The following is a 143,474-nucleotide window of genomic DNA, read 5'->3' as shown; positions in this document are numbered from 1 at the left end:
ATAGTTTAACACATGACTTCCTCCAGTCACTTGCATCACAATTAGCTTTGCCTTCTGTCTTTTTTAGGTGATCCTGACTTCAATTAGCAAACAGTCAGAACAAACTGCATCAGACTACGCCATTTGTAATAAAAAATTATAGATGCTAAGAAATTGGCTTTTTATCTTTTTATTTCAATAAAAAAAGATTATCTATTCTCAGAAGACCGGCAAGCCGAACCTTTTACCTATTTAAAGCCCAGGGAATTATGTACCAATGATCAGAGCACATAAAATTTTCAACCCCTATTGAAGTTAATATAAAAGCTTCAAATCCATTCTTAATTTGGTCACCAATTAGAACAGATTGCACTATACAGAGGCTCAATTTGCCAGCAAAAGATTTTATATAATCCTTCAAGCTGAAGTATAGGCATAATTTTGTTAAGAGCCCAAAAAAATCCATATGAAACTGAGGCTAATTATCTTCTATTACAGAGTTAAAGAGGGTGGTAGAGCAAACTAAAGAAATGCTAGATAGGGCTAAGAACTAAGAAATGTGCCTTGGAAGTAAATGCCAAGCCACCAAGCAAACAACTCGCTCTCAACTAAATCATCCAAAAAAGTTTCACTACTTATTTGTTACTTAAGAATCAAGCAGGTGATGTTCTGAAGGCTTATGGATGGCAATCAAGGACACACTGAATAGAGCAAACAGTGCAAATTGACTTTGATAAAACATTCACATGCAGAAAGCTCCTGCCTTTACAGCATTGCATCTGCCAGGACACATCCTTTAGACATTGGTCAGACCATCTAGTCAACTAACAGCCAACGTATGAAAACACAGACACTTTGAGACATCACCTCATTTATCTGTCAAACCCAAACTCATTCTTCTCGAGGCCAACAGAGCCTTGTACAACTGCAGCAACTTCATGATCCAGAAGGATTTAGAGTAATATCAAAGACTCATTCTTAATTCATGTGCAGTATCGGTACAACTTCAACATATTAAGCCAATACCTACCTGTCAAAACTATATGATGGGATGGGAATTAAGTGTGATGAAACAGCTACCATATACCCAGCTTCACTAATCTTTGCGTACACATACTTCTTCAATGGAAGAGACAGAGTTCTGTGGTATTAAAAAATTTTCAATTGCCTTTTGTTGTCATACTAAAGCTAATATCCAAAAATTTGCCTGACGGTCGCTTAAAATCCATGTATAACTTAGATGCGCACGAACACATACAGCTTCACCAATCACGTTTGCCGTTGTAATTCAAAAAAAAAACATTGTTCCCAAATGAAAAGCCGACCAAATCCTATGTAGTTAACGCTAAATAACTTAGGCTCAGTCGATTTAACCCATAACTTGAATCCAAAAGAATGAATTAGCCCATCCAAGGTATGAATTTGGCATTAAGCTCAACCAATTAGCATCAAGTCCCAAACATCAAAGCATATTACACAGCTAAAACCTAAATTAGTAAAACTTCAAACCAGATATTGTATCTGAAAATTTTGAAACTAAAAACACATCCACAGACAACATCAATAAGCAAATCGCACAAAGTAATATTCCATATTTCCTTAACCGAAATATATAAACCACAACGCTGCAAAATACAAAATCACGTTAAACCCCATTAAATTACGGACAAGAAAAGAAACAATACTAAAAACAATACTACATTAAAAACAATAATACAGACAAGAAATACTACATTAAAAACAATACTACAGAAAAGAAATACTACATTGAAAACCACATTAAAAACAATACTACAGACAAGAAAAGAAATCCTGAATTAACCCATTAAATTCCTAATAATAATTGTTAAAAAAGGAAATACAAGAATAGGGAAAAGGGTTTGACCTTTCCATCAATGACAACCCAACAATCCTCGCTGGTATTATGCTGAGCAGCTTCTTGCATTGTGTATAGCTTTGATAATTTTGCCATCTTTCCTTGCTTTTACTAATTTTCTTTTCCACAAAAATCAAATCTTTTTAACTACAGTAACAGTAATTTGTAGCTTTTCGTCAATATCTCCCCTCTCCCTTGAGTTCCCTCAAGTCTTGAGAGGGACGGTTTCGGCTGCTGTAGCTGCTGGTTGAATTTTGGGACAAGAAAGCTAGCACCAGAGTATCTTTTTCGTGGGAAAGGGGTCGTGAATGTGATGCTCTGGCGAGCCGGTTCAGCCGGAGTCTCGCTTCAAATAGATAACGATTGCAAAGCACGTTGTCATTCAGTTAAACGCTGCCTGGCGGCAGCGCTTTCTAACTATGCATAAAAGTCGTCCAAAATGGGGAAAATGGCCAATTTAATCCTCAAACTTTTTTACTTAAATCAATTTCATCTTTCATTTTTTATTTAGATGTTTTTAGTCCTTCAACTTAAAATTAGTAGCCAATTTCATCCTTTTGCAGCGGTACCACTTTTTGACACAAAAATCACCACCAAATTAAGGACAATATAGGAACTACAAGTTAAAGATCAAAACAAAAAATCAGAAAATGCTAGGGGGTAAAGCTGAAAACAGTTCATCTTTTTCAATGAGTAGATGCATCTCTGATTCTTCTTCTTCGGCTAGCTCTTGCCAAACTTCCAAAGAAATATGTCTTTCTTTTTCCTTTAAAACCTTCATCAACATTGTTTTTGTACATCATCATATGTCTTGTAATTTTAGCCTACAATTAAGACTTACTAACATATAAAATTTTCGTGATAAACCCAAGAAAAGTATTCAAATTAGCAAATGGATTAGCTATTTTCTAAGCATTCCCTTGTTGATAGTTACCTCATCATCGTCGCATCAGAGTTTGGGAAATAGCTTCCTTAAATCATCATTTTAAATTGCAAACTTTTTCTTCGACTTCTTTACATCCTTATCCATCCCTCTTGCTGCATAGTCCCACGTAGACAATTGAACTCCGATGCTAGCAGTGGATTTTGTTGGGGAAACGAGTCTTGATGAATGGGCTTGTATTGGGGTTCCAAAAAATAAATGAATTAGCAACTTTGAGTTGGGCTTTGGAGATTTGGTTTTGAAATTCCACTGGTTGCAGTTTCGTGGGGTTTCGTCACCAGCCAGAGGTGGAGAAAAAGAATAATTTGGTTTACTGCACCTTTTGTTTTACTCCCCAAACTAATGGAGAATTGGTTTTCTCACCAATGTAACAGAAAATATTTTGTATTCATTGTTTTAAAAATGATCCCTATTTTGTAATTCCTATATTGCCCTTGACTTGATGGTGATTTTTGTGCCGGAAAAAGTTTTACTAGTGGCGCCACTGCAAAAGGATGAAATTGGCTACTAATTTTAAGTTAAAGGACTAAAATTAACTAAATAAAATATGAAGGATGAAATCGCCTTAAGTTAAAAGGATAAAGGACTAAATTGGCCATTTGCCCAAAAATATTTAGAAACTTATGCCTAATAAGAAAATTATACTAATATTAGGTAGAGCTGGTTTTATAGATCACAAACTTACGCCTAATTAGAAAAATTTTCAGGTTTGTATATACTTTAAGTAATTGTACATTTGAATTATCAGCTCACTTATTCCTCATTACAGCTAAAATGCGATAGGGGATGAATAAAGAAGACTATTACAGGTAAAATGCGATAGGAGAAAAAAGGATTCAATATTTCCCAAGAGTCGAAGCACCAGAAGGGTTGCACATGAGGGTTACGAAGTACCAATAGAACCTCCATTTTTTTTTTGTTTGGTTGGGAAATCAATAGTAGCTCCTATGGGTTTGGGTTTGGGTAATGATTATTAGTCTGTGTACGTAATTCCAGCTCGATAGTATGAATAAACTAGTATTGAATTGGAAGCAAATGATTTTGTCAATTCCTTTGAGGATTTCTACATTCCGCAATTCTTGTTCATTTCATGGGTAATCTCATTTTGTCAAATTTCATTGAATTTGGTTTCTTAGCTACTGTGTCAATGCTCTGACTAGACAGTTTAACAACACTCCTGCTTGTAGTAGCTAATGATGTCTGAGTTATAAAAATTAAACATAATGGATCGAGATTCTCTCTCTCTCTCTTTTTTTTTTTTTTTAACTTCTCTGATTTGTGAAACAGAGATCTAATTTTGAAATTTTGTAAAATAATAGTTAGAATGTAAATAACCAAAATTTCTAAAATATGAATATGTTTAATGTTTAGTTTTTAGAAATTTTCAGCCTCACAACCTTTTATACTCAACCATTGTTTAAAAACTGAAGCAACTATTAAACCAAATCCTTTCCCCAATATTCTTTTTTTTTCGGGAGAACACATATTAATGTTCAAAAAATGCACATGAAAGAACATCTAGCGGAGGCAAATACTGAGACGGATCAAATTCTCTCTGCCAAGAACATCTAGCACTGGACATCACCAGGTTGTCGCGCCGGACTTGTTCTGACTTTTGTTTGGATTGATCAATCTTCAAAGATTTCCACCGGCATAACATTTCTGATCTCTAAGTAGCTACTATATATATATATAGATAGACACACACAACCATACAAAGAATATGTTTACGTAGAAAATACTGCATGGTTTTCTTTGTGGTTTCACTGTTTCTATTGTATTGTTGCTCATTAAATGATTTCCCCGTATCAAAAAAGTTAAAAAAAAAAAAGGAATTGATTGCCTGCACTCGTAAACAAAGATAAATCGTTTTCTTCAACGTATTATACGATCAACTGGGGTACTTTTCCTGCCGTCTTCTGAAGCATTAAGACAAAAATTATCTTTGGTTTTATGTTGGATCCTGTTAATTGTTAAATACTTACAAAGGGCCATTCTTAATGGATAAAGACCGCACATAATTCGAAACTTTGAAATAATTGAAGTGGTTCGTCAAAATGCATGGTAGCCTCCTGCTCACTTGTGTCTTTGCACGTCCGTGCATGGTATATATCTCTATTATGTCATGATTCTTGAATTCATTCAAGCAAAATATTGCACTTATTTTATTTATCTAAATGCATTTTTTACAAAGCTCAGAAAAGTTAATCATGTCCAATTCACATAGACAGCCAACGACCATGGACCATTGTAGAAATGACATGCCCGACCATGGGCTGATCATTTAATGAGAGCAGACATATATATATAGCCAGTCCCAAACACCCTTTTCGTGTTTTGTCTCTTTCTCCTATAATTCAGGCAAGTTTAGTTTCTTATCACCAAGCCCTGGATGTAATCACCTAAATAGACGGAATTCCAAAAATTTCTTCCGATATAACATGATTAAGCATATCAATGGGTAAAATTCGAACATGTCAATGACAGTCTCGTGCAAACACAAACTTCTTCATGAAGAGCATATTAACTCGATCTCTATTTTTCGTAAGTAGTGTCCAAAATCGTTGATGTATGGTCCATGCCACGTAGCTAACTTCGAGACAACTAAGGGCAAACTTCGAGCTAGAACTACTGGATTAGCATTAATAGTAAGTTTCCCTGGGGATTTTATTCCTATGCTTGATGGCTAAACAGAATCGCCGTCCACACGTGCACTGAAACCAGAGTTTGCTACTTGCCTTAGGCAAAACCTGGACTCTCTTGCTTAAACCGCATTTGCCTATCTTAAATAAGGCCTGAACCGTAGCGCCTGATTCAACTTTGCCCTAGACTCTTGTCGTGTAGTATAACAATCGGCCACGGAGCGGGGAGGTATTCCCATATACCATGAAAGCTTATTTTGAGCTATTCATTGACCAAAGTTTCCTCGGGTCATTAGAGTTGGAGTTTGAGTACTCGCAGCTAAATAATTGAAGACCCTTAGGATTAGGGTATGCCCCTCACCCAGAGCTAACAATTGGTCTTTCCTTAATCACTAGGTGTCAATTCCTTGCAACCCACGTTATTATACATATATCATTTAATGAAGGCAGACACATATATATAGCCCAGTTCTAGACACATTTTTCGTGTTTCGCCTCTTTCTCCTACAACTCGGGCAAATTTAAGTTTCTTGTCACCAAGTATCGGATGTAATCACCTAAATAGGTAAAATTCCAAAAGCTTCTTCCGATATAACATGACTAAGCATGTCAATGGACAGAATCTAGGTTGAATTCCTTTGATCCAAATTCAAACTCATTAAATTTAGTTGGATTCAGACCCAGACTCTTAAGGATTTGAAAAAATAAGTTCAAATTCAGACTCTCTAGGATTTGAATATCCAATAGGTACCCACTATACTTTTCTATATACACAAAAGTAGAAATATATTAACAATATATAGATTTCAAAAAAATATAAATACCATCCTATTTTTATTTTTAAATAATAAAATTAATATTCAAGAAGTTGAATACAATATTATGAACTCAAAAAATAACTATTATCGACTGTCTTGAATATATTTTTAAAACTTCAACTGTATCTACATCCAATTTTTCATTTATTTGCTTTTATTTTTTCTCTTTTTCTGAAAAAAGTTTGTACTAATTATAATGACAACTAGAATCAGGTAGAAAAAAGAAAACAATCATGAAGTCTTATGGTTTTAGATCCAATGACCATAGAATATTAAAATATTTTATAATATATATATAATTTAATTATATATACATGGATCTGGATAGGGTCTGGTGTGGGTTTAGATTTGAATATAAATCATAAAAAAATAGACCCTACCCAGACTCATAACTCTTTTACAAGATCTGGGTCTAGATATGGTTTGAATTTGAGAAATTAATTTCAAACCCTATCCAAGTACATTGAGTTTGGGTTGAATCTGGACAAGATCCGATCTATTAACATGTCAAGATTTGATCATGGCTCGCACAGGATTTGAGAAAAAGAAATTAAAAAGGCGTAAGCGGAATTTTATAGCGAAAAAGTTTACATGCAACAACCATCCAATAAATAAAAGTTACTCATGGAATGTTTATCATGATTAATTGTGTAAATTTATTCTTCGGATTAAAATTAAAATTATCCAATATGTATGAATTAAAATTTTAGGTGGTATTAATGCGGAATATATAATTGAATTAAAAGTGTTACTCCCTCCGTCCCAATAAGTTTGTCACTTTTGGGGAATTGTGTTTTTTATCAACAGTGGTCAAAGAGTGAAGGAATTGTGTTTGCTTTCCGTTTCTATCCTTCATTTATTGGTGGGAAAATATGTAACTTTAAAACCATTTGAATATTTGAAGGTACATATGGGGCCAATATATTATCTTTTGTGCCTAAATCAAAGAGAAAGTGGGACCCACAACATTATTTAAAGATTTCTTGTGCAAGTGCATGAAGGGTAAAAATTGGAATGTGTTACAAAATTATTAGCCAAATTTGGTAAGATGACATAATTTTGGGACAGACCAAAAAGGAAAGTATGACAGTTTTAATGGGACGGAGGGAGTATTTAATTGTAAGGAAAATCGTTCAAAATGTCTCTCACATTTTGCAAAATAATTTTTTTATCCCTTACTTTTAAAAGTGTAATTTTATGTCATTTATAATTTTTTTTTATCAGAAGGCAACAATTAGTCTAACCTACTCCTACTCTACCTTACACTAGGGGGGAGAGATCCAACGGGGCTAGAAAATCGACGAGAATTGAACTATCATTGAACCAGATGAGTGCACTACGGACCCATATAGATTTAGAAAAAATCACATAGTGGTACATTGATGAAATGTAACGTTTGAACCCTTGGCCTCCCATCTTACCAAGACTTAGAGTCTTTGGTGGTGGCCAACGGCTCTGGTTACGTCATTTACAAATTCATATCGATCAAATTTAATTCCTATTTAAGTTTTCGACTAGTTTTTGGCCAAAATTCATCATGTCTTGCACATGATTATTTTTAATGGGACAAATTGTCAAATCACATTTCACATAATCCGATCCATTGTCCCTCATAATTCACCAAATAAATTTTTTTGTCTCTCATATTTCAAAAATGAATTTTTTTATCCCTCATTGATTATGTGTACCAATAGTTTTTTGTTTAAACCCATGTATATGTCTATTTGATTTATTCTGAATAGTATAAATAATATGTACTATATCTCTATTTGATTTCACCAATAACTATAATTAGTTTGTTCAAGTGAAATCAAATAAAAATATATTACATGTTATTCGTATTGTTCAGGTGAAATCAAATGACATATATATGGATTTTCAAAAACAAAAAAAAATCTATTCATACACATGATCAATGAGGAATAAAAAATTTATTTTGTAAAATTGAGGGACTATGGATTGGATTATGTGAAGTGTGATTTGATAATTTTGTCTCTAAAAAATGATCATACGCAAGGAACATCGTGGATTCTAGTAAAAAAACTAGTCGAAAATCTAGGTAAGGACCAAATTTAACTTATGTAAATTTATAAAGAATGTAAAATTACACTTTTAAAAGTAAGGGATGAAAAAAGCTATTTTACAAAATATGAGGGACATTTTAAACAATTTTTCCTTAATTGTATTAGAATTTATGGATTAAAAAAGAAACATGTGATCTAACAATCAATAATAATGCTAGGGAGGAATAATGGCAATGAAAGAACAAACAAGACACATAGCCAAAAGATAGAATATATATGTAGGGTAAATCTTTTATAAATTCAAATTCAAATGATGTGACATTCATCCCACCCCGCTAGTGTATACACTGACAGTATAGGAAAGATTAATCCATATAGGATAAATCTTTTATACACTGACAGTGTATATACTAGCGGGTCTAGATACATGCCACATATACAAAATTTGATGTGTAAATTCAAATTCAGATGATGTGGCATGTATCTAGACCCGTTAGTGTATACACTGTCAGTGTATAAAAGATTTATCCATATAGGAGATAGAATAAATCTTTTATACACTGACAGTGTATACACTAGCGGGTCTAGATACATGCCACATATATAAAATTTGATGTGTAAATTCAAATTCAGATGATGTGACATTCATCCCACCCCACTAGTGTATACACTGACAGTATAGAAAAGATTAATCCATATAGAGGAAATCTTTTATACACTGACAGTGTATACACTAGGAAGTCTAGATACATGCCACATAAACAAAGTTTGATGTGTAAATTCAAATTCAGATGATTAGCATTCATCCCACCCCGCTAATGTATACATTGATAGTATAGGAAAAATTAATCCATATAGGGTAAATCTTTTTTATACTAACAGTGTATACACTAGCGAATCAAATACATGCCATATATACAAAATTTGATGTGTAAATTCAAATTCAGATGATGTGGCATGTATCTAGACCCGCTAGTGTATACACTGTCAGTGTATAAAAAATTTATCCATATAGGAGATAGAATAAATCTTTTATACACTGACAGTGTATACACTAGCGAGTCTAGATACATGCCACATATATAAAATTTGATGTGTAAATTCAAATTCAGATGATGTGACATTCATCCCACCCCACTAGTGTATACACTGACAGTATAGGAAAGATTAATCCATATAGAGGAAATCTTTTATACACTGACAGTGTATACACTAGGGAGTCTAGATACATGCCACATAAACAAAATTTGATGTGTAAATTCAAATTCAGATGATTAGCATTCATCCCACCCCGCTAATGTATACATTGATAGTATAGGAAAGATTAATCCATATAGGGTAAATCTTTTTTATACTAACAGTGTATACACTAGCGAATCAAATACATGCCACATATACAAAATTTGATGTGTAAATTCAAATTCAGATAATGTGAAATTCATCCCACCCCGTTAGTGTATACACTGACAGTATAAGAAAGATGTGTAATATGTGTTTGCTATCTGGTGTGGTGATACTATAAGAGTGCACAATAGTGGGTCTAACATTATCGTTTCCATGAAAGGGTGAATTTCTTCTGCAAATTGTTGCAATTCAAGGGACCGTTGATAACTTTAAAGCATTAATTAATATGGATTTACTTTCCTTCATAAGTTTGCTGCGGAATGCTGTATGCGTGTGGGGCACCAAATAGAAACAAAAAAAAGCTTGTAATATTAGGAAAAATAATTACAAGTGATTCTTTTCTTTTAATAGAGATCCTATGTGGCAATAAATAGATTAACAAATTGTTGCAATTTAAGGGATAGTTGATAATTTTAAAGCATTAATTAATATGGATTTACTTTCCTTATTCAGTTTGCCTGTTCAAAAACTCAAAACTACAAGGAGTTATATGTAATTTAGCGACTGTGCAATAGCACAAAGAAGATTATTTTCAATAGAAATATCTTCCATATAAATATCGGCAGAAGATTATAAGTATGATTAATTGGCATATTGGGTTCAAGTACAAGGTTAGCCTTAAATGCTTTGCCTTTTCTGCCAAGTGTTGCACAATGTTCGCCGCTTGTTCATCATGCGACATGTAATACTAGTCCTGGTCGTATGCATATAAATATGGTCGGCTAGTTATACTCTTTGCATTGTGTGTAGATCAGAAGTATTCTACTTTCAATGGAGGGTTTGATTCTTATTTCTTGGCTAGCTTTCGGGGTTCTTTGCATCTTCTTGTTTCTGTTGAATTGGAATTACATAAGATATTCGAAAAAAGGGTTGCCTCCTGGCACCATGGGGTGGCCATTTTTTGGTGAGACTCTAAAGTTCTTAGAGCTAGGACCAGAGTTCATGAAAAGGCAAAGAACAAGGTTGGTTCTTCAGCCTCATATTGCTAATTCTCTAGTCAATTGTTGCGATTATGATTCATATAATTAACAGTCATTATCTCTTATTTGTTCTCCAAAATCAGGCAAATAAGTACTACAAGCAGACTATGCATTAATTTTGACTAAGTTCAGGGAAAAAAGATGTGGCTGGAAAGTATAGCTTTGTAAATTTTCCCTTTCCTCTGTTTTCTGGTTCTTTGTTGATTGCCGTTTTTACTCTAATTACTTAAAAGGAAAGGCTAGAGTTAATAATCACCATCGCCAAAACTTATGTCGCATGCCCGCTGGCAGCCAGCTGAAATCATTCCAAGATATATGGTAACACCCTTTTAAGAAGTTGGTTTGTATGATCATATAGCAAATTTTTGTGGCTTTCTGAGTAAGAGCCTTGTATACTTGATTATTCTTTATGCATTTCATCCATTATTTCCGTTAGCAGAAAATGATCAGCTAAGTATGTGGTTTTGTCGGGTAAATTTTACGTGTTAGTGTCCCGGTGATGTTTATAATTTTGAACAACTAGTTCTCTCCCTTTATACAGTACAGTATTAAATATATTAGTATATGCTCTACCTTTTTAACATTTTTTCTTTCTTTTGCCCTTTAAATTAAATCCCGCAACATGGTCTATAGATTTTCACAGATTTTATATTTTGTCACCGCAGGTATGGAAACCTTTTCAAATCCCATATATTAGGATGCCCTACCGTTGTCTGCATGGATCCGGAGCTCAACAGGTATATTCTTTTGAATGAAGCAAAAGGGCTTGTGCCAGGATATCCACAATCCTCACTGGACATATTGGGGAAGCATAACATTGCTGCTGTGAGTGGATTCGCTCACAAGCAAATTAGAGGGTCAGCCATGCTTCTTATAGGCCCTTCAACAGTGAAAGAACAGCTACTACCTAAGATTGACAAATACATGAGACTATTCCTCCAAAATTGGGATGGAAAAGCCATTGATATTCAAGAAAAGTCCCAAGAGGTATGTGTTTTAAAGATGTTTCACAACAGTTTGAATCAATTGGAACTTGAAAAATTAGGAATCCCAAGTTATTTATTTATTGGTTAAAATTTTTGTTTATTTAGTCATCATCTGGGCGACTTTCATCAGTTAATGCAACATCTTTTCTTGCAGATGGCATTCTTCCTATCCTTCAATCAGATTTTCGAGGATGAATCAAGTGTAATTTATGAAGCTTTCAAGGCAGAATTTGACAAGTTTGTGGTAGGAACAATTTCTCTTCCTATCAACCTTCCGGGAACAAACTACTATAAAGGGCTTCAGGTATATAGCCCTGGCTATAATTTGTTTCTGTCAAAATGATTTACATTTCTGAAGAACAGTGTGGCTAATGTAACATGGCTGTGTGTTTCTACAGGCAAGGAAAAATATTATTAAGCTTTTAACAGAAGTAATAAAAAGTAGACGAGCAGCTTCCTCCACATTTCATCACGATGACATGCTAAATTCTCTGTTAGCAAACGAAGACTCGAGCTATAAGCTTAATGATGAGGAGATATATGATCAAATAATGACGATTCTGAATTCTGGATATGAAACTCTGTCAACTACATCCATGATGGCTGTCAAATATCTCCATGAACATCCCAAGGCTTTGGAGGAAATCAGGGTAAATAACCCATTAATTCAATTATAGTTTCAGGATAGTCGCATAATTTTTGTTCATTCCAGGAGGAGCATTTCATGGTTCGTCACAACAAGTCGCTTGAACAACCAATTGACTGGAATGACTATAAATCGATGAGGTTTACTCGTGCGGTAATTCAGTTAATCTCTTTGAAAGCTACATGGTGGAACTTATAATTAGTATATTTGGGTCAAAAGGGTTTGCAAAATAATTCTCTGTATACGTTGTCTTGTAGGTCATCTTTGAAACCCTGAGATTGGCTACCGTTGTCAATGGTGTTTTGAGGAAGGCCACCAAAGATATGGAGTTAAATGGTGCGATATAGAACAAAAAAGAAAACAAAACTAGAGATAACAGCATATGCTAAGAGTTGTCTAAGCGCCATTGCTGAAGTCAAGGCAGCAGAAATTACAATTTACAAATGATATGATGCTAGTTCCTCCTACATTTCCTATTTACTACTACCTTATTTTCAGGATTTCTCATTCCAAAAGGATGGAAAATTTACGTCTTTACAAGGGAAATCAACTACGACCCATACCTTTATCCGGAGCCATTCAAATTTAATCCATGGAGATGGTTGCAGGTTAGACACTAATAATCTTTCAGTTGGGCTCGTTATCTAATACTAATTATAACAAGTTACATTTATGTATAATGACATGATTTTTGGGTCCAATGCAGGATACGAGCTTGGAATCCCATAGTTATTTCTTCTTGTTCGGTGGAGGAAGTAGGCTTTGCCCTGGTAAAGAACTAGGGATAGTCACAATTTCGGTGTTCCTTCACTATTTTGTGACCCGGTACAGGTGAGATTAACTCATGAATATTTTGTTCTAGAAATAAAGGCCAAAAAATGATAATAATATAAAATGATGCATAATTGATGCCCTTCAACTTTAATTAAATTTGAATGCTTTTTTGTGATGATTGTTTTACAATTTTACAGGTGGGAAGAAATAGGAGAAAATAAGATTCGATATTTCCCAAGAGTTGAAGCACCAGAAGGGTTGCACATGAGGGTTATGAAGTACCAATAATACCTTTTTTTTTTTTTTTGGGAAAATCAATAGTACCTCTTTGGGTTGGATTAGTTAATGAATCGGCATAGTTTGGACTGTGATTTTCTACCAAAAAAAATTATATTTTTCATGAACATATTTTTTAAAATTTATTTTTACCTCGCATACATCAAATCGATACAATACATTTTTCTACAAAAAATTTTAAAAATAGCAATCCAAATAGGGCCACTGGGGTGTATGTATGATCCCAACTCAAAAGTATGAATAAACTAGCATTGAATTGGAAGCAAATGGTTTTGTCAATTCCTTTGAGACTCTACATTCTGCAATTCTTGTTCAGTTCATCAGTACTCTCAATTTGTCAAATTTCGTTGAAATTGGTTTCTTAGCTACTGTGGGTGCTGATTGAATTTTTGGTACTACAAGATTGAGGATCGTTTTTCATGGGAAAGGGCCTTGTCAATGCTCTGACTAGACAGTTTAACTACACTCCCGCTTGTAGTAGATAATAATGATTTGAAAGCTAGTTAAGAATGAATTAAAACACTGCCTGGCATGTGCTATTTGTTATTAGGGATTTTTTAATGAGTGCCTACAGGACACTCATTAATATGAATAAGAGACAATCTACTTAATTAATGCATTAATTATTTTACATTTTGAAACTCGTTTTTAATTTGTAAAACACGAATCGAATTTTTAAAATTTGTAAAATCGTAGTGTTGCATGAGTTGTTGTTTGGACTGAAATTTTTTGCATAATAATTTTTATATTTTTTATTACCGCATTTTTTAAACACTTTTTTATCTTACATACATCAAATCATTATGATATATTTTTCTATAGAAAATGGCAACCCAAACATGATAGTTTTTAGAAACTTTCAGCCTCAGAACTTTTTATGCTCCGGCTTTGTTTAAAAACTGAGGCAACTATTAAACCAAATCCTTTCGCCAGTATTCTTTTTTTCGAGAGAACACATTGTTCGAAAAATGCACATGAAAGGAAATACGGGAAAAGCCACGACCCATCCCCGCTGCTTCCTTTTTCAAACATAGACCAGTCATTAAAAATACGAAGCATGTATGGAAGCAGTTCAGCTGTTACAAATATAATATGCAAAGCAGAAAAATTAAAGCAAAATGAACTAAAACAAATTATTAATGCACAAATTCAACTTTCGAGTGCACAAGCTTAAATTTGTTAACCTTAATATCACTTTCTAATATCGCTTATTAGTCTTCTTAATATCACTTTCTAAAAAAATTATCAGCTAGGCCTAAGATTAACGAGTGACCCCAATAAATTAATCGAGCAGCTTACTATAATTTAGTACTAATTATGTTGCAATTATCTCTTCAAACCATATAAATTAATTGAAGAGCTTGGACATGCATATTGTGGAATTTATCGATATGATGAGGAAGTACCCATGTAAGTGGAGGGGCATCTGGCTAAGGCCTTAGATCATAGAGGTCCTAATTTAATCCCCTGCCCTACTTCTTAAATCCCCATCCTTTCTTGCTAAAAAATAAAAATAAAAATAAAAAAGTGGAGGGGACATCTTTACAGCCAAACTAAGCAAGGGTGGTGTATTTGCCAACTTATTTTTTAGTGTAATGTTCCAACTTGTTTATAAATGTGTAAGCTGTACTAAAAAGAATAAAACAAAATCTTTTTTTTTTCCCGATGTCTTCATGGCATTAATCACACTGAAGAATGAGTAAAAACGCTTTGCGGAAGGAGCGCTTTCTTACTATTAAAGAGAGACATTTAAAAACTGATGTCTGAGTTATCATAAGCTTTGTGCATCGGTATTTTTTTTTTTTTTTTTTTTTTCTATTTTGAACTTCTTTAACTTTTGAAACGCGGGTCGAATTTTAAAATTTTGTAAATAGTTTGATAGCATGAGTTTTTGGAAAGATATTAGAATCTAAAGTGACTAAAACACAGAGAATATGGATACGTTTAGTGTTTAGTTTTTGGAAATTTTCAACCTCACGACTTTTATGTTCAGATTTTGTCTAAAATGGAGGCAACTACTGAACCAAATCTTGCCCAATATTCTTTTTTCTTTTGTGTTTTTGTTGCTTTTGGTGCTATTGATTCGAAACTAATCATGGGTTAATACAATTTTTCAATTTAATTTTTTGAAAGAAAAAAGTGTAAATGCTTTCTAGGACATTTTTTGATAAGCAAAATTAAGAGCAGTGGTAGTAATTTTAATTATTTTTCTCTGACATACCCAAAAATCAGAAACAATCTTTATACCATAACATTTCCGAGAGCTTTAGTGCAATGTGCTTAGTAAAATCCCAACTTATCTGCATCCACTACAACACCAGTTAGTTTTTTCAAGGGAACACAGGCATGGCATGCATACATTTTTTTTGTAACCCATGAAGAAAAATGGAACTGATAACTTCATTCCTATTTTGACCTTGTTGTCTGCCTTCATTTCTTTACCATTGAAATAAATACAAAGCCCAGACAGTGGTATTAGCAATTCAAGGGTATCATGGCAAATTTAAAATTTTGAACACAATTAATCATTTTAATAAAATCAGAAAAATTGGAATGAATATAATGTGTATCAATTCCGATAATTGTAAAGATTTTTTTGCGCACTAAATCTATCAATATACATGAAGAGATGCAATGCATTTGCTCCGAGACACTAAAGCATAGGCTCTTATGTCTTTGTCTCAAAACAGAAAAGTTTGTTGTTATATCATCAGTTTATACAAAGGTAAATTACGCCATAAACTACATTGGAATGATTGATGTCTTATAGTAACTTTGACATGCTTATTTGCAGCTGACTAGGCTGGTGAACTCTGCAGCAACCGAAGTCAGTTCTTTTGAGAGAGAAAGCAAAACTCTCAAGTGGAGAGGTGACTGAATAAGAGAATAAAACTATATAGGTAGACAAAATGGCCTGTAGGCAGCATATTTTTTTCACAAGATTCAGTAGTCAGGATTGCAAATTGAAAGCCATCTACTTGCTCCAATAAAATCAGAATTCAATAATGTAATTCTTTTTGGAGCAATTAGTAAGAGACCAATAGTAAATAACCTAAGACAAGCACTCAAGCGCTAGCTGTTAATTACAGTCATCCTTGATAATGCTAATTAAGCCCCTACTATCGTCCAAAAGAAAAGGGTTCAGTTCAACGATGTAGTAATTCATAATATATAGACAGAGGCAACAGTTTGCCAAATTATGCAAGCAACGCGAAAGGAGTTAATTAGAGAAAGATAGTTGACAAATAACAACGGCAACAATCTAAAAGAGAGAGTTTTGCTGATGGAAATGGAAAATTGCTGTCCCCACCAAATGCTGCTGCTGCTGCTGCTACTGTTTTGTCTCTCTGGCACTATAGAGATAAACAATGTAGTATTAGCATTACAGAAAATAGTGTATCATAGAAAAGCAAAAGAAAAAAAAAATAAATCAAGAGCATATTTCCCTTGCTGTTGTCCAATGAATGAACCATGACTATAAAAAAGCAATGAAACTAAAATACCATCAAGTCTCAGGACATGCAAATGTTAGTAAAATTGAAATCAACCACCCAAGAATTCATGTGACAAACTTAATCCAACTAATCAACTATTTGCAAGTAACTGGTTGTGCGTTTCTTTTTCCCTCCAAAAAAAAAAATTGGTTGTGCCTGTATACTGTTAGGTTCAGTAAAGGGTTATGTCCCACATTGGTCCGAAAGATAGAGAAAGAGGGTTAATATGTAAGTAAGATCCGAAACCTAATGACTTAAGTTTTTGAGTCAAAATTGGATTCCTGACTTATATATTGGGCTCTTAGGTAGACTCTCTCGAGCGGTTTCCCCCTATCAAATTGGTATCAGAGTTTCAGATTATAAGACTGGATAACTCAAGGGCAAGTGAATTTTTCTCGGTATTGGACCGGTGAAAATTCTCTTCTTGATAGTGGATTGAAGTGCCAAAGTACTAAGGAGTTTGGTTAGTATTGGACCAGGTGCGCCATGGATTTGGCAGGGGTCCGGTTAGTGTTAGACCAAGGAGTCAAAGGTTGGCAGATGTCCAGAATAAAGTTTGGATGTTGAAGAAGAGTGGGGCCATATTTGAAAAAAAATTTGACATTAGGTGATAAAATAAGTTTGCGTTGAGTATTAAAATGGGCCCGAAAAAGGACTTGTAAATTTGGATTTAATGTGGAGGTTACTCATGAATGGTGAAATTTGTTAGGTTTGTGAGTAAAGGGTTATTTCCCACATTGGTTCCAGAGATAGAGAAAAAGCGGATAATATGTAAGTAAGGGTCCGAAATCTAATAGTTTAAACTTTTGGATCGCAATTGGATTCCTGAATTACATATTGGATTTTTTAATAGACTCTTTCGAGACGTTTCCCCCTATCATACACAATAGTAATTAGTTCGCCAATAATCAACATATCCCTTACCATAAATTAATCACAAGAGTAGCTTTACTACTATAAGTCAGACATTGCAAGATATAATCATATAAATATGTTGCAGCATGCTGGGACTGATCCACATCTATGCCATTTTCAAGCAATGGAAGATTTGCTGAACCAGATCATCCACATGCCAGAGAACTCATTGTTTATGATATGCCTACACTGGTATGCTATTAGAAAAAACAATGAAAGAACAAGTAACTCAGAGAATCTTCTAACAGATGATCCACCATTATACGTTGATGCAAAAATTCTGTGCAAACATAAATACGAGGATATTTGATAGCATTTTTCGATGTAGTTTCATTTTTTAAACTATCATCTATGCCAAGGATTAACAACTGACCCATAAAAATTAATTGAACAATTAGAGCAGTGATTAGTCACAACCAATTATGTTTGTATTCTGAAAATTACCGAATCCAAGGGTGAAGAAATATCCACGTAGTTAAAAGAGATTTTTTTCTTACTTGAAACTAAGAAATGTTGATTTTGACAAATATTAGATCCGGATGCAATTTTTTCACATTTATTGGCAATTAAAGGGAAAAAAATCTTTTCAACTTTCGACAGCATTAATCCAAAACCATGCATAAGTTTTGTTGTCTCAATAAATAAATATTTTCAAATCTAGGCTAATAAAGAATAAAAAATTAAAAATTGATTACATTTCAAGATACAAAATCAGCCCCAAGAGCACTTTAACAGATCTTTCACAAATCATACCTCAAACTGTCTAATCATCATTTGTTTTCCAATAATCTATAAAAAGAAATATAGATTTGCATCATTAAGCTTAAATACTCCAAGTTTAATCTATAAAGATTAAATCTTTTTGAATATATTATTATTAGGAGAAGGCACAAAAGTAGCATTATTGTCTTTTTCTTTTAGGGCTTCAAAAGCAGCCAGTGATTATGTCTTTTTTGAACCAATATTTGCTAAGTGATTGTTGATAAGTTCATCATCTTCACAGATTCACTCATCAACAATTTTCTCTTGTTCGATAAGATGTCCAAGTCCCTTCTCTCTCTTCCTATCAATATACCAGCAAATCTCTTCAGTTACTATGGTTCCACTTAACCCACCAAAAAGGATCATCAAGAAATCAACCTTTTTGTGCGCCATGGATTAGGCAGGGGTCCGGTTAGTGTTAGACCAAGGAGTCAAAGGTTGGCAGACATCCAGAATGCAGTTTGGATGTTGAAGAAGAGTGGGGCCATATTTGAAAAAAAATTTGACATTAGGTGATAAAATAAGTTTGCGTTGAGTATTAAAATGGGCCCGAAAAAGGACTTGTAAATTTGGATTTAATGTGGAGGTTACTCATGAATGGTGAAATTTGTTAGGTTTGTGAGTAAAGGGTTATTTCCCACATTGGTTCCAGAGATAGAGAAAAAGCGGTTAATATGTAAGTAAGGGTCCGAAATCTAATAGTTTAAACTTTTGGATCGCAATTGGATTCCTGAATTACATATTGGATTTTTTAATAGACTCTTTCGAGACGTTTCCCTCTATCATACACAATGGTAATTAGTTTGCCAATAATCAACATATCCCTTACCATAAATTAATCACAAGAGTAGCTTTACCACTATAAGTCAGACATTGCAAGATATAATCATATAAATATGTTGCAGCATGCTGGGACTGATCCACATCTATGCCATTTTCAAGCAATGGAAGATTTGCTGAACCAGATCATCCACATGCCAGAGAACTCATTGTTTATGATATGCCTACACTGGTATGCTATTAGAAAAAATAATGAAAGAACAAGTAACTCTGAGAATCTTCTAACAGATGATCCACCATTATACGTTGATGCAAAAATTCTGCGCAAACATAAATACGAGGATATTTGATAGCATTTTTGGATGTAGTTTCATTTTTTAAACTATCATCTATGCCAAGGATTAACAACTGACCCATAAAAATTAATTGAACAATTAGAGCAGTGATTAGTCACAACCAATTATGTTTGTATTCTGAAAATTACGGAATCCAAGGGTGAAGAAATATCCATGTAAATATAAAAGACTTTCTTCTTACCTGAAACTAAGAAATGTTGATTTTGTCAAATATTAGATCCAGATGCAATTTTTTCACATTTATTGGCAGTTAAAGGGAAAAAATCTTTTTAACTTTCAACAGCATTAATCCAAAACCATGCATAAGTTTTGTTGTCTCAATAAATAAACATTTTAAAATCTAGGCTAATAAACCAAAAAAAAATTAAAAATTGATTACATTTCAAGATACAACATCAGCCCCAAGAGCATTTTAAAAGATCATTCACAAATCATACCTCAAACTATCTAATCTTCATTTTTCTTCCAAAAATCTATAAAAAGAAATATAGATTTGCATCATTAACCTTAAATACTCTACGTTTAGTTTTTAAAGATTAAATTTTTTTGAATATATTATTATTAGGAGGAGGCACAAAGGTAGTATTATGGCCTTTTTCATTTAGGGTTTCAAAAGTAGCTAGTGATGATGCCTTTTTTGCCCCAATATTTGCAAAGTGATTGTTGATAAGTTCATCATCTTCACAGATACACTCATCAACAATTTCCACTTGTTCGATAAGATGTCCAAGTCCCTTCTCTCTCTTCCTATCAACATACCAGCAAATCTCTTCAGTTACTATGGTTCCACTTAACCCACAAAAAAGGATCATCAATAAATCAACCATGTTGTGCGCCATGGATTTGGCAGGGGTCCGGTTGATGTTAGACCACGAAGTCAAAGGTTGGCAGACGTCGAGAATGCAGTTTGGATGTTGTAAAAAAATTGGTCCATATTTGAAAAAAAATGTGACATTAGGTGATAAAATGAGTTTGCATTGAGTTTTAAAATGGGTCCGAAAAAGGACTTAAAAATTTGGATTTAATGTGGAGGTTATTCATGATGGGGGAGATTTGTTAGATTTGTGAGTAAAAGGTTATTTCCAACGTTGGTCCGAGAGATAGAGAAAAAACCGTTAATGTGTAATTAAGGGTATGAAACCTAATAGTTTAAACTTTTGGATCGGAATTGGATTCCTGAATTACATATTGGGTTTTTAGTTGACTCTTTCGAGACGTTTCCCCCTATCATACACAATAGTAATTAGTTCGCCAATAATCAACATATCCCTTACCATAAATTAATCACAAGAGTAGCTTTACTACTATAAGTCAGACATTGCAAGATATAATCATATAAATATGTTGCAGCATGCTGGGACTGATCCACATCTATGCCATTTTCAAGCAATGGAAGATTTGCTGAACCAGATCATCCACATGCCAGAGAACTCATTGTTTATGATATGCCTACACTGGTATGCTATTAGAAAAAACAATGAAAGAACAAGTAACTCAGAGAATCTTCTAACAGATGATCCACCATTATACGTTGATGCAAAAATTCTGTGCAAACATAAATACGAGGATATTTGATAGCATTTTTGGATGTAGTTTCATTTTTTAAACTATCATATATGCCAGGGATTAACAACTGACCCATCAAAACTAATTGAACAATTAGAGCAGTGATTATTCATAACCAATCATGTTCGTATTCTGAAAATCACCGAATCCAAGGGTGAAAAAATATCCATTTAATTAAAAGAGACTTTCTTCTTACCTAAAACTAAGAAATGTTGATTTTGCCAAATATTAAATTCAGATGCAATTTTTTCACATTTATTGGCAGTTAAAGGGGAAAAAATTCTTTTTAAGTTTTGACAGCATTAATCCAAAAGCATGCATAAGTTTTGTTGTCTCAATAAATAAACATTTTCAAATCTAGGCTAATAAACAAAAAAAAAATTAAAAATTGATTACATTTCAAGATACAACATCAGCCCCAAGAGCACTTTAACAGATCTTTCACAAATCATACATCAAACTGTCTAATCATCATTTTTCTTCCAATAATCTATGAAAAGAAATATAGATTTGCATCATTAACCCTAAATACTCTAAGTTTAATCTATAAAGATTAAATCTTTTAGAATATATTATTATTAAGAGGAGGCAGAAAAATAACATTATTGCCTTTTTCTTTTAGGGCTTCAGAAGCAGCCAATGATGATGCCCTTTTTGAACCAATAATTGCTAAGTGATTGTTGATAAGTTCATCATCTTCACGGATACACTCATCAACAATTTCCTCTTGTTCGATAAGATGTCCAAGTCCCTTCTCTCTCTTCCTATCAACATACCAGCAAATCTCTTTAGTTACTATGATTCCACTTAACCCACCAAAAAGGATCATCAAGAAATCAAGATTTTTGTGCGCCATGGATTAGGCAGGGGTCCGGTTGGTGTTAGACCAATGAGTCAAAGGTTGGCAGACGTCCAAAATGTAGTTTGGACGTTGCAAAAAAGTGGGACCATATTTGAGAAAAAATGTGACATTAAGTGATAAAATGAGTTTGCGTTGAGTTTTAAAATGGGTCCGAAAAAGGACTTGTAAATTTGGATTTAATGTGGAAGTCACTCATGAAGGGGGAGATTTGTTAGATTTGTGTGTAAAAGGTTATTTCCAACGTTGGACCGAGAGATAGAGAAAAAACGATTAATGTGTAGGTAAGGGTCCGAAACCTAATAGTTTAAACTTTTGGATCGCAATTGAATTCTTGAATTACATATTGGGTTTTTTAGTAGACTCTTTCGAGACGTTTCCCCCTATCATACACAATAGTAATTAGTTCGCCAATAATCAACATATCCCTTACCATAAATTAATCACAAGAGTAGCTTTACCACTATAAGTCAGACATTGGAAGATATAATCATATAAATATGTTGCAGCATGCTGGGACTGATCCACATATATGCCATTTTCAAGCAATGGAAGATTTGCTGAACCAGATCATCCACATGCCAGAGAACTCATTGTTTACGATATACCTATACTAGTTGCTACTAGAAAAAACAATGAAAAGAACAAGTAACTCTGAGAATCTTCTAACAGATTATCCACTATTATCCGTTGATGCAAAAATTCTGCGCAAACATAAATACGAGGATATTTGATAGCATTTTTGGATGTAGTTTCATTTTTTAAACTATCATCTATGCCAGGGATTAACAACTGACCCATCAAAACTAATTGAGCAATTAGAGCAATGATTAGTCACAACCAATTATATTCGTATTCTGAAAATTACCGAATCAAAGGGTGAAGAAATATCCATGTAGTTAAAAGAGACTTTCTTCTTACCTGAAACTAAGAAATGTTGATTTTGCTAAATATTATATCCGGATGCAATTTTTTCACATTTATTGGCAATTAAAGGGAAAAAAATCTTTTTAACTTTTGACAGCATTAATCCAAAAGCTAGCATAAGTTTTGTTGTTTCAATAAATAAACATTTTCAAATCTAGGCTAATAAACCAAAAAAAATTACAAATTGATTACATTTCAAGATACAACATCAGCCCCAAAAGCATTTTAAAAGATCATTTACAAATCATACCTCAAACTGTCTAATCATCATTTTTTTCCAAAAATCTATAAAAAGAAATATAGATTTGCATCATTAACCTTAAATACTCAAAGTTTAATCTATAATGATTAAATATTTTTGAATATATTAATATTAGGAGGAGACACAAAAGTAGCATTATGGCCTTTTTCTTTTAGGGCTTCAAAAGTAGCTAGTGATGATGCCCTTTTTGCGTCAATATTTGCTAAGTGATTGTTGATAAGTTCATCATCTTCATAGATACACTCATCAGCAATTTCCTCTTGTTCGATAAGATGTCCAAGTCCCTTCTCTCTCTTCCTGTCAACATACTAGTAAATCTCTTCAGTTACTATGGTTCCACTTAACCCATAAAAAAGGATCATCAAGAAATCAATCACGTTGTGCACCATGGATTTGACAGGGGTCCGGTTCGTGTTAGACCAAGGAGTCAAAGGTTGGCAGACGTTCAGAATGCAATTTGGATATTGTAAAAGAATGGTGCCATATTTAGGAAAAAATTTGACATTAGGTGATAAAATAAGTTTGCCTTGAGTATTAAAATGGGCCCGAAAAAGGACTTGTAAATTTGGGTTTATTGTTGAGGTTACTCATGAATGGTGAAATTTGTTAGATTTGTGAGTAAAGGGCTATTTCCCACATTGGTTCCAGAAATAGAGAAATAGCGGCTAATATATAAGTAAGAGTACGAAACTTAATAGTTTAAACTTTTGGATCGGAATTGGATTCTTGAATTACATATTGGATTTTTTAGTAGACTCTTGCGAGACGTTTCCCCCTATCATACACAATGATAATTCCTTTGCCAATAATCAACATCTCCCTAACCATAAATTAATTACAAGAGTAGCTTTACCACTATAAGTCAGACATTGCAAGATATAATCATATAAATATGTATGCAGCATGCTGGGACTGATCCACATTTATGCCATTTTCAAGCGATGGAAGATTTGCTGAACCAGATCTTTCACATGCCAGAGAACTCATTGTTTATGATATGCCTACACTGGTATGCTATTAGAAAAAACAATGAAAGAACAAGTAACTCTGAGAATCTTCTAACAGAAGATCCACCATTATACGTTGATGCAAAAATTTTGCGCAAACATAAATATGAGGATATTTGATAGCATTTATGGATGTAGTTTCATTTTTTAAACTATCATCTATGCCAAGGATTAACAACTGACCCATAAAAATTAATTGAACAATTAGAGCAGTGATTAGTCACAACCAATTATGTTTGTATTCTGAAAATTACCGAATCCAAGGGTGAAGAAATATCCATGTAGTTAAAAGAGATTTTCTTCTTACTTGAAACTAAGAAATGTTGATTTTGCCAAATATTATATCCGGATGCAATTTTTTCACATTTATTGGCAGTTAAAGGGGAAAAAAATCTTTTTAACTTTTGACAGCATTAATCCAAAATCATGCATAAGTTTTGTTGTCTCAATAAATAAATATTTTCAAATCTAGGCTAATAAACAATAAAAAATTAAAAATTGATTACATTTCAAGATACAACATCAGCCCCAAGAGCACTTTAACAGATCTTTCACAAATCATATCTCAGACTATCTAATCATCATTTTTCTTCCAATAATCTATAAAAAGAAATATAGATTTGCATCATTAACCTTAAATACTCTAAGTTTAATCTATAAAGATTAAATTTTTTTGAATATATTATTATTAGGAGGAGGCAGAAAAGTAACATTATTGTCTTTTTGTTTTAGGGCTTCAAAAGCAGCCAGTGATGATGCCCTTTTTGAACCAATTTTTGCTAAGTGGTTGTTGATAAGTTCATCATCCTCACAGATTCACTCATCAACAATTTCCTCTTGATCGATAAGATGTCCAAGTCCCTTCTCTCTCTTCCTATCAACATACCAGCAAATCTTTTCAGTTACTTTGGTTCCACTTAACCCACCAAAAAGGATCATCAAGAAATCAACCACGTTGTGCACCATAGATTTGGCAAGGGTCCGGTTGATTTTAAACTAAGGAGTCAAAGGTTGGCAGACGTCCAGAATGCAGTTTCGATGTTGTGAAAGAGTGGGGCCATATTTGAAAAAAAAATGTGACCTTAGGTGATGAAATGAGTTTGCGTTGAGTATTAAAATGGGTCCGAAAAGGCCTTGTAAATTTAGATCTAATGTAGAGGTTGCTCATGATGGGGGATATTTGTTAGATTTGTGAGTAAAAGGTTATTTGCAACGTTGGTCCGAGAGATAGATAAAAAATGGTTAATGTTTATGTAAGGGTCTGAAACCTAATAGTTTAAACATTTGGATCGGAATTGATTTGTTGAATTACATATTGGGTTTTTTAGTAGACTCTTTCGTGACGTTTCCCCTATTATACATAATGGTAATTCCATTGTCAATAATCAACATCTACCAAACCATAAATTAATCACAAGAGTAGCTTTACCACTATGAGTCAGACATTGCAAGATATAATCATATAAATATGTATACAGCATGCTGGGACTGATCCACATCTATACCATTTTCAAGCAATGGAAGATTTGCTAGACCAGATCATCTGTATGCCAGAGAACTCATTGTTTACGATATACCTATACTAGTATGCTACTAGAAAAAACAATGAAAAGAACAAGTAACTCTGAGAATCTTCTAACAGATGATCCATCATTATCCGTTGATGCAAAAATTCTGCGCAAACATAAATTTGACGACATTTGATAGCATTTTTTGATGTAGTTTCATTTTTTAAACTATCATCTATGCCAGGGATTAACAACTGACCCATCAAAACTAATTGAGTAATTAGAGCAATGATTAGTCACAACCAATTATGTTCGTATTCTGAAAATTACCGAATCCAAGGGTGAAGAAATATCCATGTAGTTAAAAGAGACTTTCTTCTTACCTGAAACTAAGAAATGTTGATTTTGCCAAATATTAGATCCGGATGCAATTTTTTCACATTTATTGGCAGTTAAAGGGAAAAAAATCTTTTTAACTTTTGACAGCATTAATCCAAAAGCATGCATAAGTTTTGTTGTCTCAATAAATAAACATTTTCAAATCTAGGCTAATAAACAAAAAAAAAAAGTAAAAATTGATTACATTTCAAGATACAACTTCAGCCCTAAGAGCATTTTAACAGATCTTTCACAAATCATACCTCAAACTTTCTAAACATCATTTTTCTTCAAAAAATTTATGAAAAAAAATATTGATTTGCATCATTAACCTTAAATACTCTAAGTTTAATCTATAAAGATTAAATCTTTTTGAATATATTATTTTTAGGAGGAGACACAAAAGTAGCGTTATGGCCTTTTTCTTTTAGGGCTTCAAAAGTAGCTAGTGATGATGCCCTTTTTGCGCCAATATTTGCTAAGTGATTGTTGATAAGTAAATCATTTTCACAGATTCACTCATCAACAATTTCCTCTTGTTCGATAAGATGTCCAAGTTCCTTCTCTCTCTTCCTATCAACATACCAGGAAATCTCTTCAGTTACTTTGGTTCCACTTAACCCACCAAAAAGGATCATCAATAAATCAACCACGTTGTGCGCCATGGATTTGGCAGGGTTCCGATTGGTTTTAGACTAAGGAGTCAAAGGTTGGCAGACGTCCAGAATGCAGTTTCGATGTTGTGAAAGAGTGGGGCCATATTTGGGAAAAAAATGTGACTTTAGGTGACGAAATGAATTTGCGTTGAGTATTAAAATAGGTCCGAAAAAGGCCTTGTAAATTTAGATCTAATGTAGAGGTTACTCGTGAATGGGAAAAGTTGCGTTATATCCCACATTGGTTCTAGAGATAGAGAAAAAGCGGTTAATATGTAAGTAAAAGTCCGAAACTTAATAGTTTAAACTTTTGGATCGGAATTGAATTCTTAAATTACATATTGGATTTTTTAATAGACTCTTTCGAGACGTTTTCCCCTATCATACACAATGCTAATTCCTTTGCCAATAATGAACATCTCCCTAACCATAAATTAATCACAAGAGTAGCTTTACCACTATGAGTCAGACATTGCAAGAAATAATCATATAAATATGTTTACAGCATGCTGGGACTGATCCACATCTATGTCATTTTCAAGCAATAGAAGATCTGCTGAACCCGATCATCCATATGCCAAAAAACTCATTATTTATGATATGCCTACACAGGTATGCTATTACAAAAAATAATGAAAGAACAAGTAACTCTGAGAATCTTCTAACAGATGATCCACCATTATCCGTTGTTGCAAAAATTCTGCGCAAACATAAATACAAGGATATTTGATAGCATTTTTTGATGTAGTTTCATTTTTTAAACTATCATCTATGCCGGGGATTAACAACTGACCCATCAAAACTAATTGAACAATTAGAGCAGCGATTATTCATAACCAATCATGTTCGTATTCTGAAAATCACCAAATCCAAGGGTGAAAAAATATCCATTTAGTTAAAAGAGACTTTCTTCTTACCTAAAACTAAGAAATGTTGACTTTGCCAAATATTAAATCCAGATGTAATTTTTTCACATTTATTGGCAGTTAAAGGGGAAAAAATTCTTTTTAAGTTTTGACAGCATTAATCCAAAAGCATGCATAAGTTTTGTTGTCTCAATAAATAAACATTTTCAAATCTAGGCTAATAAACAAAAAAAAAAAATTAAAAATTGATTACATTTCAAGATACAACATCAACCCCATGAGCACTTTAACAGATCTTTCACAAATCATACATCAAACTGTCTAATCATCATTTTTCTTCCAATAATCTATGAAAGAAATATAGATTTGCATCATTAACCTTAAATACTCTAAGTTTAATTTATAAAGATTAAATCTTTTTGAATATATTATTATTAGGAGGAAGCAGAAAAGTAACATTATTGCCTTTTTCTTTTAGGGCTTCCGAAGCAGCTAGTGATGATGCCCTTTTTGAACCAATATTTGCTAAGTGATTGTTGATAAGTTCATCATCTTCACAGATACACTTATCAACAATTTCCTCCTGTTCGATAAGATGTCCAAGTCCCTTCTCTCTCTTCCTATCAACATACCAGCAAATCTCTTCAGTTACTATGGTTCCAGTTAACCCACCAAAAAGGATCATAAAAAAATCAACCATTTTGTGCGCCATGGATTAGGCAGGGGTCCGGTTGGTGTTAGACCAATGAGTCAAAGGTTGGCAGACGTCCAGAATGCAGTTTGGATGATGTAAAAAAGTGGGACCATATTTGAGAAAAAATGTGACATTAGGTGATAAAATGAGTTTGCGTTGAGTTTTAAAATGGGTCCGAAAAAGGACTTGTAAATTTGGGTTTAATGTGGAGGTTACTCATGAAGGGGGAGATTTGTTAGGTTTGTGAGTAAAGGGTCATTTCCAACGTTGGTCTGATAGACAGAGAAAAAACGGTTAACGTGTAAGTAAGAGTCCGAAACCTAATAGTTTAAACTTTTGGATCGGAATTGGATTCCTGAATTACATATTGGGTTTTTTAGTAGACTATTTCGAGACGTTTCCCCCTATCATACACAAGGGTAATTAGTTTGCCAATAATCAACATATCCATTACCATAAATTAATTACAAGAGTAGCTTTACCACTATGAGTTAGACATTGCAAGATATAATCATATAAATATGTATGCAGCATGCTGGGACTGATCCACATCTATGCCATTTTCAAGCAATGGAAGATTTGCTGAACCAGATCATCCATATGCGAGAGAACTCATTGTTTATGATATACCTATACTAGTATGCTACTAGAAAGAACAATGAAAAGAACAAGTAACTCTGAGAATCTTCTAACAAATGATCCACCATTTTCCGTTGATGCAAAAATTCTGCGCAAACATAAATATGAGGACATTTGATACCATTTTTGGATGTAGTTTCATTTTTTAGACTATCTTCTATGCAGGGATTAGCAACTAATCCATCAAAACTAATTGAGCAATTAGAGCAATGATTAGTCACAACCAATTATGTTCGTATTCTGAAAATTACCGAATCCAAGGGTGAAGAAATATCCATGTAGTTAAAAGAGACTTTCTTCTTACCTGAAACTAAGAAATGTTGATTTAGCCAAATATTAGATCCGGATGCAATTTTTACATATTTATTGGCAGTTAAAGGGAAAAAAATCTTTTTAACTTTTGACAGCACTAATCCAAAAGCATGCATAAGTTTTGTTGTCTTCCTAAATAAACATTTTCAAATCTAGACTAATAAACCAAAAAAATTTGAAAATTGATTATATTTCAAGATACAACATCAGTCCCAAGAGCATTTTAACAGATCATTCACAAATCGTACTTCAAACTGTCTAATCATCATTTTTCTTCTAAAAATTTATAAAAAGAAATATAGATTTGCATCATTAACCTTAAATACTCTAAGTTTAATCTATAAATATTAAATCTTTTTGAATATATTATTATTAGGAGGAGACACAAAAGTAGCATTATGGCATTTTTCTTTTAGGGGTTCAAAAGTAGCTAGCGATGATGCCCTTTTTGCGCCAATATTTGCTAAGTGATTGTTGATAAGTTCATCATCTTCACAGATACACTCATCAGCAATTTCCTCTTGTTCGATAAGATGTCCAAGTCCCTTCTCTCTCTTCCTGTCAACATACTAGTAAATCTATTCAGTTACTATGGTTCCACTTCACCCACCAAAAAGGATCATCAAGAAATCAACCACGTTATGCACAACGGATTTGGCAGGGGTCCGGTTGCTTTTAGACCAAGGAGTTAAAGATTGACAGATATCCAGATTACAGTTTGGATGTTGTAAAAGAGAGGGCCATATTTAGGCAAAAATTTGACATTATGTGATAAAATGAGTTTACGTTGAGTATTAAAATGGGTCCGAAAAGGGACTTGCAAATTTGGGTTTGATGTAGAGGTTACTCATGAATGGAAAAATTTGTTAGATTTGTGAGTAAAGGGTTATTTTCCACATTTGTTTCAGAGATAGAGAAAAAGCGGTTAATATGTAAATAAGAGTCCGAAACTTAATAGTTTAAACTTTTGAATCGGAATTGGATTCCCGAATTACATATTGGATTTTTTAGCAGAATCTTTTGAGACATTTCCCCCTATCATATATAATGGTAATTCCTTGGCCAATAATCAACATCTCCCTAACCATAAATTAATTACAAGAGTAGCTTTACCACTATAAGTTTGACATTGCAAGATATAATCATATAAATATGTATGCAGCATGTTGGGACTGATCCACATCTATACTATTTTCAAGCAATGGAAGATTTGCTGAACCAGATCATCCATATGCCAGAGAACTCATTGTTTATGATATGCCTACACTGATATACTATTAGAAAAAACAATGAAAGAACAAGTAACTCTGAGAATCTTCTAACAGATGATCCACCATTATCTGTTGATGCAAAAATTCTGCGCAAACATAAATATGAGGATATTTGATAGCATTTTTGGATGTTGTTTCATTTTTTAAACTATCATCTATGCCAGGGATTAACAACTGACCCATCAAAACTAATTGAAAAATTAGAGCAGTGATTAGTCATAACCAATTATGTTCGTAATCTGAAAATTACCGAATCCAAGGGTGAAAAAATATCCATTTAGTTAAAAGAGATTTCTTCTTACCTGAAACTAAGAAATGTTGATTTTGCCAAATATTAGATCCGGATGCAATTTTTCCACATTTATTGGCAGTTAAAGGGGGAAAAAAACTTTTTAACTTTTGATAGCATTAATCCAAAAGCATGCATAAGTTTTGCTGTCTCAATAAATAAATATTTTCAAATCTAGGCTAATAAACAAAAAAAAATTAAAAATTGATTACATTTCGAGATACAACATCAGCCCCAAGAGCACTTTAACAGATCTTTCACAAATCATAACTCAAACTGTCTAATCATCATTTTTCTTCCAATAATCTATAAAAAGAAATATAGATTTGCATCATTAACCTTAAATACTCTAAGTTTAATCTATAAAGATTAAATCTTTTTGAATATATTATTATTAGGAGGAGGCAGAAAAGTAGCATTATTGCCTTTTTCTTTTAGGGCTTCATAAGCAGCCAATGATGATGCCTTTTTTGAACCAATATTTGCCAAGTGATTGTTGATAAGTTCATCATTTTCACAGATTCACTCATCAACAATTTACTCTTGTTCGATAAGATGTCCAAGTCCCTTCTCTCTCTTCCTATCAACATACCAGCAAATCTCTTCAGTTACGATGATTCCACTTAACCCACAAAAATGGTTCATCAAGAAATCAACCTTGTTGTGCGCCATGGATTTGGCAGGGGTCCAGTTGGTGTTAAACCACGAAATCAAAGGTTGGCAGACGTCGAGAATGCAGTTTAGATGTTGTAAAAAAGTGGGTCCATATTTGAGAAAAAATGTGACATTAGGTGATAAAATGAGTTTGCGTTGAATTTTAAAATGGGTCCGAAAAAAGACTTGTAAATTTGGGTTTAATGTGGAGGTTACTCATGAAGGAAAAAATTTGTTAAATTTGTGAGTAAAGAGTTATTTCCCACGTTGGTTCTAGAGATAGAGAAAAAGCGGCTAATATGTAAGTAAGAATCCGAAACTTAGTAGTTTAAACTTTTGGATCTGAATTGGATTCTTAAATTACATCTTACGTTTTTTAGTAGACTTTTTCCAGGCGTTTCCCCATATCATACACAATAATAATTCCTTTGCCAATAATCAACATCTCCCTAACCATAAATTAATCACAAGAGTAGCTTTACCACTATAAGTTAGACATTGCAAGATATAATCATATAAATATGTATGCAGCATACTGGGACTGATCCACATCTATGTCATTTTCAAGCAATGGAAGATTTGCTGAATCAGATCATCCATATGCCAGAGAACTTATTGTTTATGATATCCCTACACTGGTATGCTATTAGAAAAAATAATGAAAGAACAAGTAATTCTGAGAATCTTCTAATAGATGATCACCATTATTCGTTGATCCAAAAATTCTGCGCAAACATAAATACGAGGATATTTGATAGCATTTTTCGATGTAGTTTCATGTTTTAAACTATCATCTATGCCAAGGATTAACAACTGACCCATCAAAACTAATTGAAAAATTAGAGCAGTGATTAGTCATAACCAATTATGTTCGTAATCTGAAAATTACCGAATCCAAGGGTGAAAAAATATCCATTTAGTTAAAAGAGACTTCTTCTTACCTGAAACTAAGAAATGTTGATTTTGCCAAATATTAGATCCGGATGCAATTTTTCCACATTTATTGGCAGTTAAAGGGGGAAAAAAACTTTTTAACTTTTGACAGCATTAATCCAAAAGCATGCATAAGTTTTGCTGTCTCAATAAATAAATATTTTCAAATCTAGGCTAATAAACAAAAAAATTAAAAATTGATTACATTTCGAGATACAACATCAGCCCCAAGAGCACTTTAACAGATCTTTCACAAATCATACCTCAAACTGTCTAATCATCATTTTTCTTCCAATAATCTATAAAAAGAAATATAGATTTGCATCATTAACCTTAAATACTCTGAGTTTATTCTATAAAGTTTAAATCTTTTTGAATATATTATTATTAGGAGAAGGCACAAAAGTAGCATTATTGCCTTTTTCTTTCAGGACTTCAAAAGCAGCCAGTGATGATGCCCTTTTTGAACCAATATTTGCTATTTGATTGTTGATAAGTTCATCATTTTCACAGCTTCACTCATCAACAATGTCCTCTTGTTCGATAAGATGTCCAAGTCCCTTCTCTCTCTTCCTATCAACATACCAGCAAATCTCTCCAGTTACGATGGTTCCACTTAACCCACCAAAAAGGATCATCAAGAAATCAACCATGTTGTGCGCCATGGATTTGGCAGGGGTCCGGTTGGTGTTAGACCACAAAGTCAAAGGTTGGCAGACGTCCAGAATGCAGTTTTGATGTTGTAAAAAAGTGGGTCCATATTTGAGAAAAAATGTGACATTAGGTGATAAAATGAGTTTGCATTGAGTATTAAAATGGGTCCGAAAAAGGACTTGTAAATTTGGGTTAATTTAGAGGTTATTCATGAATGGAAAAATTTGTTAGGTTTGTGAGTAAAGAGTTATTTCCCACATTGGTTTTAGAAATAGAGAAAAAGCGGTTAATCTATAAGTAAGCGTTCGAAACCTAATAGTTTAAACTTTTGGATCGGAATTGGATTCTTGAATTACATATTGGATTTTTTAGTAGACTCTTACGATACGTTTCCCCCTATCATATACAATGGTAATTCCTTTGCCAATAATCAATATCTCCCTAACCATAAATTAATCACAAGAGTAGTTTTACCACTATAAGTCAGACATTGCAAGATATAATCATATAAATATGTATGCAGCATGCTGGGACTGATCCACATCTATGCCATTTTCAAGCGATGGAAGATTTGCTGAACCAGATCTTTCACATGCCAGAGAACTCATTGTTTATGATATGCCTACACTGGTATGCTATTAGAAAAAACAATGAAAGAACAAGTAACTCTGAGAATCTTCTAACAGATGATCCACCTTAATCCGTTGATGTAAAAATTATCCACAAACCTAAATATGAGGACATTTGATAGCATTTTTGGATATAGTTTCATTTTTTAAACTATCATCTATGTCAGGGATTAACAACTGACCTATCCAAACTAATTGAACAATTAGAGCAATGATTAGTCACAACCAATTATGTTCGTATTCTGAAAATTATCGAATCCAAGGATGAAGAAATATCCATGTAGTTGAAAGAGACTTTCTTCTTACCCGAAACTAAGAAATGTTGATTTTGCCAAATATTAGATCCGGATACGATTTTACGACATTTATTGGCAATTAAGGGGGAAAACATCTAACTTAACTTTTGACAACATTAATCCAAAAGCATGCATATGTTTTGTTGTCTCAATAAATAAACACTTTCAAATCTAGGCGAATAAAAAAAAGTAAAAATTTATTACATTTCAAGAAACAATCTCAACCCCAAGAGCACTTTAGCAGATCTATCACAAATCATATCTCAAATTGTCTAATCATCATTTTTCCTCCAAAAATCTATAAAAAGAAATATAGATTTGCATCATTAACCTTAAATACTCTAAATTTAATCTATAAAGATTAAATCTTTTTGAATATATTATTATCAGGAGGAGGCACAAAAGTAGCATTATGGCCTTTTTTTTTTTAAGGCTTCAAAAGCAGCCAGTGAAGATGCCCTTTTTGAGCCAATATTTGCTAAATTATTGTTGATAAGTTCATCATCTTCACAGATTCACTCATCAACAATTTCCTCTTGTTCGATAAGATGTTCAAGTCCCTTCTCTCTCTTCCTATCAACATACCAGCAAATCTCTTCAGTTACTATAGTTCCACTTAACCCACCAAATAGGATCATCAAGAAATCAACCCTGTTGTGCGTCATAGATTTGACAGGGGTCCGGTTGATTTTAGACCAAGGAATCAATGGCTAGCAGACGTCCAGAATGCAGTTTGGATGTTGAAAAAGAGTGGGTCCATATTTGGGAGAAAATATGACAATAGCTGATAAATTGAGTTTGCGTTGAGTATTAAAATAGGTCCGAAATAGGACTTGGAAATTTGGATTTAATGTGGAGGTTACTCATGAAGAGGAAAATTTGTTAGCTTTGTGCGTAAAGGGTTATTTTCCACATTGGTTCTAGAGAAAGAGAAAATGCGGTTAATATGTAAGTAAGGGTTCGAAACCTAATTGTTTAAACTTTTGGATCGCAATTGGATTCTTGAATTACATATTGGGTTTTTTAGTAGACTCTTTCGAGACGTTTCTCCCTATCATACACAATGGTAATTCCTTTGCCAATAATCAAAATCTCCCTAACCATAAATTAATCACAAGAGTAGCTTTACCACTATAAGTCAAACATTGCAAGATATAATCATATAAATATGTATGCAGCATGCTGGGACTGATCCACATCTATGCCATTTTCAAACAATGGAAGATTTGCTGAACCAGATCATCCATATGCCAGAGAACTCATTGTTTATGATATGCCTACACTAGTATGCTATTAGAAAAAACAATGAAAAGAACAAGTAACTCTGAGAATCTTCTAACAGATGATCCACCATTATCCGTTGATGCAAAAATTCTGCGCAAACATAAATATTAGGACATTTGATAGTATTTTTGGATGTAGTTTCATTTTTTAAACTATCATCTATGCCAGGGATTAACAACTGACCCATCAAAACTAATTGAGTAATTAGAACAATGATTAGTCACAACCAATTATGTTCGTATTCTGAAAATTACCGAATCAAAGGGTGAAGAAATATCCATGTAGTTAAAAGAGACTTTCTTCTTACCTGAAACTAAGAAATGTTGATTTTGCCAAATATTAGATCCGGATGCAATTTTTCAACATTTATTGGCAGTTAAAGGGGAAAAATTCTTTTTAGCTTTTGACAGCATTAATCCAAAAGCATGCATAAGTTTTGTTGTCTCAATAAATAAACACTTTCAAATCTAGGCTAATAAACAAAAAAAAAAAGTAAAAATTGATTACATTTCAAGGTACAACATCAGCCCCATGAGCACTTTAACAGATCTATCACAAATCATACCTCAAACTGTCTAATCATCATTTTTCTTCCAAAAATCTATAAAAAGAAATATAGATTTGCATCATTAACCTTAAATATTCTAAGTTTAATCTATAAAGATTAAATTTTTTTGAATATATTATTATCAGGAGGAGGCACAAAAGTAGCATTATGGCCTTTTTCTTTTAGGGTTTCAAAAGCAGCCAGTGATAATGCCTTTTTTGCACCAATATTTGCTAAGTGATTATTGATAAGTTCACCATCTTCACAGATTCACTTATCAACAATTTTCTCTTATTCGATAAGATGTCCAAGTCCATTTTCTCTCTTCCTATCAACATACCAGCAAATCTCTTCAGTTACTATGGTTCCACTTAACCCACCAAGAAGGATTATCAAGAAATCAACCATGTTGTTGTTGTTGCTGCTGCCATTCTTGTGGGCATTTCCCCTCTTAACTATTGAGGCCGTGGAGGAAAAGAATGTTCAGGAATGAGTTCTCATAATTGTGTGTATTATGCGTGAAGAGGAAATGAGGCTGACGGTGAGCTTTAATGGAAAAGTAGCAGACGGGATCCTCTTTCCATTATGTTTGTTTACTTTTATGTTCAATGCAAAACTACGTAATTCCACTTACTAACACTACTTATATGGCACATAATAAAACTTCAGACATTTGGCTGCCATACGCTTCTTCTTCTTCTTCTTTGTTTTTTTTTTCCAAAAACACTATTTAACTTAGGTTACTACAATCACAGTTTTCTATTTTTATCCCGATCCTTGTAAAAGTTGTCTCACCATCTGTTTGATATTATGTCTCTAAGAAATTCTCATAACTTGCCTTATTCTTTTCCATGAAGTTTTTTTTTTCTGAACATACTCATAAAGAAATGTTCAATCTCAAGACAAAATAAAGACAATTGATATATTATCAAATCTTATTTATAACTCATAATATAACAACTAGTTTGACGAGTTAGGTTGAATATGAACATTTGTTTAAGTGCTTATTATAAACAATAAAAAGAAAAATATTTAGGGGATAAGAAGCAATTGTATAGATGAACATTATTTTTTCTTACCATCGACAAAAGAAGTCGCAAATCTTCTTGACACTCAAGTCTCTTGCTTAATAATAACGTTCCCAAAATTGTTTGCTTTCACTTACACTAGAAAGAAAAATAATTATTTTGTTGAAGAACTTCCTTCATCTTCTAGGCTGAAAACGATAGCAACAGGTTTTGGGAATTGTAACGGTAGCAATAGAGTTTTGGAAATTGTAACTAAGTTGTGTAAATAGAGGAAACCAAAAAAAATGAAGAAGAAGCATAAAGCAGCCAAACGTTTATGTGCCACATCAACAGTATTAAGAAGTGGAACAATGTAGTTTTGCATTGGACAGGAAAGTGGATAGACATAATGGATAGAGGATCTGTCTGCTGTCCCGTTGCTAATTGAAGTAGTGAAAAGCAAAAAATTTGTTACATCGTTTGAACTTAGATCACAGAACAAATCACCAATCAAGGAACTTCCTATATTCTGTGATTCAGTTTGCTCTGTCATTGTTTCAAGAACTCAACAAGAAGAAATAATAAAATATTAAAATATGAGGAAATAATAAAAAGTTAAGATATGGAGAAACAAGTAAGAAGGATCATTGCTCTAATATCATGTCAAAAAGTGGCATTTTATTTTTTTGATTCTCGAGTGTCATGTACAATAGGGAATATATACAAAGGCAAATTACAGACTTCTAGTCTAACGTACTAGAATATATACAAAGGCAAATTACAGACTTTTAGCCTAACGTACTAGAATACTATGTTAATTCTATCTTTACCATACAACTAACTAGTTCTATCTTTGAATACAAAAACTAATTCTATCGTAATCATACAGCAGTTACAGGGGATAGCAAAACAATAGGAGAGACAAAGATAATAAAAGTAATATACACTAACAAGTTCCATTCATAAGAATGCAGAACACGATTAGCAATTTTTATATTTTACATATAACTATGTCATAAATCATCCGTTTCTTAAACAAAATAGTGCAACTGACGCACCAGCTATGCTGGTCACGACAATCTTAGATGTTGATCAACTAGCCACAAGCTGTAACAAAACTAAATTAATTACAATAAGTATTTCTACACTAAACTGAACTACAGTTAATAATTTTGTAAAAAATGAGGAAGGAGAAAGCAAAAAGAGGAAAGTGGAAGCATCAAATGTGTGACGCCCGAAAGAAGAAGAAAAGGAAAAAATTCTAGTGAACAGTGATTTTTGGAGAATCCGGCCGGACACCTGGCCGGATTGGCTTGAGGTTTTGAAAAAAATTGGATTTTGCCACTGCCTTGAATCCGGCCAGATTCTGGCCGGATTGTGACGTGGCACCTTAGCAGCCAGGTTTGACCGGCTGTTTTCCAACACTCTTATCTTGCTTTTGGCAGATATTTTCCCTCATTTCCTTCCTTGGCTTGGCCGGCTGTTTTGAGAGAGAAAACAAGAGAGACTTTTTCATTTTTTCTAGCTTCCAATCTTGATCAAATCTTGAGATTTCACCAATGATCTTGCAAAATACTCCATAGAAGTTGTTGTCTAAGGAAGTTGGAAGGAGTTGGTGGAGTGATTTTGGAAGGGCAAGCTCTAAGCTACCATTTTCTTGAGGTTTCAAGGTAATCTTTGCTAGAAATCCCTCTCTACTAGTAATACTAGCATATTTGTGATTTAGAGTTGTAAATAGGTAGCTTTATTAGAATATTTCAGGGGTTGAAGTAGTTCTATGATGAATTTCAATTTTATGATGAAATTTCTGCTCTCATGTGATGTTTTGAGGATTGTCCATGTTTTGATAGTTTTATTATGAGAAATATTCAAGGTTGATAGGCTAGTATATTTTGCCTAAAGAGATTCCAGCTTTTGTGCATCAATTTCAGTTCGAGGGTTTCCAATTTGGGGCTTAAATGTGATTAGTTTTGGAGCTATCAACTGGCTCAAATTAAAGGGGTATTGTGGCCTAATTAGATGTGTGGTATATCTTATGATTCGTATGTGTAATTGTGGTTATTTGCAAAGGTTAGTTAGAAGTGTAATTTCAGGTTTACCTTGTTTCTGGACTCAACTTGGACTGCAAAATTCTCCATGTTTTAGATTGAACCAGCTGTTGGACAAAACATGAAAGTTGTAGATATGTGAGTTATCTATCTACCTGAAAAATTTCAGATCGATTGGAGTACTGTATCTTGTAAAATGACCGAAATACCCCTAACTGCCCTTAAACCCTGTTTCACAGACAGTTTCCATTTTTCTCTAATATTTTGATTTTTGACCAGAAAATGTATGATTTGGCTTTGGAGGTCTTCATAAGAAATGTTGGTATATGTCTTAGCTTCGTAACGCCATAAGATTCGTTTCAATCGGATAAGTGTAGCTTCAATTGTGATTAAAATGGAAAAAGGTGATAGGAACTTGATGCTTTTAGAATTGCTTTTGTTTGCCATGATATTTGTAATCTAGGGCTTGGACTTGATCAAGGCAATGATCTATGATGGATGGATCATGAGCTGTGGTTGGTGAGTGATCCCCAAACTATTTCCAAAGTTACTTATGAACTGTTTCTTGCATTGTTTACTCGCTTGCATATCATGAGTGCTTGCATGTGGACCATGACATTTTGGCTCAAATGAGTACTTGGAATTCGTGTGCTAAGAACCAACGTCTCCACCACTATTTACCTGAAGCATTGATGGCTCCCTATTACTATTTGATTGTTCATTGATCTGTTTGAGTGTTGGAGTTCGAAGTACGAGAATTTCACTGGCTCACAAGAGCAATAAACTTTCATTTGATCACTGAGTCATGCCATCATCTAAATGCATTGCTGTGAAATGTACTTGATTCTTGATTTTTACTGGTCACTCGCTGAGCTTCTAGCTCATCCCAAAAATAATTTTCTCCCCACAGGGCTCGAGGCAAAAGGAAGTACTGGTGTTACGTTATTTGTGTGATTGGATGGAATATCTCTTGTACAGTTTGAATTTAGTTGTTCTTGTGTAATAGTTGGGATTGTTTGAATGTTTGGAATTGAACGAATGTATGTGTACATTCTACGTTTGGGAATTAGTATTTGCTTCGTTATGATATGTAAATTCATGGAGATTTTGATGTAATATTTGAGATGTGCATTGTAATTTAATTAAGGACTGTAGTGAGTGAGTGAGTCCTGGCGAGAGTTGGGCAGGCGGTCCGCCGAACCTTTGGTTCGCCTTAGGGGGAGGTGGGGCTGTCACAAAATGTGCTAAGACAATGCTAAGGTCATCTTTGTCCTAGATAAGTACTGCAAGCTCCATAGTCCATATTATACCATCCAAAGCAACTAGGTGGCATGGAATGTCATCTTGAGCATAATTCTACTACTACTCAAGAGTATTTTTGCTGACGGTGTAAATGGAGAGATGTAAACTAGATGAAGCTATGGGTGTCAAATTGGAGTTGAGGCTGACGGTGTCAAGTTAAGGAAGGATAAGTGGGTCAAGCGACAACAAGAGGAGTAGTGAATGGCGAAAATATAAGGATTTAGGGTTCCCTCGTAGTACCTCCTTTTTCATTTAAAGGTCAGTTAAAATGTTTTAAAAAAAATGGAAAAAACGGTTATAACCGATTTTGCATTGACAATTTAAAGCGGTTTTCTGACTGGGTTTGAAAGATATATTTGAACAAAAAAAAAAAAGAATTCTCACCGGTTTAACACAGTTTTTTATGGAGTTGACCAAGATTGAATTAGTAAGTTTTTTAAGGAAAATCAGACCGAATACCTAATTGGTTCTGGATTCAATGGTCGAACCTGCCAGAATTGAAAAAACTACTTGTTCCCTAAACTTTTCGTGCACTTCAAAAATAAAAATAATAAGGTTTTGAGAAAATAAAATATTTTAGATGAATATCCAGTCATTTCCACTTCTTTTACAAAACCATACCTTTTATTTATTGACATCCTATACATATATTAAAAGCACTTTGCAGCTGACTTTTAGGAAAACTTCATCTGACGTCTAGAGAGGTAAATATGCAAGAAGAAAAGTGTAATGCAAATGGTTAAGTACAAAGTACAACATGGTCATGCATGCTTCAATATGTTGTTACGATAGTGCCCTTTTAAATGTGGGTGTGGTAGATTGTTGGAAATTTGTCGGAAGAGAGTGTAATTAGTGCAAATAGAAAAATGTCATCAATTAAAATCAATGATTGGGACATGTTTGAGACGGTACTAATATGTGAGAACTATCAAGTATTATTATCTTATGGAACTTGCTCCATTGTCCATAAAGTTGCCATTTCAAAAGGTCAATTTCTAAGGTATTTCACGCTAATTAAGCATGTAGGAATTGTTAAGACACCTTTTGTTTTGCTTTCTTCCACTGTCTTCTTAGAAATTTGTTAATTGCTACCTCAATAACTCTTTCACCACACAGGTACTAACTTCACAGGTATTAAGAGTGTGAGGGATCTCCCCCTAGTTATAAGAAACAAAAAAAGGAAATCAGCTACTACTGCTTTTTTATGAGTTTATCTACTATTTGATGATTTCCTCTGTATTTCCTTACACATTAACAACCAAAAATAATGTAGAAATGCAATAATATATCGCTCTACAACTAAAAATTTCTAAATTTAGAAATGCAATTTAGAAGTACAACCAAAATTTTAGAAATGTTCAACTATGAATAAAATATCGATCGCTCTACTACTAACGCCAATTGATTTATTTATTTTTTCTTTTTTTGGGGACAATTGAACAGCCAACATAACAATAAAACATTCATCTCTGCAGCCGAGTGTCCCAAGATGGCAATGCAATTGAATTACATTCCTAGAGCCGCCAATTTTTTCATCATAATTGGTGGGAACTCAAATTATCAACACAACTAACTGGATCGAGAGCTACTCAAAAAATTCAAAATTCCCCACTCGGTAAGCTAGGAAATCATTTCAAAATTCAGTAAGCATCTAATCTCAAAGAGCCCCGCGGGATAGCTCGGCCGGTCGTGTAGTCCTTTTTTAAGGCATTGATCAGTGTTCGAGTTCCATGATTATCGTGCTCGGAGTGGATTGAGGCGTCCTCTCCCGGACCGCAGTGGATTCGGCCCAGATACCCCCATGTCATCAAAATAATAATAATAATAATAATCTCCAAGATCAAGACGCAGCAACGAGTTGACCACGCCATTTCCTTCCAATTCATTACTCTTTTATTCAACTCTCTAATTTATACAACACAGATATACCGTGACACAGTCGTGCATGTAAACGTTTTAAGAGCAGTGACACAAATTTGCCTCACCATTTATAGTTACTGGGGACATTTGTTTCGCAGTTTACCTTCAGCTAATTTCTCTGAAATTATTAAATCTATGAGAATTCACATTGGTTCAAGCTTTTTTTTTTTTTTTGAGAAAAATACTTTATAGGTAGAATAGATAGTGAGGCAAAAGCCAAATCAATGTAAAGTATCTAGTCTTTTGCATAATGTTGTAAAAAGAGTGAGAAAATATTCAATCTGGTGTTAGTTCCAAAATTTCATTTTACATTACGTATATTTTAACTTAGACTTCAATCTTCATATCCTTTGTGCGACTTAATTGAGAATAGATCTTCTCCAAAGCAAACAAGAATAGTGGAAAAAAAATAAACATGAAGAGTAAATAAGCATTGCCATAAAACGTGAACTTTTAATGAAAAGTATATTATCTCAAGGTACAAAAATCTTGCAGTAAATAAAGACAAGTTTTAACATTCTAGAAAAGAATAGATCGAGAGAACTTGATCTATCAAATAGTTCCTTTAGACCTTCCTTCCACATATGGGTCTTTAATGTCTTGCATATGAAGTGTTTAAAACTTCGAAGTTTACGAAGGGATGCAATGAAAGAAGCCATATATATATATATATATATACTCGTTTGGAGTGCATGCAACTTAATTCGGATCTAACCATTGGTTCAGGCGCAGAAGTAATATACAATAATTTCTAGTGCCTTAGAATCTGTCCTTTCTAGTTTATTTTTCCATTGCAGGATTAGAAGCAATAGGGTAAAGCCTGTCGGTGCACATTATTGCATGTGATGTGATTGCATGGGAATAATAATAGTTGAAGGGTTTATTGTAAAGATTAAGGGTCATACGTAGGTGTAGATTAGCTGCGAAGCAATGAACATACAAGTTTGGAAAGCCTTCGTGCAAGCCTCATTTTAGTCACTACCATTCAGTCTATTATTCGTGGAACGGAAATTTGCTTCTTCAAACCGCGTTGCTGTTAGTCCATTCATTCTAGTGTTGAAATATGCAATTGCAAGAAGACCCAACTATCTGTATTTTAGTTCAACTCTTTGCCTAACAAAACAAGTAAAGTAAAAAATCACCTTCGCCCATGACCAAAAGTTTATATACTTGGTCAATCAACTTTTGAATTCATCAGTACTAGCTAGTACCAGTTTTTAAGTTCTTTTTTATCTACCAAAGTTGTACTGTACATCATCATTGTTGCGTTGGCCAATGAACAACAGGTGGAATTACAGCTAACGTAGACTTCTTCTAATTGTCCTTTGCCGGCTACTAAGTTCTCACTCGCCCCACTTGGGCTGCTGTGATACATATGATATGATATTCATAAGATTAAAGTTATGGGTGCTAAGCATTTATAAAGCACTTAAAGTGTAGGCTGTACTCTTTATTTTTTTTTTTTTTTTTTTTTTGGTTGTACACTTCTGTTATACTATATGTTATTTGCTCCATGTTAGCTAGTCTGGCCAGAACTAATACCCGCCTACATTTGAATTTTGAGAAATTAAGCCCAGAAAAATGTTCAACTTAATTACTAATTAATTCCTAGATGTCATAACAAATTAAATTGTCTATAAATGACTAAGCTGTTAAAAATTGGACCCCCAAACAAATTTACAGTGGACACGGATACTGGAAATACTATGCATCACAAAAGAATTCTAGAAGCATATAATGTTTGGATTAATAGTAGAATGCTTTGTCAAAACAGATGGTTTAGGTTGTGTTTGGATTGCATTTTCGAGAATTTTTTATAAAAAAATTATTGTAGCGATTTGATGTATGTGAGAAAAAACGGTAATAGAAAAATGTGATTACGAAAAATGATGTAATTTTTCAGCGAAAAATGACTGTCCAAACAAGGCGGACTATTTAATAGTATTTGTTATTGCATACCACCGACTGAAACTTGCACGTACTTAGAGATGCGCCGAAATTAGCGGATATAACCCTTACCAGAAAATGACTAATAACAGTAATTTGCTAAGGAAAACTAGCTATCTAAAACAATTACATAGTAATACCTGACCCTACAACCAATGGCGCTTTGGACTTCGCTTTTTACGCTGTAATTATTTGCCAATAAAGAAAACTACACACCAAAAATAAAAATAAGTTTTTCTGAATTTCTATTCGAAAAAGAAAATGATACAAGACAACCTTAGGTTTTGTTTGGATTATTTTTTTTAGATTTTTTTGTAAAAAAATTATTCTAATAATTTGATATATTTGAAGTAAAAATGTGATTGAACAATATATCTACGGAAAACGTAACAATTTTTCTTTGCAATCCAAACACATCCATTAATGTTTTTTGACAAAACTATTTTTCAACAAATAATTTCTCTATTCAGCTTTTAAAAATAAAAAATGAAAATAAAAGAACTAGTACTGACCGTTTCTTCCCAACCCTCCTTGAAACACCCAATCAAGACGCGACACAATCTAATTCTGACCAATGACTACTTCTATTCCTATTCCCATTCTGGTCATAAATCAATCAATTTTTTCCCTAACGTTTTATTAACAGTCTATAAAAGAGACCAAGACCCTTATTTTTCTGACCTAGACCTGAAACGCTCCAAAATCCCTGCCTTCAAGTTCGAAGTTCTAATTCTATTCTTTCCCCCAGCGTCGATAGAGTTTAGAGCTACCAACAATGGCAGGAGTCAGCCCAACTCCATTGCTGAAAGATGAGCTTGATATAGTCATCCCAACAATCCGGAATTTGGATTTCTTGGAGATGTGGAGGCCATTTTTTCAGCCATACCATCTCATCATCGTTCAAGATGGAGACCCTTCAAAAACCATCAAGGTCCCAGAAGGCTTTGATTATGAGCTCTATAATAGGAATGATATCAACAGAATTCTGGGTCCTAAGGCCTCTTGCATCTCCTTTAAGGACTCTGCTTGTAGGTGCTTTGGGTACATGGTGTCTAAGAAGAAGTACATCTATACAATTGATGATGACTGCTTCGTAAGTCAATTTTCTTTTTGTACCTTTTTTCTGTATTTTGATGATTTTTACAAGTGCCCTTTTGTTGTTGCGGTGTAAAGATCGGAGCTTGATTTGTTTTGAGGCGTCAATTTTTTTTCTTTTTTGATTTAAAATCCCGCTGAATTTTCAGGATTTAGATGGGTGGAATAGCCTTTTTCTATACTTTTTTTAATTTAATTTTTTGTTTTTGGATCGTGGACAATTGAGATTTTGTATGCTGTATATTCAGATTGGTTTGTCAACAAAATTCAAGTTTGAATTTTTATGACGAATTTGCTATGATCTTGCTCATTGATAGGTTTTCGTGTTGTTTTTGTTGCAAATTTGAATTTTCCGTGCTTGCAAGTCAATTTTTAGGAAAATTAAAATGTAAGTTTCTGTGTGTGTCCGTGGTGTTTTATTTTCTGTGTCATCTTCGCTGATCCGCGTGACTTGTGTACGAAAGGATCCTGCAATTGAAAATGTTGCTTCTCCCTGCAAGTTAGAAAGAAGTTCAGAGATTCTGTTGTTTCCTGATTACAAGTATAAATTTGTGATCGATCTGCTTGATGCTATCTTCCTGCGGGAGAATGGTTTTTGCCGATATTTATTGCTAAAAACGGAACAGTTTTTTATGGATCTGCTATATGGATATTTTGTCCGCCAGATCTAATAAAGGACTTGGATATTTTCTAATTGTAATTTTGCTACTTAGATTCCTAAAGAAGAGTATAACCACCAGATAATTATTTTGAGCAGCTTTTGACGGTTGGGTGAGCGAATAACAAAGGCCCAGAGATCTAATCTGTGATTTGCTATCATATGGTCCCATTATGCAATGATGAAACTCCTTTTCAATGGCCTTGTCATAGGCCCTTCAAAAAGGCTCCTTTCAAGTTGGACTGCAAAATGTCATATTATGAGAATAGCAGTTTGTCAGTTTTCCTTCCTACCATGTTTAGTTTTTGAAGTTCTTGTCAGTTGCATCTATTAATTCGAGTTTTGCTTTTTGCTGTTGTTTTCCTGTTTTTTGAATGGAGAATGTTACACAATGTCATCATTGTTTCGGATATGATATCTTGAAAGTGAAATGCTTAGTTTCAAGTTGTGTTGGCCGATCATTTACCTTTTCAGCATTTACAGTTGTTGAAGCATGCCCGATCATTGTAATTTTCTAAAACCTTCTTCCATCACAATGAACAGGTTGCTAAAGACCCATCTGGCAAGGATATCAATGCCCTTGAGCAGCACATAAAAAATATTTTGAGTCCTGCTACTCCATATTTTTTCAATACTCTTTATGATCCATACAGAGATGGCGCAGACTTTGTGCGTGGCTACCCTTTCAGTCTTCGTGAGGGTGTTCCAACAGCTGTTTCTCATGGCCTTTGGCTTAATATTCCTGATTATGATGCACCCACACAGCTTGTTAAGCCACGTGAGAGGAATACCAGGTATGTGAATCATTTATGTGGCTCATGAAAAGCTTGCATCCAAACTTCTTGTTTCACGCCTAATGAGCGTTCACCTTTGCAGATATGTGGATGCAGTCATGACAATTCCGAAGGGTACTTTATTCCCCATGTGTGGTATGAATTTGGCATTCAATCGTGAGCTGATTGGACCTGCAATGTACTTTGGGCTCATGGGTGATGGCCAACCCATTGGTCGCTACGATGATATGTGGGCTGGCTGGTGTACTAAGGTACAAAGGAGCCCTGTACCTTAATTTATTTTGAGGATCATTTTTTTTTCCTTTCTTCTATTATAACACGCCATCCGAGTTGACATTTTGATATCAAGAGCTTATACAATTTTGGAAAGCTGGTCAGGAGATGTTTCATTCAGTTTTGATCAGATGTCACACATTCTGTTGCTACATTTAGGGATTAGAACTAAATTATTATCCAATGACACCTTTAATGCTCAGAGGAAGCATCATCTTCTTTGTTTAACCACTTGCTTTCTGAGTCCTATAGCTTGGACTAGCATGCATCTGGGTATTTACTTCCTGGGCACATTTGAACTATGTTGTTTCCTTTTGGACATCTTAAACCACCACGAAACTTAATGTGCACTACAATATTAAGCGGGGAGAATAGAATGAACTGTATTCTGATAGATATCTCTCGTGATCCTAGTTTTTGCTTTTGCTTGAACACAGTAACTTCAATAAATCAGCACCCTCAAAGTCATAATATTTGGACAAATTTTTTTTTTAGAAAATGTAATTGCCTTGTGATTGCTAGTGAAATTATCTTTGACATTCTTAATAAAGCATGACCGTAATAATGCATTGTCAAATTGCAGGTTATATGTGACCATCTGGGTCTGGGGATCAAGACTGGTCTGCCCTACATATGGCACAGCAAGGCAAGCAATCCTTTTGTTAATCTGAAGAAAGAGTACAAGGGTATCTACTGGCAGGAAGAGATAATCCCCTTTTTCCAGGCTGTCTCCCTGCCTAAGGAATGCACAACTGTCCAGCAGTGCTACACTGAACTTGCCAAGCAGGTCAAGGCTAAGCTTGCCAATGTCGACCCCTACTTCACCAAGTTGGCAGATGCCATGGTGACATGGATTGAAGCCTGGGATGAGCTCAACCCTTCAGGCGAAGCTCCAGCCAAGACATCCAATGTCAAAGCTAAATAATTTCCATTTAGCCAACCTACTAGTTACTTTAATATTTTTGTGGCCTTCTCTCTTTTAGTTGACTTTTAACGATGAGTTGGCCCCCATTTAGTTCCTTTCCCTCCTTTGATAGTTTGGAGTTTCAATTTCGTTGAGATTGTATTCAACATTGCGGAATGGTATACTTTATTTATAGCCCTCGCTTTCTTTCCGTAATTCATTATGTAACCTTTATTATTTATTAGTGGTAATATTCAAATTAAGGTTTCAGACGTTATTTATTACGTTAACCAACCGGCCTTTGTTTTCTTTCCATAGAATGAATCGTCAGTCTAGGCTGCAGTGAAATCGGTTGATTAGGAAAACGATTTGCATATTTGAAGTGACCTTTATAACGGCTTCTTCGATCATGTTCATTCTTTCGCTAATGAAAATATTTGATCTAATTTGCTCTTCCAAATAAAAACAAAAGGAGTTTGTTTAATTCCAAATGTGTCAAACCTGGCGCTTCTTTTCTATATTATTAATTTGTTACAGTGGACTATAAACATCGACAAGGTGCTTTTTAAGTCTGCTTGACTCACCTTTCCGTAAACAGTTGCTAAATGCCACCAGATTTTATTGCTAGATCATAAATCATACGATCTGGTCTTTTTCCGTGAAAAAGCTACCACTGGGTCTGACTTACCTTCATCGTGACTCTATGAATAACCTGTTCGTATTATAACAAGGAACAAGAACAAAAGAAAGAGCAAATCATCAATGGGAAACATGGTGGGACATTGGAGGATAAGAAGAAAAATTCTGAACTTCCAAATTTGCTACACTTATTTCATGTATACTTCTAGACTGAGTTCAGGCTTCAGACATCATAATTTCTGATTGATTTTGTTTCTAAGATGATAAAGATTAAATCTGGAGCAGGAAAGGTTAATGACTGGCTCTTCATTTTAAAGCTGCATCCGCCAATCGGCAGAAGCCCTTCACAGGTACACATATACTAGCAATTCACCTCCATCGCTTGCAACAGCCAAAGCTCCAGGTTTTGACATATCAGTTGCTATACATGACACTCCGCTACCTAAATGAAGAATTTAGAACATTTAGTGCATAATCAAACTGGGAATAGTAACCTAAATGAAGAATTAGCAAAGTTCTTTGTCAAACAAACACATAAAAACACGAGTTGAAACGGTTAGCAAGAAAAGATGGCAGGCATTAGACAAAAAGTCTGCCAATTTTGAGAAATATTTGTTACTCACAATGTGAGATTACCTTTGAACTGATGTAGATTACCAACTTTAATTCCTGTAGAAAGTTCCCACATGTAAACTAGCCCATCAGATCTACCAATAATTCCATGACCAAGTGATGCACCAGCTGCAACACCCCTGCAGGAAGGACTTCTGTTATTTAACCTCTAAAGCAAAAGCAAACAAAATATGAACTGCTCAAAAATAAAGCACAATGTGGATCAGAAGAAGGATTAGAAGTCCAAGTTCATATATTCTGGAGCTCACATGGATGCATCATTACTAGTATGACGGCACGAATCAAGCTTATGGTTTGCATGTTGCACTTTAGAAAGTTCAAACGTCAACTCTGCAGAGCTGCTTATTACGGACACTATCTTGTACCTTTCACCCTCAGTAAGTTTGCTTGCCCTTTGGCTGGTCAAATAGTGGAGCCCAAACTAGGAAAATGACTATACTATCCTGAACATAATCCAACTTAAAAAGACTTTCATGGCTTCATCAAATAAACCATTGCAGTCTTTGATCAAATTGCAAGGCTGTAATAATTAAGGAAACGTGTGAACTTTAGGTCAAGAAGTTGACTATTAAATTGCTGTTTCCACCAAATACCAGAAAAAGGTTGGCATGAGGCATATATTGACTCTGAAATTGATTCCTTCATTAGGCATTCCAGAATGGATATTCTTTAAAATCCGAGGAACTCAGTGTAATGTGCTACAAGTATTTTGATCCTACGGGAAAGTCAACACCATAAGAAATGGGGAACTTTAAATCCTTTATCCACTATTTGCAAAGCAAACAAGTAGCACTAACACAGAATAGTACTATAATATGTCTCTCTAATAGTATTCATCTAATTTATTTGGGTAGTACCTAAGATCCAATGCACTTCCCATCACCACTGTGTTTTTAACCAGGAGAGCAAGCTTCCAAGATCCAACTGAGTCCATCTGCCAATCACCTGATTTATAGCTAGGTTGGAAGTCAAGACATGACACAGTTGAGACAAGAAGCCAGATGGCCAGATCTTCAGCCTCTATTGGTCGGACCAGTTCGCTATCTTCTCCAGAGAACCACATTTCTGTTGCATTTAGAACCTCGTTGATAAGCTCTTCCTGGTTGTAGTAAGGGGGAACATTGCCTTTTCTTTGCCACTGAAAGAAGCTAATTGGAATGCATTTAGAGATTGTAGTGCTCGGACCAGAAAACTTCAATACGAGAATCTGTTTTTTAATATCCCTGCAAAAGTTGAAGTCTAATTAGAGTATCAATAAGGAGAAACTATGAACATTCTTATCAATGTGGCTATATCTTTTAGGCTTGTTTTAGCATTCAGCAGCCTAGCCAACTTTATTCTGAACACATTTAGTAATGACACAGAACTGGATCAAACAAGAACCAAAAATTTTGTTTCGCAATATTATTTACCATTCATTAGGTAAAATTAAATCAATGACAACATAGAGCTGGTTAATTACCATGTTTATTGCATCAACCAAAATATAAAAGGGACATTGAGATAGAACCAGTAAACTTCACAAAGGTCAGCAGAACTAACCTAGATGATAAAGTTTTTGCAGTTCCATGAATTGTTTGGTGAAACAGAATGAGAAGTTCATCCAACATAGAACTCTCTTAGCATGGCTTGTCATTTTAGAGACCAAGGACAAATATGCATGGTAACAGATTACTATAAAACATGTAAAAGTAAGCACATTTGATTGCATTTGTGATCAAAGCTAGCATACCATATGCTAAACTCGCCAAATCCGTTATGACCAATAATTAAAGAAGCAGATTTTGGAAGTTTCTTCAGTTCAACAGGAGAAGGCGGCCAGTTATCTGCCACAGGTAAATGACATTCCTCCAACTGCGAACTGCAAATAAAGAACCAGATTTAGTGATGCTTCAGACACTGCTGGAGCAAGCAATTATCCCAAACAATATTAGAGTAGAAACACAAAACCTTGGCAGCCGTAAGATGTGAGCCACTGAACAAGTAATGTAGCAAAGAAAGTTACAATACCACTCATGATTGTCGGAACATTTTGGCAGTTACTAATATTCGTTAACCAGAAAGTTCTCATTCACCAAATAATTAATCTTGTGTGAAGCTCAACTATTATGGAGTTGAAGCAAAATTGAAACGATGCCATGAACTTGCTAGTACACAGTATTCAGTTCTTCCTAATCCATAGACAATCCAATGAAGGAATAAAACCACATAATGCAGCACTTCATCAGTAATCTTTTAACCAGGCAGTATAAGGAAGAAGATGTTTTTGCCCATTAATACACTAAGACGTCAATCGAGGAGAATATCAATGTTTAAATATCCATGATGCCTTAATGAATAAGGAACATATAGACAAGAAGAAGAAAGGAAAAGTAACCCCTTCGAAGAATTTACCTCCATGTTGAGTCCATGACCCAAAGGCAGAGCTTCCCACTCTCTTCAGCAGCAACAAGATGATTAGGCTCACAAACTAGTATACAGCATACAGTTTGAGCAGTTTTAAGTTTGTTGATCACTGAGACATAGCCAACTCTTATATGCACAATTTTTACTGCATTCTTTTCAAAACAATCTGAAGTACATAACTGGCAAGGACAATGAATGTTACCCTCCCTGAGAGCACATAAAATCTACATTTTAGAACTACAAGAATTTCATAAACCATGGGTAAGTATATATGCAGGAAAAATAAAGTAGAAACCTGCAGCAGGGCACTTTTATGCTATTCAGTAGAACAAGAGATTGTCCATCTGGAGTGAAATGCAAACAAGAATTATCCACAGCAATCTGCTGAAAGAAAGCATGTCTATAATGTACAGCTAGCAACTCCAGCACTACTGCAGTAAAAGAAAGAAAGAGTTATAGGAAAGTTTATCTTACATTTCTCCCAAAGGCATCATCCAAGATAACTGATGCATGACCAACAAAAGAAGGGGATCCTGTCTTTTCTCCAGTAACTGGAGTACTGTAGACAAAGAGAATCTTGTCCTCTTGTGCAAGGGAGCCACAAAGCGCACATATATAGATTTCCTTCCCTACCATTCTCAATAGCACAGATAAAACTGGCATCGGGTGGATATAGCAGCCAACAAGCTTGAGAACCTCTTCCAGCTTGGCATTAAGGAGGGAAGTTGCATTATTATTCATTTTTGAACAATCTTTGGCTTCATGCTTTTGTGCCACATTATCAGAATTCACCCTCTGGATCAGCGAATTCGATGTGGGAATATCAAGATCAGCAAGTTCTTGGTCTAAAAATGACGTAGTTAAATCAAGAATGTCTGAAACACAAAAATATCATCTGAAGTCAGAAACAAGGATTTCTTGTCCGATAAGTCATCGTAAAAGGTTCTCCATCAGCACTTACAAAGCCTTTTAACAGTCATAGATCTAGGTTCTTCTTTCTCAACCCTAGTTCCAGTACCAATGATCAACTTTTTAGGGCTTTGGGTGTCAACTGCAAGAACTTCTAGGCAGGAGACCAATATTACAATCAGACATTGTTCTACATCATAAACACCACTAGCATCGTTTACATCCAATTTTAACAAAGAAATAGGGTACACTTTTGATTCAGCAGCTCAAATGAAGTTTCAGTTAAGGACAAGCTGCCTTGCTCGTGATATTGATTCTTTAGTGAACGTGAACATTTTTCTTTGGACGCACTAAATTAGTGTCATATTTCACTTGTGTATGTTGAAACAAGTGTACCATAAACAGTGATAAAAAAGGAGATTCTCTGCAGGCAATCTTTTATTAGTACCTTCACTATAATCAGGACAAGTCTTGGTGTCGTCCTTCATAGTCTGTTTTTGAATACACAAAGACTTCTCACTGAAGCTTGTGAAGGCATCATTTTTACTGGGAAATGTGGATCCTAAAGAAGCTTTAGATGTTGAGTCATTGCAGATATCAATCCCATGATTCAAAGCCAATTCTCTGTTGCAGTGAGGACTTGTTTTCCTATCTGCAGTCTCAAGAAGGCGCAGATTATCTATCAGAAGATCTCCACTTCCACTGTCATCGAAGCTATCAGGAACAACAGATTTCATACGACCATCATATTCTAGATTCCTAGAAGAAATTTGGTCCTCCTTATTCTGGTCCAATTCTGCAGTTTCTGGAAGCTCTCTGACTGCAAGTTTGACATAGAGAAAAAACAAGAAAAAAGGGGTCACAGTAGAAGAAAATGTTGTTACAGCACCTTTGCATAGAGTAGCAAAGGTACAAGGACAACTGAGGCATAACTAGCAACACTAGATCAGCTAAACTGTAACATTCAAGGGAGTTATACATCGATGCTTTACCAGGAATAGCTATTCTGTCAATCTTTTCATTTTCAGACGTGGTTACAATGGCAGACATTTCTGAAGGCTTAAGATTTTTCTTTTTCTTTCTTGAAAATGTGTTGAGCAGAGGAAGGGCTCGAGGAAGCAGGACTGTCATCATTGATTTGGCAATATCCTGACCAACTGAATCTAAATCACCTTTCCCGGAACTGACATTTGAATTAGATGTGCTAATCTCATCTTCTCGAAGTGACTCAGACTCTGTTGCTAAATCCTCAAGAATGGCCTTGTCAGTGGCAATTGCATTGTCCAACTTGGGGGAATATTTTGTCGGTACTTCTTTTTTAACTTGATGGGCAAAAGAATTAGACAAATCATCTGAGGAAACAACCATAACCATCCACAAATAAGTGGCAGATATTGACTGATGTCTCAGCAATCAAATTCTTGTTAGTAACAATGGATAATTAGTTAATGGTACCTGGCGGGTGATCTAATGTATTAGGCACACAAAGTTCAGCATCATGGATTGTTTTAGGACATATTCTCTCCCTTTCTTCATCTTCTCCTATGGAGCAATTAAACTGGAGTCCAGCTGAAACTTTTGATCTGTCAAGCTGGGACATTGTAAGGATAACACCAGGTAAGCTGACTGACAAACCAATTCCAGGACATCTGAGTTCACAAAAAGTTATGGAATAGCAAAACTTGAAATGATTCGTATTTTAATCATGTTTTTAATCTAACAGGTACAAAGCCACATGAAGTGAATAAAAACCAACAACTTCAAGACCATGGTGCAAGCAAAACTTCAATTGCATGAAGATGGCCTTTAGTAACATAAGCTGAATCTGCTTACATGTTCTTTGTCTTCAGGCAAGTTGCCCTCTTCTCCAATGGTTGTAGAAATTCCAGAGCTAATAGGCTTGCTTTGTTCAAGTGGAATGTGACCATCAACTTTCAGATCATCAGATAAATCAAAAGAATTCAACAGTCGATGATCTTGTACTGAAGCTACAAGTTCTTCCTCAATCACGGGGTCCAAGTTTGTTGATCTCTGGAAATCTCTTGCACTCTTGCTCAGATGATGTTCTTTCAAAGTAGGAATTATCAAGTGAAGCCTGTCACTACAATCCTCTTGACCCGTCAGCCCATTACTTGAAGCAACAACATCATGTTCCCCATTTTGAGGTCGAATTCTTTTAAGATCTGTCACACTCTGCGATGTAGCTTTGATCATTTTCTCTTTCCTGCTTCTCTTCCCCGTGACCTGTGGTTTTCCCAATAGCATATCATGATCCAAACTGAAATGAGTTAGCTGAATTGGAATTCTTGTCTCAGAAGCCTCAGAGCAAAATTCAGATGGAAGCAAATTTTGTTCTACAATGCCTCCAGCATTTGCCATTAATTCCCTCAGTAACCTTTGGACGGATGCATTCTTGAACCCAAAAAACTGCCAATTATACAGGGGACAATGGCACCAAATCAGGAATGAGCTTAGATCTTGGTAAAGTACTACTACTACAATACTCTGCAGGAAGTGTAAGAGATACTAAAAAGCTCATAATACTCAAGACTGCAACAGGATTAATTCCAACAACACACTACATTGTACATGTGAAGCAATGTAAATGCAAAAATAGGACAAGATAGACAAAAACACAGCACCTCCATGCCATCAATCTTGCATGAGAATCTCTTCCCATGCAAAAACTTTACACGAGAGCTTCTTTTTTTCTGAAAACTCTCCCATGCAATATCTGGAGTTTGACCGGAGCATGACAGTCCATCAGTAGAACCAATCTGCAAACAAAGGGTGGTTCCATTGTAGTTATGACAATAACATTCACAGAATGGACTGGGAAATGTAGCCTTAGATCAGCAGTGTTTAGCAAATCAACACACCTTAAATAGCGGCCCTTTGACACCTTCACAAATTTCCATCCTGTATTTGATCCCATTTTGTGTCCGAACAGCTTTAAATCCAACTGGATAAGGATAACGATCTTTACCCTGTAAAGAAAGACAAGTTATGCCGATTGTGGTGTTTCCCAAGCTGAAGTATACTTTTAGCAGGTTAATCTTTCCCATCTCTTTTTGTATTCCTTCGTACAATTGTTTCATTGTTCATATCTTACAGCGTTCATATGAACCTACTCATCACTAGTAAATCCGACTTGCTCCCCTTCTCTTTTCTATTCCCTATATTCTACACTCAGCAATTTTTAGTATGCAGGTGTGGTTTATGAGAAGTTCTGTTCTTCACTGATGATACATTTTGGTTTTAGCTGTATTCATCTCCTTTTATCCTTATAAAAAAGTTTGACAAATAACATTCATGTGAATCATCCAAAATTAATCCGAAAAAGTTCCTACTTTATAAGTAGGTCAAACCTTTGACAAACACAAATAGCAGCCAAACACATCTCCTGACCAAAAAAATGCAAGAAAACAAGACATGAAAATCCCAGGTTCAACAAGACCATCCAATTATCTTTCATAATACTTAATTAAACATGCGTGGTGACTATATGAAATGCACAATTGTAACCTGAACTTTCTGATCTCTTAGCTTCTTTTCTACATCGCTTCCATTACAGGTGTCCGTTCTCTAAAACGGTATATTTTTCCGATTTCATCACCATAATTCTCATACTGAAAAGCCCTAACTTGACTAAATTGTAGTATTCTGATAGTTAACCCAGGCTCGAATGACAAATGTATCCTTTGCATAATCTGTTCTTATGTTGAATAAAAGGAAAGAAAAGAAAAATAAAATATATGTTTTCGCCTCACATAATTCCATTACATTACATGAAAACTAAACAAATAGTCAAAACAAACAAATCGAGTTGCTAATTACTTCAATTATACCGTAATTATGCAAAGTCATCCACTTTCGACCAATCTATATCATCAATTTTCAAAATTAACAACCAAAAAAGAAAATTCACATTAATTCTAACTATAGATCAAGCATATCGCAACACGCAGAAAACCAGCTGAGCATAATATCAAACTGAAAAACGTCGAGAGAAAATATACAATAGTTAAAAATGGAATATCGAACCCTAGAGCAGCTCCAGTACTTCTTTTCCCAAGAACCACTATAAAGCTTGCCGATTGATATGATCTCCAGACCGTCCGATTTCTCCTCTCCGGCTTCTGACATTGTTGACGGCGTAATTGATCGTCGTCTATTCTATTCTACTTCTACTTCACTGTACTCAGTGTGTGTACTGTGAGAGATAGAAAGAGGAAGGGTGGGAGACCGGGGGAAGAGACGCAGCTGAAAATGAAGATGGCGGGAACGAAAATTCACGAGATATAAATATGCGCGGACGGGAATTTTAGTGGGTCCGATTGTATTTTATTGTTTTGAAAGAAAAACAAATAGGAAAAAGATGTTATAAAAATGAATCTAACAAAAGAGAGAAGACGCCGTTGCCGGGGATCGAACCCGGGTCTCCCGCGTGACAGGCGGGGATACTCACCACTATACTACAACGACTTGGTGATAAGAGTCTCAATATTTAATTTATTTAACATAAATATATTTTTTCTGTTTAAAATATTTTTTAAAAGGGACCCTTCTTTAAAGTTTTTTAATGGGATCCTGACTTTCTCTTTTTAATCTTTTTTAATGGCATCCTGATTTATTAAGTGTGAGATAATAAGAAAAGTGGACGTTATAGCCAATACATAAGGAACTTTAACAAGTTCAATAAAAAGTTGAATTGGAAAATCCTGATAATTCAAACTGAATGTCATTAGTTTTTAATTCCTTTGAAACGAATGTACCATTAAAGACCTCTAAAAGCCTGGCTTTTGCCCTTTGTTGTATGAAAAGCTACTAGAAGATGATCTATTCTGTTTTTCCGTGAATAAGCAAGCACTTAATATTCTAAAGCATGCGCCTCTATATACTTCTTGACGTTCATAAACAAAGGAAATAAGCTATTGGATATTCCATCATATTCCAATTTTGGGTGTTACACTAGACTTATTTTACACACAACTTCGCAAATCATTGATTCTTTGTTAACCATATCAAGCAAACAACATCAAGCTTTCATTTGATTTCTATTTTCAATTGTTACCTTCCGCTGCAACAATAGATTAAACACACGGCAACTAAAGAGCCCGTATTGGATCGTATATTGGAGATTTTTGTGAAATTTTTACAGAAAAATGACAGTGTAGTATTTTCTTGAATATACTTGAGTTGAAAAAGTTGTTCAGAATTAAGTTGAGAGAATATTTCTAAAAAATCTAAAAATATTTTTGTAGAAAAATAGCAATTCAAATAAGGCATAACATCACACACACACACACACACATAATATAAAATGATGATTATTTCGATTTTGGTAGGTTACTTAGTTGGGTATTCTAATCTTCTACTAAATAGACGATCTATCTTCTCGCCATGTGGCAAATTATATTGTAAGAAATTTTGTATTTTTTTTTAATTTTGTTCTTTTTTTTCGTAACAATTGATTTACAGCCCTTTTTATGGTTTTTTATTTATAGTTAATTTTAACAAATCTATACAGGACCTACCTTATATAAATTTGTATTAATTGTACTTTTTTTTTGTCAATCAACTTATGCCTTTCCTTTTCTAATAATTTTTTATCACATTCTCTATTCCTATTATTGGTTTGATTATCTATTGCTATTACTAAGATTTGGACAAAGAATGACCTTCACCTTCAAAGATTCATATATATATATACCAAATCCATTTAAATTGTATAAATAGTTATTCTTTCCTAAAATTTTCTATTAATTTTTATGCTCTTTCCATTCAAATTTGATTTAGGCCAAAGTAGTATCATGTAAATACAAGGTTGTAAAAGTTCTTCGAAATTCTTTGTCTTTTATTAGTTTTAATAATTTGAGAAAATAATAAGCTCATCATCTATTAGTTTGCTTTCTAAAGTTCGTTTTAGTAGTGAAAGAATCAAATATTTAGTTACACTTATTTCCTAACATATCTTCTTTGCTCATGAATTGTCTTGCCACCATTAAGCAGAATAAACACAACTATATTACGGGATAAGATTCAATTGATACTAATTATTAAGTTTTTTTTTTTAAAAAAAAATATCCTCCCACCCTTCTCCACACCTTTCCTACCCATAACTGCGAGACATAAGTTTTGACCCCGAAACCTAATAGCAAGAAAGAAAAAACTAATTATTAAGTTGTTATAAATTCGTTATTTTTAGTCTATTTAATTTCAACGTTTGTCTTATAATTAGCATGTTAAATTTTATAAAATAGCATTTTTAGTCCTTTTATAACACTTTTTGTTCAAAAAAAATAAAAATTCGAGATTATAAAAAGGTACCGTGCAAATGCACGTGTGAATAACTAGTTTATGGATATATTAGAACCACGTACGAATGCGATAGGAAGAAAGGAACAAATGAAACGCTCAACAATCAATTCATTACCAGACATTGCATCTACACAACTTCAAAGTATCTGAGAGATAGGGGCAGGGGAGACGCGTCCAATCAAAGTTTCTACATATGGATATGAAAGAGGGGATAGCTTAGATCAAATGATTATGTCCAAATCCGTATATAATCAAAGTCACCCTCGCCTGTGAATGTGTACGCGGTTTATTGCTTGTTGACATAGCAAACTTCGAGGTACAAAATGGGAATCTCGTGGCCATGGCTATGAATATTGTACCATAAAATTGTACCATATTTAATGTGAGGGTATTTTAGGAAAATAGCAATCTAAATTTACTTTTCCAATAAAGTTAACTACTTTTTCTTAAACTGTGTGAAAAAAGAAACATGACTATCAAAGTGGAACGGAGGGAGTATAATAATAGATGTAACTATATTCTTACATCGAATTGGTGTATATAAACAAAGTTTACATGTACGACAAAGTAATTCTAACTGCATCAGAATCATGTATAATGTACAATAATTGGACAACCTCATTAAAAACTCAATTGTAAAACGCTAATATTTGTAAGGTGAAAACAAGTAACAAACTAATGACTGGTCTGGCACGTATGGAAAAAAAAGAACCTAGGGAAAGTCGTTTATACCAGCAAAGAAAGTTGTGGAAATCAAAAGCAAAAATAGCTAGTTTCCATGTTTAGCAATCTAGAGGAATAGTCCCATCATCAGCTAAAGACAGAAAACAAACCCTACCTTACTGGCTTTCTCCCCTCCTTAAATTTCAGTCTGTGACTGTGACATGTGATTTCAGGTTCTTGTCTTTTTCAGTTTTCTTTCTTTTACATCCCACCCGTAAATTTCTAAGTGTAGTGTAAGCAGTAGATGACAGGAAGCTTCAAGCTTTGATTCTTTGTTGCTGTATACTTTTGCTTTACGTTCATCAACATTCTGAAGATATCTGTACCTTCCAGATTTGTATGTTGTCAAGGCATCTACCCAGGCAGGTAGTTGCTTTTCAATTCATATAACATCTATATATATATATAGATAAATTCTATTAAGGGATGAAGGCATGCATGCAAATGTAGGGCAGAATGTAGTTTTCAGGTGGCGTATTAATTTTAATCTTTTCTTATCAGGCAATTGATTAGGAATATGAACTCATCCACGGTCGTATCATTTGGGTTCGGTTTTGATATTTACTCAAATCTATGGAAAACAGGAAAAGTTGCAAAATAATTACATGCTTAAAAGTACTCTGTATCAGATCAGAAGATATGCGATGGCTAATTGGAAAGAGATGTTTGAAGCTGCAGGGATGCTTAGACGAATTTAGGGGTGTACCTGAACAATTATTACGAATTCTAGGTATTGTCTTCTCATGTATAACATCAGACTGCAAACTGCAGAGTGCAGACTGGATCAATTTGAGTTATGGCACTTCATTTTTTCTTTTCTTTTTATTGCTGAATGTCATAAAACTGGCTCCTTAATTTATTCGAAAACCTTGGAACTAGTAGCATTTGAAAACCTTGACTATTTGCCAAACGACACACTTTATTGCTGACAAAATTAAGTCATGCCCCTATGTGAGAGAACAGTTCGTTTTCTTGGAAACAGAAAAACGCTATAACATAAAATGTTTTTATCTTAAGGAATAATTTCAAAAATCTACCCTGAGGTTTCTAACAGTTTTAACTTGGCACCCTCAAATTTTGAAAAATCTCATTTGCCTCCCTTATTTTAAACATTTTTTTATTATTTACTACCCATTTTAAAATTTTCATTTTGAGAGGGTAGATATAATCTCATTTCAAATTTGCCCTTTTATTGTCTTACTTTTTATTATCAAAATAGTGAGTATATTAATAAACAAATGAAAAATAAAAACAAAGCTATGAAGGTTTATTCCGATTGGACAAAATATAGTGTATTTTTTCAAATACCAAGAGTTAATATTTGAAAAGCTTACTTGAAATTTTTGCAGGTTACAAATATAGTATTTTTCTTTATTGTAAAGTGTTTTGAGTTAATTTAAGAAGTTTTATATATAAATCATTTACATGTTTTTGAATTTTCTAATTTTTTCCCAAATAGATGGCTTGAAAAGTAAAACGATACAGTATGCTAAAAATTATATATATACTTATTTGTATTGTTTTTAAGCTGGTGTGCAAAAAGGTATTCTCGTAGTTGTGAAGTATTGCAAGTTATTTTTAAGAATATTGTAAATCATTCATAATTTTGAGTAATTTAAAATTTCTTGTTCGAACCAATAATACAAAAACTATTAAAGAGTTTTTTTTTCATCTTGTTATCAATTTTTATAAAAGAACTATATCGATCAATTTATAAAAATTGTGAGATAAATTTGGTGCGTTATGATAACTAAGAAATCACAAGAAAAGAGCAAATTTGAAATGAAATTGTACTCTTTCTTCTAAAATGATTTTTTTAATATTATATTTTGAAATGGGTTTCAAATGTTACAAAAAGTTTAAACTAGGAGAGTCAAGTGAAATTTTTTAAAATTTGAGAGCAACATGTGAGACTGTCAGAAACCTCAGGGGAGGTTTTTGAAAATTTCCTTATCTTAATCAATGCTATGACGTAAAGAAGGACCCCTATTTTTTGTTTTGTATGGATTTGTTCCATTACAATAGTTCAAGTACAAAACCCTAGTTTACATTGCATAATTGGAAAACTAGTGAGTGTACCATTGTTTCTCTCTATACAATATGTGAAATAGCCAAAGTTTCCTACGCCTGTACATTTTAATCACGAATAGCGAGGATATATAAGAAAACCAATATTACAGCGCGCGGAACACAAACTCAATAAATTGTTTTCGGATATATAAGAAAACCAATATTATAGCTGAACACAAACTCAGTAAATTGTTTTCTTACAAGACAAAGTACATAACGTTAATTGTTACTATACATTTTCGTAGTATTGTTTGCCTTTGGCACCAAAACCAAAGAAAATATTGCCTGGCGACTCAATCCCCCCCTTTTTTTTTAGCATGGTCGGAGTCATTCACATCAAGAAGAATGAAGACATGGTTTTTTGCTGTAACAAAAAAAGGGCAAGATATCACTAGAAATAATAGTATCTTTTTTCCCCCTTTGAGCAATCATTGCTTACTTATCTGACAGTAGAGAAGCACATTATGCAAAACGATACTTGAGTTGCCAAATCTTTGGAAATTAATTAAAGTGCATCCAGCAACTTCATCACTCCCATGTAGAAATTTGGAATCATGCAATACAAGTTTGATCATTTTAGTTAGAACCAGTCGGCAACGACTATTTCGCAAATGAATAATGCTGGAATTTCAAGTAATTAGTACGTTCTTTGAATCTCGTTAGACAACTTGTGGAAAATGCTGCCAAAGTTAGGAAAGAACCTTTTTAGTCAACTGATGACTTTTCTCTGTATGTTTAAACTGCTAGCAGGACATGAGATTATGATAGAAGAAGAAAATTTGATGAGCTATAATAAGAAGTGTTTTCTTTTATCCATCGATATTTCATTGGCATATAAATCATATATAGGAGCCACAAAAAAAAAAAGGGAGAAAGCTTTGCTATACCACTTAACATAAAATGAAAGCTTTAGAAAAAGTAAGTCATTGGAAGGGTGCATAATTGCGTATAATCCAAAGATAGATAGATACTTTTCAAACGCCAAAATTGGACTTAGCTTGTATGATGAAAATAACTAATACAACAAAGTCTTCATTTCGTACGTTTTACCATTGTAGATTACAGGTTTTTGGTTTTTTTTTTTTTTTTTTTTACCCGTAGATCTCGGAGGTAGAAACTCTTAGAAGAGTATTCACCAGCCATGCATTAAATTTGTCTGCTTCTGAGATTGTTGGTACAATATGACCAGTAATGTAGTAACCCTAAATTTTTTTGAAAGCTATAGTAATACTTGAGCCCTATATATCCAGCTATTCTAGACCTGAAACCCTAGATTCTACTTTCATCTTTAAAAAAAGAGACCCTCTTCATCAAACTTGATACTAGCTATGTCTTCTCATTCTTCCTCTTCATCTTCACTGAATTTGGAGGACAAAACCACCATGGATTTGGTCCAACAATCTGAGCATCTTTGCTATGTCCGGTGCAACTTCTGCAACACTGTTCTTGCGGTAAACTAAAGTTTCATGCAAGATTTGTACAGTTTTTCCCTCCCTTGATTATCATAGGAAACTAGTACAAACCTAGTCCAACTGTCCTAGGTAGATTTTGCTATAATCTCTATGTGTTTTGGCAACTGTTACATATATTATATCTGTCTCCATCAGTGTTATTACTTGTCCCTATCAAGTCATGAACAACAATTGTTTTCCAATCTATCAGCTTCTGAACTTCCATGGAAGGGTAGGAAATGGAATGTGAGGAAACTTCAATGATTGCAAATACTCCTATTTGATTGCATGTTATCTAGTAGTAGTATTCTCCACAAGCTTAGGTTGAAGTCGAACCCTATTTTCTTCAATAATTGCATGTGAGAAAACAGTTTTCTTCTTCTTTTGCCATAACTGCTGATCTAAAGCTCGTGAAACAGGAGTTGTTCTTGCTTATTCTTCCTCGAATCCGAGACTAAATACTTACATGATCCATGTACTTCTTACACACGGATCAAAAAGTTCTCTAATACCTAATAATATCATCTTTCTACCCTAGAACAGATATCATTTTTCTGAAATGAATAAGAGCTAAGTTTCAAATTCTAAAAGCCAAAACTGTTGAGTTTTTATCTCATTTTCCACTTTTTTGAGTATACAATACAGCAGGGTGTCTACGCTTTGAAAAATCTTGAGACACAATAACACTACCCCGGACAAAATATGCCGATAAATATGCAAAATAAGTAGTACTACTAACGTTCAAGCTTATTAGACTCCTCTTGAATATCACTAGGTTGGAATTCCATGCAAAAGGTTGTTAGATGCTGTGACAGTGAAATGCGGGCACTGTGGCAACCTCTCCTTTCTTAGCACCAGGCCTCCCCCTCCACTGCAAGGTCAATGTTTTGAACATCAGCCAACCATTCAGGTTATCTTCTAAACTGCTTCTTTAGTTTCTCTATCCCACAAATACAAAGCCTGATCACATACTAGTACTTTTGGCTTGTGGTCATCACATAGCTTCTCATTTTACCATAAGGGTTAGTGGATATATAGATTGCTAAGTGTATTAATTGCATATTTTGTAACAGACTTTCTTCAGTGATATGAAAAAAGGTCAATCTTCTTCATCATCCTCATCAACCTCCGGTGAACCATCATCCCCCAAAGCACCCTTTGTTGTGAAACGTAAGCCAAACTCTCGTTCATTTTTGTTTTAATCTTTTCTTTTTCCCGCATATAGAAAAAGCCTTGTGAATACCACAGTGTACATGTTGCAATTAGACACTACACCTTTCGTTACATGTATTTTGTTGTGTTGCAGCCCCTGAGAAGAAGCATAGGCTTCCATCTGCCTACAATAGGTTCATGAAGTGAGAACATTTCTTTTCATTTTCACTTCTAATACAGTTTGCATTTTCTACTGCATATTTCAAGGCTGATAATTCTATAACCTAAAAAATCTAGTAAACCATTTTTCTCTTTTGTGTGTGTGTGAAAGGGAGGAGATCCAACGTATTAAAGCTGCGAATCCAGAAATACCACATCGAGAGGCTTTCAGTGCAGCAGCAAAAAATGTAAGATTTTTGTTGTCTTTTTAAGATTTTCTACCCCCAAAAAATGGTAGATTTGATTGAAAATCTCACTGGTTGGAAAATAGTGGGCTAGGTACATTCCTACTGCACCAACCGGGTCCATTGCCGAGAGCAGCAATAGCAACCATGTAAGATTTCGTAGTGGAACAAAATTATGAACTGTACTTTTAATCTTGATTTTACCAGAATTGAGTTTTGGCTTGCGCGTACAGGCTTAGAAGTTGCAGCTGCGGCAATGGCATGGGATCTATTTGAAGATTGGATGATCGGAGGCCCGTCGAGGACTGGCCAACGGATGCAATGCAACAGGGGTGTTTAGCTTAAGTACTTTCTTTGTCAAAGTAATTTTCTGATTATGATGGTTTTGCTGGTTTACAATATGTTTATCAACTACTGCACTAGTGAAAACTCCTGAATGCTGCTGTAGTATTATTTCAAATTCTTGGTGCTGTGGAACAAGTACTGTTGCATGTAATTTAAGCCACCTATTTGGTATCCACTGCTCTTCCTTGAATTCTCTCTCAGTTTGAATTTATGATTTTCAAAAAGAAGAAGTGAACAAAGTATATCTGTTATATGCCAAAAGAGGGTTCGAGAGACTTATCAAGTAATCCAAGTTTTCTCGTGTGTGGAATACATCTTTCCTGCGTCCTTTATTCCCATTAGATGATCCTTTTTCTTGGGCGTTATTTGGCAAGTTTAGAATCTTACAGGTTTAAATCATAATTTCATTATAGTATTTCCGGTAACTTTTAAGGCTATTGATGATGAATTCCTCTTATATGACTAAGAAAATTCAATCAAATAAATATTATATAAAAGCTCGTAGTTTATTCAAGAACTACATAGTCATCGATCAATATTATGAGCAGATGTGTCAAAATGGGTGACTTGAGTGGGTTTGAATTGGTTAAAATAGGTAATGGGTATAAGTAAGCCAATTCATTTATACTCATTTAATTAGATGAGTATAAATGGATAAATCAAAAAATGAATTGGGTAACCCAATTATCCATTTATAACCCATTTATTTTAATTTTTTGTAAACTCATTTAAATTCATTTTTGCAAACTAAGTTATCAATTTATACCACCATTTGCATCCATCATTAGTTTTAAATATTTACTTATAATGCTCAATAAGCCTAATTATCAATTTTTTTCCATCCGTACTCTATGTTGCAAAATTACATACTATTTAATAATTGAACAATAAGAATATAAAAATTTGAACTAAATACTATAAAAGTTAACATAAAAATTTAATTCAAAAATTTTGAACCCCTAGCATTTTTTTCATGTGTAAATTTAAAATTTCATTTTGGAAAGGTAGGGAAAGAGGCTAAAACTTGTCATAAATTGGTAATGCTGAAAAATGAACAAGTTAACAAACTAAGAGAAAATAAAATGATAAGATAAAACAAACAAATAATAATAATAATAAAACAAAAGTAGTTAACATTATGACAAAATGAATAATTTGAAAAAAAATGGGTGGGGGAAGAGAGGAGGGTTGGAGGATAACAATTCTAAATGGGTTAATTATGTTTGATGAGTTACCTAATACTACCTATTATTGGGTAATCTATTTATACCCATATGCAAAAATTAAGATATTCATATCCATCTATTTATGGGCGGGTATGGATAAATTTAGTTAAATGGGTTTATTTGACACCTATAATTATGATGTATGGCGATATAATAAAACTACTAGTGTATGATATATGGTGATGCAAGTAATTTATTATGGCAATTGAATAGACCGTATAATGTACAAGTACATTTGTAAATTATGACAGAATTCCTTACTCAAAAATTACATGAAAAAAGCATTTAAAAAGAAATTAAAGAAAGATCAAATGAGTAATATTTTGCAACGACTTAGGGACTGTTTCGAAGTAAAATGTTTTTCTGCGAATGCAATTTTCCATTTCAAATATTTTGTTGTTGTTCATGATTTTTTGATGATGTTTGTTTAACCTTTAAAAGTACCTTAAAAATCATGCTTTTCCAAAACAACCAATGAACTGAAAAGCAATTTTCCTTGCAAGAATATGCTGCCAAAGTTGATTCAAAGATTTGAGCAATTACGAGGATTCAAACCAGTGAAGCAAAAATTAGCAATTCCTCTGTTCATCACCATGTAGATTATTGTCTGGTCTGCTCAAAATTGTAGGTATCTAATTGATGGAACATCATTTTCTCTCTCCTCCTCTCTCTTTTTTTTTTTTTTTATCAGCAACGATACATTTATATAACCTATTCTATCCTAATTTAGGGGAGAGGGGGAGCCTAAGGAGGCTGTGATAAGGGGCTAGTAGGTATACAGACCCAACTAGACCAAGGGAGTGCTCTGGCACAATCCTTAGATTTTTTTCGCTGCAGGTAAAGTTTGAACCCTCACCTACAGTCCAAGGAGGGACTTAAGCCCCTCTCTGGTAGCCACTGAGCCATTGGTCCAGTGGTTTTCTCTCTCCTCCTCTCCTCCCCAAGTCCCAACCAATTCTCCTCCACTATGATTCCTAATCTCCTTCAGCCCTCTCTCCACATGCAAGTGTGTGTATGGTGTGAAAGAGATAGACGTGGAATTACTGAGTAATCTTCTGCAGCCATGTAAGGCGTGTGAGAGAAAGAGATCGGTGGAGTTGGGTGGTGGGGCTGCCGGAGGAAAGGGTTATTTCTCTGATGAAAAAAATGGATGGATGTGCAGTTGGCGATCGTAGTTGGTTCTAATTCGCGTTGCAATATGGGAGAAAATTTACGGAGGGGGAAGGACAGGTTGCGTGGTCAGGGAGAGAGTATAAATGAAAGATTTCGAATTCATTCCACTTATACTATAATTTAAAAAAAAACAAAAAACAAAAAACTTGCCCTCTTGGCAGCAAAGACATTATTATACATTACCATTAACAACAAATTTGCAATGATGACAACATATTCAAGAACTACTATGAATTAATCCTAAAATCGCACATCCTATGAACTAAGCTGGACATACTTAAATGCACAGAAATTTTGAGACAGTTCAATGGTTTTTGAAGGCCATGAAAATTTGAGCTGAACTTGCCCCTTTGCTCCTTTTCCCCTATCTTGATATCCCCTATCACATTTTAATCATTTCTTTTAGCAACTAGGAAACTGGTAGAAGTTCAATATTCAGGTCATCACCTTCTCTTCTTCACAACCAAATGCAGAGACACACACATGCAGATCATCCACTACACATACATATTCACAGCTTGAGTAAGCAATACCCTTTACAAATTAGAAGAGCAGCAGAAAGTCTCGTTTTCCTCCTCCACTTGCAAAAAATTCCTCTGCTGCTCCACTCTTTTCAAATGTGTAGACAATTGTAGCAGATCAAGAGTCCCAACTTCAAGAGAAGGACTACAGTTGGCATGCCTATAATCTGATACTTGAAAAGTTCCTTCTCTCTGGACTCTGAAGGAAACAGGCATGCTGCCATCACGAACCCTTACCATTCCTTCCTCATCGATCGTCCCACATGAATAGCCACTACTTGCAGAGCCTTTTGCAGTATTAATTCCTAGATTCTTCGCAGAATTTTGCTTTGTTGACTCGTAAGCATGGTGTCTTACTCCATTTACTGGAGGTAGAGCCATAGAAATGCCTGCTGCACCACTAGATGTATTCTGTGATTGAGTTGACAGAAGAGAGAGAGCACTACTGGAGTCTCGGATCACAGACAATTCAACTGCTACTGCTGTATCAATACATGTTCCAGGAGACTGTTGTTTCTGGATGATGTGTGGATCTGCAATTGGTACACGACCAGACTGACCATTCATCAGGGCAACAGCTGACTGAGAGTTGTCAATTGGTAACTCTACATATTTGAAGTGCCTGCCATGATTATCTTTCTCGAATCTTTCCTGATAAAAGAAGCCAGCAGGAAATGTCTCTGGAGAAAGGAATGATGTTCTCTTAAGTAAAGTCATCTCCAAGAACTCAGAACCTGTCAAATGCAAAAATGATGTTCATTGAATGCCAGAAGTTCAGTTGACAATCAATTCAAATGGTACATAAAACTGCTTGACATGAAAGAGCTAAATAATTGACAAATATGACATAAATCCCGCTCAACTATAACACAAAAATTGAAGTCGTTCCTAGACAAAATTTTTCTCAGAAAACTTTAGGCACTTCCATTCTACTAGCATAGTTGTGATTTATACACTTTCCACTGTTCATTATATTAAGGTTAAAACCTTGCACCTAAACGCATGGAAAATGGGCATGGTGGAGAATATGTTGTCCTATCCCCTACTCTCTCTCACCCTCCATGTTCTGAGATACACTTACTGTTGAGAAAGGGAAACCTGGACCCCTTGCTTACAGAAACAGGACTAAGGAAAGGCATATTATTTACGAACATCATGGTGCTTTCTTACCTGTATGAAGATTTGACAAGCTACAGATAATCAAAAATCAACCTCTTTGATACCCCACCTCGCTTGCATTGCCCCCCCAACCCCGGGGTCTCCTCTATCTCAATGAAAATTATAAGCAGAAATCATTCTCCACATTACTCTTACAGACTTTTCTCATTTTTCAACACATGAGACCTTAAGTGTCACCAAGCATTAATGAATTTTTTCCCTAAAAGATGTCCTTGAGATATTCTTCTTAGAAACTCTCCAGATGGGGCATTGATACTTGGTATCAAAGATTCAGCATCCCAATGAGCTCTAAGTATCCAAACAGTGTTAATAATGCATAAATGTAGCCAATATAGTTTGGCAAAGAGAGAAAAGAACCAATTAATTTTTTAAGAAAATGATAGGAGTATGAAATGAACTTCCAATCATTAACATATCGGAGAGGAGAGAATAAATAAGATTCACTGTTACTCAAGAATTATCAGTGGATTACCTAAGTGAGCACCCAGTTGAGGCTTTCTTCTTCTTTCATTGTGGCCTGCCAGACGTTTCCGACAACTACGTTTACCATCATCAAATTCTGTAAGCAAATGGAACCTGGACAACCAAAAGGTTACTATGAGCCTAAGCAGCTATATAGCCAAAACTATACTCAACTACAATAAAAGCATACTAGCCATGAAACTGCCAATAGGTTAATCAACAAAGTAAGAATAAGAGCAATTTCTTCAATCTACATTAGCATGCCATATCTTTTTCAATCATGTATCTGCTATTATTTTTTGTCATTAAAGACTGAATTTTAGAACACGGGACAACAAAGTCAAATGTTTGGGGCAACTCTGACTACGCTGCATTTGCCCCATCATCAGGATGGTCAGAATGGAAGACGTGATCATCATAAACTACTAACTTAAAACCATATATTCACTAAAATCAATTGGAAATGCAACAGTTCTCTAGCTAATTATCTAATAATCCCAGAAATGAAAGGACAAGTATCAGGTTTAATGCAATTTAATTCATCAAGAATAGCAACAACATGAACAAGACAAAGGCCAGAGGCTTCAATGTTACCTACTGCATTGCTGACAGAATCTTTTTTCAATGCCATTTATAATAACTTTAGCAGTCTTTGTGTGAACATCGCATACTCGATGCCTTTTGTGGTAGTCCTTTGAGGAACTGAGGTCCTTGTTACAGCCATGCACTTGGCATACAGGAAACTGAGAATGCAAATTAGTGGTCCGAGCTCTTTTAGCTGGCAACGAATCTTCCACCAATGATGAATCCAAATTTTCTTTTGAACAAGATAAACTATCAGCTTCTCTGGAATATGTTTGTCTCTCCAACTTTGGATCAAATTTTGACTCTTTCTGAGTACGAGGCTCAGCAGCAGCCGCAGAAATTTTTGAAGCACATCCCTCCCAAAGGAATGGATCAAAATTAACCATAGAGGTAGATGCTATCACATTGGTAGAGTCATCATTAGTCTTATCAGTAGAAGATCCCAGACCAGGATTAGCAAAAAGCAATTTTTCTGTTCTATTTGAGAAGTCTGTCTCCAAAACTTCCATGTTGTCAACTGTTTCTCTATCAAAACTCGGCATGTTCTTATAAAAATCAGAAAGTGCTTTATGATCCCAATCCTTTACATGATTCTTATTCCTTGCAAGAAGATCAACCGGTAACCCAATATCTTCTGAAATAGGAGGACCCCTAGGTTCCAAATAATAGCTTAAAGACTCCATCTTGGTAATAGACCAAATGCCCTACACACCAAACCATATCAAATTTATCAACACACTAATAGAAAGCAAAGTCCAGCCTTGGTTTCTTAAGACCAAAATAAAAGGAAAAAAAAGCAAGATTTTTGCAACCACCCTTGAACACAGGCAAATTACACGACAAGAATTGAGTTTACCAAAGAGAACAGTATTAAACTCTGTTCGCAGTCCATAATCACAAACTAATATGCCCAGTAAACAATCTAAAATTCCAAATTTAGAGAACCTTTTTGCTCAATTAGCCTACTAAAAGAATCCCAGAACAAGTGAAACATTTTGCTCAATTAGATTACCGGAAATCGCAGGAGGAGCAGCAGAAATTACAAAACCATCCCACATAATCAACCACAAGTTCTTCCACTATTAGACATAGCCGTAACCAATCAATCAGCAGAAACTACAGAAAAATCAAGAATCAAGCAAGAAAAGGTGGGGAAAAACAAAAAGAAAGAAAGCCCAGTTGACAAAATTAGGTAAAACACAAGCAAAATTAATATCATAAAGATAGCAGCTTTAGTGATGGAGAATTTAAGTATTGTACCTCGTCGAGTAGCAGCAAAGATAGCAAGAAAATAGAAGAAAAATAATTGGGAAATGGATGATCAGAGCTGTATTCTACGGAGTAGTGCTGCTAGTATCGGGGTTTCCGGAAGAAACAGTAGCGATGGGAGTCAACTTCAGTAATCATTCCCACTGCCTTCCCCTTTTGGACGACAAAAGGAACATCAACTATCGATATCTCATTCCAAATTTCCAATACATATATTTTTTTTAATATATCACACTTTTTTTTGTTTTTCTTTTTTCTTGCAATAGTTAATGACTCAATGGGTGTGTTTGAATAAGTGGTTAAAAAATATTATTCAAAATAATATTATAATATTTTTTATGATGTGATGCATAATACGAGATAAGATTGAAACTTGATAGTGCAAAAACATGTGTATTATGTGTCTACGGTGCAAGCAATTTTTTTCTTATCAAATAAAACTTGTATCCAAACAAGCATTATGGTTGGCTGGTGCCAAAAAAAAAAAAAAATGTTAAGTAGATAGCATTTGGTTTGAGAGATCTGACATAGATTTTGAAATTCTCTCAAATTTCTTTTGTTGTTTGTATTTGAATTTGTAAATTATTAATTATTTTAGCATTTAAATATATTTTAATAATTGATGTATTACAAACCCAAATGCATATTAAGGAATTCAAATAAGTAGACGATTTAAGTGAATTTCAAATTTTTTTTGTCAAATTCCTCAATCAAAACGAAGTAAAGCCATAGAATTTAAGTGCTTTTCACATTTTTTAAAAGACAAAAGTTGATTGACATCATACAAATGTGTAAAATTTGTTGTCAACATTGAAAGATGTGGGGAGGGTAAAGAACAACTCTTCTAATTTGTTATTTTTATTTTTATCCTTTTTTTTTTTTTTTGGGTTTGTGTTGGTCTATTTGGTCCCCCTATATTGTGGGGAAATGAAGGATTTGGTAGTTGAAACTGCACATCATCTCTCTTTCAATTTCTTGATTCCCCTTTTTTGATTACTAAAGGTCTAAAGCGTGAAACTAGATGGTCAACGATCAACCACAATTAGGCATACTACTTTTTCATGTTTCTGAAGGAATTATGAACCATGCAATAGGCGAAAAAATGGCCCATTTTTAATCCTAAGAGACCAAGAGAAGGTGGCATTGGTGCAAATAAGCAATTGTTGTGAACTGAACCCTCCATTTACATTTGCATAACAAAAGACTAGTGGGCACTAAGCCGCTACCAAACCCAAGAAGTTTTTGTTTATGCAGGGTTAAGTGTAACAAATTGCTAGTAATTAGGTGTATCTAATCCTCAAACAACTCAAACTTAGTCGTCTATGAAGTTTTTTTTTTTTTTTGATGAATTCTAAGTTGAAATATTCCTTTCGTAAATTCTAAAATTCCTCCTCCTTCTCCTTCTCTTTCGTCTCCTTCTTCTTCTTCTTTTTTTCTTGTTTATGCAGGGTTAAGTGTAACAAATTGCTAAAACCTAGTAATTAGGTGTATCTAATCCCCAAACAACTCAAACTTACTTGTCTATGAAGTTTTTATTTTTTTTTCCTTTGATGAATTCTATGATGATTCTGAATCTAAGTTGATATATTCCTTTTGTAAATTCTAAAATTCATACTCCTCCTTCTCCTTCTTTTTCTTATTCTTCTTTGGGACCTACTAATTCAAAAGAACAATTTTGAACCAAAAAAAAAAATATAGATTTGAAACGCTGCTTCCGCAACACAGTTTAGTGCAAAAATCATGTATATTCTCTCATCTAAGAAGGCAACATTTTAAATAACTACTAAGAACACAAATAAATTGTAAGTTCTTCTTGAATATTTCTAGTTCCACCCTCCCCTTCTCCCTCTTCCTGGGGAACTTTGAATTAGCCTAAAGTTCATCTAAGTTACCCAAAACGATTACAAAATCCATGTTTATATTAATCAACATCATGGGCCAAAATATGGCGTTGGTCTCCATATGCTTACCTGTCAATATTATGGGCCAAAAAATGGTGGTCAAAACTTGTCATGTCCGTCCAACATGGCTGCCAGATCTGACCAACATGGACACTGATCATTTCAATCCACAACAGCCAGCCTCATGGACTTTGCAGCTAGACTTATCGCCCTCCAAAAAAAAAAGAAGAAGTTAAATTTCTAATTGCACAGAATTTAGCAATAGTTTAACTTAGCTGTCGGTGCCAGCCAGCCCAAACAATCTTAAATGTTCCTGGGGTTTTTTTTTTAAAAAAATTCTTTTATTTCTGGGTTGGGTTACATTTGTCTCTCGTGTCCGATGTGCGTGTGTGTGTGTGGAATTTTCTCTTTTGAACTTGAACTTGAAACACGCTTGGACCCTCCACCCACTCGGGTGGTTCCACAGCTGATTTGCATGCTCATCCCGCCCCCATTTTGGTGCCCCCCATCACTCAATTATTTTCATTATCAAGTCCTCCAACTCCAAGATTGCTACGGAAAAGGGCGCATCACTAGACTTTATTTGGTAACTTTCTTTGTCATGCCAATATGCTTATGTAGCCATATAAATGCCTTCTACAAGTATTGTTATACTCTTCATTTCCATTGTTACAAGTAGTTCTATTGTAGAACTTCTTAGGTTCAAATCTCTTCACGTGCAGTTAAATTCAAAATGTGTGCAATAATACATCCCTTTAGTCTAAGATGGGATCCTCTCCCTCTAATCCTCTTGGTCCAATTGAATCATCCCCTAATATAAGTTAGAGTAGGAGTAGGAGTAAAATATAATGATTGATTAAAAAAAAATTATACGATGTCAATGTATGTTATAGGGCTACAAACGAATCAAGTCGAGTCGAGTTTTGACATAATCGAGCCCAGCCTTAAATTATTTTTATTGAGCTCGAGCTCGACGAGCTGATAATTTAAAGCTCGAGCTCGAGCTCAATTAAAAAATAGAAAATAATTATTTTATTTTTTAAAAAATAAATAAAATAATATTTTTTCTTAATAAATAATAAAATATTAAGGATATATATGTAATTTTAATATTAAAATAAAAAATATAAATATATACTAAAATATATATATATATATATATATATATATACTCGAACTCGCGAGCCGAACTTAATATTTCGAGCTCGAGTTCGAGTTTGACTCAAGTCAGCTCGACCTCGATATTGATCGAGCTCGAGTCGAGCTTGACTCAAACCGTTCGCGAGCGGTTTGATTCATTTGTAGACCTAGTATGCTACAAAGAGGTTGGAAAAGATTCATGTCAAGACTCGAAGAGTGAAGATGTTGATAAAAGTAAGAGAATAGATCAGCATGTATGATAGAGAATTTCTTCTCATTGAGAACTTGTGATCATTATGTAGTTTTGCATCTAGTGCATCATACTCTCTTAAGCAGATACCACTCTTTACAATGAAAATAGAATGACATGGTTTAAATATTTGTGCCTTGGAATAGACCATCAAATGATGAATTTTTAGAAATCAGATGTGTATACAAATGTTCATAACTAGAAACTACCTGTCAATCTCACGCTTCATTGGTTGATCAATAAAGGTACAGAACTTGCCACCAAAAAAAAAAAAAAAACTGTCAATCTCATTCCAACCTTTGAAACATAGAAGTGTCCTTTGAAATCTGTCTGGGTACACATTAGTGTTTTAGATCCTCTTGACATTGATAATGATTACCTTAGATTTACCTTTTTGTTACCACCACAAATATACCTGTCATTAGATTTGGACCTCACTTAACAGTAAATTAACTCTAATTAATATTAGGATTAGGTACTTTGGCTCTAATGTTAAGCCACTCTAATTACGTAACACTTGCATTCTTTAGTTGTTTTGTTAGACTAAAGTATGTCTTAGTAAACCAAACACCTAATTATATATTTTGGATTTTCTCTGGATAAGCATAATCACTAAGGCTCTGTTTGGTAGGAAGTAAAGTATTTTCCTTAAGAAAAAATTTTCCACGGAAGTTCTTTTCCGGGAAATATTCATCTTTTTCAATGTTTTTTGATGTTTGGTTGAAATTTTTAACTGTATTCTTATTATCAAAATTCAACTCCTTCCGCCACCCATTTTTCTTTTCCACCACTGGAACCGATCTTCCTAGTTCCTATCAATAAACATAGTAGAACCACTCAAAATGAAAGAATCCAGGTCAAGCATAAGGACAATTCATTGACTCATAACTATTGGCGCCATAAAAGACATTACCAAGCTAGACATATCAAGACCATGAAATGGCTGGTGATTAAGGTCAATCAATAAAAGTGGAAGAGCAGGCATCAATATCTTCTCAAGTTGAAGAAATAGGCTCGATTCTTTTTCATATGATTATTGCTCTTATTGACTCATATATGAAATCTGGTTTAAAGATCATATACCAGTGATCAAAATCACACTCTCAAAGGCATTAAAATGAAGGCAAGTTTGAGCTAAAGATGCGTAATTTTGATTAAGAAAACATTGCAAAGAAAATTAAAATGATTGAAGAAAGACAATGAGAATTGATAATAATCCAAATCGTTAACAAATTCGTAGTGTCGGCGTCACCAACAAATTCGTCAGCATCAAAGGCGAACTCATCGATGTCAATGAGATCGGAGTGAGTAGGGTAAGGCCTTTTTTTATTATTATATATTTTGAACATGTTACAAGTTTTGAAAGTTTGACAGATACCTTTAGTAGGCGTGATGTGCGCATTTAGGAAAACAACTTCAGTAAGTTTGGAAAAGAAGTTGTTTTCCATAGGATGAGTAAAAATCTTTTACACAATAAAATATTTTCATTAACTTTTGTGCAACCAAACACGGGAAATTAGGAAAATATTTTCCTGAAAAGATTTTCACCCGAAACAAACGGACCCTAAAGATTAGAAGAGAAATAAAAATCAATTCCTCCGTACAATGGACCTTTCTCTTTTTGGACCACCACTCAAGGATACATGAGTCCCGGGCATGCTTAAACCCGACGAATTATTAAGAACGACAGAACAAGATGCAAGTCAATAATGCTAATGCAAAAAAGCCGTAATCATTTCCATCTCATGCTGCTGGATTATCTTTTGTATTCTTGAAGGATTTTCTCTGATGGGTTTGAAAGATTTCATACTTTAGTCCTTAAAACTCAACATTATACAGTTTAGTCATTAAAAATTAAGCAATATTTGGTGTTAGTTCTGGAATAGAATCCAACCTTATCCTTCAACAGGATCACATATTTAGTTGAATTTAAGCGTCAAAAAGGGGAAAGAAAAAAAAAGGCTAAATGTTCAAACCACTTTCAATATATATGCATTATAACCTTCAACCAAGCTAGGATCACGAGTAGGAAATAACAAAACTTAATCATACTTCTTTTCTCTTGATTTCTTTGGAAACGCACTTGAATGGTATGGCAGATATTATCCAAGCCAATCATGTTCAAGACTGAAAAACTCTGGGAATGCGCTCTTTTGGCTATGCAAGACTATAATCTAACTAGGGACGTTATGACTTTTAAGGGAAAGAATGGGGTCGAAATTTCTAGTTTGTTTGGATAGAGTATTGTTTGAAATATTATTTAGAATAATTAGTGTAATACTTTTTGTGATGTGATGGATGAGAGATAAAAAGGTGATTGAAAACATAAAAAGGTGGATTGACAAATATATTTATGATACAAGCGAAATATTGTTTGAAAAAATTTGATAGCCAAACAATTTTTGGCCCTTCAGACAAAGGCCAGTGAATTGCGGAGGCTTTGTTTTTGGCTGAAGAATAAGACCTCAGTATATATGTTGCAAAAGCAACATTATGTATGAAAAGTTTTCGAATTCATACTTGGCTGACTGCTAGTAGATGAATTCCTAAAAAATCAAGGGACTTGATAGGCAATTTCCACTTTCCTAGTACTAGTGACTACTGTTAATCAATCATATGATGGCATGCTAGATTTTATGCATTACATATTAGGTACACAGATCATGTGATAAATCTATTCTTTGCTTATGTCCAAAGTCAAAAGATAAAAAAGGATAGCTATCACATGGTGTGATGATTCTTTGTTCTTCCACTAGTGGAAGTGGAGCTGTGGAAGAGGATCTCTAGTAGTGCACGAGTACACACCAAGCTGAATAGCATTATAGTGGTGGAGGGCTACTATGTTGTTGTTTTTGCACTATATATGACTTTACTTGAAAACTAGTAGGGAAAAAAGTTGAGACCAACCAACATTCCAAACTGTACATACAGAAAAAAGTTGTGCAGAACATTCAAAGAACGTAAAAGGGAGAATCTTAAACCATATCTGGATCTCAACCCCCCCAAAAGAAGGGTTTAATTAATCTTCTCTTCATCACCAATTTCTAAGTTCAACATCGACAATAATGAAGTACTTGTGATGAATTAAGAGAGAGAAGTGGAGATAAAATTATCTTGCTGCTGCACTAGATATAGGTGCACATCTCTTGATGCTGTCCATATTTGTTGTCTCATAAACCGGTAAACCACTGGAATAGAAATCCAAATCATAATTTGGCAATTCGAATAGATCAGAACTTGAATCACTATCTGCACCATCATCAGCATCGTTGAACTTCATGAATCCCTTTTCCTCGGACAAGTACCGATCAGCCCAATTATTCGCTTCAATTTTCTGTGGATATCCCACGTTAGCATTCTTGAAACTCTGCAGATTGTGATCAACCAGCTTGTATTTATCATCCAACCAGGCATAGTCCATGCTGTACTGGGATTGTTTCTTTTCAGCATGAACACCATTTTGTACCGCAATATTATTGGACTTGACATGATTTCCTGGTTGTTTGGAGAAGGAGATAACTTGCTGATGATCTGAATAGCTTCTGAGATCCTTATACGTCTTTGTGGGAGTATGGGCATAAGGGGGAGGTGTTCTAAAACCTGAACTTGAAGTTGAATACAGAGACCTTGAATCGACTGAATTTGTCGCGCTTCCAAAATGGCTAATGCTGCTCCTCCTTTTCCTTCTCCAACCGGGGCTCTGATCATCTTGATCGTCCTTTTTAGATTGTGTAGTGGTGGTGGATTTGGATTTCTTCTTTCTCGAAGATGTTTGGCTGAAAAGCGAATTCAAGAAGTTAGCAAGTTTACCACCAGGGGAGCTTGGTTGCTTGTGTTTTTTTTCTTTGATCATCATTTGCTTTTCCATGACAGTAGTTTGTGAAGGGATTGAATTTGAATTCCTCATTGGCACGTCTAAGCTAAATCTTCCAGCCTTTGAAGCCTGCCTTTCCTGATGATGGTGATCTCTGACGCCCTTTTGTGCAAAAGTTGCACCATTTTCGTAGGCGTAAATTTCATTGGCAGCAGAGAAGTACTTGGCAGCCTCAAAGACATCAAGCTCGCCGGAATCATTTTTCCTGTGAACGGATTTCGTGAGCATCTTATCAGGGGCTGGATGTCCTACGATGGACATATCTCAAAACATATACTGCAAGTGAAATGGAAAGTTGTTTGAAATGCAAGGAAACAAATGTAAAGTGAGTTGTATACTTATAGGAAGAGATGTGTATAAGAAGCTTCAAAAGAGGGAGAATTGTGAGGTTTTAGGAAACAAGTAGGAAAGAAAGAAGGGATGCTGTAAGTGTTTGAAATGATGGAGAGTGGTGGTAGATAGGGTCGCTCGCTCTTATAGCAGCCCATAACAATTTGAAGTGTTTTACAATAATAAAGAATGATGGCAAATCATAAATATTTTTCTGGTAACAATTTTGATGTTGTGTTTTGAGGATAATTGAAGGGGGGGGGGGGGGGGGGGTCTTTTGTGCTTTGATTTTATCTAAAGGAAGTGGGGTCGGATGAAACAAGAACTCTTTATCCTTCTCACGCTTTGAAATTTAGAGGTCGGTGTTGTGCATTACATTATGGGGGGCAGAGAAGATATATCTTTCCTTGGATTCTCAAATTCTATGTTGGGCATCAGCTTTCGAGTGGTTTTAGCCACTCGATATGAAGATATATCTTTCCTTAACATGGATCGCAATGAAGACGATGGGAAAGGACTAGAGAGTAGGATTGATTCGGATCTGTCTAATTAAGAATATGTCAACAAGGTACCCTTGAACTTTAACATTTTTATAGGCTATATATATAGTAGTAATTCTGGGGTTTGTCGGGAAAAAAAAAAATTCTTGTTAATATAACAGCGCCAGCTAATTATACCTTCCAAACTAGTACTAAATAAACTGCTATCTATGCATGGTAAATTAAGTTGGTACTCAAGCATCAAATCCCAGATTGTCATGCCTCATGGAATTTTGGTTAATGCTCAGACATCGCTTCACTGAATAAAAAAAAAGGAAAAGGACTACGTGAAGATTTCTCCCAACTCCCTGGAATTCGAAAAAGGATTTTGTGACTAGTTAGCTTGGATCTTCAAATAGGACACGACTCTGTCTTTTGGTTTATTACGTGTATCGTTTATCTTGAAAGGACAGACTAATCATGCACTTAGGGAAATTAACGATTCAAAAAAAGACAAAAAGATTTTGGTGCTCCATTGACGAATTAGAAATTAGGAATTCGTATTAAAAACGATCTCAAGATTGGGTTTTCAAGGGAAAAAAAAATTGGTAATGGAAATTTTGGATGCTTTGGACTACTACTGAATAGGGCAAACGTTGCTATGGTCTACAACTTTATTAAATGTACTAATATTCTAGTCCTTTATTTGATGTTACACAATTTGGTCGCAGAAGTTAGGGTTCCAAACAAGTCGAACCGCTAGGGAGCTGATTGTGAGCAGTTCGAGTCGAGTTTGGTCAAAACCGAACTTGAGTCAAGTTCAAACTGACCAAGTCGAGTTCGAGTTTAAATATACTCAACTTGTTAGCTCGTGAACCGATTCGATTATATATATATATATATAATTTTTTATTTTAATAGATAAATTACTATTTATTTATTTTTTAAAAAATAAAAATATTTTGTAAATTTTTTTAAGCTCGAACTCGAACTCAGCTTGACTCGAAATTGAGATCTAGTTCAAGTTCGAATTTTACATTAAGAGCTTGTCGAGATCGAGCTCGAATTCAAATTTGATAAAATTAAGTGAAAGTTCGGCTCAACTAGATCAAGACTCGATTCGGATTGTTTGTAGTTCAAATTAAAAGTGGATTGTTTAGGTTTCCAAAAGAACCAAATTTCATTCTCCCACAAAGATAAGCACAAGCGACTAAGACAAGGAAACCGCTTACCAATTGATCAGAAAGGAAAAACTGACACATCTCATTATCATAAATTTCAAGTACTTGATATATAGATTATTCATGGGACTTTTGATTTGCCCTTGCACGAGATAAAATTTAACATTGTAGGACAACAAGTGTGGCATTCCAAATTTTACCCCCATGAAGAGCGGAGGCTAGGCCAAACCAAAAGTCAGTGTTTTACCCCACTTGTGAGATTTCTAGTGCTACGTGCAGGACTAATGTGATGCATCCACAATCTTCGTTGTTCAACCTCAAAATGAGATCCCTAGTCATTACTGAACACTACTATTCAACATCTGCTTTTTAATTTTCTTTTAAGAAAGAGCGAATTGCCAATCAACAACTTTGGCCCATCAGGAATCAAAGTTCGATCATTGATGCTGCGCAAGTGGCTGTATTTGTAGATAGAAATCTTGCCAGTGGCCACACGTGTAGTGGCATATGCCAATTGATACATGTGTCATGGATTATGGATGATGTAAACTCTAAGCTTACTTTCGCTGCATATTATCATGAAGATTGTGAATGCTGTGCTAACAGTTATATGATGAGGACAGTGCATTTTGTGATTGCTGCATTGTCAATTTTTGGACCAGACCAAAATGCTATAGTATGAAGGTTTGATTGTCCCTTTCTCAAGTTCCCAAATTTCTGCCCTCTTATATGACCAACTTGTGCAAGGTTTGATCGTCTTGCATCATGGCAGCTTCTGGCTTCCATTTGGAGGTGTCACAATCGTCTGACGAAAATTTGTTACCATCTTGGTATTATCCCCCAGTACCAAATTCTACCATTGTGGACTTTTATTTCTAGGACTATGGTCCCAAACGTTTACTTCTGAGTCAGTTCTGTGATAAATTTTGGTAATAATCTGACATGTTTTCCACAGGGTTTGTCCTTAGCATTGTCGGCCAACTGAGGGCTCAAGTCACTTAACATATTTGGCTAATTATTGCTTTGAAGAGTTATTGTGTGTCTGTTTGCAAAAGAAAAATATGAAATAGTAGTTGGGTGATGAATTGTAGTACAACGAACGGATGTAGGAGATTAGCCAATAGCCCATTACTTGGCTTTGTATGGTGGTTTTTACATGATAAACAAAATGAAATATGGATAAATCTTGATATCTTTTGTTGTTTAATTAATAGAAGAGTGACATTACAACTTATGCTATCCTTTCCTCTCTCGCCTCGCCTCGCCTCATTGACTCATGAGGGCTAAATATCAAAATTAGATAGGGAAAAGAAAATATAGGTGCATGCATCATTTCCTGTTTGGTCTTGAAAACTAATGATTGTGAGACACAAGTACGCTATACCTTACGTAAAAATTTCTTGAAAAATTCTTTGACCTATACAAATCATATTTGTTATATACAAAATGATGTATAGGTATAATAAAGGCTAGGAAAAGCCAGTTACAGAGAAGAGTCTGAAAATTTTGCAGATGAAAAATCCAAGTGTGAAACTTGTTACCAATCAAAAGGAAACAGCAGAATCATATCCACTTTAAGTGATGATTGACAGGTTGATCTTGTAATCATAAGAGCACTTGGCTTTAGTAGAGATAACGATGAGGGAGAAGTACATCTCGAACGATTGGAGGATATTGGCAATGCCAAATAGAAGAAGAGAAGAAGAAGCTGGATTTTAACCAGGTAATAAATCCATTTGCCTCATGTCTGAGCTTCTTGAAAGCCCACTTCGAATAAGCCAGTTCATCAAAACATGTCCTTTGTTTTTTATTCGGGCCAGATGAATTTGGCCTACTCTAAGATGAAACTTGTCTTCCCCATGGGTGTTAAAACATCAGATGGTTCCCACTTGTCGTCTCTCCTGCAACTGTCTTCGTCCAATCTTAGCTGATGACTAGCCAATTCTAATAGCGATCCATGTTAACATGTTTTGTTGCTTTCTTTTACTATGCACCATACAAATAAAGGCTCAACCTATGGTCATGGATGTCCAATCAGTCCCATCTGCACACTAAAGTTTCAGGTCCTAAAAGCCCTTTTCACCGCAACTTCCATGGAAAGCTGTTAGAGTTGTGGGATTATTAGAATCCATTTTAGATCACAAAATAATGAACCACATCAAGGGAAGTATAGCCGCGCTGGGATGAGCAGATTTCATCAAATTGATTCTTTCCCATTGGATACTACCGCTGTAGAAACCAAACACTTACTGTATCTTCTGTACTGCATGCGTTAATGTACATGTGAATGTACACAATCATTTAGGATGAATTAGATCGTTTACCTTATATAGAATGCTGTTTAGATTCATTATATTGTCATTCTTCGTTGTCTAGATGCATTATACTATAAAATTTGTAAATATAGACCTCATTTTCTAAGTCTTCTAACAGCATGGTTTATGTAACTGTTGTAATTTGGCCGACACTATAAAGCCACGATTGTTTGTGTTTCGAATCCTATATTTTATACTGTTAGCGACTTATTCAGATTTGTTGTGTTTTATGGTTTTCAGATCTCTATCCATCTGTGATACGTTGATGTATTTGTTGCTACTAATGCAAATTCATGACAATATAAAAAACATAGTTTCATTGTCATGAATTTGCATTTGCAAATGTTAGAATCTATTCTCAGAATGAATAGATTATCTCAAATCTTGTCAAAATTATTTTGGATCAGATCAGGGGCGGAGGGAAGGGGGGGGGGGCCAGGGGGGCAACCGCCCCCCTCCAATTGTTAAAAAAAAAAATTCTAAGTAAAAAATTTTTTATTATTATGTTTTGCCCCCCCAAAAATTGATCAAAAAATTCACTTTGTCCCCCCCTCCCAAAGGGCCCAAACAATAATGTTTGAAAGTTATTTGGACTAGAGAATTGCCACTATTTTCTTAACGGAGAATAACAGATTTGGTCCAAATAACTTACCTACTATTTTTTGAACTTCACAATTGTCCTTTTTCACCAATTCACCTCTCATTTCCTTCTTACAGAAAAGTCTCAACTCTCAACTCCCAACTTCAATTCCCTCTTCAATCTCCAGTTTTTTTTTTTTTTTTCATTTCAAAATACAAGCTAATACTCTATGGCAGAGAATTGTAACTCCTCAGTTCTCACCCGAATTTTTCTGCAAAAGTTGAAACGCGTGGCTTTGAAACTGGATGTACCAAAAGCTTTGAAATTTCAAGCTATTATCATTTACCAGGTTAGTTTGACATTGCATTTATTTAGTGAAATGTGGGTGTAAAAAGTTCGCCCGCCAGTTGTTTGATGAATTGCTCGAGAGGGACTTGTATTGTTTTTCATACTTGGCCTTCTGAATTCAGGTGATAAACATTTATTTTAGTTGATTCTGAGACTGGTTTCCTTTTCCAATTTTCATACTAATTTTATTTTGAGGATCCTGTTGGCTTCCTTGGGTGATGGCCGGGCTTTTCAGTCAGGCTGAATGGCTGAAATTTGTAAGGGAATTAGGGAAACCAGTATTTTGCATTGGTCAAATTCCCATCTCTATAGGCCATAACCAGCATTTCTCAATCAATTTTATTTCGATTACAGGTTGTTGTTTTTGTTGCAAATATAGTGGTAATGACCAACAGGACAATTGATTCTTTTTTCAAGAAAAGACGTCTAGAACCAAGTGGAAGTGGTGAAACTCCTTGTCCTCTTTGTGATTCTTCTCCTAAGCATCAAACAAAGAAATTTTGTAGAGCTGAATCATTAGAGTTTGATATTTCATTCATAGAACGTGATCCTGGAAAACGAAAATCCATTTGGGAATATCTAGAGCATCAAAGGGATGAGGTACGGAGATAATGGATCGACTTCAAAGTTACAGAGATAATGGATGGAATGAATTGTTCACCAATGTAAAGACATTTTGTGATGCACGAAATATAGAGATGCCTGATATGAATGTCATTTATAAAGCAGGTCGAGGAAGAATTCGAAAACAAAATGATTCAATTACCATGGAGCATCACTACAGGATTGATGTGTTTTTGGCAACGGTTGATTCTCAAATACTTGAAATGAAGAATATGTTTAAGGAAGATGTAATAGAGTTGCTTATTCTTAGTTCAGCATTGCACCCCAAAGATAATTTCAGGCTTTTAATATTGAACAAATTTGTCAACTTGCAAACAAGTTTTATTCAGCTGACTTCACATATCAAGAGAAGTTACACTTAAGAACTCAATTAGAGCTTTTCCAGATTGAGTTTTCCTGTAATTCTCAGTTTCAAAATTTGTCATCACTTCAGGAGTTGTGCCAAGTGTTAACAAAGACAAGAAAATCAATGTGCTATACTCTTATTGATAGATTGATTCGTCTTATTTTGACTCTTCCTGTTTCAACAGCTACAACAGAGCGTGCATTTTCTGCTATGAAAATCATCAAGACTTGTTTGCGTTCTAGAATGGAGGAAGACTTTCTTGCTAACTTTATGATAATGTATATTGAGAAAGAAATTGCTAGAACTTTTGATATAAATTCAATCATTGATGACTTTGATAAAATTAAAAGTCGTCGTGCACAATTTCATATGTCCCACACAGTCAAATAGATTTGTAAATATAATGATATTTTTGTATATGTGAAGCGTATGAGTAATTTTCATTCTATATAAGGTTGTTTCTAATCTTGTGGTATATATGTTCACGTTATTTTTTTTGTAAATATATTTTACTTTCATTGCTATGGACTCGCCCCTCCCAAAGTTAATTCCTAGCTCCGCCACTGGATCAGATCCTTTGTGCGTTTACTCGTAGACCTAGCTAGCACTTTTCCAGTATCTGTTCTTTAATTCTTTTGCCTATTATTAACTTTTTTCCAGCAAAAAAATTTCCAAAGTAAAAGAAAAACTAAAGTTTCAAAACAGATTTTGACAATAGAGGATGGACGACAGGTTTGGTCCCCAGTGTTCCAATTGACGAAGCACACATTGGACACTAATCTTAGATCTGTCTCCCATCCTCACTCTGTGTCGCAAAATTCCATTAATGGTGCGAGACCTGAGGGCTTATCAGAACTGATCCAATGATCCCCTAGGAAGAAGACAGGACTGCTACTATGAATGCATAGTGCTTGGACAAACAAATGCATGAACGAGAGACTGCAATCACAATCACACAATAGAAAAATCAGAAGCGTCGGACACCTCCGTGGGGATGTGCCTCTCTGGACTTGCAAAATCAAAGCAAAAAGGTGACACCAAAAAGAGTGATTTTATTTGTGATAAGATCAGTCTTTTTGGCCATTAAAACTACATCAAGCAAGTTCCTCACGACGTGGCCATATAAGCTTCATACATAGTGCTTCATCCCACGAGAGAATTTTCTCATCCCATCATGGACTAGTCCCTAGTGAGTTCCAATGAAGGTCCATTGATTAGAAAACACAATAATGTTTTATCTCCTGCTATTGACGTTATATATCATTCTAGACCAGCAAGAAAGGAAGCAAAAATAAAAAAGGGAGAAAGGAAAACGCCCCGACCTTATCTGTAGAAAGGACATTGCTTGTCTCTTAGCTTTCTGAGAACACTGCATTTAGAGAATAGAAGAGGCTATCATGACGGTCTATTCTTTGCTTTAACATGGACAAAACCAGCCCCTTAGCCTGTTCTGCATGGACATTAAAATCAACTGCAAAGCAGACACCAACTTTCCTGAATTGTGAGCTCTTTTTTTTTATTTTTATTTTTATTTTTTCTCGGAAACAAATATTCATTCCCTTTGATCTAGTCTTTAGCGCTAGGCTGGAGTCTTGTTTGAAGATAGGATAGCAAAAGATTAATTTAGATATTTTTTTCAAAGTCAGTGCCATGACTGTCATTATCTGATCAAAAAGCAAAACCAAAATTTGCCAGGTAGAAAGGATATGTACTTCATGAATTTTTTAACACTTCCCAACGTATCTAACACTGGTCATTTCTTTTGCTTTTTAATTTTTTTTAACATTCTTTTTAATTCGAATCCCAGATACTTCTCACTTACGCTCCCTTCTCCCCGTACACCCAATCCATCCCTCCCCCTTTCTTGTTAGTTAAGAGTATGTCAGGGAACAATCAAAGCACCAATGTTACTGCAAGACTAATCTGTTCCAAAAGTTATGAACTTATGGCAAAATGTCTGTAAATTAAGGAGTCATGCATATGGTAACTTTATTCTACTGACTGACTTAGTCTTACTGTACTAAAGAAAAAGTACAGTAACAAGTTCTTGCTGTTTTTATGCTACTTTCCAATTAAAATTACTGCTATCATAGCTTTTATCCCTTGATTACAATTTTGATCATCAACATTGAACTTGGAGTCTCAATGCATCCTGGATATTTATTCAAGAAAGACGTCTAGTTCCAATGGATAGTTAATACTAGTTATTTAGGTTTCATTTAGCTAGACAGAATTTGCATTCTCAATTTCTGTGGCTGCTTTTTTTTTTTTTTTTTTTTATAATCCCACAATTTTTTCCTTTTACTAATATCACGCAAGTGACACCAAAATAGCAAGGACTGAAATTAAAAAGTTTTCACTTGCCACATTCAAGAATAAGAATGGAATAGCATCTACTAATTAACTCCTATTTGTTGAGGATGTTCAGTGGAAGTGTGCATGAAATTATCATTGGCAGCCCAGAGTGGCTAAGTCCAAACTCGGTCGAGATGATTAAAAACAAGTCTGGGTTTTGAAAAAACGACTTTGTAGTTTCTTGGGCCAGGAGTAGAAATGGCCCGAGCAAAGATGCTCTAACCAATTCAGGAGCTAAGACGCCTCTTGTTGAATAGGACTAAATTGATTACTAATTTTCCTTATTCTTGCTTCTCTGAATAACTTTTTTTTTTTGTGTGTGAGTTGTAGTTAAGTTCCATGGGGAGTGCCAAAAGTCAGCTACCCTTTTGGTATTCCCTCGTGGGGTGAATTTAGTTGCTTCTTGCTTAACATTGTTGCTTCTCTGAATAACTAGCTGATCAGAATTCTCATTTCTCATCTTCTTACCTCATACACACACGTTTACTCGCTTGTAAATTGTCAGAAAAAAAAATTATTGATTTTTTTTTTTATAATCTGACATCATCAATTTACTCTACTCATATGTTATAGGAGGAAGACGAACCCCCAACCGGACTTATATGAGGTTGAAAGTGAGTCTTTCCGACCACACAAGTCTCTGAATTTTTTGACAAATAGGAATTGAACCCCTATCTAGCTCTAATATGTTCCAAAGTCAATATTCTTTTATATTTCCCACACCACACTAAAACTATAACCTTTTTTTTTTAGCATGGTCTTCACTAATGATACCATTTTCTTAAATCTCATAAAATATTTCGATTACCATTTATTTGATTTAACTAGGAGTAAAAATCCTCTTTCAGTATATCGAAGATTTTTTAAAACCCTTTTCGAGAAATGCCATTAAAACAATTTAGCTCTTTTAACTTCTTCTTTTTTTTTAATTATTCAAAAGGAGATTCAAACCTTACAAGAAAAAGAAAACGAAAAAAGGATAGCAACTGAAAGTGACAGAATCGAACCAAGTAACTTGTACCTACATGACTAATCTCCCTACTAGTTATTTCATTTTCATTTGTCATAACAAATTGACAGAATTGATGTATGTAGCCTTCTTTCACAAGATTGTAATTCAAAGAGGAACCCTCCTTCCTACATCATTCTCACTGCGTCCCGTCATTTCCATTCTCACCATCCTGTCATTCTGCCAGCAATATAGCATAAACTTGAGAGTCAAAAACATATTTGATTGCCTAGCTACATACATCCTGTCATATTCACAATTATTCATAGAAAAAAGAGATAATGGCATACCATTACCTAACTCTCAGGATGTCGGACCAATTCTATTACATGCAATAACATTATATTATTAACAGCCTTGTCCTATTCAACTATCAAATCTGGCATTTAGTGAGAAAGAAGCCGTGCTAATCTGTGGAATTGCTCAACGAACAAGAGTATATTAGCTGATTAAAGAACTATCAGAAAGCCTAACTGAGCCTCTATTAACTATTAAGTGATGATGTTAAGAAGGAATATCTGAAAGGCCCTTTCACATGTAGCTAGGTTGTGGGAGTACTGTAACAGGGTTACAAAAGCAAATATGGGTTTCACAAGTACGTACTTAGGGAAAGGTTGGATTTGACAAGTGCTTAATTAGGTTTGACATCATTTTAATAGCATTTACGTTTGACAAGTAGTATTTGCAAGACAAGTTTTAATTAGCAAATAAACATTGCAAAAAGATGAGAAGGTCGGGCAAGTTTACAGCATCTGTATCTAGCATCTGTATCTGTAACCAGATGATAATCCATCAATAGCGGTTTCTTTCCTATTTTGTGCCCTAAAGGTACAGTAAAAATATATATATCATCACTCACCCCTCATATTAGCATACTTAAAAAAGAGAATGGAAACATTGAAAAAAAAAATTTAACGTAATCACTCGACCCATAAATCTAAATTTTTGCAACATATTACGTCAGACCCACTTCTTATTTTGTAATTTTAGAGTCGTATACACCTTTGTTTATTATTTTTCCTTTTATAGCAAGTAGTTTACTGCCGTTATCAGCATGAAAACTTAAAAGGTGCCCACAGAACACAAATGACCCAGGCATTGATGTACCACGTTTTGTTGTTTTTGTCTTGATGTTTATTGGAAGACCTTTCATTATTTGATCTTTTGCTTGATTAGTTTTTTCAAGGAAAATCGTTCAAAATATCCTTCACAATTCGACAAGTAAATTTTTTTATCCTTCATTTTTAAAATGTTAACTTTATGTCCCTTACAAATTCAAATTAGCAAAATTTAGCCCTAGTCCAAGTTTTAGATCACTTTTTATCCTGAAATCACTATGTGACTTACATTTTTTTTTAAGTATAAAAAGGTAAGATTTCACTTATTTAGTGGCAAAAAATGAATGTGAATTGGATTAGATCCTATTTATTTAGAGGAACAGATGAATACAGTTCAGGTCAGATCCTCATTTTTTAGAGGTTAAAATAAATTGTGTCATTTGTTTAACTACAAATTGAAACTAACCTTTTTACTTATGTCACATAATGAATTCAGGGTGAAAAGCAGTCGAAAACTTAGATTGGGACTAAATTTTATCGATTTGATTTTATAAGGGTGTAAAAAGCAAATGGACTTGATGAATTCAGAGTAAAAAGCAGTCAAAAACCTAGGTTGGAATTAAATTTTATCGACTTGATTTTGTAAGAAACATAAAGTTACTATTTTAAAAGTGAAAAATGAAAAAATTCATTTGACAAAATGTGAAGAATGTTTCAAAAAATTTTCCATTTTTTCCAACGACAAATTTTCAAATTTGAACTTATAGGTATTTTAGACCCTTAACCAAACCTTGTCAGACAAAGTTTCATATGTGCATGTATTTAATCGGTTGGATGAGAACAAAAGTACTCCATTATTAGTACTCCATCTTTTTATTCATCTCTCCGCGGAAACCCATTCATTGAAAAAAGTTTGCTATTGTTGTACTACTAAATAAATAAAAAGATGTTGGAATCCTGATTCAGCAATAAGTGGATCATCCAGGGGCATAACCGTCCAAGAGAAGAAAAGTACTCTGACTGGGGTTGGAACTCGGGGATGCCCCATTCAATGTTCGACACGTCTCCTGCGAAAAATGATTGACAGTTTTAAACTTTTAAGGTTGGAGGTTGACGTCCACCCGTCAATTTTTTGTAGTAAGCACGCTGCAATATCGTCCACACGCATCCTCAAGAAAGGCATAAACCACGGAACAAAATTTCATCCGAACAAAAAAAATAAAAAGGAAAAAGACATTTAATTTTGGTAAAAACTAAAAATACTTACTTTGTGTATTTGTTGGATAGGAAATAATGATAAAAAGGATCTTGTCCACATCGGTATAAAGAACGACCTTTTCTTGTATTTGCGTTCGGAAGAACCCTGAATCTAGTAGAGCTGCTTATTGTTCCAATCGAGTTGTAAGTTTGGATAGTAAATTATTTGAGATAATTTTGTGAAAAAATACTGTAACACTCTTTTGATGTGATGTATGTGAGATAAAGATATGATTGAAAAATGTATTGATAATATAAGAAAGTCAGTGCATATAAATAAGGTGAATATAATATATAATCCAAATACTTTCAATGTATTTCTCGAACTACTGAAAAAGGGCAATGACTTCACGTTATGTATTTAAACTCGTTAAACCCCGATTCTCGTCATTTTATCCAATAAAAGGAATGAGGGAAGGTCCAGCAGTACAATATTGAAAAGAAAAAAAATGCTCCGATTTTGGATTCGAAATTTTATTTATTTGTGTTATTGACAGTAACATTTTCTAATAATGTCATATATATGAGATAAAATAATTGAAAAACATGCGCTAAAATATATATACATATACATATTATAAGTAATCCATATCCAATAGAGAGACACAGAAATGGGGAAAAAAACTATTCATAGAAGTAATCGAAGTTGAAAAAGATTATCTGTAACGATGCTAGTAGAACCATAATGTATGTAAATCTTCGGCATTTTTCTTGTTGGTTGCCCAACAAAAGATATTAAAGGATGTGTAATACCAAAATATGTTAATCAAGACATTGAAGTACTCATTTTCAACTGATCAGGGTTCAAGTTAGTATTGAAGATGTAATTTAATCTTTTTTTCTAATTGCCTTTTTAATTACAATTTCCATTTCCATCTCTCCAAAATAAAAATAAAAAAAATTGTGGTCTAAAACTCAACATGGATCCTTTTTAGTTTAGGTAGAGATATTGTTCCGGAAAAAGTTCAATGTCTGAAAACATGAGTGTGAAGAATCTATCATAAAATTGAGAAAAACAGATATCGAAAATTTTTATACCTTGAAGTACCGCATATCTAGAAATATCCTCCAAACATTTATTAGGAGTCCATAACTTTCTTTCTTACAGGACCATGATTTTCAATTTGACTACAAGAGTCGAGAGGTAACATTCAAGCTGAAGTATGATACACAAGGAAAACAAATCAAGAAATCTATAAGAATGACATAACAGTACAAGTACTGTGTTTCTCTTATAGGGCAGATTTTTTCTTTTGTTTTCGTGGTTCCTCTCTGGGACTCTTATCTTCATTGCCAGGAAAGCATCAGTTCCAACTTCCACATTCCATAAGCAAGCTTCTAAAGCCAACTGCGATAACAAAAGTACCTAACTCTCTTTTACCATCTATGTCTATCTACGTATGAATTATACAGTCTATAGACTCATAGATGTATGGAACATATAGAAAAATACTTTTCTTTTCCCCTCTTACTAGCAGCAAGAAACATAATAGCTGTATGAGACCTATCCCAGAAAAGAGTAACTCTTCCTGCCCTAAAAGAGAAAAAGAGACAACCGGTTTGGCAGTGTACTTGTCCATATATATGTGGTTTTCCTTATTTCCCCATAAAAATCCAATCTTGGTGGCATTTTGTTACATGTTTGCTTGTTTTTGTTAAGATTTTGATAGAACCATAACACTTTTTTTGTGAAGAAAAAAAGGATTGTAATTCTTTTCTGAGTATTATCTGTTGGTTTTTGATACGGTGTTACAGATACGTTACATAAATTAACACAAAACAGGATAATGGGAAGGGGTAAAGTGGAGCTGAAGAGAATAGAGAACAAGATAAATAGACAGGTAACCTTTGCAAAAAGAAGGAATGGTCTGCTGAAGAAGGCCTATGAACTCTCCATCCTATGTGATGCTGAGGTTGCTCTCATCGTATTCTCCAATCGTGGCAAACTCTATGAGTTCTGCAGCAGCTCTAGGTAACTTGTAATTTCCACATACACTCACACCATGTATGTGTGTGTTTTTTGTACTATGTTGTGTGATTATCTGGCTTGAACTTGTGCGAAATCAAGCAAGGGAATTGCCTTCATTAATTTTTTCTTTTGTGTTGTGGGGGGGGTGGGGGGTGGGGTTGTTGGTGGTGGTGGTGACGGTGGAGAGAGTAGTTTGAGTGCATTTTTTAGTACTAGATTTGTGCGGACAAGTTATCACAATTTGATATGCCGCTAGAGTGCAGTTTGTTGCTTTACAGTTATCGTGATTTCTGGATCTGAATTTTGACATCCCATAATCAGGTTTGAGATCTAGTCTGGAACTGGGAGTTTATGAAATATTTTGTCAGTGTACTTAAAGGGATACTCTTAAGAAATCCAGGTGCCAGCTGATGCAAGTTAAAATCTTGATTTTTAACTCAAATTGTTGATAAAGTCGCCCCACCAACAGGCCGATGACAAGATCAATCGAGAATTTGCCCAAATATGATATAGAAAAGCATAGATCGTTGTCATAATATTAGTAGCGCGGATCATCTGATTAGGAAAATAAATCACTGCATGATGAACCTACTTCTGGTTGAACTTTACCAACTCAAGAATTGATGTGCATATCATTTTCTTCATTGCATTGGGATGCATCCAGACAATACTCAGGCTTGCTTTTTGGCTGCAAAGCTGCAAGTTTGTGGTGCTTTGTGCATAGATTTAGGTATCATGTTCATGAGTTCGAATGGAGTTATAACATGTGTTGCTTGAGCACTGAGAACAACCATGTTGAAATTATTGCTTTCTCTTGCTACGACTGCCTTCATATTTGATAAATTTCTTGTGTCACCATCATAAGATTCACACTTAGTTTTATGCATATGTGGTCTTGTGGTTTCTTCCTTTCATCGGAATACTCAATCATCGATATTATGTTCTGATCATGCAGCTCTTCAAACCCCAAAAAAATAAAAATAAAAACTTTTCAGGAAGAAATGTTGTTTTTGTTGGCCATGAATCGAGTTGCTTTTTCCAAAGCTGCAATTCCTTGGTTGTCTGCATTTAATTCACATCAATCAAACGTGTCATTCTGCTAGAGGTGTGCCTTTTATTCCTTGCATATGATCAACATAAAGCGTTTTCACTCAAACGTATAGTATCATGTTATTAGTTAATCCACACAGTCGAACATAAAGTTGTTCATTTTAATTTCCTTCGTCTAGTAATCTGCTTGAGTTGCAATCACTTTATATGGTATTTTCATATTATGTGTTGTTCAACTATGAACTTTATACTGTTTGCTTTCATTTTTGACTTAGTCCCTTTACCCATTAATCCTGATTCAGAATATAGGTGTTTTCTTTAAGCACATTCAAGGCAAGGGTCTAAATTCTTGAATACTTATTGTTACATCCTAAATAAATCATTCATGAATCGTTTCACATCTCCATGCACTATGGTAAATTCAACTTAGTACGTCTTAGCGCAATTACGTTTGTCATTCATAGACTTAGAAATGTAATGACTGATATGATATTGTGCGTTCCTATTATCTAGGCTTTCGATACTTGGTTCTTTATGAGTAGTAACTAGCTAGTGAAAATTAGCTTGAGAAAGAACTCGTGAAAATCAAGATCTATTTTGACTATCAATCTTAAATTACTACGGGTGACATCAATTTTCTTTGACAACTGAAAGTCAAATGTGTTGGTTAATAGTTACTCTCTCTTGAAGAAACAACAATAATGTCCTTTAGCAAGATTATCCATATTTTAAGAGGATGTACTTTTCCCCTCTTATTGTGACACTAGATACTAATCACACATATATGCCTCTTATATTCTTCCATTTCCATGTTCAAATTGTTCTGGTGTAGGCAAAAAAAAAAAAATCTTAAAGCTTCTTATATACTTGATCTGGAGTTAGTTTATTTGAAAATCCAGGATTGTAAAGTAAAACTTTCTACATTCTGTGATCAAATGATATCTTATATAGGTGGTTTGGCAATTTGATATCCCAAGTTTGGTGAATACTTACTTTATGCAAAGTAAAGATAATAAGTTAGCACCTCAAAAGGAAAAAAAAAAAAAAAAAGAGAGTAAAGACAAGTTAAAAATTTGAAACACACTTTTGATGATGGTTTTATTTGAATGTGCTGGACAGTAAAGTGGAGTCTTCTGCATTCTGTGATCAAGTCATATCTTTTATAGTTTTTGGTGATCAATCCCTTTTGCAAAGTAAAAGATGAGTTAAAATTTTGAAACAGACTTTTGATGTGAATTAAAGCCCCATGATATTATTGAGAGAAGTTACTTTAGCCATTGTTTGTGGCGGTAGAATAGGAATTGTTGTGGACAATTGGACATAGCAATACATGTTAACCCTAGAGACTCTTTGGATAAAATCTGATCCCCACTAATTAAATTAATTAGCTTTGTATGAAATTACCTAGCTATATGAAGTGAAGTTCAACCACCAAATTAATGCAATTCCAATTTCCTCTCAAGGGTGATCATCATCACAATTTAACCCTCAATCATGTTTCCCCCGCGATCACTTCGACTATATTTTATTTTCCTTCTTCCTTCTAATATTTTCTTTTTTTTTTAACTATTTTAATATTATTTTCTGTCCATGGATTGTACTAAATGACTACTTTTGAACCCTTATACGCAAACGGACATGTTAGCAAATGTTGTTTACCTTCAAAAAAGAAGCTGAACTGAAAAGTTCTGTGCTTCTGAATATGGGTAGTTACGGTTGTGTAATGTGTCCTTCCTTAGTGTATAGTTATTGCATAGGGTACATGTTTTGGTTTGGTGATACTTATATTACTATTTGTTACACGTACGGATTTCATCCTTTTCGTGTATAAAAGTTCGAATTTTGTATATATATATATCAAATGTTGTCGAAAAGTACAATAAAGTTATATGAATGCATATCAAACATTATAACAAACAAGTATATTTAACCCGACACACTTGCACCAAATCAAAACCTCATGAATTTCATTTAAGTGCAGCCATTTCCTCATCTTGGTCCTACCATAAGATGAGGAAAAATTGAAACTTTTAGTACTCCTGGTGTTAACTTCACTTTTCCTAATTCTCCTGTAGTATGTCCAAAACGCTGGAGAGGTATCACAGATGCAGCTATGCTGATGCTGGAATGAACCAATCCTCCAAGGATCCACAGGTAACTTTGTTGTTAATGCACTATAGGACTCCTTCCCTTAACCAGGGACATATATATTAGATTTAGCCCCTCCAACAATGGGCACAAGTTGGAAAGATATCACGTGCGTTTTTTCATGACCTAGTGGCTAACCCTCCCTAGAGGTAGAGGGCCAAAAAGATCCCTTTTTCTCCAAAGTCCTAAACAAGTCTTTGTGTGCGTATTAATAAATCCATCACTACAGCATAAGTTTGCACCTGAGTGACTGTTTTCTTGATCCCTTAAATTGACTATGGTTTTCCTGAAACAGAGTGACTACCAGGAGTATCTGAAGCTTAAAGCAAGAGTGGAGGTATTACAACAATCTCAGAGGTAACAAGAACTTCAACAACAGGCTTGCAAATGATTCTCTGACTAATGCACTTAAAATGATTAATTAAGTTGTCTGTAGGCATAAAGCAATGAGAGCAAGTCATTAGAATCTTGAGTAGCTTGACTTGTAGCCTGAGATTAATTACTATCTAGTGTTTCATGGATCCATCACGCACGTCGAGCCCAGAGATGGGACCTCACACCAAATGCTGGAAGAATTATACGTACGATTAGTGCAGCAAGCACATCGATCTCTGTGTCCTCATCGCCTGATTGTACCTGGATGTCACCGAGAATTTTGGTGTTCTAACTTCTAAGCTTTAACTTGTACTGCTTTAGCTCTTTGGACAATTCCTATGGTAATTTTTCGCTGATGCTGCTGCTATTTGTCTTCATTTAGGCATCTTCTGGGGGAAGACTTGGCTCAGCTGGGTGCAAAGCAGCTCGATCAGCTCGAGCGTCAGCTTGATGCATCTTTGCGGCAAATTAGGTCGACAAAGGTATATATGCAACTCTTTAATTTGATGATGAAAACGCGCCCTCCAACTCGCTGAATGAAGTTTAATGACTTAAAACTAGCTAGTGAAAGATACTTCTACATGACACGACAAAAATGTGCTAATTAGTTATTGCATTTTCATATTATAAGGTCAAAGTTGCAGCTAGCTCGTTGCATGTTAAACTATTCTTTTCCCATTTAAGTGAAGCATTATTCTTTGGGAGATTAATAGATAAGGTCACTTGTAAGATTGGATTATCTTTTTATCTTCATGTCTAAGTGTAATGCGCGCCATCGATCTATTTTGCTGCTCAAGCTTATATATTGTCACTTTCAGTGAGTATTGCTTTCCACAAAAAAAAAAAAGATATCATGTCTAATTAGTGGCTCTAAAATGTTGCAGACTCAGCATATGCTGGATCAACTCTCAGATCTTCAGCAAAAGGTAACGTATTATTAACCTTGCCAATCAGCTGTTTAACGTTTTACTGACCAAGCCAACTATTTGATTGCCCAGGAAAGATCACTGATGGAAGTAAACAAGGCCTTGAGGAACAAGGTAGCCTAAAATTTCTATTAAATTTGGGCTATATTTTTAAAGTTTTGATGCTCATGATATTTCGCATTAGTTATTGCTAATACAATCATCTAAGAATGTGCATGAAAATCATCGATCATAGCAGTTAGAAGAAACCACTGCAGCATATCAGTTATCATGGGACTCAGAGGAGCATAATTTACGACATAGATCTCAGACAATTCATCCGGAGGGATTCTTCCAGCCCCTTGAATGCAACAGCTCCATCATGAAGTATGTTGCTATTGTTCCATAAAAAACTTGGGAGATTTATTCTTGCTTTGCATGCATGTGACTTGTTATGTGGGGAAAAGAAAAAACTACTTTTGTTAAACTCTTTAGGATAATTTTTGGTCTGCGAAGGGGAAAGTTGATCAGTAGATTATAAGTTTTTGCATATATTCATGTACTTCTCCATTGCAGCTACAACATGGTGGTAGCCGATGCTGAGGCAGAGCCAACACAAAATCCCAGTGGAATCCTACCAGGATGGATGCTTTGAGAATATGTAGCAATTAAACACAATTTGAATTGGAAGGCCAACAAATACGTGTGGTACACAGGTTCCTAATTTTGCTGTATTTTCCATTGAAATGGGAAGATAAAAATAAATTATGTTCTTGGGCCAACAGGCATAAGTGGATCCTGTTGGAGTAATGTACGTACCATAGCAGCATTAACATATTGCCAACTCTACAGTTTTCAAGGATAAAGACATGGAATGTCTTTCTTTCTTTTTCTTTTTCTTTTTTTTTTTCCCCGAAGACTTGGAATGTAATAAGATGGGATCTATAATCTTGTGGTGGGGAGTGGCTATCTTTATTGAACTGAAATTTGCTTGGACAAATATTATTGTATGACGCAAAACAAAATGTGCAATCAGGCCAGCCCTTTTGTAGGGACTAGGGGAACATTTAGTAGCTATAATTCCTTTTTTTTTTTTTTCAAATGTTTTATCTCTCTCTCTCTCTCTATTGGTAGTTAAAAAATGGAAAAAGAAAGTGTTCGTCTGATAGAAGTACTCTTTTTTAATTTTTTTTTTTTTTAGCAAAATCACTGCAATCCGAAATAGACTTTTCTACTTTTTGTAAGACAATTATTGTGGGATGAAATTGCATAGAACACATACTATAAAATAGTGGTTGTCATTACCTTTTTAAAGTAATAAAAATGAGTAAGTTGATGCTTTCGTTAATAGGAGACATGCCATATACAGAGGATGCAGTTAGAACTAAAGTAAGATATTTGGGACAAAAGAAAGACTAAAATATGAAAACAAAACTCACGTCAAACCACAGCAGAGGTCTTGGATTCGAGTCATTCCACTAACACGTAAAAAAATAAAAAATAAAAAGATGAGAGGACAAAAATTACATTGCTCTCTAATAATTAAACAAAAAAAAAGGGAGGAAGAAAGAAAAGCAAATAGGCATCTGGTACCATCTTGGTTCGAATCTTTCCAATTTTAGATCCGGCAAACATTTAGCAGAAAGAGAGGCCCAGCTTTGCAGAGCTGTGGAACTTGCTTCTCTCTCCTCTCACTCTTTTTTTTTTTTTTTTTTGAGGGATATTCCAAATTAATCTTATGTGGTGAAATGTAGTAAGAGGAGGGCTTAAGAATAAATTATTGTCTGCAGCAAAAAAATAAAAGAGATAATTTGTTCTATGCCTGCCTTATTTATATCAAGTTCTTATTTAACAAGTAGTAGTATTTAGAATAGAATAAAATTAAATAAAAATCCAATTTTTTATCCAAAACTATTTCATCCGAAGGCATCTATTGCAAAGTAAAACATGACGAAGTAAATAACGTCAAAGGTTCTCAAAGCGAAGCAGTACAAAATTTAAAGCGTGTACTGATTAAGCTGTTCACATCAAAGGACACAAACACCAAATAGTCACTGTTCATAAACAGTGAATGTCAACTATAACGACAAGATATAGTACTGCACTGCACTGCACAAAATGGTACAGAAGGCGAATAATTGAGGAGGCAAAATTAAAATGAGGAAACAAAAGAAAAAAAAGAGAACTGATAAGATAATATTTCGCTTGCATCATAAATATATTTTTCAATTTACTTTTTTATATTTCTAATCACCTTTTTATCTCACATACATCACATCACATCACAAAAAGTGTTACAGTAATTATTCCAAATAATATTTTAAATAATACTCTATCCTCGATTCAGTAATTTTCATCTTTCGTCTTAAATAGTTTTACCAATTCGGTTAGTTGGACGAATAGGTGTTTGAATGATCTTTTCCACTATATTGGACATATCATTATTTCGCGTTTTTTAGTGTTTCAGTGACTAAGATTGAGGTTCCAAAACATAGAGATTCTCTGGATTGTAACAAACCACTTTGCCATTTCTTATAATCTCTTAATTGAAATAACAAACCACTTTAACCCCTTAATTTGAAAACGTGTTGAAGTGGGTTCTTCAGTAAAAATTTACAAATTGTTAACGGGGGTTGGGAGACCCTCTACAATTTTCGTGTTATTGGTCTAGATAAGAAGAAATATTTAAGATTATACAGGATACATAAAACTAGTAAAAATAATTTGAAGAGCTACTTTGGAATAATTGTCTCCTTTTCCAAAAATGATTTTTTCAATTTTATACACTGGAAATGGTAAGCAATATATTACACAAGGTTATAAGTAGAAAAAAAATCAGTGATTTTTTTTAAGTTTTGAAAATATTCATTTGGATTGCTATTTTTTAGAGTTTTTATAGAAAAATTTATCGTAACAATTTGATATATATATATATATATATATATATATGTGCCTGTGTGTATAAAGTAAAAAAGTAATTGAGAAATGTATTTAAAAAAAATAAAACTTTTTTCTTGAAAAACTAAAATCTAAACAAAGATACCATAAAAAATCTCAAGGAAGTTTTCAGTAATTATCCCTATTGCATATTGGTCCAATGACTCCAATTGCACAGGCGCTCAATGTTCTGTCCGACCTTTTCAGGGTAGACCGAGTAGAGAGGCGGGCAGGATGAATGAGATGGAATAGGAATGCCAACTTTCGAGGCCGTTGGAAAGGAATAATACCCAATAAGTTTACCGCTGTGGTAGAAAATGTTTGCTTGTCCCGTTGGAGAATATTTGGAAGTGCTTTTCCTAAAGTCATGACTAAATTAATGTGGAGAATACGTTACCTTGAGCGAAGCATCGCTCAGCTGAGGTAGAGAAAGTGATGAGAGGATGATTCTACGTATATTCTTCGAGGTGAATTCCACAAAATGGGCTTATAAAAAAAATCAAAAAAATTAGAGAGTGTTTTAAGATAGACAAAAAGTTTTTTAGATTAAATATTTTGGTAGAAAAAAAAAACCTAGCTTATAACATGTTTTTATTTTTGTCTTTCCTTTATTATTTTTTTAATGATTTCAGCTATGAGCACAATCACTTGAACGGAATTAGAATTTCTTTCATTATAGTATTCACTAGCGAGTCAGGATGTATGTCACATTATAATTTGAATTTGAACTTCAATTTTGCACATATAATATGTACAACCCGCTAATATATACACTATATATTAATATAGGAAGGATAAATCCAACTATACTAAAATTTAAGGCACGAGCAGTTATCACTCCTTAATAATGGAGGCATATCAAAAATATTTTGTGCATTTAGTAATTGAGTTTTGTACATCTACAAAAAAAAAAAAAAGATGTCTGCATAGGTAATACTTTTTCAGTTTTGAATTTATCGAGTTAGATAACAATCATGTAGACAAACTTAAACTACAAATAACTAGAGTAGTAGTGCTATCAACTCGTTATCTTCATTTTATGCTTGAAAATCGAGATTAAATAATAGATTGAAATACCTTGACAATCATCAGTTGCCATTGTTTCAAATATTGTTGTTGAAATGAAGGGTAAGGATGTTGTTAGCATTTTCATCCTAGAATAGAAAATTCCATGCTCAAGATTATTGTACAACTTTGAAAAATGGGAATAACGTGATAGTCCCTTTTGGATACAGTACCCATGATTTTAATCCACTTATATCTTGTTATATCATTTAGTAATTTAAACTCTTAAAATAATTTAGGAGTTGATAATTCTTATTCTATTTCCAACGGTAAATGTAATCTAATCAGTACGGTGCCCTAAATAAAACTCTTGCAGAAAATGAGGTAGTTTCAAGATTTGGGTCATTAATTGCTTGAAGATAGTATTGGAGGTAGTTGCTTGTGTTTGCATATAGAGTGTTATTCAAAATATTATTTAGAATAATTATTATAGTATTTTTTATAATTTGATATATGTAAGGTAATTAAAAATACAAACAAAAGAGTTAAAAATGTATTTATGATGTAAAAAAATAATATATTTATACAAAAAGTTGTTTGCTGATAGTACAGCAATATTAACAAACCTGGCATGTTTAATTAATTCAATTACTGAAACCGTACATTAATAGTCCCATTTCCAAAAATCTGCTGGGCCAAATTCAGAACAGTCCCTTCATCACATGGCCATGGCGGCCGTCAACAGTTTCAAAGAAATGACACTGATCTACCCAAATTCCAGATCCGTACACTTCTAATTGTACCAAATTTTGGTTAAAAACCTGTGAACTTCATATCCACTAGACTCCAACGAATATACAGTAGCTTAAACAAATCCTAGCTCGACAGCACATTCTTAAAAACCACCTGGTTTTAACTTCCCCAGGATCCCTTTAGCTGTAATGGTTTCACATCTCATCACAAATCTGTACATGCTTTTTCAGACAAGATGTTATCATAAAATATATTTCACCAAATAGAGACAACAAGAAAGTTGGAGCACCACAGAACCCACCAGTGATTTCCTAAAATATCCCCCTCTTTACACCTGCAGATTATAAAGAAGCAATAAAAGGATATATATATATATATATATATATTTATATTCCCCTTTTTTGTTGTGTCGTGATTTTAGAATCTAGGGGCATGGGATGATAAATTGGAGTTAGAGGGTTTCCTTTTTTAGATCCTGTGTGAAGAGGGTCGTTTGTTTTCTGGGGAGAAGAAAAGAGAGAGAGGAGAAATCATGGGGAGAGGAAAGGTACAGTTGAAGAGAATAGAGAACAAGATTAACAGGCAAGTGACATTTTCAAAGAGAAGAGCTGGATTGTTGAAGAAAGCTCATGAAATATCAGTACTTTGTGATGCTGAAGTGGCTTTGATCGTCTTCTCTCACAAAGGGAAGCTCTTTGAATACTCTTCTGATTCTAGGTATCTACGTACGTACCTTTGATCTGCTAAGTTATCTCATGGACTAAAATTTGTTGCAATAATGAATTCTTCATTTTCACCCCCATTTAGAAAGAGGTTCAAAAGGGTTTTTTTTAAAAAAAAAAACTTCTTTCAGAAAACATTAAATAAGGCTTGTTGTTGTTCCTTTTGCCCCCTCTTCTTAAATCGTGTTGGCATCCTTTTGTTTTCTGATGAGGTCAAAACCATGACGGTTGCTAAGTTTTGAACCGGTTGCGTACCATCCCGTCTTCCTTCAGCATAATCTTCTCTATGTTACATAGCATCTGGCTTTACCATGCACCCTTCTTGATGCTAATATCTTCAGGGTCTTAGTTGGATAAAATTAGTTCAGTCAGAATACAATCTCCAAGTCTAAGCTGGACTTCATGTTTGCAAGTGATAGCTAGATTTAATCTTGTTAAAGGCTGGTGGTTTATACTTGGAGGATTTAATGCTATCCATGTCAAGTTTAAAGCTTCAATTTGTACTTGCAAAAAAATATATTAGCAGTGGATTTCAGATTCTTGATTCAAGATGTCACGAATTAAAATCAGATCCATTAACTACACAGCTAGCACTGACAGGAAAAGTAATTCGCAAACTTCCCAACTTGAGAAAGAAATTATATATCGTTAGACATCTATGTATCAGCAGGAAAGAAGATGAGAAAAAGGCAATAAAATCAAGAATTTATCAATATGTGTTTTGCAGTTATCTAAGTTCCCTTTTCGCCAAAGTTCTAAGCTAGACCATGCACATCTTCATTGTTGTCAATATTTATTTCCGTCTTGTTGTATTGGAACCCGCGCGATCTATGGCATTTAATATAGACAATGATCATCTCTTCAATTTTTTAGGCTTTTTACCCTAGCATATCTAACCTGTAAAAATATTTTTGTTACTGCAATGATATAAAAGGGAAAGAAGATATCACATTCTAAACATCTTTGCTTCTGTTATTTCAGGTAAGATTATGTTGAACTATTACTGCTTCTCTCATCTTCTTTTCCCACCCTCAAATTTGCTTTTTTGAAATAGACTTGTGTTATGCCAATCCTGATCAAGTATGCTTTTACTGCATAGTCTAGCGAACATGAGGTCACCCCAGACCTGGATTTTCTAATTTTCAAACTCATCTTTTAGCTAATTCTAAAGTATTAATTGCATGAACATTTTGACTTCATGTATCCTTTCTTGGCACTTTAACGTTTTCCTTCCTTCCTTCATGTAAATTTTTACTCAAATGAATCTGCAATTTACTTGAAATATGTGGATAAAAAATGTTGCCTACGTAGATGAGTATTGCTTATCCTATTTCAATCTGTTTACTTGTTAAGTCGTTTGCATTACAATTTACTTTGCAGCAGCTCAGCAATAAAGCATATTAGAAACTCAAATTCAAGCCCTCCCTCCCCGGCCCCCATCTTTCCAGAAATATAAAGTTAAAAAAAAAAAAAAGACAAAGACTTTTAATTTGCTGAATTCTTGAAGTCGAGATGATGAAGATCCGATCAGAAGATGTGACACCAAAAATCTGCTTAATCACTAGAATAAAATAACGTCATGTTTTGACCTTATGTATGTTTTCTTTCAATTTTTTTGCAAGGACATATGATGGCTAAGTAGAATAAAATATTTCCAGGTAATAAAGGACTTTGAATATGAATTGTCAACATCTTTTTTTAATCAAAAGGTAAATAATAGTAGAAGAGGCGGAAAGGGAGAAGTACGAATGATAATGATGTAAGATAATAATACACACAACGAATTGAACCATTGTACTAAGAAGTGCCTGGCACAGTAGTAGGTTACCACTGTGCTGCTAAGCTGAAACATGATATATAAAGTGGATAGATAGTTTATCGATGTGCTTGGCACAGTAGGGGCTCTAATACTGGTCTTTATCACAGTCGATAATCGTAATTATTGTTTATATCTAATGAAATCCTGCCGCTTTTGACCCAAAATTTTAAAAAAAAAAAAAAAAAAAATTCTAAGAAGGGTTGAGACAATGATTTTGAATAAAGGACAGAGCAACCCCCAATCTTGATTAAACACAGGAATGACCTAAACTGGTTTGGCACTTTCATGATTGTCTCTATGATGAGGATCAAGAAGATACAAATATGCGAAAGTGTTATTGGGTGAACGCCAATTTCATGTATTATAATACTTAGGAATATATAGTTTATCAAATAGCTATAACAAGTCTGGTGGTGAAGATTAATGAAGCATTTCAGCATCACAAAGCTATTGCATGTCAATATGAAGTTACAGATTGTGACATTTTATGCCTACGATTTCGGTATAAAATAATTACTCTGAAAGATTATACAGTAGTATTACGTTGAAACTCACTTCTTGAATGTGCTAATTAATGCAACAGCATGGAGAATATCCTGGAACGATATGAAAGATATTCATATGCAGAAAGGCGATTAGTTGCAAATGATCTAGAATCCGAGGTACACACACATATATATATATATATATATATATATATATCCTAGAACGGCATGATCATGCATGTCACGCTTTTTCTTTTTGTGGTATTTCATGCATGTTGCCTAGTCACAGAGATGTATATATATATATATAGCCATCTCTGATTGATCATTTGACATGAGAATTTCCCAAAACCCAAAAAAATTACGTGAGTTGCATGCATGCTTGAATTGTGCAGGGAGATTGGACTCTGGAATACACCAAACTCAAGGCCAAGATTGAGCTGTTGCAAAGAAATCATAGGTGAAAGACATGGCCTGGACGTGGCCTTCCATATATATTCTACTGGTTAAGTATAAAGGTTGATTCTTCTTTCTTTCTTTTGAGTATTTGAAGTTTTCTTTCTTGCTCCATCAGGCACTACATGGGTGAGGACCTTGATGCAATGAGCTCGAAAGACCTCCAGAATTTGGAGCACCAGCTTGACACGGCTCTGAAACAAATCCGAACTAGAAAGGTAAGCTCTTGTGTTCTAGGTGTTTTGTAAATTTCCATCCATGGTGGGCTAAGTACTCAACTTTTTTTAGTAATTTACTTCGTTTACCTGACCCTTAAATGTCCGTTTCCTGACAGAACCAACTCATGTACGAGTCAATCTCTGAGCTGCAGAGAAAGGTCAGCTTCTTTAGGATGTAAACTTGCATTCAACCCTCTTCAGGTGTAATTGTTCATCGTGATAATCATGTACTGCTCTTGAGCTTGCCAAGTTATACCTGCAATTAATCACACAAACACCTTAACAACAAAAGTGGACTACCATTTATTAATCACACAAACACCTAAGCAACAAAAATGGACTACCATCTTCTTTGATGACTTTGGGACTACATTACTCGAGTACAGTTCCGGGTGCACAATAGGTACCCAAAAGTCCAAAACTAGTCCTACATCATCTGATAACTGAGTTTTCTGAAGCTATATTCATATGGTAGTTGTTATTATAGCACTGTAGTATCTATTGCCTGGGTTTCTGGTTTCATTTTTCTTAAATTTTAGCTGTTGTGTGACATTTGACTGGAAAAAAGGAAATGCTCAACGGTATCTGCAAACTTTGCAGCATCATTAGTTCATGAACATATATATATCAAAAGCTAAACCCTGAGCCAAAGGTTAATCAAGTTGTAAACCACCCCCGCAACTTTCTAGATAAACATGGGTGTCTAAACCTCTAAAACTTTTTCAAGTGATCTTGAAACTTGTTCCTTTCAGAAACAATTTGATCAGTTTTTTCATTTTGTAGTCTATGTTCATTCAGCTACCCCTTGTTTGCTTTGACAGGAAAAAGCAATTCAACAGCAAAACAGCATGCTCGCAAAGAAGGTTAGTCAATACATTATCATCATTAATTAGTGCTCAAGTCATTCAGCCTAACTCGAATAATTTCTTCTCGTGGGAGGGCAACCCTGTCTTTGAAATAGGATATCTCTTGTTCTTGAACAAATTATAACCCCAAGAATGGGAACAAAATGATTATTTTAACCTCTTCTTTCATGCCGTTCACCTGCATTATTTACCAGAACTACATTTGCCACACAGTCCACCATGTTGGCTAGCTTATTTACGAATCAAGGTTATTTTGCTTCTTTAACTTCCTTTGGCCTCTCTCTAATAGATAAAGGAGAAAGAGAAGTTAATGGCACAACAGGCACAGTGGGAGCAGCAAAATCAAGGCCCGAGTTCAACTCCATACCTGATTCCAGAACCACTCCCTCCTTGCATCAATGTCAGGTAATCCAAATTTCATTTGATCCTAGCGCGTCAGATCTTACATTGTGGATAAGAGAGGAGAACTAAGGAAATCTATAGGGGCAAGTTCAACCACATATGTTATTTTAACTATATTAGGAATCCACAAAGTATAAAGTTTAAATGCAGAATTAAGTGCCCAGACGATTTGCACAACAAAGCTCAAACTGCGAGGTTTTGGACGCATTAGAATTAGAAGCCACTTTCGTAATTAGCTTAAGTTTAACTTGTCCATTCTGCATATTTGTTGCTGTTGCAACTTGCAGTCTTGCACATATGGTGCTTTTTGGCGGATTTTCAATTGCATTAATGCTTTTGTCATACTTTAAACAGTGGCAACTATGAAGAAGAAACCCAAGAAGCGAGAAGGAATGAGCTTGAGCTTACTCTAGACTCGCTGTTTCCCTGCCATCTTGGATGCTTTACTGCCTGATCAAAGCGCAAAATTGGGTGCTATACTTGCTAGTACTTGTAACTGCATACGTTGACACCGATAAAGGCGGAGAAACCAAAATTTGCACCCAACTTGGAAATTTCTAATATGTTTGACTATCTGCTGGTGTTATCTGCGCTAAGTGTATTTTGTGAACCCGATCTGGAAACTTTTTCAGCTGTCTCTAAAGCTGTAGTTCTTGAGCATTTTTAGAATGATGGAAAAATGACACTATTGGAGCTGTGGAAATAAATATTAATGTTCTGTATAAGTTTGTAGCCTCCAATTGTTTCTTTCTTTCTTTCCTTCTTTTTTATGGGATGCTTTCTTGTTGCAAGTTAGAATTCTTAACTAATTAGGGCCACTAAGCATTAGATTAAATTGGATGTTCATATTGGACATTGAGTTTGTGGGTACCATCTCGACTCGTCGTTGCCGGGATGGCTACCTAAGCTCGTTTGTTCCGTGAAGATCCTCGCCGTCGTTGTTCCGAGGTGAGGATCACCTCGGCCTATCAGATCAGTTGCCAGCTATCCCCAGGTAGACGTGACTACCCGTTGCCCTAGCGGTCATGGCTACGACTGAGCCCGCCACCATAGACTGCTATCTAACCACTTACTAGTTGTGCATCTCGACTCTCAATTTATAATTGACTTTAGCATCGGAGTAAGATCGGAGGATAAAATCCTGACCATTCTTGTTTGTTTTGACAGGTGAGCTCGTTCTGCCGACTCAGCTCGTCCGCTCGAAAATCACCTCGTCATAGTTCAACAATTACCTGGAGATATGTGATACAGCCACAGCTGAATTTTTATTTCCACAACAATCCTTGTTGAAAATGTTAAAACAACCCCTTTCGAAAATCAAATTGCATTTGGGCTTGGAAGAGCACTTTTGACATTTCATTCAATAATAACTGTAGAAATAAAATTCAAGATGTGGCATTAACATCACTCATTATTTGACCATGGATGATGAGGTTTGTGAATATTTTGTAGAGGGGGCTCAATCCTGCAAGTGTATAGTATTATATCTACCATTGTGGTAACATATATATGAGCACTTTAGGATCTTAAGCGTCTACTATCAATAACAACTACACAGAAGGGGATGAAAAGAATTTGAGTTAACAAGCTAATTTATCTTGTTCATTCATTAATATTTGAAACTAGTAATAGCAAAAATTCATTGGGATATATAACTCACCTTGTCACTTGCACATTTTGGTTTTTGTAATTGCAATCCGGAGAGGGATGAATTTCAAACTCCAAAACTATCTTGTGATCGAGCCAAAGTCCTGGCATTCATCATCTAGGTTGCATTTAAGCATGGAATTGCTTCGGCCATGATAATTTACCTTGTCCAGACGCTTCATAGGATGACCTAGGTGTCTACTTAGAAAACATCAATTCTAGCAGCTTCAGTATTGGAATCATAAAATAACAATCAAGGAAATGTTACTTCAAGATCCAGTTAGGTACGGTAAATTTGTACACGAGGTAAATTGCCAAAAACCATGTAATTATCGGAGACAAAATGAACATACTGGAATTCTAATCACTTGATGGTGTTACCATTAGAAGTCAAAAATCTTAGAGCCTGAAAGAGACTCAAGTACTATTTAGTTTTAAAGTTTTGGCAAGTATTCTGCACCAGATTGTTTTACTCCTTGAAGCAACAGATAAAACCCAAACACAACCCCCACCCCCCCCAACCAAAAAAAAACCCAAAAAAAAAAAACTAATCTCATCTCCTAAAGAGGCCAAAAAAAATTTTTTTTTTCCCTCACCACTGCATCATGATCCTATTATTAGCTTTACTATGTTTATCAAATAGAAAAGGAACCTAAAAACGAGGCCAATAAATTATTGTGGCAAGTGGCACAGCCTGTACAACCTTATCAACTTTAAAAAGATCAAAACTTTCAGTGATCTACTCACTATAAGCTATGTGCACAATCAATTTTCGCTTTTTCTCCCATGATTTTTTTTTATTTTTTATTCTTGTCTTTCTTCAGCCCTCCTTGCCGTGGCATCAGCACTCCAAAGTCATGTCTCATTGAATTCCATCAACTAGAAAAGAAACAAAGAAAATCAGGTTGATTATGAGCATGGCAATCTCATAAAGCTTACTAGCTAAAGCAGTTAAGATGAGTAAGCTATAGCACAATGAATGAATGCTGGCAATGTCCAAAGCAAGAATAACATCTGTAAAACGTCTTTAGAAAAGAGATTGGGCCAACAGGACATCTTTGCAGGGAGCAAACCACATTTTCTAACAAGAAAAACAATCAGCACATCCTAAATCCAGTAAAGAAAGGAGGAAAGTCAAGATCAAACTCCACTTGCACCACAACCATGGAGTACACCTTTTGCCCACAGAGAAAGTTGATTAAAAGGCAAAGAAAATGACTTTGGAACAAAAAGGGCCAAGCTCTTCACATCCAATCGTATTCCTCAACGCACAATCCCACATCATATAGAGCACCTATGGAGATTAATTTCCTAAGCTTTTTCTTTTTTTCACTTTCAAAATTTCCTAAGCTTTTTCTTTTTTTCACTTTCAAATAATATGTCAGTATATAGAGTATGTTACCTGAACCTGCATCAAAACTGTGTGCATTTGCCACCTGCCTTAAAGTTGGTTAGCTAAACAGACTTAGCAGTAGTTTCATGCAGAAGATCATCACAAACCCACTACTATATGTCTCCCAGAGTTTGAACATTTTTTCAGGTGTTCATGATGTCACATTCAATCATCTAAAGTATTCAACAATTAGTCAGACAGAACTGGTTATGAAAAAGAACTCCAGAAGAATCGAAATGAAAATGACGAAAATCTAACCTATGAATCTTGAAGGATGAATGCTTTAAGATTAGCCATTAAACAAGCTAACACGAAAATTTCTAGACATATCTATTTATAACAAGTGTATGACTTGACAAGATGAATAACCCATGTAAATGAATAGCAAAAAAGGATTTCATAATAGACCTTAGAAAAATGCAAAGAGAAAAAAGATCATCTGAAAGAAATTACCATTCCACAAACTGGACAAGTATCACTTCTCTCCAGCCACTCGTATATGCAACTCAGGTGATAATGGTGAAAACATTTAGTTATTATCTTGGGATTTTCCAGTGTATACTCTGCACAGAAAATCTTTTGTGAATATGTTATTCAAAGAACCATTAAGCACTAGGTTATTAGAACCCAATAAAAGCTAAAACATCAAAATTTACCAGCAATTGAATCTAGACAGCTTCTTTGAATAGAATGTCATCTCTTTCACTTTATTGACTGGAAAAGAGAATAAAAGTGGGGGATGGGGATGGGATGGCTGAAGCTTACCTTCAAGACATGTAGGACATACATCTTCATCTTCTGAGAATGTAACATCATAACCAACTCCTTTTTGCATGCTTGACGAGAAGTCCTTCACCGAGGACTCACTTTGGTTGTAAATTAATCTGTCTCCTACTTTTGAAGGTCTTGGCGTTAGTTGAACTTCAGGATCACCTGCTGGTTCTGGCTCTACACGTGAATGGTTTGAGCCTTTGTCATGTCTGCAGATAACATCTTGTGGCACTGGAGAATATCCAGAATTGGGATTCATTTGCAAAGTTCTATCAGATGCTCTGGTGATAACTGAACTGTGAGTTGGTACCACAGGGTCTGGAGAGGTTGCACGTTGATTAGATATCAGGGCTGGAAGCCCACTCCCTCTTGCAAATAGAGCTCCATACTGTCAACATTACACTTGAGGGTCAACTTTTCAACAACTTGAATGAATCATTTCACATCTGGAAATAACCAAAAAGACACAAAAGCAGCAAATAAAGTACTAGACCTTGTATAAGAATGGCATACATCAAAACACAATATTATGATATCTTTGGTTGCAAAGAAAAGTCAAACACAGAGGAGAGTGTCAGTAGAAGTAGTTGAGGCTAATTGGATGAAGTAAAACAAAACAGTCTTTATTCTGTGAGGTCATTTTATGTCTCCCCTCAACCACTCAACCTAGAGGGTAATGCCAAATTTAAATAAGAAAAAAGGGAACAGAAATGAGGACTGAGTTTTTCATGTTTCCTCTATATGATCCTATCTCAATGAAACAAGAGACAATAAACAAGATGTTCTGCGCTTACTCCCCTTCCCACTCTCTGTCTCCACCACCCTTTTCTTCTTCTCCAATTCCTGCACTAAGCAGTGCGATGATGTCAGATGTTTCAAAAGTTATACCCTGCCAGCTAAAGAGACAAAATAATCCTCACTAGATGCCTTGTTTTGTGAATGTAAAAGTTAACATGGTTAAGCACTCCATGAGTTGTATATTCAATTGCTTAATGTGAATAGTTGGTAATCAAGAAATTTGGTGTTTTAAGTGCAGCAAGATTTCTTTAGCAGTTACTATACATAACAAAGGAGTGGTGGATAGTGTTCATACCACTGCATTATTGCCAAGTCACATTATCAAACTCAAACAGCATTTGAGAGCTAAAGAATGTTGGACATCTAAAATCAACCAAATTAAAGAATCACAGAGTGCTAAAAGATGTGTACAGCTAACGAAACTGTTTGCCAAAAATCCAATATATTGTAGTTGGTGCAGCATAAGCAGGTAATGCCTGCTTTTACTTACACTCTGCAGAACAATTAAACCTACAAAATGTCCCTCAAGTGGAAAACCATCATAGAAATCATAATCGAGAAGGAAGTATATGTCCCAACTTCATATGGAGCACATTAACAAACAAACAGAGAACAAGGAGGTGCTGGAGGAATAAGGACAGAAGTAAAAGCCAGAGACCATGAACAATCTAAATAAAAAAGGGATAAAGAATATAGGCATCACAATTTATTTCCAAATATTTCTGAAACGTTAATAGGTGACACTATCCTGTTGATTTCAAATCAAAGAAAGAGGAGCTTTTTGTTGCACCTTATCCCTAATGCTTTGTATACAGCAATTGAGGCAAGGGCAGTTTCCATGGTTCGAGCCGTTCTCATCTTCATGGCCAGCAATGTTAGGAACAGGGAAACAACAACAAACGGCACCCATGATGCAGCTTCAATTCTACATCAGACCTATTTTTGCAGAACAATTCAATCTCATTGTCAGAAGCTAACCAATGCAAAGAATTAAAATAGATATTCTGAGAAAAAAAAACGAGAAACTACTAAAAATACAAACGATCAAGCCTCTTTACTCTACTGTTTCATTGAAGGTAATATAGTTACAAACATCAAGGTAGGGCCAAGTCGTCTAACCTACTCCTAAACAGCAAGAATTAGCAAAATTGCAACTTTCTTAGCACTAATAAAGTCCTAAAAAAAATACCCTGTAAAGAAGAGGACAAATTTCTTTCATAAAACAGAATAATAGACATTAAAGCACGAATTGAACAACAAAAAACAGAACTTTTTTTTTTGTTAATAAAACCCATGTTTTTAAAACCAAAAAAAATGGTAATACAGCATCAAAAAGACTAATAAATTCTGTGAAAAATCACATTGCAACACTCATTTTATTTCTTTAAAGCTGCTACTTGCAAGACTCAATCTTTACTTATCCAATCAGCAAAAAGAAAGAAAACGCAAAACCCAAAAGAAAACATTCCAAACAGAAAACAATGACCCCTCTTGATAATATGTTCCAGCAAAAAGCAATAAGACTTCTGAATAGCCCATCAAAATCTGCAAACATATGCATATACCATTAGTTATGCATGAGACTGTCGAATGAGAAAGAGAAAGAGATTACTGTACAAGGTGCATAGCAGGGTTTTCGGTTCGACAATGATCAAAGTGGGGACTTGAGTTGAGAAGAAGTAAAGGAGACTACTGCTCCTCCTCAGCTCCTCCGGAGCTTGGCAATTTTCTATATTATTTACTTTTGTGTGGCGTTTGGGTTTAGGATTTTTGGGCGAGGAATTAGCTGACAATAGAATTATATATCTTCTTTTTTTAGCTTTGGACTAGATATTTTTTTTTTTTTTTTTTTTCTTTAAGGAAGAAGGTCTATCGTTTAGGATCGGCCTAATCCGGCAAGGAAATGCTAATCCTGCTTTTCTTAAATATCTATACAATGTATATGGATAAATCCTTTTAAATTTTTTTTTTCGGGAAAGGTAAATCCTTTCAAATTTAAATATCAAATCTTATATATGTGATATACATCTTATCTAAACCTGTTAGTGTATTCACTAAGAGTTTAAAACAATATTAATTCAATATATAAAGTCAAAGTAGTTGCACTCGGTGTAAACACCTTTTGTCTTTAAAAAAAAATTTATAATTTTACCTTCACAAATATTAATTTGTATTTTAATAACATTTTACCAACATAATTACTCATAATCCCCTTTTTTAAATTTTTCTTAATCACATTTTCTAGTGGAGCAATGATGCGATTTAAGAAGTGGGATGAGGCCAAGGGAGATATGAACTCACTAAATTAGAAATCTTGAGACCTCAACCTTACCATCTTAAGTATTGTAGCGGCTAAATTATATAACCATATAAATCAAAGTTTTTAATGATAATTTTATACAAATTTTATTTATGTAGAAAATAAATTTATATAAACTTAATTTTTAAAATTATTTCTACATTGCACGCACATTTTAATCATTTCTAAATTACACGTGCATTGGGTGTGCTCTTAATATTAGATTGTTTTATGAGGGGAATCGCCATGAATGATGTCGTGTTGTTATATGCAAAATCAGCTATAGTGGAATATCTTGAATTTATAATTTCTGATACTAGTATCAATAATAATGAAAACAAAATAAGTAAATTTTATGTATAAGTTCCTCTTAAACTGAGTAGTGTGTTTTGATAGTAGATTATTTGAAATTTTTTTTTGATAAAAAACTATAATACTTTTTTTTAATATGATGTATTTGCGATAAAAACGTGATTGAAAATTATATTAATGATGCAAACAAATAAAAATTGACAAATAAATTACAATCGAAACAGGGTTTCATGAATTATGTAAAATGAGTAAATTTTATCCTCTTTAAGATGCAGAGTTATCGAATACATTTCTTCCATGATACTTTATTATTATTATTTTTTAATGGTAGTGTCCGTACGCCATTGAGAGTTGTAGTTTATCTTCCTAGTGATAAATATTCTACCAAATAAGGACTTTGATTTTAATATATTCAAAGTTGACCTACCAATGGACACACATCTTCAAATATAACACGGAATCTTACAAGGAAGATTAGATGAATTAAACCTTCTTCATCATCAATTCAATGAAATTGCCTTCCTAATTAAATATTGAGCATTTTGTGTGGCCTATGTTTGATCTATGACCGAGTTGTATTCTTCATATTAGTGTATTATTATGGTTACCGCCTACCTACCATAGCTAACCACTAAAAAGTGTTTTTCTATTGGATGGTTTTTGCTAATGACTTTGAGTTGGTCAATCTATGCAACAAGAAGATGGATAGTTATTTGCCTTTTGGGATTGAAAACAATAACAATTTTAGCTTTAATAGCTTTGCGATTTGTGAAGAAGACAAAGGAGCTAGAGAAAGTGAATTGACAAAAAGCCAAATTTGCAATTGTAGGTCCCTCCGTGAGCCACTAAGGGGATAACTTTTATAACTTCTTTCTTCATATCAATAATTGGTTCTTTTTTTTTTTTCTTCTTTTTCACCTTTTAATTCTCTCTAGTTTTACTATGAGAAAGAGCGTATCAAAATGGGAAAAAAAACATTAAAAGATTAGAGTACAATTCAAAACGCAAATAATATGCAAGCATAAGTAGTAAATAAGTGAAGTGATATTTGCACTCTTAAATTGGTCTCTTGCACTCGTTGAAGGTATATTTATTTAGTGAATGGATTAAAATACACGAGAGAGAGTGCGAATACCAATTCTCGTAAATAATTAAGAGTTGTATCCTTAAGAGGAAACGGAAATGTTTTTCGTAAATTTTTGTGAGTTGGCTAGCAACCTTTAGCCCAACTCCCTATCCCACATCGATTGTGAGTGATGTGTGTATTCACTACTTAAGTCCCCAAGGTCCCCTCATTGGTTACCGGCTTTTGAGGTGGAATTTGGGATTCGGTTTAGGTTAGTGTGTGTGTGTTTCTTGCTACTGTTGAAAGGCTAGCAACCTTTAGCCAAGAAACTTTTTAGAAGGATCCAATTTGGAACTTGGGTTGGGCTGAGAATTGGCAAAGACTCTTTCGAGCTGATATTCGGCCCATCAAATGAACAAGGTCGGAAGTGATCTTGCTAATGCAAGTTTGGACGGACTTTTGTTTCATGGTCCCTGCGGCGGAAAAAGAAAGTGGAAGATTGGAAATCATAGGCTTCGTTTGGATTGCATTTTTTTAGAATTTTTATAGAAAAATTATCATAGCAATTTGATATATGTGAAGCAAAAAAGTGATTGAAAAATATATTCAAGAAAAAGTAGCAAATTTTCTTTGAAAAATTGCAATCCAAACCCCATTATGTTCTTTAATCATAAGGTTTGAAGTCTCTACTTGAGCCCCAAAAAAAAAAGGAAATAAAAAATTTGCCTGCCAAAAAATGACTAGAACAAAATTTTCCACCCTTTATTGTGTTTCCCACCAATTAGTATCGAGTTTAACATAGAAAAAAGTACCTAGTTTAACATTATCATGACGATGGCTGACTTTGCCAAAGAATGGTTTTCTCAATAGAGATTAAAAAGTAAACTCCTCTTCGCAACTCAAAAGGAGAAAGAACAAAAGGGTTTAAAGAGGTTGACATTCAGGGCACGCAGAATGGATCTGTGCAAAAATTAAAAACTATACGTACTTGGGGGCTAGTGTAATGCTGTATTCAAGCGGTTGTGCTCAAGTGGTGTATTCTTTTTTTAACAAAATTTAGTATCCATATATCTGTATTAATATTCTTGAATAAGTAGTTTTCTACACCAATAAAATTCTTTTTTGTGGATAAGATCTTGCATTTACAATTTGACACGACCGTGCCAACAATCGTATTTCCCTCTTCCTTAAGGCTCTGATTGTTTTGAGGGAACAAGAGAGAAAGAAAAAGAAATGAAAGGATAGATGTATTTACATTTTGATTGATCTTTGAGGAGGAAAAGGGAAAGATAGAATAAGAAGGAAAGGAAAGGAAATGGAGGGATATGGTTTTTCATATTTAGATTGGTTTTTGAGGAAGGAATGGAAAGGGTAAGGAGGAAAAGATAGGGATAAGGTTTAGTTATTTTTCATCATTTTGTTTTCTATCCAAAAGTGAGTGGAAACAAAGGGAAAGGAAATCAAAATTAGTGAAAATTTTAAAATTTTCTAAAAAACATATCTTTTTTACATATTAAACCTTTTTAAATTATGAATAAAAACGTAGGTAACACCAAATAGTTTTCTTTCCTTTCCTTCCCTAATCTAAATAATATTTTCAATGTTTCCCTTCCTTTCCTAATTAATCTAAACATGATTGATAGAATTTGCTTTTCTCTATTCTCCTTTTCTCTCCTCTCCACTTTAGTCCTCTCCTTTCCCTTCACTCATATTCCCTCAAAACAATCAAAGACTAAAGTGAATGTTATTGGTAAAGATGGCTTAAAGAGTAAAACACGGTTTAGAGTATCACTAATCAGATACTGAACAAGAAAAATGGTATTTTATACGACACACAAGACTCTATCCCATGGAAATAGAGTAAAAGATAGCCTACTCTTGTTTATACTAAACGAGAAAAATATTATTCTATACAACACCAAGATTCTATGCTATAGAAACAGAGTAAAAGATATTAGATATCCTATTTTTTTTTAAAGATAATCAATAAATGTAATAAAATTAAAGCATGGTAATTAAGTTTCCACCAGATCAATTAAAAGAAAAATGTCTGATCTGATGAGTTTGACCCACGAAAACATATATATTTGTATGTATGTGCGCGCGTATATGTATGTATGTATGTACACACCAAATTAAAATACGCACGAGAATTAAATAACATCTGGTCTTGAATGCCAAGGCCCTACATCTTCATGACAAGCACGTTCAGGCATAGCCCACAGAACCAAAAAAATAATTAAAAGAAGCAAAGGGAATGAAAAATGATGAAACGGCAAAAGAAGCAAAGAAAAGTAGGAAAAGAGAAGGGAAATAATGGCCCAGATCATCATGAGCAAGAACTTGGCTAGGCAAAGTCTCAGGCGAAAGGCCTAACAACTTCTCATGAATACATGATTCTTCTTCTCCTAACTTCTGCTATAAAGCTGAGCACTTGGCCTTATAGGAGTTTGGAACTAAGTTACAAGGTCCCATTTTCAATCAAGAAAATATGGGTCGAATTGGGGCTACAGTGCCAAGTTTTTGCTTAAACAGGATCAGGCCTCTTGTTCGAATTCGTTCAAAGAACCATTCACATTTTTCCAAAAGTGAAGAAGAAGAAGAAGAAAAGAATAATTCTGGGAATGTAGAGAAGGAGAAGTCATGTGTTGATGTTGTAAATGTGAAGCCTGCAAGTGTGATTATTGGAAGGAAAATAATGATTGTTGTTGATTCAAGTCCTGAAGCAAAGAATGCCATACAATGGGCGTTAACTCATACCGTTCAAAGCCAAGATTTGGTGATTCTTCTGTATGTAACTAAGCCTTCAAATCCAGGTTGCACTTATTCACCTTTCCTTTGTGTAATTCTAGGATTAGTTTTAGCTTTTACATTGATGTTTATCGAGCATAGTTTTGCGTAAATGAATTTTTCCATTTTCTTGGCAGGTGAAGAGGCCATCAAAGAGGTGGCTCCAAGAGTTTCCCAGTTTCTTTCTTGCATGAAGATTTTGTGCCAACAGAAGAGACCTGAGGTACATAAATAGTAACTTAGTATTATTTTTCACAATTTCTTATCACAAAACTGAGCGGTTAATTCGATATGTTATATGGTTTATGATGATAATGGGAACCCATTTTTAATTTCTTTTTTCACTTTTTGGGACGAATTTGTATATAGACATATTACAATTTACACACTGATAAGACTTGAACATGATAAAATTGAGATTTTCTAGTACAAAATTTGATCGACTACAAAAGTAATTCTGAAGGAGACCCTTTTAACTTTCCTGGTCAAGATTAAGAGGGTACGTAATTAGGGGTGACATTAGCTACTTATTTAAAGTTCTTGTTACATTCCATGCATGAAAAGGTACAAATAGAGGTGGCAGTGGCAGAAGGAAAAGAGAAAGGTCCAGCAATCGTAGAAGAGGCTAAAAAGCAGGGGGTGGCACTTCTTGTTCTAGGGCAGAAGAAGCGTTCCACAACATGGAGGCTTCTAATGATGTGGGCAGGGAATAAGGTGGCAGCAGGTGGAGTCGTAGAGTATTGTATCCAAAATGCTACTTGCATGGCCCTTGCTGTAAGAAAGAAAAGCAAGAAACTTGGTGGATATTTGATTACTACTAAGCGACAGAAAGATTTCTGGCTTTTGGCTTGATGCTGATTGAATGAGGACTTGGATACATATTTCTTGAAGTTTTTCTCTTAATGGGACAGTTGCTTTTCGCAATATCCATGTAATTGTAGCGCAATATTTATTTATTGGTGAATGTAACTTTTGCGATCCTACTAATTATTAAGCACTATGATGGCAAGGGAAAGAATTAATTAAGGGGGCGAAAAAAAAAAGAGAATTTTGCATCATAAATCAACATCTGAACTTGTCAATTTGAGTTAGATTGAAATAGCTTATGGCTACATATAAATTACGTAAAAAGAACTACAATTTGAAATAATAATATGATTAAATTGAACCCTTCAACTCAACTTACAACTACTTACAAAGCCCATTACAACTGTAAAACTTTAACTAGGCCATGAGGTATCTTGTTGAAGGGATCCCTTGACCACTTTAAATTTCCTTGGATGGTGCAATTGCTGAACCAGGGCATACTTTATTTGAGATCATGGGGATAACTAAAGAGAAAGCCAGAAAACATGTCGGAGGATATTTAAGTTGTCCTACTGATGAATACGTGACCTTGAAGTGATCTTGACTCAGCCTGTAGCCCACCGTCGGTAAAATTCATGGTTCCAACTAGGGCTGCAAACGAATCGAGCTGCTCGCGAGCGGCTCGATTCGAGCTCGAGTCGAGCTCGAGTCGAGCTCTATTAATATCGAGCTCGAGTCGAGCTCTATTAATATCGAGCTCGAGTCGAGCTCGAGCCGACTCGAGTCAAACTCGAGCTCAGAATATTAAGCTCGTTAGCTCGCGAGCCGGCTCGCGAGCTTAAGTATATATATATTTTTTTTATTTTTATTTTTATTTAATAATAAAATTACGTATATTATATATATTTTTTTTTATTTTTTATTTTCATAGTAAAATTACGTATATATCCTTAATATTTTATTATTTATTAAGAAAAAAAATATTATTTTATTTATTTTTTAAAAAATAAAATAGTTATTTTTTATTTTTTTCGAGCTCGAGCTCGAGTTCGAGCTCGACTCGAGCTCGGCTCGACTTGATTCGAGTCGAGCTCGAGCTCGAAAATTGCCGGCTCGTCGAGCTCGAGCTCGAGCTCGAGCTTGGTAAAATTTAGTCGAGGCTCGGCTCGATTAGCTCAAAGCTCGACTCGGCTCGGCTCGTTTGCAGCCCTAGTTCCAACATTCCTCTAAAAGAAAGAAAGATGATTATCAGTTTACAGCTTATTATATTCCATGGAATCATTTCAACAGAGGGATCATTCCAAAATCTTCTGTAAGATGTTTTGATGGCAGTAGAAAGCTTCGAATCCTTTAATGACACTTGTTGAGGGCAAAATCATGACGAGGGACTCCAAATTATATATTTTTGAGATAAATCTTTGCACCAGTGTCTGGTGAAGTTGCCACCATTACCACTTATCTCGGCCATCCTTGTATTGAAATTTTTGCCCTCTAGACGGGACAACAGCAGTAAAGATGTCTATCAGAGCATTATGTAAGAGCAAGAGAGATCAATTTAAATGACAGCCCCGAGCTAAAGATATTGAAAGCAAGTACACGACCTTTTTTTCTCTCATAATTTCTTCGCGCATCGCGCATGCATGGCTGACAGAATTAGCTAGCAATACGATGAAAAAAATGGAGGATTACTTCAACTGAACACAAGCTTAAACTTGGGATGTTTAAAAAAATATATCTTGCAGTCAGGTAATTAATTACTCATGAATCATAAAACATTAAATAGTAGGAAATTTTTAGAATAATTTTGGTGCACCTTTGATCTTGACCTTTTCTAACTGAAATTAGAAATTCGACTTTTATAAATCTAGATCCCAGAAAAAATTTCAAAAGCCGACAACTTTTGAGGTGAAACCCAACCCTCCCCCAAAGAACCTCAGGAACTTTTGGTGCACCTTTGATGAAAGGAAACAAAATAGAAGTAGACTCGACATATCTCTGACAACCTAGGGGGCATCAACCTTTTTTGCGTATCCTAATAATTGCTTCCAATTTGACTCTTCCCTTCGAGACTTTGAGCTTGAATATTGCATGCAACCGCAACGGGGGAAATAAAGAAAAAGAAAAAGAAAAAGAATCATGCACATTAGCCTTTTTTACATTGGATTACTTCCCTAATAGGATTATGCGTTTGGTAGTCTGCTAATCATTCAACCATTTCCTTCTCTACCTTTACTCTCAAAAGATGTTACCTAACTTGTTTCATTAATCAATCCCTTTGGACTATTACTTCTATTTGACCATTCATGCTTCTTCATTCCCATATATGAATGCAATTTGACAACACCTTTATAATTGCATTCATGAGTACATGGATGAAAGGGCTACTTTTTGTTTCCTGACCCTTAATAAATGATGTTCATAGGGTAAGATTCAGAATTTAACTTTTCTTAATATGTCAGTCTAATTCAATTTTTTTATTCACATAAAAGAATGTTTTATACCATGTATATAAAACTATCATTCATGACATGTTTTTCCTGAGACCAATGTTATGAACCTTACCATTGAATTACTAAGATAGTGCGCGAAGCGATGGAAGATCACATTCAATGCTAGACAAGGACTCGGGACAATTGTGTTTTGTACGGTTCTGTTCACTTCTTGTACATGTTTAAATTTTTTTACATATAAATACATCATAATATTGTACTAAATAATGTCAAATATTTTATTCATGTACACTACTTTTATTTCGAATACAATAATGTAATATAATTATACATCAAGTTAATGTAAAAAGTATAACAATCGGGCTGAACCGTATTAGATTCCAACAAAGCTATTTTGACTTCAATGTTGGTATTATGTAATACCAAATCGATTATAAGACTAATATTTACTCTTAAACCTCAAAAAACTTGAACGGTCCCACTAAACTGCAAATTAAGTAGTAGTAAAACTTCAAATTATATGAATTAGTCGTCGTAAACAACAAATCAAACTACGCGAATATCCACAGGATATCCATGTAGCCTAGAATATGTGGTCTTTCTTTCGTTCAAGGCCCAACAAAAGAACTCAAGGAAATGGTTGGACAAAACCCTGGATGTTGAAAGATCTTATAGCCCATAGCGTGTAAGAGCCCAGCCCAATTTATCCCAGCTCGCCATCTTCTTCTTCTTCTTTCTCCCCAATCCTTAAACCCTAAACCCTTTTTCGCCTGGTTAGCTCTAATCCAGTTCCAAATTCCTCTGAGAAGTAAAGAAGAGCTCCCATGGCGAAGAAATCAAGCTCCGACGGCACAAAGACGAAGAAAAATAAAAAGAAAAGCAGCAAAAGATCAGGTCCAAATGCAGTAGCAATGAAGCAAAAAGCCCCCCAACCGAACCCATTTGAGACCATTTGGTCCCGTCGCAAATTCGATATCCTCGGTAAAAAGCGCAAGGGCGAACAACGTCGTATAGGCCTAGCTCGGTCCCTTGCCATTGAAAAGGTCAATTTGATTGCAACTTATGGCAATAAATTCAATAGGAGTGAATTGCAAAACCAAAAAAAAGAAATTTTTTTGGTTTGTTTGGATTGAATTGTGTTGTGCTTGGATGTTTTGTTATTGATTTTCCTTTTTTGGTTTTAATTTGGGATGCAGAGGAAGAAGACGCTGTTGAAGGAGTATGAACAGAGTGGAAAGTCATCTGTTTTTCTGGATAAGCGAATTGGGGAGCAAAATGAATTGCTTGGGGAGTTTGATAAGGCTATTATGAGGTCTCAACGTGAAAGGCAGGTGAGTTGGATCAGAAAGGTTTTGTTATGTAACCTAAAGTTTTTCTTGCTTGTCTTTTTTAATTTCTACAATGTTATTGTATCTTGCTTCTATGCATGTGTAAGACCGGTTTTTTTTTCTTTTTTTCCCATCAATGGCAGCTGAAGTTGAGCAAGAAAAGCAAGTATAATTTATCTGATGGGGAAGAAGATGAACTTGAGATTCAAGGTGGTCTTTTTCCAGAAAAGGATGATTTTGATGACGAAATACCATTTGATGAGGATGAGGATGTGGATGACGGGTCAACAGGAAATGGAAGTATGTATATAATCCTTAGTGGCTTACAAATGCATGCCTTGTATAAATGCATGTGATGTTTTAGTAAATGAAGTAAAATTGCTTCTTTTTTGTGCTAGTAGGTTAATGTAGTATTGTGGTTTTGTTAATGTTCTCTTGTGATTGAGTTGGATAGACGAGCATAAGATGGACTTTAGAAAATAACACAAGTGAGAATACAAATACATAATGTGACTCACACTAACTGAGCGACTTTTCAGAACTCCATTGTGGGAGGTCTATCCATTCTTCTTCCCATTGGTTTCTTTCATTTCAAAAACATCTCCAACTGTAAGATTGTGGGTGTCATTTGTCAGTGGAGGTAAATACATGTAAAATTCGAACATAACTGTTGATGATCAGGGCACTGCTTTTGTCCCTGTTTTAAATATCGTGAAAGCAGAAGAACCTGGGCCAGTTTTTATCCCTGATTTAAAAGCTATTTCAGTTGTGCAAAGGTTTCAACTTGCATATTTAAATCTGTCAGTAGATAAAAGTCTAGAACTTGAGCATGTTAGTAATAAGTGATTCATGTGGTTGTTGAGATAATAGTGATTAATACATGTTCACTCTTTTGTGTTTTATTTATCTAAAGTGCAAGATCTTTCTGATCTTAGGTATTGAGTAATGCGTGGCATGGTTGTTTTAAAAGTGTTGGCATGTTGTTAATGTTTGTGGAAAAATGCTACTTCTGAGCATGCCCCTATCATGTTAAGTATATGATACCTTGTCTTGTGTTCAATCCTGTTCTTTTATGGAGTATAGCTGGTCCATCTGCAATCTGTGCTCATCCTTTGTTGCAGTTCTACGATATAGGGAAGGATAAGATATTGATGATGTTCTTAGTTTTACCATCTAAACTGTTTAGTCCATAAATTTGATAGTTGTAGCTATGTTGGCCTTCCTCAATTTTTTATCCTCTATGCTATGACTAAATTGCAATAAATCTTTTTCTGCCAGAGAAGTCAGATATTTTGGGAGAGCTTAATTGCACTGCAGTGCAGAATGCTCAGCAAACAGGTTTAGCGGGACAGGAAACTGTGAGACTCTCATCCCCCATCTCATAGATTTTAGCTACCTTTCTTACATGGTATTTCAAGTAGCTGATTTATGCAAGAAAGTAGAGATTTTGTTTCTTTCATGATTAATCATAATATCACGATTGGTTGCTCTCTTCCATAAACTCTTTTGATTGCCTTGACACTCTGTGTGTGTGTGTGAAGCCCCTGGGGTTGAGAGGATGAGAAAAAGACAAGTATCTATGTTTTTTTTTTTTTTTTTGGCTACATGTGTTTTGAGGCTTCCTGTTATTCCTAAATTGGGTTGTCATATTAGTTTATGCATGCCAGTTTGGTGTGAGGTTATGTAAATGTCATTTAAGCATTTAACTTGTAGCAGTTTGGCATCAATACGTCTAAGGTAGTTTAGCATCCTCTTGGAAATTATTTATGAAATTGTTCGTGCTCCTGATGCATGTGATTTTTCTGTTTCAGAGGCAGAAAAGCAAAAAAGAAGTGATGGAGGAGATCATTTCCAAGAGTAAATTCTTTAAGGTTGTGTCTTTATGTAACTTGTTTACTGTCTAAAAGCATGGTTACTTGATCTTTTCGATAATGTCTATTTCCATTGCTTTCTTCCAGGCCGAGAAGGCTAAGGATAAGGAGGAAAATGAGCAGTTGGTTGATCAACTGGACCAAGAATTTACATCATTGGTGCAGTCTGAGGCACTGTTGTCGTTGACCCAACCAAACAAGATGAATGCATTGAGAGCCCTTGTCAATAAGAGCAGTTCTAAAAATGAAGAAAAGAAACATGGCACATCTCCAGCCCTGGACAAAACTGCTACTCGACTGGTAAGTACATCTCTACTCCCTTAGAAACTGTTTTCTGTCTTTTATTTTTGGTTCCTCACTTATGTTGCTGTTAAATGAATTTCTGATATCTTAAAGCTCCTCTATTTTCTTTGTCATGTTGGTCCATCTGATGCTATTGTACTGCACGCTTCTTCATAAGGCCTTAATCTCATATTTTTTCCCTCCAACTGTGTGGTTTTCTTATATATCTCTTGTTCAATTCAATTACTTACTTGACTTTATATGAATAATTATGGCTATAATGACCTCACAGGAAAAACCTGATTCGTATGACAAACTTGTAAGTGAGATGGCACTGGATATGCGTGCTCGCCCATCAGACCGTACAAAGTCAGCTGAAGAGATTGCACAAGAGGAGAAAGAACGCTTGGAGCAGTTGGAGGTATTTTTAGTTGCTGATGAGATCATCTTACTACTTATAAACTAAGTCTCTTTTTTGGGAGCCCAAAAAGAAAGGGGAAAAAATGTTTTCTCCTTATCAATTAGGAGAGTCGTTTATGATGAAAATTATGTCACAACGCATATGCTCAATTAGGGATGAAATTATCTTTATACAATTCTCTTGGCCCTTTTCTTCTTCTTTTCAGAATACAGTAAGTCATGGAAGTCTTGTATCTTAATTAACAACATTACAAAACCAGTCATAGTATTGTGTTCGTTTTTGGCTTCCCATTTGGCAGTAGATCCTCTTTTGGCAATTTTCGTTGCACTTGAGTAAAACAGAGTGTAGTTTACATGATTTCCTTTCTGTGTAATGATTTGTATTTGATGATATTTGTATGTATTGCTCAATGATGGTACCAGCACCTGCCCAATTGTGATTTTTGTGCTTGCATATAGATGTCTTGGATTGGAATATCAGTAGATTTCATAATCTACTTCATGAAGACAAGGGGAAATGTTATGTACAGTGCTTTTCCTTTATCGGAAAGGACATGGATATATATATTGTGGGGGGAGGGGAGGTTTTAAATCATCGATATAGACTGTAGGAAGTTGGAAAAATAAACCTTATAGGAACTTCTGTTAACTTTCATGCTGTTCCACAATGTCAGGAAGAGCGCCAGAAAAGAATGGTTGCTGCTGATGAATTAAGTGATGAAGAACCTGATGGTTCAGATGATAATGATGCATCCTCCAAACAATTCAGATCTTTATCTGGTGATGATCTTGGTGACTCATTTTCACATGATGAAGACAAAAAAACTAAATTGGGATGGATTCAACAGATCTTGCAAAGGGAAAATGCAGAAGATCTTGGGAGTGAGGATGCTGCTTCTACAGAGGAATCTGGGGGCAGTGAAGATGATAGTGAAGAAGATTCTGATGAGGATGATGATGGACATGACAAAACTCATTCAGTGAAAGACTGGGAACAGAGTGATGATGACAAAATTGATACTAATCTGCAGGATGATGAAGATAGTGACGGTGATAGGGTGGAAAGAAAGAAGAAGGAACAAGAAAAGAAGGGAAAGCAAATGAACTTATCTGATACTGAAGGCCAGAAAGCAATTGCCAAGCAACAAACGGTTCAGCAAGGGGAACTTCCGTATACAATTGAAGCTCCAAAAAACCTGGAAGAATTTACTTCATTGGTGGAGAACTGTTCTGATGATCAAATTGTTGAAGCAATAAGGAGAATTCGTGCATTCAATGCGATCCATGTTGCAGCAGAAAACAGAAAGAAAATGCAAGTATGGAACTTTAATTCTTGATTTGCTATTTTATTGATTATGGTTTTGGAAATGTTTGTTTTCTTTTTCCTCTCTTGTTCTGTAATGAAACATCTCATTGACGACCCTTGAAACAAGAGACTATCATTTGCTTTAGCCATATACAAATTAGTGTATGATTGATGTTTGTGATGTCTATCAATTGTCTTTTTAACTTTGCCATATATGTTTGTTTGTCAAATACCGTGACAGAGATCGCATGGTGCTAGTATGCGTGTAGTGATTCTTCTTGTTTAGAACTTGCAAGTTGGAGCTGGCATTCTGTATATTGTTTCCAGATGAACTGATATCAATCAATGCAATTGTTATTGCCAGGTGTTTTATGGTGTTCTATTGCAATACTTTGCTGTTTTAGCAAGTAAGAAGCCATTGAACTTCAAGCTGCTGAATTTGCTTGTGAAGCCATTAATGGAAATGAGTGCGGAGATCCCATACTTTGCTGCCATATGTGCTCGTCAACGACTATTACATACTCGGGCACAATTCTCTGAGGACATTAAAACTACAGGTTTGGATGTGATTGACATTTTAAATTTTGTAGTTCTCTGGCATTACTGTTAGTATTCTGCGAAGATTTTCCTGCATAATCTGGACCATCTTCAATATATCTCACATTTTCTGCTATTCCATTATCATAGGGAAAAGCTGTTGGCCTTCTTTGAAAACAATCTTTCTTTTGAGGCTGTGGTCCATGGTCTTTCCGTGCTCCGATTTTCGTCATGTGGTCATGACACCAGCAATCTTGCTGATGTGTGAATATTTGATGCGGTGTCAGGTTGTGTCTGGTCGGGATATTGTAGTTGGTTCCTTCTTATGCTCTATGGTGCTCTCTGTAGGTTCACTCAACTTGTCTTAGTGTTTTTATTATTATTTTTTGTTTTCCCATTAGATGTACCTTATTAGGGTGTACCGCCCAGGCCATTTGTAAGTCTACACTTTCTTCAACTTGTGAAATTGTTTGTAGGTCACGAAACAATCCCGAAAACTTTGTCCTGAGGCTTTAACATTCATTAGAACTCTGCTCTTGGCGGCTTTTGACAAGATTCAAGGGTCAGCTGATGACCATCAGGTATGGCTCAATCAATATATTAGGTTTTCATAGCATATTGCCAGTTCCCATGTGGCCTATACATAATTTTTCTTCCTTGAGGGTTCTTCCTGTTGAAAGCATTTTTTCTAAGTTTGGACTCTTGCCTATTTCTTTTACTACTTATTGTTGGACTTGCTTTTAGCCAATCATTAGTGGGAATTTCCCTTTAAGGTACAGTAGATGAGGCTACTTTATGCATTTGTTTTCAATGCAGTTACACCATCTTATGGAAATCAAAACCCTAAAACCTCTGCTCTGTATCAAGAGTAGTGTGAAGGAGATCAACCATTTAGATTTTCTTATGCTGATTGACTTGCCAGAAGATTCTCCTCATTTCAACTCTGATAATTTCAGGTCAGTCTTTTTTCTTGCTGTAGTTAATAGTACACTGTGTTTGTTAGTTGAGTGTCTCTATTTATCTAGTGCATGACATCACTGATATACTTCTCAAAGGAAAGGCATAAATTGTTCAGAAAGAATTGGTGTAAAGGGGCCATTTCTCTTGCAGTGAATGCTATCAAAATTGTGGCAGCTAGATATGTGCTTTATGACTATATGTTGATGTTGGATACATCGTGTATACCTGTTCAGTGCTGTTTTTTTAATCATGTTTTTCCTGATTGTTAAGCCTCTGATGCAGCATATTTTTCTACAGATGTTCCCTTTTGAGGTTGATGAGTATTAATTAAGGGCAGATGCTTTTGTTGACAGGGCTAGTGTTATCGCAGCAGTTGCTGAAACTCTTAAAGGATTTGTCAACCTCTATGAAGGATTCAATTCCTTTCCCGAAATATTTTTACCGATATCAAAGGTATTGCATAAGCTGGCAGGGCAACATCGCATGCCCGAAATGTTGAAAGACAAGCTCAGAGATGTGGCCCAATTCATTGAGAAGAAAGCTGATGAGCATCATGTTTTGCGTCAGCCACTCCAAATGAGAAAGCAAAAGCCGGTGCCAATCAAGATGCTTAATCCGAAATTTGAGGATAAGTATGTTTGTGACAAGTTGTGTCTTTGTTGCTCTTAAAAAATAATACTTAGTATGAGCTGCCGACTGATTTTTAATTGTTGGACGCAATCCTCTAGCTTTGTAAAGGGAAGAGATTATGATCCAGATCGTGAACGAGCTGAGAGGAGAAAGTTGAAGAAACTTTTAAAACGCGAAGCTAAAGGTGCTGCTCGTGAACTTCGGAAAGATAATTACTTCTTGTTTGAGGTGAAGGAAAAGGACAAGAAGCTACTTGAGGATGAAAGAGCCGAGAATTATGGTAAAGTAAGGGCTTTCCTTCAAGAACAAGAACATGCATTTAAATCTGGTCAATTGGGGAAAGGCAGGAAGAGGAGGAGATAGAACTTTAGCTTTCAGCTGTCAGAACTTTTATTAGCTTCCAAATTATTGCTTCCCAAATACGGTATGTTATAACTTCTCCCTCCTGTGTGTCTCTCATTGGATGTATATTATGGTCTGAGTTGAAAAGCTGTATTTCCCTCCTTTCCACACATTGGTTTAGCTTTTACACCCTGGTGATGTAGTAACTGGTTTTCCTAAACAATTTTGATCGAATATGACCGGAAAAATGACGGGCTACATGTGGCTATTCATCAAATATACTGAATTGTCTTAATGGTGATTTTCCCTTTTTTTTTTCAGATGAACGTTTAGGTGGCAAAACATTTTTTGGAGTTGGAGATGTAGATAGATTGCACGAGTTTAGTTTTGAATAGCTTTAACGGTGCAGAGTCTTTTGACCAAGCCTAGCTCAAGAATTCAAACTAGTCTGCTTGCTGGGCTTTAGCGAGAGTGTATTGAAGAAATGCCATGTTGAGGACACATCATAAATAGACTATGGGAGGTGAGTTTTGTGTTACAGTTACCATTTGTAGGTCTCTACTTGAAAAGGCAGAATTACAGACCACGCCGTGCCATGCCATGCAATGCCATGCATATGCGTAGTAGCTGGTGCTGTTGTAAATTGTATTCCTGGAAAATTCTTGATTTCACCTTTTTGTCATCCCTTGGAGCTCAAAAAAGAAGGTTTTTTTTGGTTATCAAGGAGAGCTAAGTAGCTCAATACATAGATACTAAACGAGGGTGGTTACTCCCCAAAAAAGAAGTTTAAAATGCAAATGCAATAATATCGAAATTTTCCTGTTATTTTGCTCTTTGACAACTCTAGTCTTTTTAGTTAATTTCTGGGATCCTGATCATGAAATCAGTAGTCAGGGCAGTAGTCAGGACGAGTGCAAGAATTTGTGGATGGCAGATTTTTTTTTTTTTTATTCCCTTTCGAAGTTTCCTAATCGTGTTTTTTCATGAAATTTCTAGCTAATTGATTGTTGGTTACCAGGCTTTTGTGACGGAAAATTCTAGGAAAATTGGGGAGGTTGTTAAACCTCATTATTAGTTCCTAATTTCGTACTGCCTATGGGTCAATGGAGTGTGGTGCACTAAATGGATTGGGGCCCAGTCCCATACTTTTCCAAACGGGAATTTCTTGGAATTTGGTTGGAAGTAATAATCCATCATTCCCAATCTTCCACATATCCCGACAAAATTGTGGAAGGGAAAATTCAGCGGTTCCATCGTATTAATGATGAAGACTTTTTTTCGTTTTTGACAAGATTAATGAGGAAGACTAGGAACAGCAAGACTATTTGGTCAAGTCGTCAACTTTGATCGGGAAAGTGCAGGCTCTTGTTTTCATGTTTGGGAATGAAGATTTCGGATTTACTTACTTAAAATGAATCCAAGGAAAAAATCGTTTCAGAATAGAATAAATAAATTGTGTAGTAAAGAAAAAAAAAATTGAAAACATTCTATTCGAGAAGGATATTACCATGTTCGAGTTTTTTTTTTTTTTGGGGTTTAAGTGTTTGAATGATGGAGGTGGGCATGCTTTCATACTATTTTCTCATTTCATATCAAAATTTATAATTGTTACATTAAAATTGCTGTGTAATCACCGAATGAAAATATGGAGCCACTTTGGCATGCATTTAATTTTCATGCGTATACTACCGGAAAAATGGATATTACCCATTTCAATATAGCATTAATATGGAGCCACTCTGCTCTTAGAACTGTTAGGTTCATGGTTTGAATCTTGGGTTGATAATTGGAAATGAAAAGGGTATGGAACTGAGAGGAGAGGGTTGGAAAAAAAATATATATATAACCTTTGGGAATTTGGTTTTTAAGTATGTTTTGTAATTATCTTTTCATTTCTTTTTTTAAAAAAAAAATTGAATCCAAGAAAATCACAATTTTAGTCACTAGATCAAATTTTCATAAACATTTTTTGTGCTTGTAAACTATTAACATCGTAAAATTATTACAATATAATATTTTTCCCCCTTGTGGACCATTGTCCAAGTGCAGTCAACTAACGGGGGATATTTATTCTAATGACACAAATATGTGAGGAAGCAATCAAAGGGAGCAGGGACTGAGTACTGAATAGAGAGGAGTGATCAGAGATGGGGATAGAGAGCGTAGAAAAGTTTGTGGTGGAGAAGCTGAAGGAACTATGGCAAGCGATGGAAAACCTTTGGGGGCAATTCTTGGAATGGTTTGACAAGATATTTCCACCGGAAACAAGAGGAGAGAAGCTGCATCACTGGCTGCAGATTGCTTTACCAATTGCCATTGCTGGACTTGTTCTGTCTCTGTTGCTCTATTGCTGCTATAAGTGCTGTTGCAAATGTGGAGGCGGGAGAAGAGTCAAGATGATGAAAGCTCCAGGCAGAAACTGTAGGATGCCAAGACCTGCATTTGAGGCCAACCCCAAATCATATTTTAGAAATCTTCGTGCACATCCTGGTGATCAACTCTGCTAAGAGATCACTACTACAACTATATAAACTACAAAGCCTGCCTCCTACCAATAACGGAATCTTTGCTATGGTTCTCTTCTCAGATTTGCCTTTTTTTTTTAAATCCCTTCTGGCTTTTGGTGTCTGTAACTCTTTCATATCATCAAACGTCAAGATGTTGGTCGTAGAAGATGGTTGTGTGATGACGATGATGATGATGATTATGTTGCTTTGGGTCCGTGATTATATAGATATGATCCTTAAATGCTTCAAACTCTTGAAGAAACATATTCTTAGTTTTGTGTACATATCTTTGATCAGTTGCAAAATTGGCAAGAAAATTAGCAAGATATTTGCTATTTTCATCAAACTAGACTTGCAGATCACTGCAAAAATCAGAGGATCAAGCCTTTGTCATTTAAGCAAAACAAAAAATCTTCTTCATGTAAATTCTAGAGCCATGAAAGTATGAAAATTTGGAAAAGGAAATATAAGAAGTCTCTTCGGAGATGAACACACGGGAACTTTAACTGGTGAACATTATTATTCTTTTTTATTTTCTCCCTTTTTTTTGATGTAAATAAGACTTGATACTTTCTTCATGTAAATAATTCTTGATCACCTCAGAGGAAGCAATTGATCAGGCTTCCCCTACGGGCCCTACCTTCTGAAGGAGCTACTCAAGTAGCATTGCATTTCTTTTTCTTCTTCTTTTTTTTTTTTTGTCAAAAGGAGCATTGCATTTCTCATATTCCTTTTCTTCTACTTTTGTGATTCTTAACTCTTAAGAAGTAGAAAGAAGGTAGGGACAAACGAGGAGCAAAGATACTGAGAATCCAACCATGAAAAAGTTCCCCTTGGAAGGAAACTACAATCGATTCTCCTATTTTTCTTTATAATGAAGCTTCGTGAGTAGGTAACCATTAGCTATCAAACTTTTTCTTTTCATTTATTTATTTCTCTTAACTTTGTTCTTCTGTTGATCAATCATCTTGCCTTGGAAAGTAGATCAAGAAAAAAGTTAGAAAAAAAAGAAAAGAAGAAGCACTTCCTCAGATGATAGAAGTCACTTTGGCGTTGATTGATTGGTGCTGTGCGTACGATTTAGGCCTTGTTTGAAAAGTTATAAAAAGAAGAAGCACTACATCGGATGATAGTTAAGTCCATCGGATGATACCCTTGTTCCCCGTCTCGAGTTCCCACATCGTTTGTGAGTGGTGTGTGTGAGTTGTAGTTAAGTTTCACGGGGTGTCAAAAGTCAGCTAGCCTTTTGATTTTTCCTCGTGGGGTGAATTTAGTTGCTTATTGCTTAACATTGTTGGTAAAAGGATGATAGAAGTCACTTTGGCGTTGTTTGGTGCTGTGCGTAACGATTAGGCCTTGTTTGAATTGGTTTTTTTTCTCAAGAAATTTTTACATTTTTCATGAACATATTTTTTAATTACAGTATTATTTTATTTCACATGCATCAAATTATTATAGTATATTTTTCTATGAAAACTTCAAGAAATAACAATCCAATTGCACAGTCAAAAAATTAAGAACTCAAATTTGGAGCTCCCACAGCCAAATTTTTTAGGGGATAAAGTAACAAACATCTGCAAATCTTACGAGAAATTATTTATTTTCTTTCCTCTTCTTTTTTTTTTTAAATTTTTTTTTTAAGCAGGATGGGATTTAAGAAATTGGTCAACGAGAGTCAACTGCATTTTGTGGGTAAATGTGAAAGATTGGGAAGGAAGGAATAGCTGTCAGTTCCCACTACCCAGTTCGCGGAAATTCTATACTGACTTTCTTATGGCAGTGAAGTGATCGTATACTGCAATTGTCTCGTACCAGCAACGACTTGTCCTTCGTAGGAAGGACTTGACCTGTAATGGACGTACTTAGATTCGAGTTCCAGTATCACTTGAAACGATCGTTATCTTAAAGGATATCGCCCTGACCTAGAAATGGAACGAGACTCTTCTCCTCCTCTAAACATATGCATATTGTTCATTTTTTACTTCAACTGGTCTGTAACACCATATATGTATGTCTGTGGGAGGAAAACGTACTACTCTTTCATCTATAAAGTTTTTTGAACAGTGTAATGACTAGCAAGAAGTTCATCTCTTTTTAAATTGATTAATTTCACTAGGGAGCACAAGCAAGGAAGATGGGGAGACCTTGAGAATTTTTTGTTTTCCAAGTATTCTGTTGTGCTTCCTTGTAGCTCTGATTAATTTTCTTGGCAAAAGTATGGTGGATGCCAAGGCGAATTCAACATGTCTAGTGTTGTTTGTCCAGCACCAAACAATAATGCTATTTTTCCTGTCTATACATGCATTTTGGAACTCATAAATTAACTTAAAACACAAGCTGCTAAGATATTTTATTTCCATTATATGTATATATATATATATATATATATCAGAGAACACGCATGCCTCTGATCTTACATATGCATTGAACAAACTCTAGCAAACACAAATATGCAGAATATCATTAGCAACTAGGAAATGGGAAATTACACAACCAGTAGATCCCGAAAACATCAAATCACACTACTGCAACAATTCCATGATCATAACATGTAATAGTTGCGAGCCCATACTTATTTTTTGCCCCTTTTCTCATCGCGATGCAGCTTGCGGAAATAGTCTCTTGGGTCACGCTCGAAATCATCCCTGTAGATGTGTCCGCCACCCGTTCCTGGTGCCTTCATCTTCTTCCTGTCATCTTGCGGCTCTGGTTCGTCCGAAACTGATCCCCATGCTAATGCAGCAATACCCAATGCTAATGCAGCAAGACCTATTCCAGCAATACCCACAGCAGTAGCTGCTTTCTTCTGTGTATTAGACCCCTCCCCTGGGTTGGAAGACATACCTTCAATTTTTTTTAATGTAGTTTTGTTACTAATGTGTATTCTCGTTTGTTCACTTGAGGTTGTTTGTTTATTATATAGTAGTGGCAGCTGGGTTGGTCGGTGGACTGCAGTCCAAGGAAACTGAACCACCGTCAAATTAAAAGGATGTATTATCGTATGAATTTGAGAAAATTACATATTGTGATAAATAATGAAAAATAAAGTCCGAATCCTTGAACTTCCATCGTCCACTAAGACTTAAAAGTCTTTCATGGTGGCCATCAATCATTTGACAGTTATGGTCACGCTTGCACCTTAAGTTTTCCCTGGTGACCCACACGGGCTTGCTGACTTTCAAATACTCGTTCCAATTGTAATTATCCATGCTAGCTAGCGTGTTGAAGCACAAAACTAAGGGAAAAATCCACTTTTCATCCTCAAATTTTGTGACGAAGATAAATTTGGTCCCCAAACTTTTCGTCAGAACACATTGAGTACATGAATTAACGATTTTTTGCCACATTTAGTCAAAAAACGGGAATTTACTCAATTTGGACTGTGAAAACCACGTGGCTATTAACAAATGTCCAAATATCAATTTATAGCCAACACAAGTCAGACACAAGTCCACACTTGACTCTCTCTCTAACCCACTGCTTTTCTTCTCCAAGTTTTCCCCTTTCCCACCGAGTTAATGAAGTGAAAAGCTGCTTGAGATTAGCAAAGTTAATGGAGTGATTCAACAAAGTTTTTCCAATCCAGTATATTTAATATAAATTAAATGATTCAGAGTAAAATGCTCATAAATAACTATTACTTTGTTCGTGTAATAGAGGAAACCCATAAAGAGCTGATATGTTATGGGCAATTTTTTTCGTTTTTTACTTTCACGTATTTAATTTATGTTAAATACAAAACCTACTAGTTTTCCTTTCGTAAAAATATTAGTATATCACTTTTTAAATTTTACTTACAAACCTTTATGTATTTAACATAAATTATATGATTCAGAGTAAAATACCTATAAATAGCTAGTACTTTATTCATATAATAGAAGAAACCCGTAAAGAACTAGTAAAAAGTGGGTAATTTCTTTTTTTACTTTCACGTATTTAATTTATGTTAAATATAAAATCTACTAGTTTTCCTTTGTAATAATATTAGTGTAACACTTTTTGAATTTCACTTATCAACATTTATGTATTTAATATAAATTAAATGATTCAAAGTAAAATGCTCATAAATAGCTAGTACTTTATTTATATAATAGAAGAAACTCGTAAAGAATTGGTATGTTATGGACAATTTTTTTTACTTTCAAATATTTCATTTACATTAAATACAAAACATGCTAGTTTTTCTTTCGTAAAAATATTTTTGTAACCGCTTTTGAATTTTATTTGCAAATATTTATGTATTTAACATAAATTAAATGATTCAGAATAAAATGTCCATAAAAACCTGGTACTTGGTTCATGTAATAGAGAAAAACCATAAAGAGTTGGTACTTTATGGGATATTTCTCTTTTAAAAAATATTTAATTTATGTTAAATAGATAACCCTACTAGTTTTTTTTCGTAAGAAATTACTGTAACACTTTTTGAATTTTACTTTAACATATTTATATATTTATTATAAATTGAATGTTTGAGAGTAAAATGTCCACAAAAGCTAGTATTTTGAATAGGTAATGCCCATTAAGTAAGAACTTAAAATAATACCAAAATGGACAACTTGTTCAAGGAATTGTGTAATGTCCACAAAAAGCTTACTTGTGTTGGTTATAAATTGATATTTGAACATTTGTTAACGGCCACGTGGTCTTCACCATCCAAATTGAGTAAATTCCCGTTTTTTGACTAAATGTGGGAAAAAATCGTTAATTCATGTACTCAATGTGTTCTGACGAAAAGTTTGAGGACCAAATGTGTCTTCGTCACAAAGTTTGAGGATGAAAAGTGGATTTTTCCCCAAAACTAATAAGGACTTGGCCTTTCGTTATCCATCTTTAAACACATAATAAATGGTCATACAGCATTTAGTTACTTGTGACTTAGATTGACATAAAATTTGAAAGACAAAAAGATTATGATCGTATTCCCACTTCATTATTATTTGGGTCCTAAATGTGCTGTCGATGCTACAGAATTTCCTTGGCTTGAAGGAGCCGTTTTCCCAGGAATATGTTCACAAAGTGCAAATCCATCAATGGTTTTTAGTTCACGGATCAATTTCCTTAATTTCCAAATTCTGTAGTCCTACTCAACGTATCAAAAAAGTAAAAGCTACTCTCTCTACCTCAACGGATATATAATATAGTTTCGGCAAGCAGATGCCATCCTGATGATGAATAAAACAGGTCGGCTCTTGAAGCATCTTTTTACATCTTCTGATTCCACACATTGTATTGCATGTATACTCTTTTCATTGCTGATGAGCTTCTGATTCTTAATCTAAATCCATTTTATTGTCACCGTTTTCGCCATGGGTGGAACTGGAACCAATAGGCTGAACCCAAGATTTTGGCCACCATAAATCTACCTTAGTCACATCGCCTTCCATTATACTATCCAACCAAATCTTGGTGCACCTCAAGAATCCTTAAGTATAATAGAGAAAAAGAAAGAAAAGGAAGGACCCCTAACCAAATACTCAAGAATTAACTTTAATAGTAGTTTGGGTAATCGTGGTTGCTGATTAATAATCTGATAAGAATTTTTTGGGGGACAACTTAGTCTGCTCTCCTTCTTCTTGAGATGGGACCTCATATTGTTGAACTCTCCCCCCTGCCTTTTTTCTTCATCTACCTCGTGTATTTGAATTTTGAAAGACTTCTCTGGTCTTCTTAGTTTTTAAATCCTTTTCTTTTTCTTTGGTTGAAAAGTAAGAAGTGACTAGGGAATAAAATAAACAAAGACGACGATAAACAAAGATTTTTTAGATTTTATGACTCTCTAACTGGGAGATTTCTCTCTCTAACTGGGAGCTTTCTCTCCACTGAGTGGGAGATTGAAAATTTCAAAAAACCCCGCTCAAAATTCTGAACCATCCTAAAGCAAAATCCCAAGATTGTCGAAAAACAAAACACATCCAGTGAATCTTTTAACATATAAACCAACATTCCGTGCAAAGATTTCGGGATGCTAAAGTAGTGAAGTCGAGGTAGATGCAGAGACGAAAACGAAGTACCTTTTAGTCTTTAATTATGATCAGCCAAATAGAGGATTACTATACAGAAGCTCAATAAATTGGTCGGAGAGCAGACAGTGCAGTACCTCCCTCATTTTACACAAATTCTATTCTCAAGGAGTCCTAATGACCCAGGTATCAGTGCATTAACTACTCCACCATGTCTCAGTTTGCACATGCATTTGCACAAGTAGGGTGTTTTTGCCTACCTGGTAGTGTACTTACTTAGGGAAGATAACAGTCTGATTTCCCTTTCTCTCTGGTTTCGTTAGCGTCTTTTATTTGTTCTTATCTATAGCTAGAGGAATCCCCTTTAGATTTACGTGTCTCCATGGCGGATGAACTGGAGGAAGTGCTAAAAAAGTTCGCACTGTCTAACCTAGAACAGGATGGAGCTTGGCTTGAGTTGGATGATATAGGCCCTGGAGTAAATGAGTGTAGGAACAGCATAATAGGGAAGATAAGAGGTGAAAAAGTGGCTAATTTTACTGGAGTAAAGAATTTCGTGACTGCAGCCTGGGGGTACCCCAAAGAACTTAACATGGCTAAGCTTGGGCCTAACTTGTTTCAGTTCTTTATTCCAGATGAAGAGAGCAGATTAAGAATACTTAAAGGTGGGCCGTGGTTGATAGATAATCAAATTCTTGTACTCAATAGGTGGGAGGTTGGAATTGAGGAAAACACTGAGACTTTCAGGTTTGCTCCTCTGTGGGTACAGGTATGGAACTTGCCCATCCACTGGATTTCTAAAGATGTGGGAAAAAAAATAGGGAAAGTTTTCAACGAGGTAAAAGAGGTTTTAATTCCCCATTCTGGGGGTAAGGAAGGGAAGCATCTTAAGCTGCTTGTGAGTGCTGACATGACCCAACCACTGCTAAGAGGCACAACAGTTAAAATGAATGGTGTGTTAAAATGGATCAACTTTAGGTACGAAAGAGTGCCTGATTTCTGTTACAAGTGTGGTATAATTGGTCATAGTGAGAGGAAGTGTAAGAATGAGGTGAATATCAAAAAAGGTCAGCAAGAGAACCAGTACGGACCCTGGTTACGAGCTCAGACTGGGAAAGTATCCCCACAAAAGGATGGCAAATCCAACTCTTACCATCCAGATAGACAAGTGTGGAGTTTTCAGAATAGGGAATGGATAAGGAAAAATTACGGGAAAAGCAGTGAACAGGGGACCAAACCAGTCAGACCTGAAAGTAGTAAAGGTATGGCCTTGACTGTGAGCTCTGAAACCTCGCAAGGTCACAAGGAAGTGTTCAAGGAGAGTATACAGAACTGTGATCAGGAAGATGTGGAGATACTAGAAGCACAAGAGGTCAAGGGAGTGAAGGAAGGAGATGGAGGAATGCAAGAGGTGTTTCAGGATACAGGCTCTGAAGTGGAGAGAAGGGTGAATGAGGTTTTAATAGATGGATTATCATCAGTGCCTGGAGAGAGTGAGCATAGGCATATAGATACTAAAGTGGATGAAGATGTGGTGATGAACATAGTTATGCAGGAGGAAGAGGAGGCGCTAGAACAGGTCATGGAAGGAGGAATAAAAAGAGAGCGAAGAGTAAGACTTCTAAACAGGAAGAACGGAAGAGATAGACAACCTCTGCAGGAGATTCAAAACTTGGAACTAAGGAAAGGATTGTGCACTAAAAGGAAGCTGAATATTACTGATGAGGAAATGCCTGATTTGGGATCTACTGAACAGATGGCTAAAAGGAACAAATCAGTAGAAGAAGGGAAAAATAATGGACAGATGTACAGGGTGGAAGAGACCAGCCCATCATGGTCTCTAAACCATCCATGAGAGTTCTGGTGTGGAACTGCCAAGGTGCAGGGAGCCCCTTGACAGTTCCCCACTTGAAGGAGGAAAATAGACTCCTCTCCCCAAGCATTATCTTTCTCAGTGAAACAAAAAACAGGAAAGGGTACATGGAAAAAGTAAAAAAAAGGTTGAATTTTGATAATAGCTTTATAGTTGAAGCCATGAACAGAAGTGGAGGTATGGCTCTTTTGTGGACCAATGATGTCAAGATCTCAGAGGTACAAGGAACAACTTTTACTATAGAAGCAAAAGTGGAAGATGAGGAAAAAAAGAATAGCTGGTGGTTTATTGGTATATATGCAAGCTGCGATTGCCAGATAAGAAAAGGACAGTGGGAGGTGTTAAAAAGAAGGAAGGCAGGATGGGGAGACAAATGGATGATTATGGGAGACTTCAATGATATCACCTCTAACGATGAAAAATGGGGTGGAAGAATGAGAGATAACAGAACCTTCCATGACTTTAAGAAGTTCATAAATGAAAATCAATTGATGGATATTGGTTTTGAAGGCAAGCCATGGACATGGTCCAATAACTGGAACGGAAATGGTGAAGTTAAAGAGAGGTTAGACAGATGCTTATGCTCGATTGAATGGTCACATTGCTATGAGGAAGCCAAATGCTCACACATTGAGTCACATGCATCGGATCACAGCATGCTGGTACTAGATACACAGAAGGATAGAAGGAAATGGAAAAAAAAGTTTCAGTTTGACAAAAGATGGTTGCAACATGATGGAATTCAGGAGGTGGTGAAGGAGGCATAGAACAGACCTTGTGAGGGGACAAAATGGTTCAAGGTGAAACAGAAAATCAGGAACTGTAGAGTTGAACTACTAAAATGGAGCAGTAGTAAGAAAGAGAATTCGATGGAAAGAATCAAATGGTGCAAAAACCAGATTGAGGAAATGAAGGAATCAGAAGTAGAAAATAAAAAGCAAAAAATACAGGAATTGAAAGGAATGTTGAAAATAGCATACGAGGATGAAGAAGCTTATTGGAACCAGAAAGCAAGAATGAGATGGTTAAAAGAAGGGGATAAAAACACTCAGTTCTTCCATGCAACTGTGAAGGGGAGAAGGCGAAGAAATAGGCTTCAAAAAATGAAAAAGTCTAGTGGAGAGTGGACAGAAACTGAAGAAGATGTGGGAAAGGAAGTAGCCACTTATTATAAGGAATTGTTTAAGAGTTTAGGGTCAGGGGAACTAGATGAAATCTTAGAGGGGATTCCTGTCTCTATAACTGAACAAATGAATAGGGAGCTAACTAAAAGAGTGGATGAAAAGAAAATAAAAGCTGCTTTCTTCTCTATGGATCCTATTAAGGCTCCTGGAAATGATGGAATGTTTCCTCTTTTTTTTCAAAAATTCTGGAACATTATTCACAAGGATCTAGTAAGTGCAATCCAAGGTTTCTTTAATAATAGTGTCCTTCTCAAAGCCATGAACCACACTGTTATCTCTTTGATTCCAAAAGTGAACTGTCCCACTGAGATTAAACAGTATAGGCCTATAAGTCTTTGCCAAGTAGTGTACAAAGCTCTAGCTAAAATTCTTGTTAACAGACTAAAGCCTTTTCTCAGTAGATGCATTAGCAAGAGTCAATCAGCTTTCGTTCCTGGTAGGCAAATTTTAGACAATATCATGCTCTCTCACGAGTTGATACACTTTTTGAAAAACAAAAGACATGGTCGAGTAGGCTCAATGGCTGTAAAATTGGATATGTCCAAGGCCTACGATATGGTGGAATGGGGATTCTTGAAAGCTATAATGGCCAAGATGGGTTTCTGTACCAAGTGGATAGAATGGATTACAACCTGTATCAGCTCAGTGACCTACTCCTTCAACATAAATGGAGAGCATATGGAATTCATCACTCCTTCAAGAGGCATCAGACAAGGAGACCCACTATCCCCCTACCTGTTTTTGCTATGTTCTGAGGGACTGTCACACATGCTGCAAAAAGCAAAGATGGGGAAGGAGCTAACAGGGGTTAAGATCAGTAGAGGAGCTCCTGCTATCACTCATCTATTCTTTGCGGACGACTCCCTAATATTCTGCAAAGCCAACTCTCAAGAAGCTAGGAAGTTAATGCAAATACTAAAAGTGTACGAAGAGGCTACTGGACAGCTTATCAATATGGATAAATCCTCTGTTTTCTTTAGCAAAAATACAACCCAACCAGTGAGGCATGAAGTCTGTCAAACAATGGGGGCAATCCAGCAGGTAGGACAAGGCAAATACCTTGGATTACCAATGATCATTACAAAGTCAAAAGAGCAGGTGTTTGGTTTCATCAGGAACTCAATTGATAATAAACTATTGGGATGGAAAAACAAGTTGCTGAGTCAGGCTGGCAAGGAAATTATGCTAAAGGCGGTGGCGATGGCTATGCCTACCTACACTATGTCCTGTTTTAGGCTACACACTAAGCTCTGTAGAGATATCAGTGCCAAAATGGCAGACTACTGGTGGGGTGAATCTGAAGGGAAGAAAAAGATGCATTGGATTGGCTGGAGGAAGATGACTGAAAAGAAAAGTACAGGAGGTATGGGGTTCAGGGACTTGCAAAAGTTTAACAAAGCCCTACTGGCCAAACAAGTATGGAGGTTGATAACACAACCTAACTTGTTGGTCAGTAAAGTCTTAAAGGCGAAATATTATCCTAAAGAATCCATCTTCAACTGTAATGTGCCTCGGAATGCTTCATGGCTGTGGCAAAGCTTATCAACTGCTAGAAAAGATGTCCAAAATGGAAGTAGGAGGAAAGTTGGGAATGGTAAAAGTACACGTATATGGGATGACAACTGGATTCCAGACAGACCATCTGGGAAACCAACGTCTGCAAAGCCTCAGGGATGTCACCTCCAGTTTGTATCAGAGTTGATGATCAACAACAGATGGAACACAGTGCTGATCTTCAGAATATTTAACTCACAAGATGCTGAGAGGATTCTGAAAATTCCTATAAGCTTAACTGGAAAGGAGGACAGTTACTACTGGATGCACTCACAGAATGGACAATATACAGTCCAGTCAGGCTATAAGATTTGGATAAAGGAAGAGAATCTGGAAGGCACAAGAAGGAGGGAGGATACTGGAACAAGCTATGAAGGGACCATGTCTAATACCTGGAAAACACTATGGAAGCAAAAGGTAAGCCAGAAGATGAAAGTCTTCATTTGGAAATGCCTGCATGGAGGTCTTCCTGTGAGAGCAGAAATACACAGAAGAACAAGACAAGGGAATCCTTTTTGTATAGGGTGTGGAGACAAGGAGGAAACTCTTGAACATCTACTGATCCAGTGTACAAAAGCTAAGGAAATCTGAAAGATGGCTCCGGTGCAGTGGGATGGAATTATGGAGCTGTCAGATTGCTTCATCAGGTGGTGGACAGCAATAGTGGAAGCTCAACAAGACAGAGGAAGGGAGGACCAGGTGAACCTCACCATTAATATCCTCTGGCAGATATGGAAAGCAAGGAACGATAGAGAATTCAATCAAAAAGAAAGAGAACCTCACAAGATTATTCAAAGGGCCATGAAGGAGTGGACAGAGTTTGATGAGGCAAACAAAGGCAACGTAGCAAGGAAGAACACTTAGGAAACAGAAATACAGCAACGAACTGAACCAGAGCCAGGGCAAAATGAGAGCCATACCAGTCTACTGATCAAGATTCATACACATCAAGACAAAAGACAAGCAATAGTAGGGATTGGAATCACTGCAACTGACTCTATGGGACAAATTCAAGCGGGCTGGGCACTAAGAGAAAGATTATCAACTGAGCCAATTCAAGATCAAGCAGTAGCAGTGAGACTCGCGTTACTAAATGCGATAAGCCAAGGATGGAGCAGTATCAGAGTGGAGCTTGATAACAAGGAGCTGATGGAGTGTATAAATGGTTCGAGGCACTGCAACCATATGATGGCTACTCTAATGGAAGATATCCAGTTCATTAGTAATCAGTTTCATAAGTGTTCTTTCTCGTTTGCTAATACAGGGAAAGTAGGAAGTATTAAATTGAGCTTGCATGCTCTAACCATCTGGATAGATGAAGAATGGGTCAATCCCACTCTTAGGTGCTAGGCACCAAGTTTTTGTAGGACGTCTGTCCTTTTCTCTGGACCTTTGTCCAAATATTGTACAGTTTAAAGTGCTATATATATGAAAAAACTATCATTTCGACAAAAAAAAAAAAAAAAAGATGAATGATAAGAGACACTTGGGTCCCGGATTAATGTGCGGATCCAATAAATAATGCTTGCTTCGCTAGCTACACTGCTGTGCCGAATAAAGAAGCTTTTTTGGTGGCAGTACTGAGGAGTGACTGCTACTAGTGAAGTGAAACGCTTTTACGACTAGTGCACCGAAAATTCTCACCTTCAAGTGGGTATAAAGAAAATCACAACTTGATCAAGCTTATTATGGCTAGCGCCCTCACTTGATTGGATTTTGCCAAACACAAAAGGTTCTTCAAGCTTTTAATTAGAAGTCGAAGCAGATTTTTACCGAGTCCTTTCACTGGGTAGCACACAAAATAAAAGATGGGAGCTAAGAGTATGATCAGTATGATCAGCAATCTGCTGGAGAAACTGAAGGGATTTGGGGAAGAAAGCATGATTATGGTGAACAGCACAGTG

The 143,474-nt window shown here is 35.0% G+C and overlaps 12 protein-coding genes and 1 non-coding gene across 18 annotated transcripts in view; 7 read left to right on the top strand and 6 right to left on the bottom strand.

Moving 5' to 3' along the window:
- Positions 1-2,215, bottom strand: part of LOC113753173 (cytochrome b5) — a 3,789-nt gene extending 1,574 nt beyond the window's left edge. The window contains exon 1 of the mRNA XM_027297271.1: positions 1,865-2,215. Coding sequence (XP_027153072.1) covers positions 1,865-1,951 — 87 coding nt within the window. The 5' untranslated portion in view covers positions 1,952-2,215. The remainder of the gene's footprint in view (positions 1-1,864) is intronic.
- An 8,242-nt stretch (positions 2,216-10,457) lies between these two features.
- LOC113752630 (cytochrome P450 85A-like) lies at positions 10,458-13,360 on the top strand. The gene is made up of 9 exons (XM_027296725.1): positions 10,458-10,648; positions 11,332-11,653; positions 11,807-11,956; positions 12,051-12,302; positions 12,365-12,451; positions 12,556-12,634; positions 12,797-12,906; positions 13,005-13,129; positions 13,270-13,360. The coding sequence occupies exons 1-9, from the start codon at positions 10,458-10,460 to the stop codon at positions 13,358-13,360; spliced, it is 1,407 nt and encodes a 468-aa protein (XP_027152526.1).
- A 31,419-nt stretch (positions 13,361-44,779) lies between these two features.
- LOC113751448 (probable UDP-arabinopyranose mutase 2) lies at positions 44,780-48,106 on the top strand. Its single transcript, XM_027295462.1, has 4 exons — positions 44,780-45,224; positions 46,428-46,678; positions 46,761-46,929; positions 47,535-48,106. Exons 1-4 carry the CDS (start codon positions 44,907-44,909, stop codon positions 47,874-47,876), a joined length of 1,080 nt encoding a protein of 359 aa, XP_027151263.1. The 5' UTR covers positions 44,780-44,906; the 3' UTR covers positions 47,877-48,106.
- A 531-nt stretch (positions 48,107-48,637) lies between these two features.
- On the bottom strand, positions 48,638-56,627 carry LOC113752629. Its single transcript, XM_027296724.1, has 14 exons — positions 56,487-56,627; positions 55,322-55,429; positions 55,085-55,219; positions 54,276-54,869; positions 53,898-54,033; positions 53,435-53,794; positions 52,891-53,262; positions 52,008-52,408; positions 51,829-51,914; positions 51,522-51,740; positions 50,860-50,988; positions 49,985-50,350; positions 49,131-49,246; positions 48,638-48,936 (listed from the first exon to the last, which is right to left on the bottom strand). The coding sequence occupies exons 1-14, from the start codon at positions 56,586-56,588 to the stop codon at positions 48,839-48,841; spliced, it is 3,222 nt and encodes a 1,073-aa protein (XP_027152525.1). The 5' UTR covers positions 56,589-56,627; the 3' UTR covers positions 48,638-48,838.
- A 228-nt stretch (positions 56,628-56,855) lies between these two features.
- On the bottom strand, positions 56,856-56,927 carry TRNAD-GUC. Its single transcript has one exon. It is a non-coding gene; the product is annotated as a tRNA-Asp (tRNA).
- Positions 56,928-62,884: 5,957 nt separating this feature from the next.
- Positions 62,885-64,802, top strand: LOC113752628 (protein CRABS CLAW). The gene is made up of 7 exons (XM_027296723.1): positions 62,885-63,007; positions 63,783-63,917; positions 64,081-64,177; positions 64,314-64,362; positions 64,491-64,566; positions 64,650-64,712; positions 64,797-64,802. Exons 1-7 carry the CDS (start codon positions 62,885-62,887, stop codon positions 64,800-64,802), a joined length of 549 nt encoding a protein of 182 aa, XP_027152524.1.
- Positions 64,803-67,443: 2,641 nt separating this feature from the next.
- LOC113752978 (squamosa promoter-binding-like protein 6) lies at positions 67,444-71,474 on the bottom strand. 2 transcript variants are annotated; one of them, XM_027297052.1, is made up of 5 exons: positions 71,315-71,474; positions 71,067-71,170; positions 70,064-70,758; positions 69,480-69,583; positions 67,444-68,562 (listed from the first exon to the last, which is right to left on the bottom strand). In XM_027297052.1, the coding sequence occupies exons 3-5, from the start codon at positions 70,735-70,737 to the stop codon at positions 67,844-67,846; spliced, it is 1,497 nt and encodes a 498-aa protein (XP_027152853.1). In that variant the 5' UTR covers positions 70,738-70,758; positions 71,067-71,170; positions 71,315-71,474; the 3' UTR covers positions 67,444-67,843. The 2 variants fall into 2 exon arrangements, with proteins under 2 accessions (XP_027152853.1, XP_027152852.1); XM_027297051.1 differs by lacking the exon at positions 71,067-71,170.
- Positions 71,475-77,319: 5,845 nt separating this feature from the next.
- On the bottom strand, positions 77,320-78,960 carry LOC113752500 (protein BIG GRAIN 1-like E). The gene has a single exon (XM_027296614.1). The coding sequence runs from the start codon at positions 78,747-78,749 to the stop codon at positions 77,724-77,726; it is 1,026 nt and encodes a 341-aa protein (XP_027152415.1). The 5' UTR covers positions 78,750-78,960; the 3' UTR covers positions 77,320-77,723.
- A 12,618-nt stretch (positions 78,961-91,578) lies between these two features.
- LOC113751388 (MADS-box protein 04g005320-like) lies at positions 91,579-97,708 on the top strand. 5 transcript variants are annotated; one of them, XM_027295391.1, is made up of 9 exons: positions 91,587-91,732; positions 92,154-92,342; positions 95,465-95,543; positions 95,833-95,894; positions 96,295-96,394; positions 96,797-96,838; positions 96,911-96,952; positions 97,074-97,204; positions 97,394-97,708. In XM_027295391.1, exons 2-9 carry the CDS (start codon positions 92,158-92,160, stop codon positions 97,470-97,472), a joined length of 720 nt encoding a protein of 239 aa, XP_027151192.1. In that variant the 5' UTR covers positions 91,587-91,732; positions 92,154-92,157; the 3' UTR covers positions 97,473-97,708. The 5 variants fall into 5 exon arrangements, with proteins under 5 accessions (XP_027151194.1, XP_027151192.1, XP_027151190.1 ...); XM_027295389.1 differs by having other exon boundaries at positions 92,126-92,342; XM_027295392.1 differs by having other exon boundaries at positions 91,591-91,732; positions 92,126-92,342; positions 97,077-97,204.
- Positions 97,709-102,042: 4,334 nt separating this feature from the next.
- Positions 102,043-107,164, top strand: LOC113751387 (truncated transcription factor CAULIFLOWER A). Its single transcript, XM_027295388.1, has 8 exons — positions 102,043-102,229; positions 104,637-104,715; positions 104,934-104,998; positions 105,113-105,212; positions 105,329-105,370; positions 106,034-106,075; positions 106,368-106,483; positions 106,835-107,164. The coding sequence occupies exons 1-8, from the start codon at positions 102,045-102,047 to the stop codon at positions 106,932-106,934; spliced, it is 729 nt and encodes a 242-aa protein (XP_027151189.1). The 5' UTR covers positions 102,043-102,044; the 3' UTR covers positions 106,935-107,164.
- Positions 107,165-108,927: 1,763 nt separating this feature from the next.
- LOC113753696 (E3 ubiquitin-protein ligase At3g02290-like) lies at positions 108,928-112,835 on the bottom strand. Its single transcript, XM_027297917.1, has 6 exons — positions 112,707-112,835; positions 111,880-112,014; positions 111,086-111,134; positions 110,286-110,679; positions 109,974-110,083; positions 108,928-109,006 (listed from the first exon to the last, which is right to left on the bottom strand). Exons 2-6 carry the CDS (start codon positions 111,951-111,953, stop codon positions 108,983-108,985), a joined length of 651 nt encoding a protein of 216 aa, XP_027153718.1. The 5' UTR covers positions 111,954-112,014; positions 112,707-112,835; the 3' UTR covers positions 108,928-108,982.
- A 4,344-nt stretch (positions 112,836-117,179) lies between these two features.
- On the top strand, positions 117,180-118,482 carry LOC113754082. The gene is made up of 3 exons (XM_027298414.1): positions 117,180-117,582; positions 117,694-117,779; positions 118,121-118,482. The coding sequence occupies exons 1-3, from the start codon at positions 117,258-117,260 to the stop codon at positions 118,406-118,408; spliced, it is 699 nt and encodes a 232-aa protein (XP_027154215.1). The 5' UTR covers positions 117,180-117,257; the 3' UTR covers positions 118,409-118,482.
- A 3,110-nt stretch (positions 118,483-121,592) lies between these two features.
- Positions 121,593-129,314, top strand: LOC113754123 (nucleolar protein 14). The gene is made up of 15 exons (XM_027298465.1): positions 121,593-121,856; positions 122,010-122,144; positions 122,285-122,441; positions 123,420-123,499; positions 123,953-124,012; positions 124,100-124,312; positions 124,587-124,715; positions 125,389-126,030; positions 126,385-126,577; positions 126,708-126,901; positions 127,034-127,138; positions 127,374-127,513; positions 127,871-128,149; positions 128,246-128,571; positions 128,811-129,314. Exons 1-14 carry the CDS (start codon positions 121,638-121,640, stop codon positions 128,508-128,510), a joined length of 2,811 nt encoding a protein of 936 aa, XP_027154266.1. The 5' UTR covers positions 121,593-121,637; the 3' UTR covers positions 128,511-128,571; positions 128,811-129,314.
- Positions 129,315-143,474: the final 14,160 nt, after the last annotated feature.

This window comes from Coffea eugenioides, chromosome 11, assembly GCF_003713205.1.
Source record: "Coffea eugenioides isolate CCC68of chromosome 11, Ceug_1.0, whole genome shotgun sequence".
NCBI classification, from domain to species: domain Eukaryota; kingdom Viridiplantae; phylum Streptophyta; class Magnoliopsida; order Gentianales; family Rubiaceae; genus Coffea; species Coffea eugenioides.
The sequence above is the reverse complement of the archived record's forward strand: the minus strand, read 5'-3'. Positions and strand labels throughout refer to the sequence as shown.

Coding starts and splice junctions, on each gene's coding strand:
- LOC113751448 (XM_027295462.1), top strand. CDS start 44,907: ATGGCAGGAGTCAGCCCAACTCCATTGCTGAAAGATGAGCTTGATATA. Junction 46,679..46,760: donor CCACGTGAGAGGAATACCAG/GTATGTGAATCA, acceptor TCACCTTTGCAG/ATATGTGGATGCAGTCATGA. Junction 46,930..47,534: donor GGGCTGGCTGGTGTACTAAG/GTACAAAGGAGC, acceptor GTCAAATTGCAG/GTTATATGTGACCATCTGGG.
- LOC113754123 (XM_027298465.1), top strand. CDS start 121,638: ATGGCGAAGAAATCAAGCTCCGACGGCACAAAGACGAAGAAAAATAAA. Junction 122,442..123,419: donor CGGGTCAACAGGAAATGGAA/GTATGTATATAA, acceptor TTTTTCTGCCAG/AGAAGTCAGATATTTTGGGA. Junction 123,500..123,952: donor GTTTAGCGGGACAGGAAACT/GTGAGACTCTCA, acceptor TTTCTGTTTCAG/AGGCAGAAAAGCAAAAAAGA.
- LOC113752629 (XM_027296724.1), bottom strand. CDS start 56,588: ATGTCAGAAGCCGGAGAGGAGAAATCGGACGGTCTGGAGATCATATCA. Junction 55,220..55,321: donor TCAAAGGGCCGCTATTTAAG/GTGTGTTGATTT, acceptor CTTTGTTTGCAG/ATTGGTTCTACTGATGGACT. Junction 48,937..49,130: donor TAATCTACATCAGTTCAAAG/GTAATCTCACAT, acceptor TTCTTCATTTAG/GTAGCGGAGTGTCATGTATA.
- LOC113751387 (XM_027295388.1), top strand. CDS start 102,045: ATGGGGAGAGGAAAGGTACAGTTGAAGAGAATAGAGAACAAGATTAAC. Junction 105,213..105,328: donor AACAAATCCGAACTAGAAAG/GTAAGCTCTTGT, acceptor GTTTCCTGACAG/AACCAACTCATGTACGAGTC. Junction 105,371..106,033: donor TCTCTGAGCTGCAGAGAAAG/GTCAGCTTCTTT, acceptor TTGCTTTGACAG/GAAAAAGCAATTCAACAGCA.
- LOC113753696 (XM_027297917.1), bottom strand. CDS start 111,953: ATGAAGATGAGAACGGCTCGAACCATGGAAACTGCCCTTGCCTCAATT. Junction 110,084..110,285: donor ATGTCCTACATGTCTTGAAG/GTAAGCTTCAGC, acceptor TTTTCTGTGCAG/AGTATACACTGGAAAATCCC. Junction 109,007..109,973: donor CTTGTCCAGTTTGTGGAATG/GTAATTTCTTTC, acceptor TTTCTTTTCTAG/TTGATGGAATTCAATGAGAC.
- LOC113752630 (XM_027296725.1), top strand. CDS start 10,458: ATGGAGGGTTTGATTCTTATTTCTTGGCTAGCTTTCGGGGTTCTTTGC. Junction 10,649..11,331: donor ATGAAAAGGCAAAGAACAAG/GTTGGTTCTTCA, acceptor TTGTCACCGCAG/GTATGGAAACCTTTTCAAAT. Junction 12,635..12,796: donor CAAAGATATGGAGTTAAATG/GTGCGATATAGA, acceptor CCTTATTTTCAG/GATTTCTCATTCCAAAAGGA.
- LOC113752628 (XM_027296723.1), top strand. CDS start 62,885: ATGTCTTCTCATTCTTCCTCTTCATCTTCACTGAATTTGGAGGACAAA. Junction 63,918..64,080: donor AACATCAGCCAACCATTCAG/GTTATCTTCTAA, acceptor ATTTTGTAACAG/ACTTTCTTCAGTGATATGAA. Junction 64,567..64,649: donor TCAGTGCAGCAGCAAAAAAT/GTAAGATTTTTG, acceptor GTTGGAAAATAG/TGGGCTAGGTACATTCCTAC.
- LOC113751388 (XM_027295391.1), top strand. CDS start 92,158: ATGGGAAGGGGTAAAGTGGAGCTGAAGAGAATAGAGAACAAGATAAAT. Junction 92,343..95,464: donor GAGTTCTGCAGCAGCTCTAG/GTAACTTGTAAT, acceptor ATTCTCCTGTAG/TATGTCCAAAACGCTGGAGA. Junction 95,895..96,294: donor GTATTACAACAATCTCAGAG/GTAACAAGAACT, acceptor GTCTTCATTTAG/GCATCTTCTGGGGGAAGACT.
- LOC113752500 (XM_027296614.1), bottom strand. CDS start 78,749: ATGTCCATCGTAGGACATCCAGCCCCTGATAAGATGCTCACGAAATCC.
- LOC113752978 (XM_027297052.1), bottom strand. CDS start 70,737: ATGGAGTCTTTAAGCTATTATTTGGAACCTAGGGGTCCTCCTATTTCA. Junction 69,584..70,063: donor TTCTGTCAGCAATGCAGTAG/GTAACATTGAAG, acceptor TTGGTTGTCCAG/GTTCCATTTGCTTACAGAAT. Junction 68,563..69,479: donor TCAACTGGGTGCTCACTTAG/GTAATCCACTGA, acceptor TGCATTTGACAG/GTTCTGAGTTCTTGGAGATG.
- LOC113754082 (XM_027298414.1), top strand. CDS start 117,258: ATGGGTCGAATTGGGGCTACAGTGCCAAGTTTTTGCTTAAACAGGATC. Junction 117,583..117,693: donor AACTAAGCCTTCAAATCCAG/GTTGCACTTATT, acceptor TTTTCTTGGCAG/GTGAAGAGGCCATCAAAGAG. Junction 117,780..118,120: donor GCCAACAGAAGAGACCTGAG/GTACATAAATAG, acceptor ATGCATGAAAAG/GTACAAATAGAGGTGGCAGT.